The 116,473-nt window shown below is 41.5% G+C and overlaps 1 protein-coding gene across 3 annotated transcripts; it reads right to left on the bottom strand.

Moving 5' to 3' along the window:
- Positions 1–5,641: 5,641 nt before the first annotated feature.
- DVL1 (dishevelled segment polarity protein 1) lies at positions 5,642–110,956 on the bottom strand. 3 transcript variants are annotated; one of them, XM_049812719.1, is made up of 16 exons: positions 110,560–110,956; positions 72,139–72,208; positions 56,262–56,383; positions 51,124–51,236; positions 33,808–33,946; positions 26,942–27,035; positions 25,845–25,914; positions 24,914–25,053; positions 24,514–24,590; positions 23,963–24,030; positions 22,166–22,315; positions 17,190–17,321; positions 16,125–16,292; positions 15,386–15,592; positions 13,964–14,010; positions 10,203–10,309 (listed from the first exon to the last, which is right to left on the bottom strand). In XM_049812719.1, the coding sequence occupies exons 1-15, from the start codon at positions 110,727–110,729 to the stop codon at positions 14,000–14,002; spliced, it is 1,731 nt and encodes a 576-aa protein (XP_049668676.1). In that variant the 5' UTR covers positions 110,730–110,956; the 3' UTR covers positions 10,203–10,309; positions 13,964–13,999. The 3 variants fall into 3 exon arrangements, with proteins under 3 accessions (XP_049668658.1, XP_049668667.1, XP_049668676.1); XM_049812701.1 differs by lacking the exon at positions 13,964–14,010 and having other exon boundaries at positions 5,642–10,309; XM_049812710.1 differs by lacking the exon at positions 13,964–14,010 and having other exon boundaries at positions 5,642–10,309; positions 22,238–22,315.
- Between the last annotated feature and the right edge of the window lie 5,517 nt (positions 110,957–116,473).

Below are 116,473 nucleotides of genomic sequence, written 5' to 3'. Positions count from 1 at the left end.
CACACAAGAAAAACATAGACTAGCTCTCTCGCAAAAGGTGCCTGCTAACTATAACCAGTTAATATCTACTTTATATTACGGATATGAAGGTTTACACATAAGTTACTGAACAAATGATGATCCTCTAAAGTGCTGAGCGTGGAGGTTCAGTGAAACGTATGGGTCTAACTCTCTGTAAATCCTGCAAGCTCCTTGCCACTAGGGAGTGTTCTATATCAAGAATTTCACAAGCCTGTTTTTGCGTATGCAAAAATCATCTCCAATTGTCAGTCCACCTGCTGATATCGGATAGGTTCCCCTCACTATTAGCCACAGACATACCCCCTAGACAGGACTTTCTGCATACGTGACTAACTAGAATCAAACCCAAACAAAGACAAAAGAAAACACCCCTTATTTCCATTACTGTTCTCTGTAACTACCTTTACATTTCCTAGCAATGGAATTGGCCCTTCCACCCAACACTGGACGTCTCTCTTTTCTTGAAAGTGTCACCAATCGGTTAGGGCCTAAAGGCTGCTTAAAGTCGGGAAAGAGATTCACAATTATAATCCATAGCAGGTACTTTCTGCACTACAGCTGTTACTGGCGGTGTCTGGCTAGGCTGTGTGTGACAAAAAAGCAGATCCATAGTCCCTCTAGACCGTCATGCACATATTGCTGGAGTACTTTCCTCAAACCTACAAAACCCTCCCAAGTTCCTGCCTCAAGGTCAGGCTCGGCTCCTACCTCCACTCTCACGTACCACCTCTCACATGGAAAATGAACTTAACTGGCCACCAGCTGAACCATGTTAACACCAAGGGGACCAGCAATTCCTGCCAGCTGGACTACTGGTGGCCCACATACGACTAACAGCTGACAGTGGTAGCGCCATTTAAGACAGCAGCTCACCCCCACACACTGTGTATTAGGAGCTACTTAGAAAAGTGCTACTTCTAGAATCGCTAGGGCAAAAGGCTTGAACTCAACTCCTATTGCTGCCAATAGCGAAACCTCATTTAACTTAAAGGTAGGCAACTATCTGACCACCCTTAAAGCAACCAGATATGCAATGGAGCAAGGAGCTGTGCAAGCGAAGACAAACTTCCACTGAATTGTGTAAGCTGTTACAGAAGCATTCCTAGGTCTGTCTTTACTTGCTAGTCAGCGACTTGGGCATTTGCACTTGAGTCGGTCTGTTCTTCCAATTGACCTGGACTTCATTTTTTTGTCATTCCTACTGATCGGATCAATGGCAGAAGGAATGGGTTGCACAGCTTTTAAACTTTGTTCCAAAGGGTTACCTCTCTACTGAACACGTGCTGTCTAGTTTTAAGCCCAAACAACAGCCAGGTAACATTTAACAACAGGACTTCTGGTGAGCTACAGCAGAACACCAGTGAGAGTCTGAAGCTACATCTGCTCCCTATCAGGTTCTCACCTCAGGGTAGGAGAGGAAGCATCATGGATCTAAGTGGGAGCTTCCTTCTCTTTCAGGCTGCAGAGGACAAGTAGGAAAAATCCATTCTCCTCCAGGGCTGTGTTGTTCCCGTAATCCCCCCCATCTTGGACAGCTGCTGCACGGACTGGGGCAGGGGGGCTCTCCCGACAGCCTCTCTCGGAGACCAGGCTTAGTCTTGGCATATGAATTCGTTTGCTGCCTATGATGGAAAGTGCAAGACGTCTCTGGAGTTCTCTGCGAGGCACCGGGCTCTTTTTTTTTTGCCCTCAATAAAAGTATTTTGATTTTCAGAAGGAAGATCCATTTCCCTGTCTGCAAAGTGCTTTGCTGTTCAGAACTGTGCCTAAAACGTCCTGCTATGAAATAAGCCAAGTAGTGCTTTCAAATTCCATAGACACATGAAATGCGAGCTCTCTGAAAGTACAGAACGTTAAAGCCTCACAGTAAAAACTCCAGCAGAAGATAGCGGAAGGAGTAAGTTACTCTGCTGGAAGGACAGAATGCTACCAGATCTGAAGTAAGCTGCTGATAAGAGTGCAGATAATGCAGAAGCAGGACACGACAAGGTGTTGCAGAAGCCCGAGTGTGCCAGAAAATGAAACCTATGAGAGCAGAGGCTCAAAGCAGCAGGACTTGCACATCACTTCCCTTTCACTTGCTCCTCAGAAATACAAGAGTGCAAAAGCCACAGACAACTTAAGCACCTGGACACAGGACCAGTAATAGATGAAGGGCAAATGCATCTGTTAGCATCACACAACCTGGAGATTTTCAGGCCTACTGCTTCATGCATGCACAGGGTATAACAGCTTTCTAACCATGGGAAAACTACACAAAGCCTTACCCTCCTCCTGCTGGGAGAGTATGTTTGTACTGAAACATTTTTTTATAAGACTAGTTCAACTACTAGTGTTATTCCTGTCTGTTCTTGCAGGCGTGGAAACTCCTCTGTTCTCCAGATCCACCCTGCCAACTTCAAGGCATTGTAAAACCAACACTGCAGTACACAGAGCATGACAAAGCTGACTCTGCAGCTCTAGAGGTCACCACAAATCTTGACATCTTAAAAAAAAAAAGCAGCTTAGAACTGCAGACCCCAAGCAATCTGAGGGGCAAGGCTTTTTCCCTCCTCTGTCCCAGTGTGCCTGCTGTATTTTATTTCTCCTCTTGCCATTTGATACTCTTGGGTCTGCATAATCAAAGGACTATAATCCAGGACAAAAGAAGGTAAGTTGCAGTGTGTCTCCTGCCAGTTACTTTTACACAGAGGGTGGTGAGGTAATACGGCTGTGCTTCTCCATGAGCACATTTATGGCTCACAAAGCACTTGTCACCCTCACAACACAGCTGTACAGAAGCTGCTGTTGCTTTGCTTTATTTGTCTGGATTTTCTAGGTCTTTTGAAGTGTCTACTGTGATTTACTAGCGCTAACCTGATGCAGCTGCATACAGAGGTGATACAAGCTGATGAACTGGGTCTGCTTTGCTCATCTTCATGACTGCAGGATCGTTACCCCTGCGCCTAACAGTCCCAGCTGCACAATTTCCTTTTTGTCTTAACTATTTTTACAGCTGATGAGGATGCCTGACACTTTCGGTCCTTATTATAATACTGTGTTCTACATTATATTTTTTGTAATAAATGTGAATCCACATTTATTACACCTATGTACTTTTTGTTACACACCGCTGTACTTCCAAAAGGCTGGAGAGAAACCAGCCAGCCCAGAGCAGACACCTGTGGCAGAGACCAAGCACGGAAAGACAGACAGTATCTTGAACTACACAGCATCACAGCAATAATCAACAGTGTCTCAATGTCCACTTATATACCGTGAAGGTTGCCATGTGTACTAGTGTAATATGAGGTGGCTAATTAGGTATACTGCACTACCAACTATCAGCCAGTAGTTGCTATTAAATATTAGCCACTTAGTGCCTCTTTATGCCAAGAAAAGCGGCAGCTACCACTCTGCTGTTACTTTTCCTAACAGTGCAGATGAAATACAGTACAGAGATTTGTCTTTTCTCATGCTGTATCATGGAGGAATGATGACAGTATCTCTCCTTCAGTTCAAAAGCAAAGGCTACAACTTGATCCAACACTTCTTAACCAATGCCATCACACTTATCCTTCATAAACCTGGTAAAAGTACAATCAGACTCTAACGCAATTGTTAAAAAATTGATTTCACGTTACTGAAATTAAACAACTAGCAAAGAACAAGTACTTTCTCAAAGCAAAACCAGAAATATTTTAGTAAAGGCTGTTCACAGTAATTTTTTTTATCCTTTAAACAATCTTTATTCTACAATCATTTTGCAAAAAATTATGTCGGTGTAAAGTAGCAAACCATGAAGGGTGAAAATGGAAAAACGTCCACATTATTTCACATTACTACCAAACAGTAGTAAGTAAATATCAAGTCAAATCACTAAGATCTTTTCTTTTCCCCCTCCACTTTGACAAGCAACTACACTGCTCTTTTATTCCCCACATTAGACTTTAATTTTTTCCACCTATCCACTATGTGGTATTGGCAGTTAACTCATCAATTCAGCTCAAATAAAGAATTTGCAAATTAATCTAAACCAGGAAATATTTTAATTCTTAAAACAAAAGAGCTTTTTGGTGTGCTGCAAAGCTAGCTGTCCTAGATTTCTGAGGTCACCTGCATATAAAATTCTCCCGGCATACTTAAGGAGAAACGTGAAACATTTGACAAAAGTACCCCTCACTGTGATGAAAGATAGCAAAAATCTGACCTGAAGACTCGAAGTCCTTGTTTCTCCAGACTGCAGCAAGTCTTCATGAGCATACTGTCACACCTGAGAATTTCAGCAGTACTCCTCACTTCAGTGCTGTGATTTCACAGTAGAGAAGCATTAAGTAACTTTTGATCCTCATTCCAGAAACAGAGAAGGAAAAACATTGATTTACCTCTACTGCTTCTCTTTCTAGCTGCAGAGGTACAGCCACGATAGACTGATTTTTCTTTTCCTTTAGGGGCAAAGGAAGGGGTGGGGGAAGAGGGAGGAAGGGAAAAGTAGCTAATTAAATTGTTCAGCCAGTTCCAGTCACCTGCAGACAATTTATACTAGGTCAGCTGGAGTTCGTCAGGCTCTGCAGTAAAAGGCTGCAAGAGTATGTCCAAAATTCTGATCATTTAATATTCCCCTAACTGGGAACATGCTGGCTAGACCATTTTGCATCCCATGTAAACAAATATGGTTTGAAAGGGAGAATATGGGAAACTCTGCAAGACTTTCTCATAGGCTCTTATATACATCTGCTGCAAAATTGTGCCGCTTATAACCGGTGCCTCCATAATAACTACTACTTAGTCTCTCCCTTTGCTGCTTGATCTCTAGCAGCTAAGAAGAGGGAATCTGCCTCATCAAGCTCTGGCTGTTCTCTGTACGTGAACCACTCAGACCTTACAGGGAGGTTTTGGTGTCCCCTCATGTTGCATGACAAATACACTGGGGTTTAAGGCTTACCAGTTAGTCTGCAAAGTGGTGTTCTAACGATCCTAGCTTGTCTCTGCTGGAGTTTGTGTGCAGAGTCCCAAAAAAGGGAATATTCACATGAAACAGCTGAAAATATTGATGGGTTCTACTAGCAGATTCATCTCCTGGGTCTGCAGGCAGGAAAACTTGTTCCACCTCATGTCTTTGTAACAGCAAGTATCCTCCAGCTGTCTTTTACTTCCACAAACTTTCTTCAGCCTTTCCTGTACACCTACTCCTGCCAAGCTGCAAGAGGGAGAAGCTCAATAATTAAGAGACAGGGCAATTTAAGGGGAAAGCACAATTTCTGCACCAATGTATTAGTCATTAGCTCAAAGCTGCAGCACTTCTGATGAATGGCAGGGTCTTGTGTTTCCAGTCAGATGTCATTACCCTGCATGGAAGAGTCAGGCCTCTGCACTTCAATCATCTGTGACCCAGTTTAGTGGTGAACATTTACAGGGTTCCTGTCATACTTTGAATTGTAAGCGCTTCTGAAGCACCATTAAATCACAGAACTCCCATCTGCCTATCATTAGCTCCTGAACAACCTTCTCCTGTCCAGAGGACAAAACTTCAGTGTGGCAGGGGGAAAAAAAAAAAAAAAAGTAAGATTCAACCAATACTTCATCATTCTTGAAGAAAAGATAATGCAGTAGTGCAAAGAACTGAAGACATAGACTGCGGTTATCACATAAAATTAAAAGCTTTTTAGTGTTTAAAATAGCATTTACACATAAGCAGCTATATATTAACTATACAGACACTTGGGTTTTAATACAATATCTACAAAAAAGAATTCAATTATGCAATAGACATTTAACAGGAACAGTGCAGTCCATGCTAGTAAGAGGTCACTCTTTGAGTAGAACCAATTCTAGAATAGGTGATAGTCTGGGTTTTCATTATTTAAAATCATGTAACTTTGTTCCTCTACTGTACATAAAATTCTTTACATGTATTTCTAATCACTGATTAGAATTAATAATTTTAAGTCAATCTTATTACAATCCAGTTAAATGCAAAACAAAAACAATTACATCAACTCATGAGCTGTCAAGTCTCAAGATGGGACTGCCCATTTGAATAGAACAAAAATAATATCAAAAGTCAATGTCTGTGCATCATTGCTTGCCATCCAATATACCTTTGGATAAAGTGTCCAGGGGACTGTTACCTTTGAAAAGTAGATTTATTAACAGGAGGTAAAAGACAACAGCAGTGCTTTTAAGACTATTTGCCAAAAAACTTACTCCTCAGAGTTAACGTACTGGGTGGGTATACTACCCCTACAGATAGCACCTCCTTTGGATAGGAGACGTCATCCCAAACTGTTTTCTTATTGTTTTCTATCATCTTCCAAACATACCTGTTAGTCCTTGTTAAAAGCTGTTGGCATGCACATTAAGCTCAGCTGCAGAGCACAGGCAGATGTTGAGGGTCTCACTTCCAGGATAAAAATGTCAACTACTTAAGGCTCCTGTCATGAGGTTGTTTCAATGCCCTATATAGCAAACCCATAACTTCTCATCGTAGTTAGAGGCATAGGTCATGCATTGTAGAGCCCAGCCAGTGCCGGTTACTTGACATTAACATCAGAGAAAAATTTCAGGCCCTTGTGAGAGAAATAGACAGTTCTGCAGGACTCCAGCCTTCAAACTTTCTTCCACCTAGCACAGTACTTCCTATTGTAAGTAGCTTCGTTGGCATCAGTGGCACTTCTTTCTGCAGGTAGTACTGCCCCCATTAGGAGAAACTTGCACAGTTAGGCCCCAAGGCCCCCTTGTTGCAAAGACACATGCACATGCATTGAAAGCCAAGGATGGGATTTGGGAAATCTCCTGTCTTCATTCACTTCTGAAAATTAAGAGCTAGCAATGTTTCCGGCCTAACTTTCCATTCACTCAAACCAGCTTCTCCACTGTACACTACAAGGCGGGGAAATCAAGCTTTTGTTTTACACACAGTGGCCATTATGTATTGCACCGTTCACAGAAGGGTCATTTACATTCTCCTACTGCTGTTCGTAAATAGCAGGTTCTACATGCTATACAGTATTAACCAACTAGCACATCTGTCAGTACATCCAGAGCACTCGTTATTTGCCTGAAATGGATGCCTGTTTGTGGGTGAAGCTAGTTCAGGCTGGATTTAGCCGCCTGATTTCCTCAGCAGACGAACGCTTTCCCACACCTATGTTACGGACTATCAGCCTCATTCCAGAGTTACCCACAAACACGCAAGTATATAACACAGTCGTTTCAACATAGCAGCAAAGACCAGCAAGACACAGAACAGTTTCTGCCAATAGCATAACAACAAGACAAAAAAACCCAGCAGGTGTGTAAACTGCAACTCTTGAAAAGACGTAAGGAAATTAAACACATTTCTTCCATGGGTGAAAGCTCAGCCCCCAGCTGTAATCCCTTTTGGAAATATCTTACTAAAATGACAGTCTTTTCCTCCAGCCCTGTAAGTTCTGCCTTAAGACAAAGCGGGCCAGAAAAACTGTAATATATAAGAGACCAGAAAAGTTAAAATTACCTTAAAAGTAGAACTGCTAGTGATTGTCAGTAAAGTCACAGACTCCTTAACAGTGTCTCCTGGAGACAGAGCAGAATTACAGAATTATTTTACCCTGATTTATTTCCTTGCTTTAAATGTCAATCTTTCAAAATAGTTTACTGAGTTTAGTTAGCATCTTTGCTGTGTTACTGGGAGGAGGAAAGGAAAAGAAAGGATACTCTTGCACAGTCAAGCTTTAGGTAGTGCCGTTCTTTTGAAGCCATCACCAACTTTGCAATCTATGCTAGCCCATCAGACGGATTATGATGAAAGCACCGCTTTCAGAAATGTTATGTAGCTTTTGGGGAGATTTTTGTAAACTAAACTGTCCAAAACCTCTCAGCTAGTTTAGAAGCCCAGTAATTGGAGTACCTAGTCTGAGTGACACACACTTTCCTAAATGCCTAGCTCCCTTTTGAAAGTGAGACTTAAGTCTCCAATTAACACAGACATTTGAAAATGTTACTCTGACTTTTGTAAAAGGGATGTGTTTACACACACAGACCTGTAATAAGGAAAGAAGTAGTGAAAAAATCTATCAGAATGAACAACATACAAAATGGACAGTTTGAAGAGTCATTTTTTCGGGGTGACAAAGGAATATGAAACTACATGTATATAGTGAGAAAGACATGTTCTCTTTTGACATTCATATCAGATATTCACACTGCCCATAAAGCATGGAACATAACAAGAAGAAGCTTCTTACCAGTGAAGAAAATGCTTATATACAGAAAAGACTGATTTTAAAGCACCTGTCCTAAAACCTGCCAGAAGCAGGTATCTCACAAAAGAGGACTTAACTGAGGCATGGCCCCATGGTCAAATGCCACTAAGTGACTGCAGCTTAACACGTATTTCCCATTAAATGAGCCACCATAACAGAACGTGGGTGTGCTCTTACCATGCCCTCATTTGGATACTTTAAAAAAAGCTTCTTAAATGTCAGTGAAGGTTCCTGAACATACTTTATCAAGTGTCCATCGCCTTAGAGCAAAAAAATACACAGTAATGAAATCTTGGGGATATACAACAGCAGTTGCTTAAGTCAAAGCTCCTCAGCAGGAGCTCTAGCATGGGTCTCATTCTGTGTCAGGTATAAAGATTCATTCATTGTACCATTTACGAACTGTTCTCAAAACACTCTCTCACCTCCCTGCTACCAGCTAGCCCCCATCTGTGTTCAGAACATGTTCCTTTGGGTAACACTGCAATTGGGATTAGACATCTCCAGATTTCTATATCAAAAAAAGAGAAAGATACTGCTCAGAAATTAAGAACAGAAAAAGAAGTGATCAAAATGAATAGCCATGTCCCAGTGGGAGCCAGAGTTTACCTACGTCTCTGCTAGAATGGGATAAATATCCCCTTCAAGAGGGAAAAGCTGCAGCTACACTAACAGAATCGCATAGCAGCAATTGCCCTATTTCTGTGGAAACAACTTTGAAAACCTGTAAGCAAGTGCGCATTATAACCAGAAGAAACAGACACATCTGTCAGCAGGGATGTGACTGAAATGCCCAGGAACGGACTGCAGCTACAAAGTCACTATCATGATACTAAATGAAATAACTTTACAAGTTCTGCACAATGAACACATACAGTAGCAAGACTCCACCACTCCCTTGATAGAATAATATCTAAAAAAAAGAAAAAAGAAAGAAAGATTGATTTATTTATACTCCCTAGTCAGCAGAAGAAGGTAGCCACAACTTTGCCTTCTGCTAGGAATTGGTTTGAGCCTGCTCCTTTCCAAGCATGTGTTGTCTGTACACTTGCGGGTGCCATGTCTGCTTAGAGTGCTGACTGATGCATCCAAGAAACATCATTACAAGGCAGTATCACAGATACTAGCCAACGGTCATTTTTTCCTTGTAAGAGAAAAAGCAGGGAAAAATAAAAGTGCTACTATGCATTATTGGAAATTTAGAAGTGAAATATTCACTGTTATGTAAAATAATAGTCCTTGAATCAGCCAAAAAAAGATACACTAATTGCATTTTAAGTAGGTGCCACAGTTACCAAAGCTTATTAAGATGTGAATATACACCAGCCATTCACAATCAAAAACAAGAGGGGAGGGGGAAAAAAAAAAAAAAAGGATAAAGAAAAGATGCCATCAATTTGCTGATATTTAACAATCCCAGGAGATTTTTTGTTGTTGTTGTTCGTTTTTGTGGGGGTGTTTTTTGTATTTTTTGTTTCGTTTTGTTGATTTTTCTGCAACGCAATTGCAAACCAGGAAGGTGTGACATGCAAGACAGCCGAGTTTCTTCCGTGAAGTGTTCGACAATGACCAAAACTGCTCGCCCACCCCCAAAACAATCCCCTCCCCGGCCCTTCCCCAAGCAGAGTCTGAAGGCACTTCCTCTCACATGATGTCGACAAAGAATTCACAAGGGTTGCCCATAGCCTTCTGGAAGGACTGCCGGCTCCCCGTCAGCTCCGGAGGAACAGAGCTCAGTTCCCTCACAGGGGGTCCTCCGGGGGGTCCGCTCGTCCCGTAGACTTTGGAGCCCAGCTTGGGGAGATTGTAGAGGGGTGGGACTCCTGGAGGCCCGTAAGAATGCTGGCTGTGGTGGCTTCTCTCGCTGTGGGTGGCAGAGACGTGGCTTCGGTGGCTGAGCTGGCTGACGGGCCTCTCCCGACGCACGACGCTGGCGCCGCCGCCGCTGCGGGCGGTGTGGTCAGACTCGCTGCCGCTGCCAGCCGACTTGCGGTCCTTCTCTCTGCCAAGAGCTCTCCTGCTGTTCTCGCTGTTGCTTCGGTTCGAGCCGCTGCTTTTGCTTCCTAAAGGCCGCCGGTGAAAAAGGACAGACAGAAAAACAAAAGCAGGATTAGGTCACGTCCCGCTGCCGTCTCCCACATCAGCTCCTACCAAAACCCACAGATCCGGGTACGACCACTGTAATGGCGACAACGATGACAAAACCAGGCTGTTGGTGGTTTATGGGATTTAGCGATGACAGCCGGTAGAACAAAGCCGACAAGGTTGTGCCATGCACAGGTACACGTAGACACCTTAGAGCTTGCACAGTGAAAGCAGCAGCTAGCCTACAACTACGGGCTGAAAGCCATCTGCTCTGCTGCCGCCCGACTGACTGGAGGGAGGGGAGGAACAAAAACGGAAGGAAGAAGCAGGCATTTGGGGTTTGACTCAAGCAAACAAGCTTCAATCGAATTGTAACTGTCTCTGTCTTTGCTATCTTCTATCAGCAAAAAGGTTTCAGAAAGAAACTCATTTGCCTTCTCTGTCATCCTTGGTCACGCTGGGCGTACTCGCGCCCAGGGCCAAATCACCTGAAGTTAACAGATGTCCTTTTGCTGGCTTCAGCGCGTAGATTCTTTTAAAATTCATCACTACAGTGTTCTGGGGTTGGAGAATTCTTCCAAAACCAGTTATTTGTTGAACTGCTCTACGACGACTCAATAGCATGCAGGATGTTCCTAGCGGAGGCCGCTAAATCAACTTGGAAGAACAAAGGACTGCTGCTGGTGCATAAGCTGAGTCATTGCTACAAACAAGCTTCACTAAACTTCAGAACTGATTTTACATTCAAGTTGAAGGTCATGCTCTGTTACCTATCTGTTACCTCTGAGAGATAGGCTAGGATGATGTCAATAGACATTTCCAAGTTAATTATTCTTTAAAAAACCCCAACAAACCAACCCACAGAATATCTCATTAAGTTCATGCCATCTTAGCGCAAGATTGTCTTCCCAAAAAGCATCCCCAGCCAGCAGAATAGGGGACCGGCTTTTGAGTCTGAATGAGCCACCAGGGTCACTGAAATGGGAAAACCAGAAAGATTCTGAGCTGCTCCTTTCCTGAACTACAGATGATCATCAACTTCTGTCTGCTCCAGCTGATGTTTAGAGCAGGCAATTAGAAGAGACAGGAAAACTAGACTGACCTGGTGTGTACAGTGGAAAGCCTAGATTCCCCTGCAGAGTGCAAGAAAAGCTGGGGATAGATGGAAAACACAGAATATAAAATCACTGGACTTGAAGTTAGTATTCTGAGCCTGGGACTCTGAAGTGGTGTTTGCCGATTGTAACCCCTATCAGCTCTTCTCTGCTCTGGGAAAAACACTGTCCTGCTTTGTGCCTCAGTTTTCTTCCATCTGTAAATGGAAATATTAACATGGGTTCAGCTGCCTCCATGAAATACTACAAAGATTCATTAAGGTGAGGTTTTTGAAGAGGTAAGGTACTCCCTGAGCTGTCATCTCAAATGTTTCATAGCAATCTTGTAAAAACAAATAAGACAGGAGAAACTACTTGTTAGCAGGTTGACTGTTACAGCCTTTGCTCCAAAGAACATAAAGAATTATCTCCAAGAAGCATCTTTGTAAGCTCTCCAGCGTGGCACATTGTTCACAGTGGAAGAAAATTGACATTTTATTTTAACCCTTCCACAGCTAATATGCCTCTGCCTTCATCTCACGATACATTCTGTTGCTACCCATCCAAACCCTGCAAACCTTACCAAAGCCATTATTCTTTGATGCAAGCTCCCCATTCACAAGAATTCATTGCCAGTTCCATAGCTTGTGGCTGAGTCAAGATCATGCAGGGGAGAAAGCTGCACTGCAAGCATTTATTACTGATCTTGAGAGGTCTTCCACAGTCAGTAGGACTGAGACTGCCTTGTGGCAATCCATCACGTTGCTACTCCAGACTTCAGTATATCCGGAGTAGCAAGTCTAGGTGATCTGCCAAGACTCCAAGAGGTCAAGCGGTTAATGCAGACTTATCTCAGAAGAACCTGGCTTTCTGCAGCTGCACTCCAAGCTGATTACATGGCAGAAAGAAAATAGAGAAACCATCTACCATTACACCAGTCTTATCTAAGAATAATCAGCAGCATAGTCGTTCTCCTCTGGTCATGCTGAGATTCACTCTCTGCCTGACATGCCTTTAAATCCTGTCACAGAACACACAATCAGAAAATCCTTCTAAGCCTTGAGTTTAAAAGCAACCTAATAAAAGCATTACCTTCTTGGCACCTGGGGACTGGCCTGTCTTGGAGACGTGCAGCCCAACCTACGGCTGAGGTGTGAAATGCTGCTAACTTGACACAACCACAGCAGTGTTTGTTTCCTTCTAAGGCCAATTTTAAAACTAAGTGTCATAACATGGATTTAAAGAATCTGCATTTCAAATGCTTAGAAAAGCTGCACTCTGTGTTGCCACAATGTATCATCAGCCTTCACTCTCTTATTACTGCTGGACACCAAACCTCCACCCCCTAAAGCCACAGAGACTCCAGCTGCCTCAATACTTCATTTCATGGGAACAGGAGTTTCCACATGAATCCTCCTGGACAGGGGCAGGAGAGCCTCCAGAGACAGTGTAGAGAGGCTCTGAAGACCCTTCTATTCGTCCTGTCTCAACAACTGACATCCTCTGAGCTTGAACAAATCCATCCTTCCTACTTCTTTCATCTCTTCAGACTGTAACCTAACGATCTCTCACTGTCCATCTGTATAGCGAGCATCTACCAGAACAGGGATGTGACTTTAACCTAAACACTATGGTAACAGAGATGACGTTTTGCAGAGGAGCTGGTTCTCACACCAGTGCCATTCCCTACAGCAAACCTGTCCAAGCCTTTAAAAATAACCTAAGCCCTGGGTACCACAAGCAGGGACAGATGATGTGGCTCAGATGAAGCAAGCAGCAACCTAAATTGGAACAGAGCCTTGAACAGAACTGCAACATCACATAAAACTTTGCTAGATCTCCCTTCCCATTTGTTGCCTGCCAGAATACAGTTTCAGTCTGTCTTTTGACCCAAATCTTAGGCTTTTGTCTGTAATCATCAGCAAATACACTGCATTCATCTCAAAAATGTGACATTCACTGGGCTCTGGAGCAGTGCTCTTGTTCACCAGATGAATTCAGTTACGATCTAACTTTGCACATAAAAGAGAGACTTCAGAAGAAACCCAATTCTAACACTCTATATTAGAGCGACCAATACAGCCCTGTGTCCCAGTACTCTTACCTGCCTGAGACATCTGGACAGTGCTCAAGTGTCTTTCAGTAAATGAGCAGTGGAAGAGCACTGGTAAATAAATCTAATCCATATGGCTGACATCAGACTAATAAATTAGGAGCTGGGATTATTTATTTATTTATTTTATGAAGAACAGTGAAGACACTGGTGATAGGATTTTCCCATCTGAGCTGACAGTGAGATATCTGATGCCATTCCCTCTGTAGCTGCTGCAGCACTGTCACACAGGGGCCAGACAGGTTGATATGCTAATGCCACGCTATTGGACTACTGTGCATTGAGACAGGTTGTGCGTCCAGGACAATTAAAAAGAAAAAAAAAAAAAGAAAAAAAAGAAAAAGTACAGCTAAACATTTGGGTCACAAGAGTCTAAATGATCATGCTGTGAATTCATTATTATTATGGAGGCATTTGAAGCTTACCAATCCCCTAGAGTCAGCCATTCCTCTATGAATCCTTCAGTCTAATGCTTGCTCAGAACAAAACAAGGGAATAACAGTTACAAAACAAGAAACAACACAGAAGTGTAGTTTCCAAAAGAAGAACAAGGAAAGTGTTGAAACCCTTCAAAATTAAACACCTTGGTGCCTTTCACAAGGCTCTTTTTAGCCGGTAACACAGGTCGCATGGATAAAATACCATACCTTTCCTATTCCAGCAGCAGAGATCTAATATTCTACAGCCCACAGAACCAGCTGCCAAAAAAAATAATCGCATTCTTTCCAGCACAATCAGCTTTCAGTTCTAAAATCTTTGGATACCACCATGAGCTTCCTCACAGACACTTCTTATTTTGAGATAAGGTGGGAAGCAATAGTGCTAAAATCTGGTGAGCAAGTTCCTGTTATGAAATTCTTTTGTGCAATTTTGCAAAATCTAACTGGCTACAGTAAACAAGAAGTTACATCCAAGTTACTGGATGTTCCCCACAAAAACACAGAGAATCCTCACCCTTTCTTTACTGGCAGCATTTCCAAAAGCAAAACTCACTCTGGAAGTGACTAAAAAAAAATAAAAAAAATCTGTACAGCCAAAAGATACATAATTTGTATTTAGTAAGGTTTAAAAATTAACCACAAAATTATCCTCGTGCAGGAAAGGAGGAGGTCAGGTTTTTAATCCATGCAGTATTAACTTTTTTTTCCCTGTCATATATTACAAAAGAGACTCTCCTCCCTGTGAGCAGTGTTTCAGCCCTGTAAACCATCTGGCTGGCCACCTCACACCCGTTTCACACAAGCTAAGAGCGATTTTCCTTTTGTACTGAGCACTGAAGGGAAAGCCAAGAGCACCTTGGTTCTAATCCCTGTTCCATTAGCAACGAAATGGCCTAATTTCTAGCAATATCAAGCGGCTGCAGCCCCACTGTTGGCAATGGCTCTGACCTCTAAGAAGGGGGGCAATAGTTTATCTGTTTTAACAGGGTGGACAACTGAGTCATTAATGTTGGCCTGATCAGCATTATCTAAGCAGTAGTTTACCGTGTGGTGCTGTTGGGTAAGAAAAGTACAGGTGCCCATGCCACCATGGACATGACAAACAGCTTGGCTCTAGTTCCCCACTGGCATTTTGCAGGGGGTACAGAACTAGAGCATAATGATAAACAGCATGTATTCTATTCTATTCTACTGACTCAGTGAAAACATCGCTGGCAGTTTCAATACAGAGCTGAAAGGCTAACCCACTCCATCACATACACAGTTTTGATTAAGTGCAGTCGCACCAAATCCATGCAGGTAGCATACAAAACCACAAGACAGGAGCACAGACAGTACAAAGGAACTCAAGCAAATGGTTAGGGATAATGACAGCCATAGAAATAAGTACCAGATTAACCATCTTACCTTCACTTTGCTGGCTCCCTGCACTGCCACTACCATAGCTAAAGCCTGGGTCTTGGTATGCTGGTGGAAAACATGGAGGGGGCAGAGGATACTGATACGGGTATCCTTGGCCTAATGGCCAGGGAGCAGCAGGATGTGGAAGTGGAGCAAGGGTATCCTGATCCGAGGCTCCGCTAGAACCATTGTTAAGGTTCAGTGCAGCCATATCTGAAAAAGAGAGAAAAGGTGAAGACTCTGTTCTTACCTAGCAGCTGACTCCTGCATATTAATAATGGCTGACACAGCACCTAGTGTGGTGAGGGACTAGAGGGACTCCTCCCCCCCCCACCCCGAGTTCATTTTAAATAGCACACATGGTAGGGCAGACATCAGTATTTACCCACTGAGCACCAAGGTACCTTTGCAGAATTTCTGTAAGTCAAGGAGGAATCATTCCCATTTTACAGATTGGAAACTGAGTGTGACTGACAAGCAGGAAGTCCGTGGCATCACCAGAAATAAACCCTGCTTTCTTCAGCCTCAGTGCAATGCCTTATTTGATGAGTTCAGCCTGCTCCTCCAAGTGGTCTAATTGCTTGCTCTAACGGGAAGCATCAACCACTTGTCATGCAACTTCAGAATAACGGCCTGTTCCGAAATACCCACTTGTGAAATCCTACAGGACTCTCCTCTGTGCATCCTGTGAGCACAGAAGAGACAACACACATGCAGCCTTGCCCTTCACAGATGGGGAACTTACTGCCACAGAGGTCTCCAAAGACATAATAGCACTGTTCTGAGAAGGTGATTTTGTTCACAGTGTGCCTGAGGTAGCCATGTTTTAACATGCTGCTGGCATATTTTCTAGCCTCCCGTCGGTCTTTGAAGCCTTCCACGTGTGTGTAAAGCCAGTCAACCACATCTGCTCCTAAAATGAGAACAGGAAGAGGAGACACAGGATCATCCTCGCCAAACTGACCTTTTTTGGTTTTTAATCTTCACATTATCACATAGCCCACTAGTACTACTGTGCTAGGTACTGAATGCAAATATGAATATGTAACGATCTTGCTGCAAAGAGCTCAAAATGTTATTTTCACAACTCAGCCTAACTGCTAAATGAGTTACCACCAAACATCAATAAAGCAAGCAAAGAATTATCTTGCACCCAGTTCAACACTACATTAACAGTGACCCCAAATACACACAGAGAAAATTTTATAGTTATACTGTTCAACCCCTTCTGAGTTGCAGGAATGAAAATGACACAGGATTTACAGAACAGAAGTGACTGGGAGAGTCATCTTTGTCAAGGGGCAACCCTTGTCAAAAGACCTGGGTTCCAATCCCTTTCTCAGCAAAAAGTAACTACAACCTAGACTGACTAAATGTTAGCACAGTTGAGGTCACAGGACAGTCAGAATCAAAGGTAGACTAGTTGTGGTAATTTTAAATGTAATTAAGATGCTTTATTAAGGTAGTGTGGCTGTGTGGAACTGGAATTACAAGGATTGTTGCTCTGCTGAAATTGGGCAGATTGCTAGAGCCACAAGTAATTACATGGAAAACCTGAGATATGTAAGAGTTAAGAACCAGCTGTGTGGGGGCATAAGAAACATGCAGTATTTTGGGCTGTCCAGGCTCAAACAAGAGCTATTAGACATTTCCTGTCACACTTAGAGTTGTTCACAAATACCAAGTCAAGGGACTATAAGAGATAATGGGGGGGGGGGGGGGGGGGGGGCTCATATAAAGATAGTTTCTTCTGCCTATTTCCCAAAAGCCACTGGGTTTTTTTCCCTCAGCATTCCTTTGATCTGCTTACCTATCACTGCATTGGAGATGGTAATTTTTAACCACATCCTGTCCCGAATTTCAAGGCCTGAGTCTGGTAGCTGCATAACCTTGACAATAGTAGCCATGTCACTCTTCACAGTTAAGGGAGATTCTTCTAATTCTAAAAGGAAGAAAGGTTACATGCTTCTTTGAAATGAACCGAGTCTGAAAAGGAACTTCGCAGCTCCCAATTTGGATGAAACGTTCCAAGACACAGCTTTACCAGCAGATGCAAAAAAAGACACAAAGGCTCCCAAATGCACCCTCATCAATGGCATAAATTATAGCATTCGTACCAATTTTTCAGAGATTGTGCTCAGAGCAACCAGTTTAGTCACTGAGATTCCAAGTCCCTACCAGCACTGCACTCTTTCAATCCACACTGCATTGAGATTTGCAGAAAAGGAAACCCAAGGAGTTCTGCGACCATTGCTTTCCATTTTAATGTCATGAACAGCATCTACCCACCCAACAGTTCAGTGCACTGTATGCAAAACTCTGTAGTAAAAGGTTTTTTGGCTCGTTCTTTAACTTTTGGTTTAATTGTCAGGAATAATATCCATCTTGCAAGGACAGAGATGATGACCATGTCTCAATCAATGTCCATTTGTTTTCTTAAGATTTGGACATCAGCATAATTGGGGAGAATTGAAATTAGAAAAGAAAGCTTCCATGATGAGGATAAAAGCTGGTGGTTTCCTTAAACAAACAAAAAAACCTAAAACTTTCCAGGATCCCAGTGATGGCAGCCTTAAAAGTTATGTCATTTAACCCAGCATTACTTTGCCCTGCACCTTTCTTGCAGAATGCTTTAAAAAACGCTACTCCCAAATGCCTCAGCAGCCATCACTGCTCCGTTCATATTTCACACACTCTTATGGGCAGACCTGGCTCACCAGAGGCTTCATACTTTCCCCATGAATTTTTATAATAAAACCAGAACAACAGGGCTGAGATTCACCCTGGTGAACTGAGGTGCCTACTGTAGGAGTCGAGTTCCTTTAGAAACTCCTTCTCTACCGTACATAGAGGCAAAGTGGCATCTAATATTGAAAGCCCAGTGGGGTGAATCTGGGTCCAAGAGTCTACCAGCATTCTTGTGTTTTGTGCAGAACTCAATCATCCTGTTTATATGTAAGACAACTATATCCTTTGGATACAGCACCCAGTCCTCCCTCCTGCTCCCATTTTCTCAGCCCTAGAAAATTCATGTTGAGCATGTGTCCTGCATTTGTAGTTCAGACCCTGCTCCACCAGGAATTCAGAAACCCTCCTCCCCTCCCCTCTCCCAGCTCCCCATATCACCCACCTTTCAAAAGCACAAGGGAACCAATTTTGGTTTTTTCCAGCAACCCAAAATTTTGATAAAAGGTACAACAAGCATGAAACAATGAAAACTGAAAATGCTTCTTTCAGTACATGCACTGCTAATATGCATGAAAATATCCCAGACCATCTATGCATGCGGCTTCAATACTTACAAAGTTTGAATACACTGAAATTTTGCTTTTGCTTTAAGTTAGTTTGGTTAGTGGCAAAAAGCAGCATGTTTGTTTGGGGGGAAAAAAAACAACAAACCAATATTCAAGTAAAGTTTGTGGGGAGCAATAAATTGTATTTTCTTGGAGACCTGCGATCTGCGTATAAAGAACAACACTGGCCAAATGATGATAATGATGATCAATATTTTCCAAGTCTGCTAGTTGCTGTACAAATAAGAAAAATTCTAAGATGCATCTAAAATGCACCCGCTTTGGTCTGAACTCAGTCAACTGCAGGCCTGACTACCTGACCATGTTTACAGGTATGTGCAAATCTGAGGAAGAGCACAGACAGTAAGTCCTTTCTGGGGAACCAGATCTACCACAAAGCTCTTTCTCAGGGCTTTGGTTATCAGTTTTGAGTGGCATTTTTTTCCCATTAGCAGATCCTGGTAATAAAAGAGGTGTATGCTCCAGGAAAGCAAAGTCCTACCGCATGTAATATCACCACTTCCTTGTATCCTTTTTTGAGTAACGAAGTACACATTTGCCCAAACAAAAAGGCCCGCAGTACCTCAGGCTGAATACTATTAAGCAGAAATAGTTTGAAGTCTCAATTCAAAATCCTCTGAAGTCCATGCAAGAGAAAAAGAGAACTTTCCAACAATGTCAGTAGACTGCATTTTGAAATGGCAAGGCCTTCGAGAAACATTGAAACACTTGACATTAATCTCATGGAATAGGTCAGCACTACTTTGCAGAAAAGGGGTCCTGTAGTGGCAGAAGAGGGGCTGGAAAAATCTACCTTTAGCAGAGTAAACGAGGAGCAGAGTTTGCACTGACCGAGGCAGCAAGTCCAACACTCAGAAACCACTGTGAGAGAATATTCTCCTGCATCAGCCAGAACACTGCTGGAGAACAAGATACTTTTTAAAGCAATAATTACTATGAAGCACCTCAGTGTGCCTTGGTTTGCATAGTCCTGTTTTTGAAGAAATGCACCTGAGAAAATAAAGAGCTAACACAGAATAATTCCTACTGTGTGGTAGTGATTTGTATGGCCCCAAAACCTCAGCTACTTTAATCACTAGCACCGATACGATGGTGGCTGTGCAAATGCTTCAGATATCAGAACTTCACTTTTGATCCAGAGGCTAGAGAGCAAAGGAATGCTAGTCAGAAGGAAAGCAGTTATTCAGTCCATTTACGTTATCCTGGCCTCGCTATACAGAGTAAAACAGCAGACAGTCACAATACTTAAAACAAGGAACCATGAAACAGACTTGTCTAAGATGACTCCGTTAATTCACTGCTTCCACTTTCACAGGAGATACTGTAGAAAAGGTACTATATTCGCTTCAAATACTAGTGACTCTAGCCTCAGAGGAACTGAAACAGAGAATCTTGCACTGGAACATGAAAAGTTAGAAAGCCCCATTTTGCATGAAGCTCTTCCTTCTTTGAGATGTCAATGCGCAGCCTCTCCTCGCCTCTTTCCTCCTCCGTTCCTCCCCGACTTTGTCTTTCCTGCCAAAGAGGTTCACACAACAGGTACTCTTTGTACCTAGGGCCCTGAGGTGCTGCCTGCCCTGTTCGGGGAGGGGGGATAACAGGACTCAACTGAAGGAAGGAGTGTTAAGCAGAAGGTCACAAAAAAGGTCAGGGGTACTCCGTGTTTTCTTGCATTTGGGAAACACTGTAAGTCACTGGCATAGAAATGAGAAGCTGTCTCCAGAAACGTGGTTCTGCTCCCAAATAACCTTTATTTTAAAAGTATGATTGAGAGGGCATCTGTGTTCCACACTTCCCAATCACATTACTATATATCAAGGCACATGATACATGAATAGTTCAAGAGGAATGCAGAGTAACAGACTCTTGTTGTTTGACAGCAATCAGCAGATACATTTGATTCCAGCAATCTTAGTACCTGTAAGGCTGAAAACACATCTCAAGATAAAGCAGTCATCAGGTAAGCGGTTCACTTGCTTTCTACTGCGGATGTATTTCCCCATCAGTGGTGCTGCCTACTATCTAAAAAGGCACTGAGCTATTACACCTACAAAAAGGATAACTGCCCTTTCAATTCAATGTGAGGTGTAATTCCAGGAACTATGTGCTTATAAAATCTGAGAGAGGGTAGAAGAAAAAGAGGCAGACACCTACGTGGTCTGATAGGACTTAACTGGTCCCTGCAAATGCAACTTTCATGCTTCAGCCATGCATTTCTCCAGGGAAGATTCTGTCACTAGTCACCAACACCGCACTGGTCTTTAAAATCCTCAAAGTGTTGTTTTTCTTGTTTGTTTTGTTGTTTTTTCTAAATGATATCCTCCCTTTCTCTCTGGAAAAATCTTACAAAATGAAAAAAAAAGTTATTCAGTCCTAAATTTAGACTCCAGATCTAGCAGACACTTAAGCATCCCTTGTTAACATGTGATATTTATCTGGCTTTCAATAAATGCATACTGAGGTAGCATTGTTCCACAAATGAGATAATCTCCTCAGAACTTTAAAGCTACTTCAAGATTTCTATGTGTGTATAAACAAATATAATAAATCTCCTTGCTACAGATGAACAAATCTGATAGGAAGGTTGCATCTCTAGAGAAATTCTTCCATATTAATATTACAGGAAACAAAAACATACTAATGAGGTGTAAAGTACCTCAAAACTTTCATGTCAAGTAAACAGAAGTGTTCTTTTAAATATGAACATGTTCCTGAACTAGGACTTCAGTGGACAGTGTTCTCAGAAACACATGCTCCTCATTTATTTGGCTTGCCTTACTGCCATGTATTTCAAACTAGCTTTTATCCCACGCTAACATCAGAAAGCAAAGGAAGAGTAAAAGAAAGGAAGAGTTTATATTCTTTAAACAAAACTTCCCAAGATAAGGAATCATGACAACTTGTTGATTACATGGATACGACTAGTTTAGAGACTGCCACAGATAGACAAATCAGGAAAGAAGGCTGAACTCTAACCATAATTTCACGTGGGACATTACACCTTTTTTTTTTTCCTTGTTCAATAAATTCTAGAAGTATAAAAAAGTATAAAAGAAGGATATGCGAGTATCAGTGGAAGATTTCCTAAATGATACACTAACATTATTATCCAGTGACATCTACCTGAAGTGAATTATTTAAATTTATTAAAAAACAGTCAAGTGCAAGGAGGAAGCTCTCGCATTCGTCTGAGGGGATAAAGTTGGAGGCCTGCCTTGTAACTTTAAAAGGGATTAGAAGCCACCTCTTCCTGAATGTGAAACCTGGCAAAACACCACTGCATTAACTTCTGACCTTTGGAAAAAGGTTTTATGCTCCCCATAAGAATTACAAATTTAAGAAAGCATTCAAGAGTTCTGTGGCGGCTGTCGTTTTCATCGTGCTTGTGGCTGGGGTCGGTTTTGCGCACAGCTCTGCACTGCTGGCCCCGAGCAGAAGACGCCTGCCCTGTGCTGGCCGCAGTGTGACTTACTTTCCGAATCGGGAATTGAGCTTGTTAGTGAGGAGCTGGTAGATGTGGTGATGCTCATGGAGGGGCTCATACCGTAACGGGGGTACGCTCCCGTCATGGCTGTGGTATGAGAGATCCACGCTGCAGGGTCAATTGGCCTCACTGGTTCAGCTGCAAAACAACCAGAAAGGGAGAAAAAGACAAATGGAATCACATTTGCAGTAAACACTAAGACCTAGAGTAAGAAGGCATTTTTTAGGGGTGCGCAAGTTCTTGCCATTCTGACAGTACAACTGAGATAGCCACAGCACAAGGGAACAAAAAGCACCTTGCCAGCAGTAGCTGGTTTCCTCTAGCAGTTGCCACACCAGTCTAATAGGATAAAATCATGACACTCCTGTTCCTGTAACTGCAGTAGGAGTGAAATATTTCCCCTTGTGGGAAAGAAGCTACCAGTCCAGTAATAATATTTCACTATTATTCTATACAGTGAGATAGAGATTCTCATTTTGCTATGATGTGAAGTACTACCAAATGCTTTGTCCCAGCCAACAGGAAGATCGCTCCCTACTTCTAAGGGTCTTGGATCCAAAATAACCACTCAGACAGGAGGTGAATCTTCTGCTGAAGGTGAATCAGAACAGTAACTCTAAAGCTCTGTATCTGGAGAGATGAGGCATCATGGAATTCCCCCCTCAGTGTTTTCAGCAGCCATAATGAAACTTTTTAGGACTGGAATAGTCTTGCAAAATAAATATACAAGACATATGAAGACCATTTGAAGAGATTGGTCTCAGAGAAGAGTGAAAATTACATACACTCGGACCTTAAGAAGAGGCACATCGCACGTAATTTTTAAAGCTGAGAATAAAACTCTATTTTCCCCATAACCTGGATTACTTCTTTCTTCTGAATTATAGTGGCTGTTGTTCCATTGCCTTAAAACCAGAAATTATGTAAAAGAGCTCTGCCTATGTTAGATATTTCCATAAAATATCCCACACATTATTGCAACCAGTTTAGGCTACAACAGATACACTGCTGTTTGCCCTGGATAATAATGCATGCACCTTCGCTGAACAAAGGACTAACTGATACACAAGCTCTCCCTGTAGCAAATCTGATGTGATTTGTGGGATTTTTCTTTTGATTATGCTGGTGTTCCTAAGGATTTCACTGAGTGAGCTCCCATAGTCTGCACGAGTCTATTGCATTAATTTCAATGGACAATGCTATCCTCATCATCTTAGAAGGACTGGTAACAAGCTGGTCTCAGTATCATAAGCATAGCGCTCACCAGTAGGAGGCAGCTGTGTTTGTCACATGAGCACTGATCTTTTATCACTACTGACAGGTTTATTAAACCAGAAGTTTTAAAACGAGGTCATTTTCAAGAGGTTTTATGAATATGAAACAATGTTGTTTGCCTCAAATTTTAAAAATATTCAGTTTCAATTCTTCCTAAGAAGTGTACATGTGACAAAATGAGTCTTTTTAACACTTAAGTATACTTATCCTCCAAACTTTCTACCAATTGAAAGGTTAAGATCACGAGAATATACCCACCAAAAGGTTAAGAGCTTGATCCAAAGCCATGTAAATCAAAAGAAAAACTCCCATGAATTCACTGGGCACTGGAGTCTCAGAAGGAGTATCTTAAACCCTTGCCTCCCAAAACAAAACATAAACAATACAACCAAACTTAAAAGTATCAAACTTGTAGGGAACATACATCTGTTAGATGCCAAAAGAGCTGAAAATATTCTAGACCTTGAGGGCTCCACAGGAACCTACCAAAGACAACAAATATGTACTCACCCCTGGGGATGGTGAAATAACTCCTGGGAGTAGGGTCCCAGCATTTGGCTACTGTTAGGCTGATAGGTCTAGGAAGAAAGAAAACAAGTAAGGGTGACCCTTAACCCTCCCTGTATATGTAACTGCTACAATGAACTCTCTGAAACAAACTTATTCCTGTCCAACAGTTGTCAAGTACACCCAAGAATGCTTTTGAGACGCTTGCCAAAGTATTTTCAGTACGAACCAGTATCAGGATGTTTCTGGTTTTGCATAGATCATGAGCACTATTGGTGAAATCTGTCAAACGATCGGCTCTTGAGATATTAAAACACTCATCGTATTAAAAAATAGTGCTACTGAAACCAGGCAACTCCTAGTTTGTGTTGGCTTTGGCTGGTACATTGGAACCAGTCTCACCTATTCATCATTTACACCGAGCAGTTCAGAATTGAGATCAGCAGTCACACTGGTTGTTTATTGAGATCAAAATGTTGATTTCTCTGAGGTTTGCCCAATACCAATAACTACATATGGAGGATAAGTAGCAAGAGATTTTGTAATATGCTCACCCTGGTTTGGAGACTATTTCCCGTAAAACCCGTACTGCGTCATCATTGCTCATGTTCTCAAAATTGACATCATTCACCTGAAACATTGCAAAAAGCAGAGGTCAGGCTTTGCAACAGCAAAGTTAAAGACATTTTAATTATTTGTTTCCAAATTTATTTGCCTTATAACTGTTTCCATTCCTTTGAGCGGCTGCAGAAATATTGTTTCTCAGAGCACATCAACTATCCAGCAGAGTTCTCAAAGAATTAGAGATTTAAGTGAAAATAGTCTTTGTGACACATTTCTCTGAGTGTAAATGAATTCTGTTAACTGATTACTAAGTCCATGGATCTGGTGGGATGACTGAGCTGAGCCACCAATGTACAAGCCAGCAGCGTGTATTTTCGGACACGGACCAACCTGCAGAAGCATGTCTCCTGGTTCAATTCGGCCATCTGCTGCCACAGCCCCTCCTTTCATAATAGAGCCAATGTATATGCCACCATCACCCCGGTCATTGCTCTGTCCTACAATGCTGATTCCCAGGAAGTTATACTTTTCTATACAGATAGAAAGTGGAGGGTGGGGGGGAAAAAAGCAAACAAAATGATTGGAATAATAGTGAAGAGCTATTACCAGGCTACTTCAGTCTCGAATACTCAGTTCTCTGAACACATCAGCTGGGCCATGTTTGACTTGCAATTATCTCAGGTTACCCTATTGGCATATGTCTGCCTGGCACGTTCAGGGAAAGGCAGCAGGGAAATGCTGCTGAAGACATTATTTTTTCATACAGGACACAGAAAAGTTACATTCAAAAAATCAGCAAGAGAAACAACATCGAAGAGACATGTCTACACCTAGAAATTAGGCACCCGATCAGCATTAGGCAATGTTTTTTCCACACGTCAGAGTGGCAGGAAGAATCTGGTGCTACTGAAAGGTGCTGAATTGGCAGTCCTGCACATTTCTATCTGGCTAAACAATGAAACGCATGAACAGCAAAAATGCAAACTTTCAGTGCCCTTCTGCTCTTGCTCCTAACAATGTCTGACCCCTTACCATTTCTAGAAATAAGAGCAGAACTCCATATCCTGGATTTCCAGCTCCTGCCCTGGGCTTCTCAGGAAGAATACTGATCTGCTTGTGCAAATGGCTCAGAACTATCCGGTACTGGACTAGGAATCCAGGCACAGTCAACAGAGTAGCAACTCTCTGCCATTCCCTTTAGTTCAACTGGCATCCTTTGAAATCAAGGAACTTTCTAACGGCTCTGAAGGCTACTACACCATAACAAAATACATCTGTATCACTTGAAAGTCATCATAAAAAACATTGCTTATCCTCTTACCCATGTTGAGTGTGACAGTGATGATATTTAGGGACATGGTAGAATCAGTGATGCTGCTGAACGAAGACGACTGCAAAATACAACAGAAAATTCTCAAGGTTTTAAATGGCTCAGAATGAGACAATAAAAATAACTATTGAGCATTAATTCATTGGGAACTGATTAAGAGGTTTCCATTTGGAAGGCATCCAGAAACCATTGTGGCCTCCTCAAAATTATTCTTGATTTAGAATCTATAAGGAAAAAAAATCTGAACACAATCTGCACTTTCCCCAAAGATTTGTTTACAAAACACACAGACCCAGTTCCTATATTAAGGTTTCTCAACTGAACTTCACATTGAATCATTTCTGCTTCCTGCCTGTATGACTGACGGGCAGACATTTAAATACTAAAGTGCCCGGTGTAGTGTGTAGTGTGAATTATTACATCCACAGCTCCTCCCTAAAGAGAGGGGCGAACAACACAGGATCCTTTGGGAAGTGAGAAGACAGGCACTCCCTCCCTCCAAAATGAAATACAAACGTGCTTATCGAATATCTTCTAAAACTTTACTCCAGTTCTTGTGATAAAATGTATGCATACTCATTCTTTAATCTGTGAAGACTGATATTTATAAGAGAACACAACGTTTACTTCAAGAAATATGTCATTTGGACCATCCTCACTCTGCCACCATAGGACTAGCAAAGAAAGGGCAAGAGAAAAGATTTGCAATTTCCTATTAAACGTAGATTTATCCTTTCAGCAGAATGCAAGTCTCAGCAATTTATACATCAGATGTCTAACACCACAGACACCCCTTGCCCACATCAGCCAGTAGCATAATGGAGGTTCTCCTGCAGAGGCCGGTCTTGAAAGAGACAACAAGAAATGTGATCACTTCACAGTAAAAGGAGAAAGGGAGAGGAGAAAAAGAGTCTTGACTCTAGAGCTGCAGAACTTCAGAGATTTAGTCCATGGTAGATTGGAGCCAAAGGGAGCCTTTCCAATGAATTCAACAGGGCACAGACCTGTTCTGGACCCCTTCCTAGTTCACCTGCTACACTCAAAAAATCACAGTTCACCTCCTTGGAAAATTATGATGCCAACCTTACCCTGTCAATCTGTCGCATCCTTTGTTTCCTCCTCCTGCGTTTATGCTTCCGTATGAGCCGGGATGAAGTACTTTGCTCAGTGGAGCTACTCAACCTGAGGGAAATTGAGAGCAAATGTCAACTCTGTAAAGCTGAGCCATTTGCATTTCTCTGCACCCTGCCAAAAAAAGGCTGGTTCCTACAAATGCAGGAGAGAGTAAATCATACAGACACCATCAGCTAGCTTACAACATATTGCTCAGCTTGCTGCTGAATTGCTGCTCAATCCCAGTGTGTGCTGTACCTTAGCCTCTGCCTAGGAGCACAGAGAAGATACCAGCTAAACTACCGCATGGATTAGAGAGTATAATTTACTGGCTTGCTTTCTTTTGGGAGCAAGACTGAGTGCAACCCACATCTCAAAAAGCATATATCACCCTGATTTAACCACCCAAAGGTCAGAAGTAGCCATCTTCCACTACTTTAAAGGTGGTCCCGACTCCAGGCCCATCAAAGAAAAATGCACGCTCCAAGAACAATCGTACATTAAACAATGATATTAATCTCTGCTCTGAGAGAACAACAGACAACCCGGAGAATCTCTTAATATTCATTTTTGTGAGTCTTGTCATGGTCCTGTTATTTTCTTCTCCTGCTATCTACCCTGTTACCAGGATCTTAATGCTGGGGCTTGAATTCAATGAAATAAAGTAGCAATTGATAATAGCTACTACCAAATAGTGGCAGAGGAATAGTGAATGTGATTTACCTTTACATATTCTGTTCGTTTTATTTTGTTGTGGGGTTTTTTCAGGCTCTTCACACTTGTAGAACCTAAATGTGCCACAGTCTACATATAAATCCTTAAGGTCCCCCTAAGAGTTCGGAACGTTAATCATTCTCATTTTACAGATAGTGGACTGAGACACAGATTGGATTTGCCCAAATTAATTTCAGAAGCCTGGGACAAAGCCTAGATTTCACAGATACCAGCTTAACACCACAGAGACATCTCTCCTGTATTTATTATGTTAAGAATGGCAAAAAAAGACAAAGTAATGCTCCATCATTAACCAAGATTAAAAAAAATCCAACCCTATACAAAACAATTGAACTGGCACTGTCACAAAGAAAACAGTGCCAGTCTTTTTCCCCAGTCTCCATGTCCCTGTCTTCAAAGTTCTAGCCACATGCAGGAATGCTAGAATACCTCAAGCAAAACTTGATAGAGCAACTTCAAAAAGGAGTTGTCATGAGATTACAACCCACCACACTGGGAAACCCATCTTGCATAAAGTAGGTGTGTTTTAGTCAACCATACTGAGCTGAATATTACAGATGATGGAACTGCTTAGAGGGTGTGAATCTCTTGACATTCTCTTTGAGTTCACAAAACTATTTCAGGCATGTTAACCTCACACACTCCTTTTTTCCCCTCCCAGCAAGGCAAATTAATTTAAAGAGCCAAGAGGTGGTATTTTCAAAAGAGATCAAAATTTTGATAATTCTCAATTTGTGGAAACAGCTCACATGACCTGGTTTTCTGAGGCTTTACCTTTACAACATGAAAAATAAAGAGGCGTCTCAGATGCAGGGCTCCCAAAATTGGACGTGTTCAACATTCCACTCTTCTTGAAAGTACTAGCAAAGATTGACACAAAAACCTCCTCTTACATTTTACTACCAATATTCTCCCTCTTCCTATTTCCTCTCTGGTTTCATTCTTCTCTCCTCTCTCAGAACATCTCATTGATAGGATTCAGCTAAAACTTTCCACCACACAACAGTTTAGGGAGAATTTGAAGAAAGGCAAGGCATCACAGTGAACCTGCCTGCTCTTTGAGAAGGGCAGCAAAAAGAAAAGAGGCAAAAGACTGGGGGAACTTTTCTGCATATACACAAGTCAAACAACAAGATACCTTCAAAGGCTGTGAGAGACATGCGAGTGCCCTTCTTCCACTGATTAGAATACGAATTCAACACTCCAAGCTGCAAACAAACCCTCTGCTCACAGGCTCTATTCCCTGCTGCAAACAGAACACAATGGTGTTCTGTCAAGCCCTGCTCTTTCGCACGACGAGGCAAGACTTTCCACTAGTTTTGGAGACACCTGAGCTAGCCCATACCAGAAAGGACAAAACCTTAAAATTTTATCTGTCCTTTTGGCTACTATAATCACACTTCCAAGTCATTCACAGCATCGAGGCAATTGATTTTCATTGTTTACACACATATTTCACCTACTGCTGTATCATATTTTTTCGCTTTATCCCAGTGTGCATCACTTCGGGAGTATGCAGTACTTTCTGTCACCAACCTTTTTTAGAATGGCATCCTCTAATGGTTACTGTGGATAAAGAGAGTTCATTAAATTCATACACATCATTTCACTTATTCAGTTTCCCATTACTACGTTTCTGAAAGCAGTAATGCCTCTGGCTAACATCGCCTACTGTAAAAAGCAGTTTTAAGTTAGCAATGTTCATATAGCAGAGAAAGAAAATGGAGAGAAAAACTATACTGAAAGCCACACCTGCCTGCAGCAGGAGACCACGATGGGAATTCACCCAGTAGCAAAGCTCTTCCTCCACTTTCCAGACAATGGGCGTTTTATCTGCATAGCAAGTTATGGAAATGAGGGGCAGGAACAGTAGTTTCAGCAGACAGTTCACTGAATTTCTTTGTCTCAAGCAGTCTTGGCAGTAATCTGGTGCTATTTCATCACACTTTACATCCTAAGAAGTAAGTAAAAATACCTTCCAATGTATGTTAGTATACTTCCTCTGTCAATATTTTTTCCTGATCACAGACAGCACATAAGGTCTGCTGACTGCCAAGATTGCCTGGCTATGCCAATTTCTTCCTCCAGCTATAGTGCAGATCAATATGGTGTTGCTCAGAAAAACAAAGGATGATTGTTTCCAGCTTTTAGTCTGATTTTCTAAAATTGGACTGGACAAAAATACCTTTTGCCAGCAACGAATATAGCTAGAAAACAGAAATTGCTCTCTGACTCTGAGTCCTTAGAAGGGATATTTTAATCAACCATCAAGTACAGGACATAAAAATACTTTCATTACTACCTTTAGAGAGATATATCAGGGATGAGTTCAAAAAGATGGACTGGAAAAAAAGAAGAAAAGTCTAAGTAGACCACAGAAAGGCAGACAGAGAACAGCTGAGGTGATGAAGGTATGAACAATAAGCTTATGTTCATATCAGCATCTTCTTTCTTCTTCACTTTTGCCCTCCCTATTTACTTTGGCAACTTGGGGGTGAGACTACTTTGGAAAATTTATTCAATTTCAATATATGACCAGAAGTTTACATTCCTCTGTAAGCAGCAAACATTCTGAATTTTTCTTTTAAATTAAACCAGCAAAAACAAAGTATTGGCAAATATCTGAACTTCTGTTACCAGATGATATTATGCGAGAAGTGAAGTTCTTTCTGCAGTATCCTTTTCCCTCTACTCAGCATTAGACTGGAAGAATGGAAATCAGTTCCTTAGAAAAGCCACAGGTCAGGTTTAGTTCAAGAGGACGGACAGTATTTCAGAGAAGTAACTACTTGAGCTAAAACAGCCTCTCACATTAGTTGCACAAAACTGATGATCAGAAGGTGCCGCAGAAACATTTTTGTGTGCTTACACATTGGCTTCTATACAGATAAACATTAGAAAATGTTACTTATTACACTGGAAAAACCATACACGGAGAGCTCGCTTAACTCAATTTTTTTCATCCCTTCTTGGGGGAAGCTGGACAATGACTTAAGTTGCCTTAATAAGCCTATGTGTAAGTAGAAGGCAAGACCGCTTGTTTCAGCAAGAATCCCCCACTGTGTGAAAGCATATTTGTAAACATCAGGTTTCACATATTTGTAAACATCAGAAAGGAGTCAAGCCTATATCTATTTTCATGTAGCTGTGGTACACTTCATCATGTCTTCTTGTAATTTCTTTCAAATCCACAGCCTTAATGCATCCTTGCTGAATCATTCATAAACACTGCATATCTCATATTCTAGGAGTATCTGGATGCTAAATAGCAGCTCAAACCTGTTCTAATGAGGAGTAATATTTTGATCTCTGAAGTATCCCCAGAAATGAGTAAAAGTCATTATTACAATTTAATGAGCAAAACAAGATGGTATATCTGAGCTTTTGGGAACAATAAAGTGCAAAGATGAAAAAACAAATCTAGAATCATAACTACCAATTTCCTGCACTAGCTACTGGCCAAAACCCTGACTGCACTTCTAACAGAAAGGCTAATAAATCCCACAGAAGAGATTTTTTAAAAGAATAATAATAATAATTTGTCCAATCTACATTCCCCAAAGGAAGGAAAAAAAGGTACCGATTTGTTAAAGAAAACTTATCCATACAGTTTAAAAAGAACTAATGTTAATTTCTTAAATTGGAAATAAACGTAATCAATTTTTTTTTGCAGGAATTCTTTTAGTTACATTGAACTCAGAATACTAATTGCAAGTTGCTGACAATAATCCTACAGCTACAGACGTCATATCTGCTAGACCTTTATTTGCTTAACAGAAGACAGAAATAAGGCTCTTACTGTAAAGTTCACCATGAGCTCCCTACATCAATCTGTACTCAAAATACAACCTACCTGCAAATAACATTAATGTTCAATTATATCATACTTTGAAAACAAAGGAAATAAATTATTGCACTCACACTACTTGAAAGATTCTGTACTGTCCTGTAATATCTGTGAACAAATTAATTCACTGAAACAAAAAATTATTCTTTCTCTCTAACTAAATGCAATAGAACTTCCCTGGACTGGAAATCAGCCAACTCTGCTGCCCTGCTCCTAGTTAAAAATAAAATCAACCAATGTCAAAAGCACAGTTAGAAAAGCATCCTCAACCTTACAACCTCTTCACTTCCAAGACAGTAACGTCCTTCACATCTGATTTCTCTCAGTGACCTCCTCTGTACAATCTCCTTTACAATGCAGGTTCTGACGCCAGAGTTCACCAGTTGTTATTAAACAAACTTACCCCCTTCAACCTCTTTTTCCCCAGGCCGCTGTCTCCAGCAGATCTGGAGCATGCTGGATTTTCTATTTGGCTGTATTTGCCTCTAAAGAAAACTTCTCCCTGCCAGCACAATCTCTCATCTGCTTGAGAACATCATCACCGTAACACAACAGCATACCTTGGAGCATTCCATTTAGTTGTTCTTCCTGACTAGCTGGCCTGGCAGCTATTCTCCGTGCCAAACGCTTCTGCCCTAGCCTAGAAAGGAAAAGGCCTGTGCAGCAGCTTCGAAGAGTCTCTTTCTTCTCAGGTCAGACGCGGGAAGCTTTACTTTATTAATATAGAAAGATCTAGCTGGGTCTAGTATAATGTGCTTCAGTGGCCACCCTGACTGTGCTAATCCTGCCCTACTGCATATCTTGCTGCCATGGAAATGATTAATTTATTTACAAGAAACAAAATCAGCTGCAGGGTTGTTGTTTTTGTGGGCTTGATTTTTTAGGGAGGGAAGGAGGGTTGGAAGCCCTAAAGGCTTTAGGAAGGCTTAGAGTACATTCAGGTTAACTACTGATCTTGCCAACCCTTTAAGCACATGAATATCCAGGTGAAGTACAAAGCATCCAGAAGACTAATTTTCTGTATCTTCAGGTGTTGGCAACTTCACTGCAACTGCAAAATAAGTTCTTGAAACTAATTCAGGACCAAATCTTCAATGTTCATTTAGTTACCCTTTCAACCCTTTGGAAACTCCCAGCCTTTAAACAGAATTTGAAGGAACTGCTGCTCTTCAACAGGTTTAAGCTATGATTAACTGCAAGACCAAATAGATCCACTGAGTTCAATAAGCTAATAATCTGTTTGTACACATAGCACATGTTTAAGTATCTCCAGGACTAGTTGTTCTTTGCTGTTTCCATTCTACCTAAAATTTAAGAATATCACACTGCACCTTATTTATTTTAGCCACAGGTCTCTATGAACCACCAGAGATCTGTAATCTTGTTGTTCTCTGACATTTAATAGAAATCTGTAATGGATTTTCATGGCTTATTTGGATGAGCAACAGCTCTAGAGACAGTGTTCAAAGAATGCTGTCACTGCAGCCAGGAAAGGGAAGAGTATTGGTTTTGATTGATTTTACATCTTTAAAAACAGGTATTTTGAATCCAAGAAATGTATTGGCTTATAGAACTTTTACAGAACAACAAAAATATCTTTAGAGATTAACAAGGATGTCTTGAAATGGAGAGGTTTTTTGCAAAGGAATAATTCACATTCCCTCTGTCTGCACAAAAGAAAAAAATAATTAAGAAGTCATAAATATATGGCATTACAGCCTGCCCTTGCAATAGCATTAACTTTGATGAATCCCTGTACCGCTCATAGGCCTCAGACTGTGCAATTACACAGGCATTCCTTTTACAATTCAGCTTTAGTGAAGTGCATACTTATTAGGAATCTGTGCTGAAGGTATTTTGTTACAATATTCACAACATTACTTTATAAATAGGTAGACAGTTGCGCATTGCTTTGATCTTAAAATGTGATTCTTCTTGCTATTAAAAGGAAAGAACAGGAACAAAATTTTTCTCTTAATTGGAAGAGTGGCTATAGGCAGCTTGGACAGCGAGCCTAATAACTTAGGCTTGTTTCTCAGAGCAGTGATTATAGAGACCATGATGTTACTGATGAATTATCAGTGCTAAAATCATATGTAGCAGGGGAAACAAAAAGAAAGGAAAATGAAAAAAAAAATACTAATAAATCTTCTCATCTCACCAGTCAACATGTTTCAGGAAGGCCAGAAATACAGTCAAGTGGCTGGGAAACAGATACAAACAGCATTTAACAGCTCAGTCACTATGCCAATGCCCTACCTGCTTGTGTTGTCATCATCATCAGAGTCAATGAAGCTGCTGGATTCCAGCTCACTACTCATCATGGTAGAAGAGCTGTCATAACCAGGAGGATGCTCACGGTGTCTGTCCAGTTTTGGATGGCCATTGATCCGAGGGACTGTAAACAAAATAAATGGAGTATTACTAGTCAAAGAAGAAGAGCAAGGAAGTGGCACTGCGAATAGCATGACATTCACACTGACAGCTGCAGACAACTCTGCAGTGGGATCCTTATGCTGAAACCAAGCTCTTTGCAGAACCTGATTTCATTCAACAGCTGGAAAGCCTACTGCTCCTGGCCAGCCTGCCTACATACCTTTTTCCTAACTTTTTCATTTTCTGTGGCTCAGTTCATGGACAAGCCATAAATGGATCAATGCAGAAGTAGCAGGCATGAACAAGTACTATAATGGTATCAGAACATCAATTAGAATAGCCGTGAGAAGTTGATGTCAATAGGAAGGTACACATGAAGATCTTGGAAAAGCAGCAGATAACACAATTTGAGTTTAGTATGGATAGGCAGATTAACAGTAAATGTTAAACAGCATTCCTTAATGAATTCTATTAATATCTCACCCATAAAACCACCTTTTCTTCAACCTGTGCTACGCATTCCTGTCCCCATACCTACGCCACCCTGTCTGGGCAGTACAGCTCTATGAAAGTCACATTGTCTTGACCATTCCACATGCATAAGATGCTTCAGAACAATTTCTTACTAATCCCCAGCTGTGTCAATGTTGTCAGACACAAACATTCATGTAGATAATCCCCTCAGTAAGAATGCCATTTACTTGAAAGCAGCAGTTTCTAGAGATATTTTATGGATTTTCCTCTGCAAAACAAACGCCTCTCCCTGCTTCCTTTCAGGGACTTCTCATTAGAAGACCCATAATCTGTTAAGTGCTCTATTTTTCCAAGAATGTTCCTTTCCCTGAAACAAGAAGGGCTCAGCTTGATAAGGCACCTGGTCAAGAAATAAACATAACAGGCTTTAAAGACAGACTGGTATTTTATAACACACTCTCCAAACTCACAACTCCCTCCCAGGTCCAAGGGATCTGCTCTTCAATTACAGAATAGAAAACCTTCGTAAAGGAGGAATATCTGCAGTAGGAATTATACATGACGGCGTGCAACTGTACACGTTGAAAGTTAGTTGACAGTTCTTGCTAACTATTAAAGTAACATGGTTTGAAAAACCAAGAGCCACCCTAAATACCCGGCTGTGAAATCTACTGTGGCTAGCCTTCACTCCTCTGTTTCAAATTGCTCAGCAGTGAAATAAAAAAACTGATTAGTTTTCTTCCTGCCTGAGGAACGTGGGCCTAATTATTTATGTCCGTAAAGGGTTTTAAGAGATTCAGTAAAAGGTAATAGAGTTATATAAGATCTCATCTCATTTTTTTATACACATGTATCTAAACCATTCATTTCTGCAAAGAAAAATAATTGAAGCATAAGGCTGTAACAAATTCTCTTGCTATGTCACTTCCATATCGCTTTTAATCACCCAGCTTCTAGGCACATCTGTAGGTATACAAAATGACTGTGAAAACACTTAAGCTGGCTACCCAAGGAAAGCAAATCTTCTTTCAAGTCACAGAGCAAAACCAAAGCTCCTTCCTCCTGCAACAGCACTGAGCTTTGGTCTGAAGAGCAGCTGAACAGTACCAACCCTTCATCACCCTTCTCAGAACTGATACTTGTTTTTCATCCTGCCATGTGCTGAAGGGCAGTTGAGATGACACCACCATTTATTCAAGCCTCTTCTGAAACTAGCACATACTAGTAATAATGAGTCAGGGACTGACTGCTGTCCTCCAGGAGCTGCCTTAAAGTCAAAGGCTGTGTGGTATTAAAAAAATTAAGCTTACCAGGTTTCAATTTCAGGCTCTGTCTCCAGAGCTCCTTACTCCTAGCATTTCCACTTCTCACTCCCTCACGTGTAAAATGGAGACAGAACAGCATTTGCCAGAGCTTTTTAGACTGCACATTCTACAGTATAGAAATCCTCTCCTCCCATAATTTGGTCGTCACAACTACCATAATGTGCTCCCAGTATTGGGTGGTAACACTAGATCTCACTGAAAAACTATTAAACAGTTTGTCAACAGCAAGTCGAGACTGCGGAACGACAACTCTTCATAGACACAGTGGGAAGAAAACATTTAAAGGCCTGAACCCTCAGTTCTGTCTGAATAAATGAGCATTCATCAGTTTCCTCAAAATCTACAGTCTAATATAAACTGGAAACTGTCTATTAACGTGTTTCTTTCAGTACTACAGATGACTAGGTGAAAATAAGTACCTTCAGGAATCCCACATCCACACTCGAATAGTCTCCTAGCTCTGCCTTTAAACCAAACTCTAAGGAGCAGCCAATTATGCTTGCATATGCCAGATGTATACAGCTAAAAAGAAACACAGAGGCTGGCCAAATTTTACTCCTCCTAAGCTGGCACTAACAGCTTAGAGGGAGTATCTCAACCAGACACAAACTGATACAGCTGTTTACGGCATCATTACTGAGGAGGTGAAGACTATATTGCATTGTTTCTTCTCATCCGGAACAGGCAACTTTGACCTTCAAGAGTCAAGGTCAAGTAATCCATTCTAGAGAGTCCCTGAATGTTCAATCCAGGCTTTAAAAAAACCCCCAATTTTTCTTTCAAAGTTGCTTTCATCTGTAACAAAAATAGGAAAGAAAAAAAAAAAAAAGAAGGGAAAAGACATCCACATTCTAAAGCTGAGAAAACAGCACTTTTCAGGAAATTAATAAGCTTTAGACAGTCAGAATTCTGTCTTTTAAGACTAAGGAGAGCGTCACAGACTTGAACAATTAAAATTCCTCCTTTTCTTGTGCTACATATTCATTGTTTAAGTCTTTATGTAGTAGAGCCTAGAGTTCAAAATATTTCACTAGATCTGGAAACCTGGATGCTAATTACAGCATTGAACAAATTCAAGTCAATCTCTTCAGCCTCAGCTTAAGTATAAAATCAAGTCCAGCCACCTTGTCCATTCATTTTTTGCTTCTACACAGTGAAACATCAGAAACTGTGGAGCAAATTAAAGCCTCTTAATCCAACAGATTGCATAGCCCAAATATGCATTCACTGGAAACAGTACTGGAACAGCCAACAACTGACACTGGCACCACTATCTAGCGGCCAGATAACTTTCAAGGAAGCAAAGCATTCCATACCCTGATCACATGAACCCCTTCTCTCTCTTCTAAACATACTTCAGCTTTAAACCTGATTTCAGGAGCAACTGTTAGCTTGCAAGAATACCATCACCAAAAATCACTGTGTTGGACTATCAGAACACATGCAACACCATCACCCTTACAAGCTCTGCACAGTTTTCCTGAAGAGGGAATAACAGTCAAGAAAAAGTGGTGACATACGTACAATGGCTTATGGCAAAGCACTCACGATTCTGAGCTATGATGGACAGAGACTCTCGCCAAATGCAAATCCAACACAGTCCCACGGAACTTTGAGTTGGTTGCTGATGACACGATAGTCTTGCTTCCACTGATGTTTCCTTTCTGACTTCAACAGGAAGTGACAGCAAATCTCAGAAATTTACTAGCTAGCACACAATTTACAACAAATCTATTATCTTTGCCCCTTCTGAGTTTTACATTTCTATTTTTCATAACGGAGCAGTATAAAAGCTAGAATGGATGGAAGTCAAAACATCAGCCCTGGAGAAAACCGACTTCCATTTCTCCACCTGAAAAATCCCTTCTTATTTACTACTGTGTTTCTTTTCCTGCCTTCCTCTGCTATTCATGATTTGCAACTTATAGAAGTAATCTCATCAATGTTGGGCGATAATGTTGATTTAATTTAGAGAAGCTGACGTTAAACAGAGCCCTGATATTAAAAACAAGCCCCTTTCAGAAGAAGCTTTCCAGCTCTGATTGGGCGGGTAGTAGATTACAGAAAATAATGACCTGGATTTTATCCACATTTAACTGGTATAAATAGGAAGCAAATTTCAGCAGCGTGCTTCTCTAATCAGAGATACTTTATTTACATTTGGCTTTGATTATTATTAAGTATACAGCCCAGAAAGAAAGTTGCCAGCATGATTTTGTAATCTTTCTCTGCAAAACTAGTCTGTTTATGCAGCTGGGGAGGGAGGGAGGGTGCGTCTGGTCATCAATAAATAGGTGGGTTGTCTCAAGTGCCCACTAGAATCACCAGTCCTGTCTCTCCCATCGCAGGTCATGATTATTTGACAATGCAGATTCTTCATTTCATTCCAAGTGGGTGGTCTAAAAGCTTTCACTCCTGTGGACCTCTTCTGCTCTAAAACGCCATCCTGCATTCAATTCTCTGCTGAGAATTCTGGATGTCATCAGTTAGGGAGCATTAAAGGTAGAAATCTACAGATTGCAATTTCCAAGCTCTCAACCGGACCGTGCACAGCTGGCAGTGAGGATTGCTATGAAACCAGGACATGTTTCCAACAGTCACGTCTCATCCTTTGTGGGTTATTTATTGAGAAAATTTTTGTCCTTAAAAACTCTATAAGCAGATAGCTATTTTATTGAATTTGCAATTCACAGTCATTTGCCTAATACTTTTAATAGATAAAACTCTGTGTGTAATTCAGCTGATTTGTTTTTCACGTCTCTAACCACCGGACAACATGATCAGCAGTTGCGTGTTTCTTCTCTACTAGTAAGGAATTTCTCAACTCCAGATCTGAATTTGCTTCCTGCTAGCATCCTAAAAGACTGCTCATGCCATCTCTTAAGGAAGCTTCCTTCAAAATTTATATTTATGCCACTAAAGTAAGTCAGCTGTCACCCAGTTCTAATTGCTTAGCATTGGGCTCAAATACAAGCTTTCTGACTCTATTGTATTGTTCTTATCATAATTTCTTACAAGAAATGCTCTTCCTCTCCTGCATGGCCTAAGATACACAAAGGATTACAGTACAGCAGGCACATACAACAAAGTGTGATTATTTTGCAGTCTATGTAATTATTGACAGAAGCTGAAACCTTTGGGCTTCCCAGAACATTCTGCAGTTTAAAGTGTTTCCTGTTGTTTCAGAGACGATAAACTTGAAGCTAGGACTTGTGTTCCTATCAGATGGAATGGGACTGCTAATCTCATGTCTAATACTGAGTCTCAAACGGCTTCCTCATTCATTATCAGGTGAATAATTTATCCCACACATAAACTTGATCAGTTCACAACCATTATGAAGAATTAATGGCCCATGTCTCTCTAATGCTCTTTAGTTCTCAGGGGCAATTTTCACACAGAGGACAATTTTAAGACCAGATAGAATTTTTAACCAGCTGAAGGCTGCCTCAAATGTGCTGTGCAAAAACACACCATTGGAGTGTTTTCTTTAGCACTCCACCTTTCAGTGAAACAGCAGTACTTCTGTAGTACCTCTGTTACACTGCTTGATCACCTGCATTTGGCAGTGAAAACACTGAACTTTCACTCATTTGCTTTTCAACTAAAGTAACAGAGAAAGTTTAAGACAAGGGATGCCAAGTGCTTACTAGGGATTTTTCAGCATAGAGAGAACAATCAGGAATACAGAGGAAACCAAAGCGTGGAAATGGCATCCATAGGTATTTTCCCCCTCAAGCCTATACATTTTCTGTGTCAACTAAAGGACAAAGAAACTGCAGTTTGATACAGTGCCATGGCCTGTATATGGGGTATGTCTGAACGACTGGCTGGCAGTCCCTGAAGGGATGCACTGTTAACTCTGACAACTCACATGGCTGGAACACTGCTGTAAAGTTCACTTGAGAATCTACAGTACCAACGTCGTCCTGAGGGCCTCAGGCAATGGATATGCAAGGTCCCATTTCTGTGCAAAGGTAACAGAGCTTGTGCCCAAGAAATCAAGGACAGAGTCAGTGCTGCAGCCTACAAATCCCAAGGAACGCTCAAGAGCAACGGGTCCAACACGGCAGGATACACATTCAGGAGATTGGGGAGCATCCATCTGAGGATTTCATCAATGCTGCAATACATTAGTATGCACATAAACCCCCCCAGCCCAATAATAACCACCCAAACTTTCACGCACCCTTTAGATCTGGTGTGCATTATCTCATTTTTATACAGGGTACCTCAGTTTCCCTGCACAAAATAATGGCACTGACTGCTTAGAAACTTCAGTTGAAATGAATGTTAATACCTACAGCGATACATGTGGGGCTGTGCTTCTGGGTAACATCTGACTGGTTCCAATGGCCTCATCAGGTGGTGACACCACTTGTGACAATATCTCCTACTGGGAGCGGGTCTCAGAGGGGAACGCTGCCGTGAGTGGAGCTCCTGTTGCCTCTCCTGTTGTGGCTGGCTCCTACCAAAACACTTCAAAAACGTGGGAGTGACCATTTCCCTGCCCACACTGTGCCCACTTAAGGAAATCCCCAGCGTGCACTGTGACTATCACTCTGTCCAAGTCCAACAAACATATCCAGATGTACATGGAGTTTCCCCACAAGTAGTTATTTTTCACGCACAGTGTGAGAGAAAAAAAAAGAGCCAGTTCAGGGCTCCTGCTGGGACACCGGAAAATTCCATTCCTGAAGACTCAAAGATTATGAAATATATATATATTTTTGCATGCTCTTCCTCCATGACATAATCCCAAGGAAGCCTGTGCCCAAGAGGCAGCGCATCTGGTAGGCAGTGTATCTTGAAGGACTGGGGAAATAGAACAAAAATCATTTGCATTGACTTTGCCATTTGCCACTCTGCCATTCCCACAACACACTTTGTAATCACATCTGCTGGATACGAGTCACACTTTTTCATGGATCAGTTCTGAAAATCCAGACCTTTTTGTAGCCACGTGTTTAATGGGATCCTGTAATATGACGTAGCTCTCTTTATGCCAATAAACCACACATAAATAGACCTTTGGAATTTGCATAATTACTTTTGAGAATATAGTCAGGCTACTAGAGATTATACTGATTTGGGGCTTCTTTTAAATTATCTCTTATTTTAATGTATTACAGAAATGTGTCTCAGATCTCAATCCATGGTTTTCCAGTCCCTCATAAAATTTCTCTTTTTTGGAGATAGAGGTGAAGGAATTTTTCACCCAAGAATAAAATCCCCAAACACATATGTGTGTTTCTCATCATTAAATTCCATGTATATCTGCTAGCGTCTTTACAAAGAGCAAAATGTTTCTCAGCCTTAACCTGATGCAAATGCCAGTGACGGAGCAACTCCACTTGTTCTAGAGAAAGTCTAAGGCAGATGGATTGTTCTGTCAGGATACGAACCACTTAAAGCAGCAACACTGTAAAAGTTTACAAGGCCTAAACATGGGCATCATCATTAGAAATTGTAACGCAGACAAGTTTCACAACATCAGCTGAAGTTTGGCAGGTGGCAAACCACAACCACACTATAGAAACAAATGTTGGATCTCACGTGTGTGCATGCTCATGTCTAGTGCAGGTTCACCGAGACTCGCATTTTAAGGTCTTCACTTAGAATCAGAGACAGACCACGCCTTGGTATCAAGCAGAGGTTTCTGTCCATCCTGGTGAAATCTATGGTTGACTAACAACTGATAGAAGTTTGTTTCACATACCTCAAATACTCTCTCAAACTACATGCCCTGGCATTTCTAGTGTGCACTACAATACCGCAGCACAGAAGCAGTGTTTGCTGAATTATTAACTTCTTACAGAAGGACAAAAACTTCAGAAACTATGAACATTTGCAGCTTCTGTGCAATTTAACAGGGACTGCAACAGCTCAGCTGCTCTCAAGGTTCAGCCATTCAAACATTCCAGAAACGGTTTCGTGTTCTTTGACTGAGTCTTCAGGGCAAACACAAAACAAATACAATATGGCATTAATTTGTTAAAGATAGGACATTTAAAAAGATGATCCTTCCAAGCAATACTACAATTGTGTCAGAAACTCCCCATTTTCCTGAGAGTTTTTCATTAGCTTTTCTTGCCAGTTGTTCCTCACAAGCCTAAGGAATCGGGACAAATGCAAGACGGTGATACTTTGTGTAAATTAGTGTTTGCTTTTAGTGCCATTAACAGCAGCAAGGTTTAATATCACAGCGGTCTCAGCATTCTTGTGCGGAGTTACCACAAGATGCTGCATTATGGCAGATGCTAGTACCTCAGACGCTAAATTTAAAATAGATTTACCATGTTTGTTCAAGATTTTAACCTGAGCTCGTCAAAAAGTAAATGTTCTCTAACATCATCCAGGTCAGTTTTGTCATCTGACTCGGAGACTGTTCCAGTATTACGGATTACTTGGGTATGAATGAATCCGTGTTTTTTAACGAGTCTCTATGAAGTTCTAACGCTTCATAGGGAATAGCGATTTGAAAGCGCACCTTTGCTCCTGGAAAACTTGACCGTCTCTAACGTCGAAGTAATCTTCTTTCCCCCAGGTCTCTCCCCAAGACTCAGGTCACTTTCAGCCACACAGAAAACCCCTTGATCCTTTCCCCCATCAGAACACCTTCTCCCGCCTCCATCCCGGAGCGAAGCCGGCAGCACGGTCCCTCTCCGGCCCCCACCACTCCCCCGCGCAGCGCAGGGAGCCGCGGACGGTACTCACGGCCCGGTCCGGTCACGGAAGGTGGTTGTCCTGCCGGTGGGCTCAGGCTCGGCAATCCCGCGCAAAAGGAGGCCGCCACGGCCGGAGGAGGCCGTGGGGATGGCGTCCGTGGGCTCCCGCGTTACCTCAGCTTGCGTGCGGGCACCGAGCTTAAGAGTTTTTCCATTGAGACTGGAAACCGCTCACCGAAAGCGAAACCCTCCCCCGCGAATGAATGCCTTCGGGGGGTGGGCAAGCTATGTCTATGCCTTGAATGACTTGGGACAACTTATTCTAGGGGAAGCAAGGCTGTCCTTAAAAATAAACAAAATAAAAAGGACAGTCCTACTGACGTGGGATCTGGAGTTGCCGAGTATCACGTTTCCAGCGTACAAAGAAAACACAAAGCATGTGGTTTAGGGTTGTCTTGTAGGTTCAGGAGACCCACCAGAAAGAATAAGCAAACAAAAACTTTGTCCCGTCCCATCCCTGTCATCTAATGGGGAAGGAAAGCAAATTTCTCACATGTAAAGCACTGCCAGGGAAATCAGATGCAGCAGCAGGCATCATACACCGCTTAGGAGACAAGACACAGATTTATATGGTATTTTACATGCTCCTCGGATTCTTCACAAGCATTAGGTACAAAGAAAGTGAAAGGCATAGACAAGTTGAGATGGATGAATGATGGCAGTAATGTATATATTTTGTCTGTCTGCCATGACTCAGTCTGACATGGGATTTTGTTGCCTGCAGCAGGACTGCACCTGGAACGCTGCAGTCAGATCTGACTATCAGTAGCAGAAATTCGTTGGCGCCTTTAAGCCCATTCTGAACAGCCAAAGCAACAGCCAAAACGCTGCTAATACAGATTTACAGAAGGAAATGGAAAAGGACCGTAAACCTGCGCCTTTTGAAACTTGGTGTCAGTTTCTAAGTTCTTTTCTGCATGCCACATCCAAGCAAACAAACTCGGTCCCACTACAGAGATGCAAAGGGAAGACCCCAATGAAGGAAAACCCTATATCTAAATCCAGTTTCCCTCCCTTTTCCTCCTTAACTCTCACCTTTTCTGTAGTGACTTAGTTATATCAAATATAAACATATTATAATAATAATAGTAATTAAATATATTTATTATACAAAGATATATTTTTAAAGACTTCTGATTAGCAGTGCGCTGGCCTACCTGCGTAAATTAAACCTTCAATTTATGGCTTTTCTTATATCATTCAATATAAACTAAAAATGGAAGTGAATTGTTCTCCAAGCACTGTAAAAGATTCACTTCATAGTTTCCCTAAAAGCTGGGGCACAGCTGGATTCAGCTGGAACTGGAATGGGTAAACAGATGTGCGGTAAAGAGAAGGGCTTTTAGTCTCATTTTGCAGATCTGAAGCGGCACTGATAGTTGAGATCAACATCCGTATTTCTAGATATTCCAACTCAAATACACCTGGTTTATATACTAGATCAGAAGAGCTCACTATACTCATAATGCCTTCTGTTTACATTTTTTCCCTTTCCTTTTTCTAGCTATATCTTCTCTGTTAAATTTTAAACAGAAAAAATGCACTCAACTTCACATTTCCTGTTTGAACTAGATCTTCTTTTATAGAAAAGCTCCTATACACCCCTCCAATAGATAAAAGTGGTTTTACCAGTACGCAAATACACTTCAATTTTAACCATGTTTTATACCTCCTGAACAGCACCAGGTAGCCTTGAAATCACAGGAAAGGTTTCCTGTGTAATTAAGGTGTGCATTTAAATCCATAAAGTTTTTGTAATCTCTCCACCCAATTAAAATTCCCTTTTCTAAGTTTTTCTAACTAGGCCAGCACTGTTTGGGGGGTAAGGGTCGGAATCCATTACTATAATTGAGTGAGTACTTTCACAAACCATGATTATGAGAGTTTTATTCATACAACACTCCCAGGTATCCAAGTCCTTAACCTAAACAAGAATCATTCCCTGCTCTGGTTCAATGCCTCTCCCACTAATAATGAGGGACTTTCTGCCCTGTTGACCCCCTGCTCCTGTTTCTTCATTAGAGGATGACAGAGTTCACTGAGACTGTCTGACAAAAGCCTTTCAATGTGTCACAGAGATGAGAATAAAGCATAGCCTAGGAGGTTAAAATATGTCCTCCTTGACTTTTATCAACAGCGGAGTAGGCCCTGCCTGAGGGACAAAAGCACATCAAAGTACTAAATCAAATAAGCCTTGAAAGCGGAAAAGAGTAGAGCAGCATCTGCTCAAGGAAGCTGTAAAGAGGGTTCCGTGACACTGCAAGAGAACAAAGGTGAGAGTGTCTCAGGAAGAAGTCATCCCCAAGCTCCCAATTCAGAGAAAAAACCAACAGAGCTTCCAATCCCCACCAACGCAGAAAGTCTTTACCAATTATTAACAGGAAGCATGTTACCACTTTTTCAATGAAGACTTGCGACCCCATCTGTGCAGCTCACTTGCGTGCAGGAGTCATAGCCTCTGCTACCTAAGTAGGGAAGAATGGCGAGTATTACATCGTCCGCTCCTGCTCTACGCTTGTACCCATCTGCGTGTTATATACCCCAACTTGTCTTGTGCTTGAAGTTTTTTGGAACCCTTGAACAGTCTCTCCAATGGCTCTACTGTGCTACCAGAAAAAGGCTTCTAGACATTTCCATAGGACAGATTACAACCACTAACAAAGTTCCTGCTCTCGCAGGCACACAGTCCTACACTGCCAGTGTCCCATGCATGGCCACCCGGTCACTTCGAAACTTCAGGGGCTCACCAACCACCTCGTAGTTGTTCATACGTGACAGAGTCTTTAAAGGGCAACAATTGCCGAGAACTGTATTTTCAGCTACCGTTGTTAAAGTTCCCACTGCAATTGTTTTGTAGTCCCAGCCCTTTTTGTTCAGATTCCTTGGCACATACTATGGTAAAGAATGCATATACTGCAGCAATGACTGGAAATCTGCAACAGCTCCTCTTCCCAAACTTTTGGGGATCTACAAGCATGCCCACATTAAGAGCTTCTCCAAGCATAGGTCATTATCTGGCATTTTTCAGCTGGCTGGACAATAGTTAAGTTCACTCCACAGCAAACTCAGTGTTGAAGCACTAGTGTCGACACTTGACATCTGCGGACTTGTCAGAAACCGAGCAGTAGCTATAAAACATTCTCCAATGCCAAAGAAAACTTGTCCCTTAATTACCTCCCTAATTAGAGCGTCCACAGTCCCCTTTCCCACTCCTCCTCAGGAACTTGACATGGGAGCTTTGTTCTAGACAGCAAGGGGTCCCAAGAACATGTGCCAGGCAGACCTCCCACATTTCTAATTAAGATCCTCACTCTACTTTCACTTAATAAGACTTTGTCAACTTTCCAAAGCAACAAGGACTTTTGTTGATTTAAGAAAGAAAGTGGAGCTCTGACATACTGACAGCTCAGCTCTTTCAGATTAATTTTATATGAAGCTAATGCCAGGAATAGATTTGCTACTAATTAGTGTGAAAGGTGATCAGGAAAAGACATATTGCCCAATTCATACAAAAGTCTCTTTGAATACAAAGCCTCTCAAAAAAAATTCTTTTTTTAATTTCTCTGCATATGTAGCTTCCACAATATAACCATCATTATACCTTAAAATACATACACACACACAGACGGTAACTTTGTCCATGCTTACCTCACAGGGCTCATCTTTCTCAGCTAGTTCACTTTATTAACCTCACTGAGAATACAACAGCGGTATCAGAGCAAAACCTCTTTCTACTTGCACTCTTGGTGTGAAACCTCATGCTTAAAGCGTGAGAATAATACAGCAAATTTAAACTTAGGCAACTCCCTGGAGAAAAATTACATCTCTACTTGTTGTTCCTTCATTGTTTCCCCAGCTTTACTGAGCATCTGTGGATGAGAATTACCATGTGCTTTGCATATATGACATCACACACCATTCTAGCTCCCATTAGCAGAGAATGGTCTACTAAAAATGACTGAAAAGGAACTGGAGAAAAACTGGAGACCCTATAAACTGGTGCTCTTGCTACAGGTAACAGGTCCATGCACAAATAACCAAAGCTCAGGCAGAGGAATGACATAAGTGAAAAACTTTCCTTAGCTTTGACAGAGCTGTAAATGAGGTCCCGGAGAAAAGTCCAGAAAGCAGCTTCTCCTAGCACCTATTAGGCATTCAGTTCAACACAGAATCTTAGCACATACTTTAACTACATAATTGAGGTTGACCAAAATCACTTGGATTTAAGCTTACTTCCTGAAAGTTAAGCAGGTGCTTAAGTGATGAAAGGGCCAACAACAAAACCAAGAGCATTCCACGGCTGATGAGGCTGGGTGGGAGCAGGCTCTGCTGATGTGTGTTTGGACATCTACAGTAGGTAAGGAAGGAAATGACAGATACATTGATAACTGCCCCTCTGGCTAACCTTCCTCCCATTCAAAAGGAAAACTCATGCTAGGCAGAATTTGTCCAGCTGAGCCACTTCTGCTCCCCGATGTCATCAGCTGTACAGTGCCACCAGAGAAAGTCTTCTAGACATTGGCATAGGACAGATTAAAAACAGTAACAAAGTTCCTCCTCTCTCTTAAGTATAGTATGATCCAGGGTGATAGTTCTTTAGAAACTACATCCCTTCTCATTCTTCTCCCAGTCTCTGGCAGACATTTCACCAATAAAATTATAAATGCACTTTGTTTTTCAGATCAGTTTCTCTTATGATTTTCTTAGTGCTTGTATCTGAAATGTCACATACCTTCAAATGCACATTGATGAATTAAGGAGTTTCACTATGTTCCTCAGCCCATCACATTCTCTTTGTGGGTATATTTTTGAAATCAGTGAAGATATAAGCACAGGAGCATCCACAGCTATTCATTGCCTCTGCACTTAATATAGCAGCATAGTTTAAAGGAAATGGGTGGAAGAGCTTGCAAATGACCTAGCCTGTGTTGTTATGAGAGTGAATCCCATCTAGTAAATCACAGACTCTCTGGAGCAAAATCCTTTTGCATTTTCAATGGAGAGAGGTGTCCCACATCTTCTGGCTGCAGTACGCCATCAATATTTATAATGGCCTCTGTATGTATGTCTATAATTGCCCATTAGCAATTCAGCAGAAATAGTTTTTCTATGATGAGTAATCCTGCAACAACGAAGTAAAGCATACAGGCTAGAATTGTGAACAATCTGCTCATGATAACACACTTTTAATTATCAGCCATCAGAGAATCTGGTTAGTTTACCATCACCTAGACTCTTCAAATCAAAACTGAATGCCTCTGTAAGAAACCTGTTGCAGTTCAAGCACAGGCTGTCAGTCTGAACTATCCGACACAGTTTTCCAGTCTCCTGTACGAGCAGGAAACAATTTGTGCAAATTAAAATGGACATTAGGACAGAAATGTCAAAGAAACTTTTAACTCTTTAAGCAGTTCTAATCCCCCCAATATCAACAGTAGCTAGAGAGAAAAACTCCCTTTTTCCCATTCCTGTTTTCCCTGCCAGCTTTTGTCTCAGACATTTCCACCATTAGCTTTTCAGGACAAAGCATCTGTCTGTTCTGAGCTCTCTATATAACACTTTGCCCTGCGAGCATTCTGAATAGCTGTCACTGCAAAACAAAGAGGAAACAAGTTGGCAATAAACATTTTTTAATTCATACACTGTCCTCATGCACAGACACACAAAAATGCTTAACCCTTCAGCTTCCTGCCAACTCATTCTTACCCCTTTCTCACACCGGTACTCCAAATAATTGGTCTGTGCAAGACCTTATTTTTAATTTGAGCATTAAACTAGTCTTTTTATGAATTAAAGCCTGTGGTTTAAGAAAGACAGGGAAGATTATGCTTTAAGGACTCCACCACTATGTAGAATGACTGGGCAGCACAGATAGGTTCGTGGGTCTAACCCTTAACAAGAAGGAATAAAAGGTTGCCTACAACTAATGGTACCAATATTGCTCATTACTGAGTATTATTTTAATCTTTCTAAAAGATGAAACGTAAATCCACTTGGGAGATTAAGATGAAATTCTCATCTACTCATGATGGAGCTGTACAGTGGGGGCTGGAGGGCATTTAAGTGAAAACTAGTGGCTAACTTGAAAGGAAGCCTCTGTCATGCTCTGAAAACAGTAGCGGTCCCTAAATGCCAGGCTGACAGGAGAGAGACATTTCTGCACAGCTCGCAGTTAGAATTCTGCTTTTCTACTTACATTTACTTTGGGATATTTTCATTTTACCTACATTCTCAACAGATTTTTGTTTTGCTTCTCTTCTCTTCCCTGCCCTTCCCTGGGTTTTCCCAAGTCAGAACGAGAACCTCATTCTGTTGAATCTCAATTCCACAGTGATCAGGGATCAATGGAATAAGCTTGCTTGACCTGTACAGGTTTTAGCTCAATGTGTCTACATCTATGCAGTTCCCAAATGGCTCATTAGCACGTTTTCTCACTTCACCTTTTTTGAAATGAAGGCTATAATACACTGTTCATTTTTTCTTGTGGAATGAGTACTGCTTTCCCTTCACAGAGTATCCAGGGTTATCCTCATTGTCAGGGTGGGTATTCTTTGTCATTCACTTTATACCAATAATGAGCTCAGTTACAAACACTACATGGTACATGTTATTATTGTACAGTTTGGTGAGCTGGCAATACTGTACATGTATGTCTTGGCTACTCTGCATAATAATACCTATGGAACAAACCGATGAGTAATGCAGTGCTCCAATGAAGATCCCTCATCCTGCCTCGCTGTGAACTACTAGAGCTGTAATTTTGGTATTATTTAAACAAGTCTCTACAGCACAAGATCAAACACTCTAACTGAATTTCCTTCTTTCTGCAGGGAAAGGAGGATTTACCACTATTTCATAATGACAAGTAAGCACACAGCTGCTGTCCCTGAAATTGCTGTGAACCAGGTGTCACAACCCTGCTGCCCTTCCTCCCCACCCTTCGCCCCTTTTTCCTATGACTGTTCCCCCATTTTACATCCAGCTGTGCTCCAAAGAGGACACGAAGACTCAAGAAAAGAATGACTCTGCTAATGTGGGACCATTGTTATGAATAGGCCTTAAAACCCTTCTCCAGGATAAGTGTATTTCACCTCTTTTAATCTTTTTAAGTGGCAGTTCAGGTGCTGAACTGTGCATTTTGGAGACATGCCTTCAACTGAAATTAACACGCTGGTGGTTTCGTTTTTTTAAATAAAATATTATTATGACCACAGAAACACTATGGACATTAAATAATACATTTCATGAGACCAAGATCACACAGCAGTTGTCCTTGCTTTATGCACGTTAACAAAACTCACATCTTGCTTGTGCGTATAGCCTGCTTCAGGTAGGAGGCCTAAATTGTTTTGAGAACAGGTTATGTTTGCATTACTGAGTGACATGTTCTTGCCTCAGCACAGCTTAGACTGACAGGAGAAGGAGGAAATTTTATCCCATTTCTATCTAAAGGGAAAAGTATGAACTAGTTTCAGACCACCAGAAAGCAGAAACTCCTCTGCTCAAACAATCCCATATGAGCAATCTAGACTATGGTCGTAGACTAGCCATTCAACAACCAGCTCTTTTGCCATGAATGTCCATGGCAAAACATGCATTGGTACTAGTTTAAACCAATGTTAAAAACAAACCACCGTTAACATTCTTCCTGTAATAAGTTTTTAACACAACACTATTAGAAGATTCTGCCTCTTTCTGTGATTTCCCAAAGGAATCTGCAGGCAGGATCATGCAAAGACAGCTCTCTGCTCCACCCACTGAGTAACTTTCTTTCACTCTGAGTCACTTGCAAGTTGGAAGGGTTAAATGAACAGGAAGACACCTGCTTCTAACCCACAGTATATAGATGACTTCTGGTTTTCTAACTGGAGGCAAATACTTTAGTGGGTGGAGCTGTGAATAAAGCCTGTGATGGCATCTCTTGGGCCCAAGTATTCCATATTCTGGACTGGTTTAAACTCAATGGGTGGCACCTATTAATTCTTAATTAAGCCTGGAAATTCTTGTCTGGCAACAAATGAAAAAAGCAAGCTTACTTTGATGTATAGACTAGAGGCAAGAGATGAAGTTCTGTAGTTTATATGTGTACTTTGGGTGTATTTATGTATAAAAGAAGATCTTCAGAGCCAATGTGCTGTAGTTATACCAGCATAAAACACTACCGCTGATCCAAGCCTAGAGAAATCAACAGAAATTATTTCAGAGGATTTTGGCTCAGATCTTGCAAAGTTAAAATACTAAGACTCTTAAACTGTCTACACTGCAAACTCCCAATGCATCGTACAGATAACGTGCTCTACCTTTAAATGAGCAAACTTGAATAATGGAGGCAGCCTAGCCATGACAGTATGGAGCTCAGCATTGGGTGGTGTTATTCCTCTCCGAGCTAATCATCTTCTAATATTACAGAAAGTTCTGTATATTGTCAAAAACAATCTCTCTGCCGCTTTACTGTAGGTTGTCCAGACCTCTTAGAAAATGCTGAGCTTCAAAGAGTTTCAAAGCAATTATCAAATTATTCCATTAAAATAATAATAGTCCCTGAAATCACGCAAGAATGCAGACACATTTCTCTTCTGCGGTATTCACATAAGTGTAGTTGTTGCTCTGAAAGATTATCAGAAGAATTGTTCTTTCTAAAGGAAAAAGGGGAAAAATGAAATAGGACTCACCATCCTCATGCCCTTCTCTATTTCTCCGTCGATGTCTGTCTCGCCGGTGGCTAATAACTGACTCTGTTCCTGTTTCATTGTCCAGGCCGTCCCGGCTGCTGGCAGCATTTGGGCTGTTAGAGAACAAATAGGAAGAAAGAGTGGAGTCATCTCTTTTTTTCTTTTTGATAAAAGCAGTTGTAGTCATGAGCATGTTGGTTTAGAAGCCAGAAAACTACTATGCAGATTAGCTGCAGTCTTGCTGCAGCACTGCAAGCTCCCTCAGACTGCTCTGCTCACCCCAAAACTACCTAAGGGTGAAAAGACAGTTCAATATCAATGACCTGATTTGCACACAGCACTATTTGCACAAGTAGTATCATCATGCCATTGAAAAAGCTGCCACAAGACTGTTGTATGAAACTTCCATAGGAAAAAAAGCCCACCGGTGGGCTAAGAAAAGGGATCATTTTAGCATGCAGCAAGACGACAACTAACTACAAGACAGCTTTAGCTGCTAACACACTTGCAAAGGAAATGAGATTTCAGCACAGTTCCATCACGATAGCTTTAATACCACAAATATGCAGCATACCTGCCTAACAGAAGAACAAACAGATAACACCGGTTTTTGGAAGAACAAAACTTGTTGACCCCAACACTCATCTCGGCTTCCAAAACACCCCAAGTTCCTGTGCATCTCTCAAACCCTCCCATGCTCATTCTGAAGATCACAGATTTGAGAAATATATACAAGTATGTATGAGCTCCTCTCGTAATGGCAACAGATGACATGCTCTATCAAGAGCTTATTCTCAAGCCTGTGAATTCAGTTGCCTTTTCTACAATATCCCAATACATAAATATATTTTTTAAACCAAACCCAGTGTTTCAGCTCACTTCCTTAAGTGCTTGTTCACCCTGAACAGGTTTGTTTTCCTGACAGTAACCCAAGGTAGATAAGCGGCATGCTGACAGCCAAAGGGCAGAAGCTATAGCTCACTGTGGCCACTTTTAATATAGAGCGCTGACCTTGAAGGTTGAAGTCTTCCAAGTCACAGCAAAGCTCAAAATAATTAAGTACATGTCTGTGAAATGTACAAATAGACCCCAGGTCCTTTCCCCATGTTCTCAACTGTTTGAAAGCTACACTGATATGCCAGCACAAGATTAATCTAGTAAGCCCCAGTGAAGGACCGTTATGAGCAAGTGAGCTTTGGGCAAAAAGCAGAAAGATCTTGATGATGATCTCCGCAGCCAGATTTCTTCCACTCTGCTTTTGTGAGGGCTCTGCTGAGAGTCACTTTCTCACTACTACAATTAACCAGAACAAAAGGTTTCAAAGAGGCAGTAGAGAATTTGTCCCCATGGTTTAGGACTGCTTTCTGGGATGAATCTAAACAAACAGCAGTAACAGCTCTATACTCTTGAACTTTCAAGCATTGAGAAAGGGCCATTTGTCAGTTCATATAAACCAGGCTGGCTTTCACTTCTAATTCCAATAGACAAGTCAAGTCAGCTAATGAAGAGCAGTGACTGTAATACAGAACACTGAATATGTAAGACTGCTTATTTGCAACCATCTGTTTCAAGATCTCTGCTGAGGAAAAGAAAACAGTCATATTAAAGCAGAGCTGGCTGGAGCAAAGTGGAAGATGGAGATGCTCTTTTTTCCCCTGCTGAACAGAACTAGCGTAGCTATTTAGTTTTCCCCTCAGGCTCAATCTGTTTTATGTATCTCTGCTATTCTTGCGTTTAATAAGCTACCTTGAAGCGCTCACGTGGAAGGAAATAAGAAAAGCCTCTTGGAGCGCTGGCAAAGGCCATAGCTCATTCTAACAGACTAAATTGTGGAAACTGATCTAAAGCTCCTGAAAATACAATAGCACATGATCTGACGTGGACTAATGCTCTCCTGTGAAAGACTTCCCTTAGAAAGTTACTGGTCATACTCTTCCTCTGTGTCCCATAAATACCACCCATTTAAAAAGCCGTCCCAATTCACATCTGCCCTTTGCACCTGTTATTTATGCCTGCCGTCCTACTTATGCACACAGAGTGCATAATGGCCATCATTATACTTACATCAACGCATCGTTGTCATTAATTTATTTCTCCTAGAATTCCATGAGGCTGGAGTACACTGCCATGCACATTTCACACAGGGAATTAAAACTACCAACAATCTAACTAACTGGTCCCATGGACTTCTGTGGAAGCTGGACCCAGAACTGGCCTATGTGTAAGCACATCTCTATAGTGTTACATTTAAGAGGACTGCTGAAAGGCCTTCTGCACGCCCACACACTTTCTTTGCGTTAATGAAATGTACTGACATGCCCACCACACAAATTAGGAAATCGAGGTTGTTATTCAAGAAAACATTTGACTACGCATTTTAAGCCCTAATGAAGCTACCAAGATCCAAGCATGTATCTAAGTGTTGTCACAAGTACGTTTGTATTTCTTGTTTCAGTCCAGTACAACTGAAAAGGGAAAGAGGGTGACAGTTTCCTAAAGTCACCCTGTGAGGCTCTCGGACATCTCAGCACCACCATCTAGTGACTACTGCTGATACTTTCCACTACTAAATCTCTTCCTAGGCTAAACCCGCCTACAAAAGGTGGTTTACACCCTAACAAAGGGTGCAAAAGGAAGCTCACAGCTGGCTTGTTTCCTCCCTCATTGCTGAGCCAATTAAATTCACTTCAATTTTCAGTGCACATACCCAAGAGCTGTGTAAGAAAGGTAGCTCAGAGGTCACTATTCTCAACTCAGTCATGCACCTCCACCACTAAACCAGGAGCAGCCTCACCCATTCAGATGAACATGGATTTGGCAACCACTAAACAGAAGCAGTGGAGCATGAAATACAGGATGAACGTCAGAACCCTCATCAGGAAGGGAAAAAGTCAATTTTCCTTGGATCTAATCAATGACAAAGCAAAATATCAATGCTGTCAGGCAGCTAGTTGAGATTACCACTTCACCTCTGGTAAGGATCTCATTCCCTTGCATGATATTGCCTGCTGACCTGTCTGCTTCATCTATCTCTTGTGTTCTTTGCTGTCCAGCAACTTTTCTGTTTGTACAATTATACACCACCTAGCTCAGTTTGGGCTTCTTGCATAAATACGGCCCCAATCAACACTGAAGAAGGAAGACAGGAGATGACAGATCTCTGATAGTTTGAATAGCATTTAAAAAAATCTCAGGAATTTATGAACCAAGAAGGTAAGTCACACTTACAGAAGGGGAGGTAAACATGAGTATACAGTAATACTGAAGTTACAGTTGTGAAAGTTACAGGATTGTGCTACTGATCTCTTAAATGGAAATACTATTCAAGGAGACAGTATGCAGAAATGGCACTGAACACACTATTGCGCAGAATCACCATGCCAAAATCCCAAGAAACATCATTTTCAAAAATTGCTGGAGAATTATAAGTGATCAGAAGAGAACTACAGTCATGGTTCAAGTTCTGGAAGCCATGCTGTACAATGAAAAACTTGAGCAGCTCAACTTACTTAGTTTATCCAAGAGAAACAAATAATTTCAAAATACAGTGAACTCTTTATCACTTGGAATCTTTGAACCTAGAGTGGGTGTGTTAAAATGAAATTCTAATAGTGAAACAGAATGAAGGGCTTCATTGAGAATAACTGAGTGAAATACTCTGCCCTGTGTTATGGAAATAAACCTAGGTCATCATTAGGCTCTTTTCTGGATTGAAAAAATAAAACACAATAGCAAAAAACACTGCAAAAATTAAGACATTCAATTGTGAAGAGAAAAAATAAAAAAGGCATTAAGAGAGAACAAGTTTTAGTCCAGAAGACCTCCCCACAAGCCAGATTCTCCACTGCAGTTTAAAGCATGAAAGCAAAAAAGGGGTAGGGGAGAGAGAAAGAAGGAAGGTGATTTATCTAGGAATGAGAACACAAGCCAGAAAGCACGACCTCCCGTGTTGCTACCCCTGACTCAGCATGACCTGTGTAAGTTACTTCACCCCTTTGAGGATTCCCACATTTGCTCTGTAACATGAAGATACCACCACTTGCAGCCCTGTGCTGACTGACAGCATGAAGATACAGACAAGATTTTTAGAATACTATGGAAGACAGCAGGTGCATCAGCAGAGCACAGCTTAAATTTCATCGGTCTGAGTACCTACAGTTATTAGCAGCGAGTGGTTCCACAAACACAGACTTGTGCCTAACTCACAGTGTATTTTTTTAAATAAAGTTTGATCTTGCAGCTATTACATGTAGGAACAGGTCAGAAAGACAAAGAACTAGTTATATTTGCAGGCCATGTGACTGCACTCATACAGGCCTCTCCCAGTCAACATAAAGCAATTCACGAACGCACGAGGGCAGTAAAGCCCTTGCAAGACACACAGCGTCACGCAGGGTTAGCATTTCCCAAGATTTCTTGTCCCCTCTAGAAGGCATTTATCTGTAAGACTCATACACAACATGAAGAGCTCTTCCAGGCAATAGGTATCCCAGAAATCAATGGAAACGCGTGACACCCGGCAAACAAGACCACATTTCCTTCTCCGAACATATACTAAGATCACAGCTAGAACCAGGTCCTGCTTTAAATCCTCCTTGTGTAAATTCAGAGGGCCTCCCTGAAAATGAAGGTATTCTAAGGATATGCATTGGCTATGCACACGTAACAGGAAATAACAAGGATACCATTAAATCAGATGACTCCCAGTCTGGCTATACGCAGTTCATGCTACTAGCCTCTGTATGGACATGGAGGAGGCATTGTTCCTTGTGTAAATTTTTACTCTTGGTATCAGTGTTCTGCTGGCTCTGCATACTACATAATTATACATAACAGAGTAATAAAAAGTTGTCATCCATACACTACGAAAAGCATTTTGGGCTCCCTCACTACTTAACTCTTCCACAGTGTTTTTCAAAATGAGACATACAGGATATATATTTAATTCTAACAATGATAGGGGGTTTTTATTCCCATCCCCCTTTTAATTCCTCTGTTCTAATAAGCGTATTATTTTTCTAACAATAACAATAAATAGCTGCTTTGCAGCAGCAGGGAGAAATGTGGGGAAGAAACAAGACAGGAATTGCATTTTTTGTTTTTTTTTTAAAAAAAAATAATAGACAGCTTGCTCTTACTGGAATGATGGAGGCCGGGAGTCTCCAATGCCGCCTGTTCTCTCAATGGGTGGTGGGAGATCTGTGTGGCTCTCGGTGCACTGGGAGCCTGTGTCAGAGTGGGAGCTTTCAGCCAGGACCAGCTGTGAACAGAAAGAAGAGAATTACATACCCTTGTACAGGTTTCTCCACTCTGACATAAGGTGTTCAGCCACTGCTTTGCTAAATATTCTGTGAGATCTAAGGGAAACTAGAGGAAAGGAAGTGCTTAGTGTCTAGTTGCATGGATTCCTGCCAAACTTTCATAAAATCAGGTTACATTCATTCTCAACATGAAAGCATCATCAGCTAGGATATGCACAAAATTCCTGCAAGCACCACAAAATTTTTCTCATCTCAGAACAAACAAGTACACCAGGCAGGGAGTGCACTTTTTTCCTCTGACTTGTCATTACAGCATTCTCTGAGTTGCCTAAGCATGCAAGTTGTCAGCATTCCTTGCAAAATGCACGCACATTGTAAGACTGCACTCTCAGTCTGGTTTTGCCATGACAAAAATAAAAAGCAAAAGCTGAAACTTGACAGTATGACAGCCCAAACACAGTATAACTTCTTATACAAAGACCTTCAAAACTCCTGAAAATTCACAATCTGGTCTGGACCAATCACCAAATCTCAGAGTTGCCACCTTCTCTATCAAAAGTCTGAACTAAACCAATATCCGCCAAATCTCAACAGCCATATACTTTCGGAGGAGGACCAGACTCCTGATGTTCATCATACTTGTATCTCTTGTGCCCATTTTGTCTCTTAATGGTCCCTTAAGGCAGAGCAGCAGATAGAAGAAGTCATTTCCCAATCATGCCATGAAAACCAGGATATGCAGTGTGCACTCTTCTATAAATTCATAATGACCTGAAAACTTTTATAATACTACACTGTTGCAGCTATCACCTTCCAAGCTCCTCTGACACTGACATTTACATTCATGGAAGCTGAAGGTGCCTGGCAACCTGTCAACCAGGGTAGAAGGAAAGGCTGCAGAGCACCCAACACACAGCACTCCCATGGAAATAGGTAACTGAAGATATGCTGCAACAATCTATCTTCTCATTACAAACACCAAGCTTCTATATACCGCCTAGTGTGTTTGGGAATTATTATATATTCCAGTCCCATTACAAGGCAGGGTGTATATTCTTCATATAGCAACTAATGCCAGCACGTATTATTTCTATTTCCTATCAACATCCTCAATCATTAGTAGGGATGCGCCCTGGATAATGGATCACAGGCATGGTCATGGCACACAGAAGGCTTACTATACTCAACCTTACTTCCAATAAATTCAGAACAGAAAGACCATCTCCATTCAGTATGCCTAGTATGACATCTTTAATCAGCAGATAAACAGACAAGAGAAAGAAGAATGAGTCTCTCTTCCTATCCCCACCCTCCTGGTTTGTAGCTCATTGTAATATACTAATTGACAGAGGCTCTTCCATTTAACTAAGATCTGATTCTATCCACTTATCTACCAGGCTAGTATCTAATTTTCTGTATTAGAGAAGAAAAAAAACAAAAACCAAAACCAAAAACAACAGACAGTGATGCTTTGTGTTAAAGGATCCTTTTGTACAAACCTAGGTGAAACTGTTCTTCCACATTAATTTTTTTTTTTCAATCTTACTAGTGCTGGAAAAAGCTCCTGGCCGAAGCGTACAGCCAGGAACCAGACAGAGAGGGTCCCTTCTCCACCAATGATTCAGTAAATCTTTTATAAGAAAATCAGCATTTGTGCCTCAGTTTCCTAACCCAGAAAGGCAGGAGACTACTGATTTTGCACAACTGAGATTAAAATAATTAACATGCCTAAATGCAACTTAAATCCTGAAGTAGAACCACCATATACTGGGTAAAGCACCACTACAGAAAAACAAACAACGTGCACTGATCCAAGATTCCCTTTAATTTATCTCTGCAAACAGAATGTGGTCGTTCCCACTTAGCAGTTCCAGTTTTAATTCAACTTAACCTGCTAGATTAAGTGGTTACTTTTTATTAAAAAGCATAACGGTGGATAAAGAGATTCCAGTCCTCTAGTATTCAAACCAGGAAAGCAGATGACCAACATGAGAGGTTTTGCCCAGAATGAAAATAGAATTCCACCAACTGAAAGACTTGGTTAGTATTTTAAATGACCGTACAAAAATTAGTCTCCCATTAAGCTGGGCATCCTGTACAGACAAACCCCACCAAGGACTGCCTGCACTTCAGACAGACCAGATCAAGAAAGAGACAGGGAGGCAGCACTGCCAAGACCACTGTCCTGAGAACAAATCGAGGCAAAATGAAGCAACTTGCTCAGCCTCCCACAGGAGGTCTATAGCTGTCCTGAAAGCAAATTCAGACTTTGCACATTCTAATCTAGTTCCATACTTTCCTTACTGTATTTTGAATGTTTTTGCAGGAATGGGGAGAAAAAAACCCCTGCCCAATCAGAAAGGAAGCTAAAAACAATTCATATATTTCAACAGTCCACCGATCACACAACACTTTCTGGCCTCTACCAACAGCAGTTAGACTTGAACCAGTAACCTAGAGGTGAAAAGGTTTATATCCTATTACCAATCCCCTGAGCCATCTAATCACTTTGCCGAGTCTCTTTAAACAATATGATTATTGGTCTTTAATTAAATAAATGCTCAAATACTAATATAGATTATTAGCTCTCACTTAGAGGCAACAAGGTCTCAGCTTCCCTCTATTTTTAACTGTGGAAGAACTAGCCCTATGTAAGAGATTCCAACTATAATTGGTTAATTTATCAAGGACTAATTCTAATATAATCATCAGACAGCTGCTAGCTGTTAAAGAAGGGGATGGAGAAGGAGAGGGAACAGGATAAGAGGGGACTGGCATTCAGGATGCAGTATGTTACTCCTAAGAGCATGTACCGTAAATATGAGAAGGCAAACACACACAGACTGTCAAAAAGGAACTGCCTGAAGACAAAACAGTTCTCCAGCACCACATGGAGTCAGTTGCATTATTCAAACTCTTATCACCAAAGCAAGAGCAACAGAGGAAACACTGAAGGGAAAAATAACACGAGCTTTCCTAATAACTTGATAATTAAGGTTTCTTTCTTTCAGGTGGGGAAGCTAATGGGAGATGTTTAGAAAGCATGTTGGCATTACGGAGATGCAAGAATCTCTCTGAGCCTGGCTCATCCCCAGAGGAATCTCTCTGCAAGTGCTTTCACTAACAAAATCAAACCAAGGGATAAAAAGAACAAAAAAAGAAAGAAAAAAAAAGAAACTGGGTGTAGGCAAGATCTATACATCCCCTCACCCTTCTCACTCTAAATTGTATCAAGCTATGCAGACAAGCGCCTGGCTCAAGTTATTTGAAAGCAGCAAAACATATTCCTTCTTTAAGCCTTTCTGCTTATGGCAGCACCCATCTCAAAGATGAGCTTGACGCAAAAAGAGAGATGAGCCAACAAGACAAATCCTTTCCATATTTCAGGATATTTGTTCTTTAGTACTTCCCTGCTCCTGGAGGAAGAAGTCTTGGCACTGCAGAACCCATTACGAAGGCAAGCCCACCGTACTGATCAAGGCTGCAGATCATCTTGGGAGTGCTGCTGAGCAGAAGCAAAATCCACTGCAGCAAAGCAACTCCTTTGTGAATACTGCCCCTGGGCTGTGATTTCCTGAAGGATAAAGCACTGGGTACCCACTTCTTATTGACCTTCAGTGGGATTAGAGTCACAAACAGCCTCCGACTATGCCATTACCATTATAAAGAGAAGGCGGCTGCAGAAATTACCCATACTAATGTTTCAGCTGCATTCAGGAAATATACCACTTGAAACTCGAATCAGTTCACTACCAGATATAGTGAACTTGAGATACATTCAAACTCAAGAAACTGCATTAGCAATATTTCCTGTTTCCAAGTAGCTTGTTAATCCTAGATAAAGTTCTTTCAGTTTTCAAGTAGTAAATCATAAGCACAACAGCTATGATAATGCAGTGGCCAGTGCAGAACTTTTCATGTTTACCTTCCCAAGTTAAGATCCATGCTGTACTACTAGTTGCAGCCTGGCTCAGGCATTTCCACACAAAGTACACTTACTGTAATTTAGCCACATCCTTTGGAGTGAAATTTTGCCCCTCAGGAATAATAATAATAAATAAATAACAAAATAAACCCACGAGTGTAACAGTTTAAATAGGTTGCCTAGCATGATCTTACTCTTATGATAACCAGGACCTGGGAGCTCCTGCTAGAGGACCTGACTTCAGAGATTTAAGCAAGAGAATTTGAAGCAATTGTATTGTTAAAACAAGACACAGACTGTCCAGATCTATGTGTGGTTACAAGTGAAGCACTCGCCCTTCATCAAAGCTTTCATTCTTGACTTACAGTCTCTGTGTTCAAGAGCAGTAGAATATAAATGGATGGCTGCAGACCAAATTAACAAAAACACCACAAAAGAGCATTAGAAAAACATCTGTTGTGCTAGAAAAGAAAATCTACAGTAGAAGATGGCACATGCAGCAAGATTATTAAGACTACACTGTCTAGCTGATTTTTCCCAAATGTCAAAAGGATCAGAATGGTAGTATAACACCTAACACCATGGAATTACTGGATCCAGCTGGAACTTCATAGTGAGTTAGCAGCCCCACCTCTTTCCAGGTACCTTGCAAAATGCCTTCAATTTGATGAGGGTTTGATGGTGACTGCAGAAGAGGAAGAATTCTGTGGGGGATGTACACTTGTTGACAGAATTCACACATCACTGCCCTGACTACATGTGTAGGAATTGCTGTTCCCTGCTTTGCCATGCTAGCTAGGAGTTCTTCCTTTCTTCCAACAAGTGACACTCAGTAAATCATTAAGTATCCTATCAGCTATAAGATTAATTGTGCCCTTTTCTTTCACAAGCTACGGTAGGAATAAAACCCTCCAATATTACATCACTTTGAATGGAGAAGATAATGCACTATTGGACTGCTGCATTATAGACTTCTCACTGTGTTTCTGCGAGAAAAAAGTGGTGTTAACCCCAGATTCCTGGACAGAAGCCAGCCCTGATAATTATATTTCACCCATCAAGCTTCCCCTGCAGTTTTGACTGGCAGTGGCATTTTAATCCATTTCTTTACTTGCACTGTGTTGGTACTGTGTGCTGTTCAAGAGCATGCCTGTGGGCTGTACAACAGCTGTTGGGTTCCACCCCAAAGGACTGCATTTCAACGCAAAATGTGGATGTCTTCCGTGTGGTGGACATGGAGGAAGTTAATAAATTAGTGTGGAACTAATTGCAACTGTTGATTCAGTTCATTTCATCACACTGAATGCTGTTTGTTTTTTCAGCTGAGGTCCTACCATCACACTCACTACTAAATCTTTCCCAGGAAGTGGAGAAAGCATATCAAGCATATCAACCCTGGCATGTTAGAAAGGAATCCTATGTGCTTTTGATATCCCTAGTGATTCCCACACATGCACCTCCAATTCATGACAGTACAAACAACAGTGTGCTGTGCAAGTTAGCTACTCTACGCTGCAGTAACAAAACATGCAGCCTATTCCTGCTGACAAAAAGTGTGGGTTTTCTTCTGCGCTAGAGAAAGTTACCCAGCATTGCTAAGCATCTGCTAAGAAAGTTATCTTGGAAGTCATCTGCAGAAATAAGTGTTCAGTTCACAGTGAACTCTGCTCACTTCAGCAACCTGACTTCCAATCTGAAGCTCTAGTACAGGCACAAAAGCAAACTTCGCACCAGTCCGTTCTGCATGTTGTAAGCAAATTCAAGTGATGGAAGAACAATTGGTAGGAAGGTGGCCAGGCACTCAAATGCAAGCAAAACTTAAGCTCCCCAGTCAAAGCCAAACAGTGACACCATGCCAATGAATGCTTACAGTGTCAGGAGAGCCTGTTTTCTTCCCTTTAATGCTACTGACCTCCAGTGAGTCCTTGGATCAACTGCTTCACCTCTCTGTAGCTCAGTTTTGCTTTTTCTCCTCTACAACCACATTTGCTTATGCTTTTCCCTTAATTATGGCAAGGACTGTCTTTTATAGCACTCAGCACTCAGCAGACATCTTAACAAACTCACACAGGCATTAAGCCAGCTCAAGGAATCAGCCTGTGCAACATTCATGGCTGAAGACACCAGACAACAAGAATGAGTCTGGGAAGGGGGAGAGAACAAACATTGGTACACTGTGCTCTCATATTCTCATCTGGCTAAATATTTATTAGTCTATCAGCATGAAAACAACAATATTTAAATTCTCGCTGTTACTGAGAGCAGCAGCAGCTCTCGGTATTCCTCTCAGCTCTGGGAGAGGTGAGGGACAGATAACAGTAACTAAAGAAATACCCCAAAAGAGCCATTTGTATTTTTGACAGCAAGTTCAGAACAGCCACATTCATCTACAAGTTGAAAGTAATTATTTCCTATAAAGTCACAGACATCTCAAAACCCAAGTCAAAGCTTCAGAGACATGGCCCATTATCCACACGAAAGCTGCTCCCGAAGGACCAATTGCACAAAAGAACTTACTGATGAGGCCCTTTATTCCACCAGGAATTCTGTCAAAGGCAACAAGACTCCACATTGCTAGAAGGCCTGCAAAAGCCTATCAGGAATGTGATGTTTATTTTAGTAAGAAGAAATTGTCTATGCCGGGTAGATTAGACTTCCCCCTTTTTTCCTGCTGAAAACTGCAGTACGTGTTTGAGGTTTGCTTCAACCATGGACCATAGATACGCAGAGAATACAGGATCAAGCTTATAAAGCCTGGAAATCAGAAGCTGTAACAGGCTAAAAAGAACAACTTCAAGAAATCTGTGGCTGTCAGGTAAAGGCTGACCTTCTTCAGTGTTCAGAGACAGAAAGATGCAGACTGAGTTTCAAAATTAAATTGTTAATTCTATATGTGATTTTATCATCTGCCACCTTCTATTATTTAAAGAAAATATTGTATCTTCATGAAATATAATATCTCAGATTACTCCCAGATTCTGTTAAGCATCTCAGGTGTTTGCTTATGGCACAGTATAGCAGGCTAGCTGTGAAAACAAAAATCAGTTTCACTGACACTTTGCAGCAAGTCTCTTTAAACACAGGATTACCTGCCTCTTGGAGAACACATGGAGTAAGAACAGGAGGCAAAAAAAAAAAAAAAAAAAAAGGATCTGCAGTCCTATAATCCTATTTCCATGTCTCACCCTTCCAGATTTTTTCAGCAGGTTAGTGACTTTTTCTGAGAGCCTACACATTCCTCACCCCAGCTGAAAACAGGAACCTGTGTACATCAGAGCAATGCACAGACCTGGGTTGAGTGTCCCCATGCTCCTGCAAATGACAGCAAGTACTTCTGCCACATGACTAAGGAAATAAGATCTCCTTACAAGCCCTTCCTCCACCCGGTGCTGATCACAGTTAGAAACAGGACAGCATCTTTCAATTCAAACTTGGGTTAAATCCAATTTGAGAATTCTTGTGCATATCAAACCAGAACCACCCAACATTACTTCAGCAAAGAGAAGACCATAAGATCTTAGAGCTTTGAAGCATCCTCATTCAGCACATTCTTTCAGTTTTTCTTCAAGTCCTCCATCCTTCATGTTAAGCTGTTTGCTTCTTCCCCATCTCTCTCATAGAGATCTAGCACTCCAGCCCCAGCTGCACCTTAGAGGAATTTTGTTCTCCTATACTAGGACTCAGATCCTTCCCTAATAACTCATTCGGGTACCTTAAAGCTTAGGAATGTTTTCAGTGATCCCGCCTCCCTTCTTTATAAGCTCTAAACATTATGGATGAAGATACAATATTGTGTTAATATACTCTTCACTTTGGGTTAGATTTCATGCACAGCTCTCTATTTTCTACTGTGTGATAATTCAGACTATCAGGAGATGAATGAGGGTATACACAGTCTGTGAAGAGAAGAATCGGGTCCTGAAATCGGTTCATTTTATACATAAGAAATCAACGAGAATCTGTGCTTCTGTGAATTTTCATTCACTGCCTCACTTCTGTGCCGAAAGGCAACAACGCATGTTGCTAAAGATCATTTAACAATCCTGAAGCTGCTGTGTTGCCTTGTACGGTAGAAGGCTAAATAGTTCTACCCAACAATATTAATTGCAATTGCAAATACAGGGTCTAAAAAGCTTACGTACAAACAGGACAAGTATTATCTGTTGGCACCCAGATAATAGAAAAGAGAAAAAAAAAGACTCACACAAGACTATGACATCACTGCCAGCCAATAGGAAATAGTGCACATTCCCAGCAGCCAGTCAGGGAATTGTTCCCAGATGTTGCAAAGCCTTCCTAAAAAACACAGATAACAGCCAACCGACTTTGTGCAAACTGCTGGCAGAGGCCACTCAGCTGGCTCCGATCTGGCAGCAACCACAAGCCAATTCTTTCCACATTCCCAGCTTCCACTGGGAGGCTGTCCCTGGGCTGTGCAAAGAGAACAGAAAAACATTTTAAGCTTTTGCAAAAAGCCTGAAGGTAACTTTTTCTCTTCCATACAAGCTATTTTTTCAAATTGTCCAGTAAGTACCTGAAGCTGAAAAAACAAAATTGCAGTAATAATTTCACTCAGGTAAGCGGTCCCAGAGAACTCAAAACAAATTACCCCAAGAAAAACTGTATCCTATGTTTTGTGTGTTTGTGTGTGTGTGTGCTAGCAGAACAGGCACATGTATCAGCTATTTCTTGCAGAAGATGTATTTGTGTAAATGCATTTACAGTAATTAGTACTAGATTAAGAACTCTGCCATACAATTAATGCTAGTCTCTATATTGTTGAAAAACCTAAAGGTCAACCACTGAAAAGGAATCTAGTAGGTAGTAGCCCTCTGTCCCAGATTATTTAGTCTTTAAAAAAAAAAAAAAAAAAAAAAAAAAAAAAACCACCCCAAAAATCAAAAGGACAAGATATAAGATGCGGAGGACAAAAACAAGCCAGACGCAGAAGGGATGGCGAGGAGGTTTAATAGCTAATTAGGAGCAGTGATTCTAATTCAATACTAATCTAGCTGTATACTGAGTTCCCAGGGCAGCGAAACTAAGCAACAACTAAAGACTTGCAGATCCTCCCTTGAACATTTTCCCCTATGGAAATCAGTCCTGCATGTGACACCAAGATCAAAGTTCCTACCTGTGACAAATAGAAGGATTCAAATGTTATTAAAAAAGATGAAAATCTCAAATTTCTAAATGTCAGTCATCTTGTAAACTTCAAAGTAGCCACTGTATCAGTCAAGAGGGGAGTTGCAGGGGAAGAGACAGCTAAGCTATATCGTGTGCACTTAATGTTCCAATTTTAAATATGTCATCTTGATATGAAATACACAAATATACATTGCAGTAATTTATAGTGAGGATGACAATTATCACAGATGGTTTTGTGAAAGAATCCCAAGCTGCCTGCTACCAGCTGATGCACGTTTTATAACATGGGAGACAAAGAAAGCTCGGGCCTATCATGTTAAAAAAAGCAGAGAAGGAAATAGCCCTGCCCAAACCACATTTTTTCCAAAAGGTAAAGACCAACTTTGCTAGCCCTGAAAGATATGTATGCAATTATCTGTTAAGTTCCAGTGAATAGGATATTAAAGGGTTCAAAACTGTGAACAATTAACTTACAGTAAGATTTACATAAAACTCCTCCAGTAATTAGCAGCAAATAGAGGCAGATAAGCACTGCAATTTTATGGGTGTTAGTGTGGAAAAAGTAATTTGCAATTTGTAATGCAGGTCAGACACAGATGTTTTAGCTGATTGTTCAGCAGAGTGAACAAAAGCCCTTGTCAACATCATCTGCAAAAGGTGCACTATGTGATCTCTGAGGAGAGCTATAAACTGAATCCAGACTAGTGGGATATGCATATAAATTTGGAAACAAGCTGATGGGTGGGAAGGAAGAAGTCTAAGTCTTTTGAAGCAATGTATCTATCCATACTACCTGCAACAATCTGTGCTCATTGTCTCTGCCTCAGCTGAAATAGATGGGTTTATAATGCATTATGTCATTTGCTGCTGAGCAGCAGAGTCTGTGAAGAGCCTACATTGATATAGCACTCACAAAAGGCTCTACAGTACTACTTCTCTGAAACAATTAAAGCCATGCATCTACGTTTTGCTTTTAGATCTTTGCAATAGCACCATTCTCACTATTAGAGACTTGGCTACTTAGTCAGACTGAATTGAGTCTTCTGTGTTAAGTTCCTGGGTTGGCATTACGAAGAAAAACTATTTCACTTTCTATCATTGAACTGATGTTATTTCACCTAAGGAAGAAAGGCCAATTGAAACTCATTCTGCTCCTAAAGAAAAGACGTAAGAAATGAAGGAGGGATTGTGTTCTGACTTGGGAAAACCAAATTTGTCTTTATATTGTCTGTTAAAGGTAGATGACAGACTGCCTTAGTCTCATCATTAAAAAGGATGATGCAAGCATCAGAAAAGCTACATAAAAAGCAGTGAATCCATTCACAGAATAGTTTACATTAGACAATCTCCAGAGGTCCGTTGCAGTCCAACTGCCGTGCTCAAAGTAGGGTCAGCTAGAGCAAGTTGCTAAGGACCCTGTTCAGTCAGGTTTTAGATATCCCCAAGCAAGAAGACTGCACATCTCTGGGCAAGAGCTGTGGTTTACCACCCTCAGACTAAAAAAAGATTTTTTTATGTTTCAGTGGAATTTCCTTTATTTCAATTTGTGCCTATTGTCTCCTGACCTATCACTAGTGCTGTTGAGAAGAGTCTGACTCAGTCTTCTTTACCCCCCCCGACCCCCCACCCCCGTTCCCCCCATCAGGTATTGATACACATCGATAAGATCTCCCCAAGCCTTCTCTCCTTGAGGTTAAACAGTCCCAGCTCCCTCAGCTGCTCCTTGTATACCAGATGCTCTTGTCCCTTAACTGTCTTCAAGGCGCTTTACTAGACTTTCTCCAGGGCATCCAGGTCTCCCTTGTTTTGGGTAGCCCCGAACTGGACGCTGCACTTCAGATGTGTCCCCACTAGTGCTGACTAGAGGGGAAGGATTACCTCTGTCAAACTGCTGGTAATGCCCTTCCTGATGCAGCCCAGGACGTTGCCAACCTTCTTTGTTGCAAAGGCCCATCGCTGGCTCGCAGTCAACTTGCTGTCCACCAAGACCACCATTAAAGTTTCAAGAAAATAAGACGTTATGTTTTCTAAAAAGCTACCCTCAACTTACACTTGCCCATACACTCATTTTAAAAAACTGGCAAGAAGGAAGATTTTAAGATTAAGTAATCAGACTATGAGATATCTGCTGCCAGTTGTAGAAGACTTTCTGTATGACCTTGAAGGGAAAGAAAAAACCCACATGAAAAACTTCTGTCTCAGTTCCCATCCTTAACGTAGAAAAAGCAAATAGCTGTGACATACAAATACAAGATTGAGGTCTCTGGATCAGCAACTGCGTCTCCCGCCACGCACATGTACAGCGCACAGCATAAGGAGAAAGAAAGGAGCAGAGACATTGATCTTGGTTGCAGCCTCCAACCAAAACTGTAATGTAAAAAATAGGAATGGGTGGGAAGATTTGAAACAAGGTACAAATCCTTGGAGCAAGGATTCTGCATTCTTCTACATTTGGAAAGCAGCCAGAAACCTATACTGGAACAGGAATTACAATAAATGGAATTCACTCTTAAAACGCATTTCAGAAATTGTAACGTTTCTCTGAAATTAAAATAGTAACAGTCACAGAATTAAAACATAACATTTGTATGCTTGTGTGTGTATATATTCTTGTTCTGATCTTACTGTTCTTTATATTCTCCTGTTTTTCAGCTGGAAAACAGAAAAGGCATATATTTTCATATTTTATTATTTAAGAAGCTGGGAAAAGAGTTCAGCTCTCAACTTAAGATCAAATGCCCTTGGGTTTTTGGTTGGGAGAGGGAAAGAGGAAGAGGTTAAAGAATTGGGATGTAAAGGGGAATGAAATAATCCACATCCTTATTCATGTGGAATACTTTGGGGTTAGGGGTTTGTTTTTGCTTAAACTCCAAGAACACTGGCCCTTGTTGGAACAACCTGAGTCATATTTTGCTGCACAGAAGAGCCTGGATAGTGTATACAAGTTCAGAATGAATCATCGGTGTATAGAATCACCAATGCAAAACATACATTCTTTAACTAGATCGCCTAGATAAAAACAAACACTACCATGCTCCTGAATGCATTGGGAAGAAGAGACCCAGTTCAGGGATGCAGAAAGGAAGCCAACTATCAGCCTGTTGTTTGAATTAACATTTATCAGTACAGCAGCATGGGAGAGAGGGGAAGAAACAGGGAGGGAATGACCCTGAGGAGCAAATACGGTGCAAGTGTAACATACTGAGAAGGAGGAAAGGGGTTCTCAGGATTAATTTGCTCTCCTGATAACAGCTACTATTCATTTCTACCCCTTTGCTTTTAAAACAGATGCTGCTCTCACACTATGGCAACATAAATGACATTTCATAGTCTTTTTTTATCAGAAGCTTTCAGGATGCTCTCTTCAGCTTGTCAATTACACATGAAATCCCTTTTTGTACAATCATTCCCATACTGTCAGAACACCATGCTATAGCCCACAGTAATCCTTGGACTGAAGACAAAAACAGCACCATCAACATTCATAGCTCAAGCATATCCTGAAAGTAGCGTATTCAGCAGCATTGAGCTCTTCAAAGAAAAAAGGACCTCATACCACACTAGTGGCCTTTAGCACATATGTTCAGCCATGACTTGAAGAAGTTAACACCATTGTATGTTCAGTTCCCACACAAGAATGGACATAAGCCAACAACCTCATTAAGAAAAAAACTTGTGCTGTCTCCCACAGCACTCTAGGTGGACCATCAGGTCTCAAAAACCACAGCTGTTCCTTTATTTGTTTAAACATTAATTTTATTCTCTAATGCCAGCGATTTTTTTCTAGAGAACGAATACTTCTTTTGACAACCAATTTACTCCTCCATGGAGCACAACACATGAGGATCTTCCCTTCTTTGGGAAGGCAGGTAGACAGGTTCCTGTTGCGTTCATTTCTTTCCCTTGAGCACTGCCCAGCAGCGCAGGTTTGTATCAGCATAACTTTGCATTAAAACACTCATCCGTTTTCAGACCAAGGCATTTAGTTGCCCAACACCCACTGCTGGGTGGAAATATATGGCTAAGTTCTACGAACAGCTTTGAAAGTCACACTAGTTATTAGTCAGCTATTGCTGCTGAGTCAAGAGGTTGGAGCACAAAGGCCAAACACAAAGTATGGAGGTCCTACAAAAAAAAAAAAAAGTAGCTGTTCCTTCTGAATGCATCTTCCAGTGACAAAACAGCTAACTTTTAAGAGAGTACAGACTGAAGGGAGAACATTCTCCCAGTTTTTAAGAACTCAATTTAATACAAAAATCTAATAAGTGCTTAATATTCTGTACACATTTGGGTGTGTAGGAAGACTAAGGTTAAGTTCAGGCATTAGAAAGCTATGTGCTTTGCTTGCCTAATACTAAGAACCTGTTGGGACTACACAGTCTGAGTGCCTTAAAATTGAAAGCAATCAATAGAGCAGAAAGAAGTGATAATATTGTAGCATACAGCTGAGCTCAATTCATCTGCCAGTCCTTGCCCTCACATGAGCAACGTTTTCAGCTGCTTAGAACCCAGCAGGGGCTGTATTTGATGAACCACAAGGCATCATTACTTAAGAACAATCTCCCAATCAAGCTGATGTTTAAAAGATACATTGCACTTTCCTTACACAATAGTAGAATGCACACATGCACTCTACTGCAGGCAACAGCATGCAATCGATACTGTATTTGATTTTATAGTGAAAGCACATGTAATCCTGTCCACAAGAAGCCAGGCTTAGAAACTTTAAGCTACCCAGCACAATTATATGCAAGGCCCAGACAGATTTCCTTATCCTATATAACTTCAGTGACTGGGATACTGAAATATTTTAGCCTTACTGGTTTTAAACATGTGAGCAAAATCTTCAACTCCTAAAATCAGCATAGGACTGGAGAAATAGATGGAGACATGGCAGTTCATTCCAGCTGAGAATCCCAAGTAGCCCTACTTGTCCTAACTGTGCAGTTGGAAAAAACTCTTGTAAACCTACTTAACTACTACTACTTTCTTGCTTACCTTCATCCTACCAGAAATAGGAAGACTGCAAACATATATCCAAACACATATACAACACTGAAAGGCTGTCCAACGTTTCTAGTTACTTCAGCAGAGTTCTCCTACCATGGCACTATGATTTCTAACCCTACTTGCATCACTTGAAGCCAAGCCCTCAACAAAAAAAAACATTTCATACTCAAGTCAAACTTGAGTTTTGGGGAAGACAGACAATTCTTCTTGTCCTCTTATAGTGTTCCCGATACCCAAGATTGTAAGGTCAGCTTGAAAGAGGATATTAAAATCACAGACTATGTCCCAAATGCTTTTTTGGTGTTAAAATCTAAAACACTACTGCCCTCTTTTCTGCCTAAAGGTGCACAACCACTTTAATCAACCTTGACAGTGGTAAGCCTCCTATCCCCAGGTGGAGAAATATGTTCATGAAATTGCCAAACGCCAAATTTATCTGTGCGTTTGTATCTGTGCCCCAAACATAATCTGAAGGTGGGAATTACTATATTTCATACAGTAACCCTGGGGAGCAACAGACTTTTATTGCATCTCCATTAAGCAGATCATAACGTAGCTAAAGAAATAGGCTTGTGGAGAAGCGACCAACTATTACAGTAACAGCACAGATTGTATGCTGCTGTTCAGCACTCAGCTCACCATGGAGTGCAAGTCACCTGTTCATTAAATGAGAAGCAACCCGAAGGGCTGTGTAACACTTAGGAGATAGTAATTAATAACTATAGTTAGGTGACAAACAAATATCATGGCATACTGGAGAAATTAACACATAAAACACAAACAAGAGAAAGAATAAGGGAGATGTGATCTACTGAGCAGCACAGTAACTGGGATGAACAGCTGGATTGGTGACTTCCTCTACAACTGGACTACTTACAGCACAAATTCCTCTGCCTTGCTTATTTTTCCAAGGCTCTAAATTTTTGTGTCTTTTTACTGAATGCATGCACACTGTTTAGGTCGGAGATTTAAACCCCATTTAAGCCTTCCAGGCACTACCACAATGCTGATACACTGAAATTAAAATAACATAACCAAAATCCTCTAGAATATCACGTTTAGCTGGTTTTGAAGAAGTTATTTTGGCTATTTAGTGACAGTATTAAAACTCAATGATTGGGCAGAACTCTGACTATTAACTGTGTAACACAGACAAAAGTGTGCTTCCACTCTCCTACCAACAGCAAGCCTGCTGTTGCTTTTAACCTTATGTTGTGGGACAATTTTTTATGTTTTTTAAACAAGGATTAGAGTTTGGCTCTTAATGGTTTCAACAAAAGGTAAGCAAGTAAATGTTTTTAGAAGTCTAGCCTTATATTGTGAGGTCTTACAGCATTATTTCAGAGCCCTCCATCAGATTCAGTAATACTTAGGAGGTGAGGAAGAGAGACAACACTGGGAAAGAAAAGACAACACAACATGTTACTAACATTAAAGGTTTCCTGTTTAAAACACTTTTTCAGCCCTGCACACCTTTGTGGGCTTCAGTCTAATTTTTAAAATAAATTACTTAATAACAGGATGTTACAGATATAATGAAAAACAGCCTTTGCTTCCATATAATTTGAGACTCAAGACACTTCTAAAAATCAGGATCCATGTACCAACTACCCTGCTACTGTGCCCACTGTATCAAACAACATATGCATACAGACACATGAGCCAACATACCCAGGACACCACTCTTCCATTGAAGCAAGGTAGCTTTGCGTTGTCGTCTGAGATCTCCTCCTTTACCACCCTGGAAAAAAAAACAATAGGAAGAAAATCAAGAGTTTGAAATTACATCAGATCAGAAGGGACAGTAGTTTTCTTAAATGGTCCAGGAAAAATACAAATTTTTACTAAAAAGTTGGTATCAACAAGTATTCTATGTTTAAAGAATATGTGACTATCCGAACAAAGGAAGCAAGTAAAAATAAAGGGTAAAATAGTACCTTTCCAGACAACCATCCAAAAATCAGTAGGCACAAATAATTATAAGCACTTTGGAGTCTTCCATCTCACTACAATTTTTAAAGATCTAATGGTGATTAAACTCTCACTGTGCTGTGCAGTCTCTGTGTCAGAGATCACAGATCACAACTTAAGGTCACTCTATCAGCAAAGGGCTATTACCTCAATTTCCTAGACTGGATTTGGAGCCAAAACACAGCACCTCCCCTCCAAGGCACTGAAGGGGTTGTGGTCAAGCTTCATATTGAACCTTCCATCTCCTGTTCATCAGACAAGCATCTCAACCTTCTTCTTCATTAACTCAAGCTATCTTCCCACTCTTGCTAGCCACACACCGCTCTTGCTCCCTATACCTCCCTCCTTTCACTCCAAGATGGTTTAAAAATGGTTAGCAAGGCTGAGGCCTGGCCCCGTCAGGGGAAGAGCTGACATGGTCAAATACAGAGGCGCAGCTGTGGCTTTGAGTTCCCTCCCCTAGTCCATTCCTTTTTAAACAGATGCAATGCCAATACCGCATTCAGCTAGGAGCCATTCTGATGGCTTCTTGATAAAAAGCTTAATGCAGAACTCAAACCCTTATAATTAAGAAGAATAAAATCAGCAATTTGTTTTACTAGCATAAAGGTTTTCATAATATTTTAAATTCTGAAGACACTTACTGTGACTCAGTATCTCAGAATCAGCATTTATTTCAACAGTTTAAGACTGGTCATAGCCAAATATAAACAGCACAACTACTGAGAAAACAGAAATGCTCCCATTTCATTAGAATTAATTCCAAGCTTCCAATTCAGCAGCAACTGAAGTTACTTCAGACGTTTCTGTTCTTCTAACTATCATGGTAACCAATATGGCCCCCATTTAACAACTTCATATTCTTTAAATTAGCCAGTCATAGCCACATATATATATATTTATAGCTACAAAAAGTTATTCTGAATTCTTCAAACAATTCAGTGCTCATTCATCCTCTTAGAAAGTAAAGTAATCATGTTTTAATTCAGCAAGACCTTTACCAGGTCTGCTGGAGGCAAAGTGAGCCTCCAGTTCTGTAATTCCTGCACTAAGTAGCCCGCACAGCTGAACACACTCTAGAAGGCCTCTCTAAACCCCATCCAGGATCGGGAAACAATGGTGCTGTTGACTACAACAGAGTCGATTCCTTTGGATTCATCCAGATGAAAAGAGCAGGTTCAAAACCAACGAGTGGTTCAGTACTACCAGGAGTAATTAGTTTCTGCCTTGAAGCACTCTTTGCAACAAGCCCCCAGTGAGCCAGCTTCTAAGTCTACAAACCAATTACAAATGTCATCTCTCAGCAGGGCACTTTAAACCGTATTTTTGGGGACTGCTGCTCTAAGCTGGAGAGTTCCAATTTAAAGCAGCAAAGATCAAGAAAACCCTGCATTTGCATCAGCTTCCTTAACAAACCTCCCTCATTTATACAAGGCCATGATCTCTCAGAAAGTGATTTTTGTCTTTAGAGAAGAAGCAGACATTGCTGGTGGCTTCCGAAGAGACTGTCAAATGAGAAATTTTAAAAGAATCACCATTTCAGAAGCCAGCCTGAGTGGTGTTTCAGTTTCAACATGTGCTTTATTACTTAACTTAAAATCAGAACCATTGGACTCTACCAATTCTGCAATCCTGACTATAGGATTTGGTAAAACAGCTGGACTGCTTCATTGTTACAGTTCAGCAGTTTCAGTGTAAGATGACACAGTTGTGAATCAGTGCTATGATGGATTCTCTCTTGTTGACGATGATCCACAAGACAGGACAGAAATGGTCCATGTTATCTATTACAACACTTTTGTCTGGTTATCTCTAGTAAGGAGATACAGATGAAATGCAGGGCAGTTAGCTTCCCATTTGGTTTCTCTGATTAATGGTAAGAATAACATCACTCCTCAAAACAGGAGCCCTCAGAGTCACCATTATACGGGACTCCCTTCCCATCCCCTCACTCCCCCAATAGGACATGAATCACTTCTGCCTAGAAAGCAGACCTTAAGGACAAGCTCCCTTTCAAGCCTTTTTTTTTTTTTTTTTTTTTTTTTAATCTGCAAATTGGAGCAAACTCTAAATCCAGCATCTGGCAGAAGCAAGGCAGCCCCAGGCAGGGCAGCATAGAGAATCCCACACTATACCACACACCCTGTACAGCAATTATTGAAACCTGAAGCCCTGCATAAACATCTCTTCAAATGCTACTGCTGCCTTCCTTGTAGCAAGATTCTTGGGGATTCTTCTAATCCTACAAGCAAAGGCTCAAATAGGGCTGAAATGCAAGCATTCAAATGCAGGGCTTGTCAAATTCCCGTTTCAGGAAGCCTCGTGCACAGAAATACTCCCGCACAACACAGCAAGCTTGCAGGACATTTCAATCCATTTTAGTCTCTTATTTCAAGAGAGAAGTAGTCCAGGACAGAGTTTACCTTAATTCACTTAATCCATAGTATTCTCTACATCAGAGTTGCAGGAATAGCATCAATGTTTACAAGCCCATGGCCTCCTTTCAATGCAGAGCTCTCCTCTTCCACTTCTGCCTAGATCCAAATAAACTAAGGCTGTATGACAGCAGAGACCAACAGAACACTTCTGCTAAGTCCTGGGAGTCACTCGTCCAAGAAGGGTTTTGTTTCATGATTCTGAAGAGCTAGGGATATTCACAAAGGTGGCTGCCCAGGTCAGGGAGAACTGGCTGGGTTTTTTGCTGGGTTTGGGGTTTTTTTTAATATACAGCTTGAAGGAACTGAGCTGACTAATAGAAAATCATTCAACTGCAAAAACACCAGGTTTGCTCTTAAATACAAGGCTTTAGTACTACATACTGATGTGAATACTCAAGACATTATTTTTGTTACCTAAGGGCTCCAACCAAAATTGGGAACCTTTTGAACAAGGCACTATACAAACACACAGGAAAGCTCTTCAGAGTGGGGACTGTCTAAATATGGGCAGAGAGGAGATATGGTGGTATGTTTGTACCAAATCAAACAGTAGATTCGTAGCAGAAATAGATTTCTGGCCTCAAGTCCCTACATAGGAGAACAGGGACGATTTGGTTTTGACAATCCCTAAGCTTTTAAAAAGCCAACCTGAAGTCTAGTCAAACTCAATAAAAATTTGTGGTTCCACAACCACATTTTCCTTTATTTATGTTTTTGTCTTCCTTGTTGCTGTGTAAAAAAACCACAACAGCCACAAAGCAACTGACTATGCATGAAACAGTGTCATATTATGAGGGGGGGAAAAATGATTAGGAAGGAGAAGAGAGGAGAGGAGAACAAATGGACAAATGAGTCTCTTTCCATCCTACTTTTAGAAAATTAGGAATAAGTGACACCGCCAACAAAACCTGCATTTGCAAATTTTAACCCATTTCCTAAAGAAGGAATGGACAATCTCTTCTTTCTCCACATTTATTTGCATTGTTAATGGCTAGCAGTACAATATTAGGCAGTCTTCACCCCTTTTCTATTATTGGAAAGAAAAACATTTGAAAATATTAATTTAACTCCTAATCCATCTGTCCTCCCTTCACTGTTTGGCAACAGGAAAGAGATTATATGATTTCGTTATTGGTTTTAGTCATTTATACCTAGACTCTAAAGAGACAATTAAGAATAAACTGCATTGAAATCAACAGATACTCAGTGCTTTAAAATCCTTTGACAATTCAATGAAGCTCTCAGACCTGTAATTCTGGAGCTGCAAACTCTGTGTGCAGACAGAGGATTTCAACATTTGCATGGATCTCGAGCCCCAATGGACCGACTCGAATTCAGACATTATCTTTTGTGTTTCATAGAGTGGAGAGAACACTCACTCAGCAAAGATCCAATTGCAGAATCAGCAAATAAAGATGCTGCAATAATTTTATCTTGACAACTGCATGTTTTAAATGACAGTATCTCACACACACACACCCCCAATGAAATGCCATTTACTGCATCCCAGAAATCATATGCAGAAGTTCTGCATCAAGCTCTAAGATTTAAGCAAAAGTCAAGCACTAAAAACATACTGATTGTGAGGTTCTCTCCAGAGAAAAGGCTTGGAGGTCTTTCTAAAATTGACACATACAGTGGCAGTCAGGATATCCCTGCAATACTGCACAGACTGGTTCAGTTGTCCTCGTGATGGAAAACAAGCACACTGAAGTCAACACTTAAAAACCAACGCACTCTATCGCAGCATTAGCCTTCTGCTGCAGCTAAAGGGAACAACTTCCAGATCTGTTGCAACTTGAACTACTAAATATAGCCTTGAGCTATGAGGCAAGAGGATGACAGACTGTAATTCCCAGCTTGCTTTGGGTAGCAATCAACAGTGCCAAGAACATCAAAGACAGCAGCAGCCACTAATTTCAAATATCACTGTTTTACAAATCATTATTTGTAGTAAAGAGGCTGCTCCTTTCAATTCTCAGGAAGGAGAAGCAATGGAGAGAAGGCAAGAAAGGCATATGAAAGTTTACAGCCATATGCTTCGGTCTGAGGACAACTTTGTGTTCAAGAAGACGTCTTTTGCTCTACAAGAACTTAGAAGGGAGAGGGAGACCCAAGCCGTTGGCTGCTTTTGGAACACACACGGTCCATTAGGAACTAATATACACGGCGGCTTAAGACCAGGGCAGATAAGGCCCTAAGTAATGGGTTCACAACCTAGACCCAACCCAAGCTAGCATGGCAAGGAAGAAGCGGTGATGCATTTGATATGCCAAAGACCTCCTACAGAGGTGAAGAAAAGTCTGTTGGTACTGGATATGGTCCACTGTGGAGATAAGACACCAGTGCTCTCAAGCACAATCATTAATGGCCTTACTGTTTGGTAACAAGAACAAAGACCATCTGATACCAAGAAACACATCCCCTGCTCTCATAAAAGTTAAAAGGTTCCCTTCAGAAGAGAGGATTTTTGTTTCCGAGGTCACATCCTGCCTCCTGGCAATACTGTGGCAAGGCTGGAATGCATGCAGTCTCTATTCCAGCACACACAATCTTCCACTTAACCCAGGTTAGAAGCCACTCTGGGTCACAGAGAAGACAGCAAATAAACACCTATCCACAAAGCCTTTTACAAAGCTACCACTCAAGGAGTGCCAAACAGTAACAGAACAAACCAGTCATTTCCAGATAACTTGGGTCCCAATACCTCCCAGCTGCAGGTCTACCCCATGCTGCCCTGCTGTGTTCCAGCTGTACACGATTCTCCTTTGCAAAGGGGAGGGAGGGGAGAATCTGCCAGCACACCAACAACTTAGAGATTTTTCTTCAATGTTCAGAGACTTGTAACATTTTCCTCTTCACTATACTCCAGAAAAATCCTGATGCACAATGTATTAGATCCTTTCATTCATGTTTCAAATGCATCTACCAGGTAAAAGAAAGGTAAAAGAACACAGAGGAACAACTCGCCCAAGGTCACACAGTACATCAGTGACAGATCATGAAAAAGACCCCATAATCTTGCATACCCCCAAGTACCTGCTCTACATCGTCAGCAAGCTCCCTACTATCAAATCCCACATCAATACGGTCTTTACTTAGAAAGAGCATGTGCAAAAAAGGGTGTAGATGTGGGGGGGAAGGGGAGGAGGGAATAGTTCTCAGAAGCTCACATCCTCTGCTTTATTTGACTTAGAGGAGATTTAAGAACTAATTACTAAATGAAACAATCACTGCTGGTAACAGCCCCTCCTTCTTCTCACTTCCTGGAATTGTGTCTGGATCCTCTGACTTTTCTACCACCCTACTCTACACAAATAGGTATTTGTGCATTTACCAAAGCCAGTCTTGTTCACCCTCTCACAACTCACCTGTTTCTATGATAGGTTTACACTCCTCGTTACCTCCCCAGTATCCTGATTTCTTGCTTTCCTCCAGAGAGGATTTTAGCCTGAAGACCAAGGATTGTTTAGGCTTACCCTCACTCTCATCCCTCTGCCAAGCTGTTTGCTGCCTCAGAATGTATGCTGACTCCATATTAAGAATACTAAGTGAACCCCAGAAACCTCTAATGACTCTCTGATTCATAAGCATTTAGGCAATTGGATATTAAACACTGGGTTTGATAGTGTTGCATACACTTGCATTTTGATTGCATCATGCACGCCTGGGAGAGACTTAATCTCCAGAATTAGCTAGATGATTTTTTCTTTCTACTCAGAAAAATGAGGTTATCAAGGAAATTCTCCTTTGACGGATTCACCAGTTGCAGGCCCAACCCTCCAAGGCCACATACACGGGAAATGCAGGGTTGAGACAGCAGCGTGGCCCCTACAGATACATTCAAGGTTAACATGTACCATGCCACAAAGTGCGCATCCTAATACACTTTAGCACCAGATTAATGCCATCTTGTCACTGCGATCGCAATCAAGTCTTTCCTTAACTCTTTCTTATTGTCCCTTACTGAGGGGAGAAGGGGGGAGAGAAGCTTCATTCATTACTTTTTATGACTTGGAGATGCTTAGAGAGAAGGCGAAGTAATTAAGCCATTTGTTCTATACCTATCTTTCATGATTTCATCACCACAAAGGCAGGTAAGAGATTATTCACGTAAGTTTTGATTCATAGAAGCATGTAGGTTGGAAGAGAAATCCAGGAGTCATCTAGTCCAACCTCCTGCGCGCAGCAGGTTTAGGTTGCTTAGGGCCATGTCAGCCAAGTTTTGAGTATCTCCAAGAATGGAGGTTCCACAACCTCTTCGGGCAACTCGATTCTACTTACGAAGCAGCAGTTTTCCAAAAACCTGTTTAAATTAGTAAAACCATAAGTAATCATAAATCCACGTCTGCAATGAGTTAATACTAAGAGAAGCTATTTGTAAGATTCTACTGTTTTGGCAGATTCTAAGCTCACTCAAAAGCAACTTTTGCTTTGGAAGTGCCCAACTTCTAATGTGGTTTGATAGATATTTGCACATTGGAGGAGCGGTCAGAACTACAGTAATAGTATTACACTCCACTGATGCTAGCTAGCTGCTTCATAGAAATTCTTTGACTTCACTAGCCGTAAAAAAATATTTTTAAAGCAGAAGCCCTTTCTGAAGAAGGTCCAGAATGGTCAGTCTGCCCCCTGCATCTTGCCTGGCAATATCAGGCCAAACTACCATGCAGAATATAAACATCGCTGAAGACCAGACTGTTTACTACAATACAAAAGCAAATGACAGGACAGCCATTTTTAGGGAAACCCAAGTAAAATACAGACAGACATGCAGTTCCTTTAAGGACAATTTAAATTGCAGAATGCACACAGCAAACCCAGCAGAAAAGAGCTGACATGCACAGAAAGAAAAAAACCTCTCACCCTTCCGATCACATGACAAATATGCAACTCCTCAACTGGAATCTAAGCCTGCAGCTCTAAAAATAGTCTTTCTGAAACTGATTAACATGTCAGTTTGAATCTTTAATGCAGAATTAAAACTTTAGGCTTTTTGTAGCTGAGGCCGCAACATAGAGAGTCTTTAGCCTCCCAACTAGGAGAAATTAATGAAAATAAAGCCACCCACTGAATTTACAGATGACACTTGGCTAGGATATGTTTATTTTGGAAATAAGAAAGAGGGGAGGAAAAGAGAAATCTTTTTGCCGAGCCGATAAACACCCTAATGCAGTGTGCAGCATAGAAGGGCTCTGCTCAACACAGAAAGATTCCCAGCCTTCTGTGATGCATGCATGAAAGCCTTAGATCTTGTCTGCACCCCACTGAGCTTGTGAGCAGGAAACAGCATTGCAGCGTTCTGAAGCAGACTTACAGTGCTTCTCTACGGAAGGCTCATGCCAATCACTCCTCCAAATAGCACAGAGCCAGAATGGAACCAGCCTTCTCCTTTTTAGGTTGTTATTCATAAACAACACTGACAATGCTTTGCCTTTCCATATATGCACTTTTGTAAGCCAACTCCCACATAAACCTGTCAAAAATGAATATGAACGTGCTACCCACGATTATGATGACACACCCAACTATAGAACAAAACCCTCTTCAAACAAAGATATTTAGCTTCAATGCATGTGAGAGCTCTAACAAAAAAGCTGAGCAGCAGCTCTGCATGATCTGCAGAGGCTCAGCTACCTAAGTTCAACATCCCTTCTGCATAAAGCCATTTACTAAAGTCAGCTCTCGTGACAGCACTCCCCAGCTTGAGGTTAACCTCCTGTCCTTCCACCGTGCACTTGAGCTCCTTCTTATAGGTTCTGCAGAAATCATAGCAAGAAAACGTGTGTAATGGGTGTTAGGAAAGTCACCTCTTCCTGCATAGCTGACAAATACATTAACAAACACTCTCTATTTCTTCACTTATGTAATTAGCTGCTACCCTCTGTCTCATGTTATCCTTAACATTTTTAAAAAGCTAAACATGCAGCCTTAATGATTCTGTCTGCAATTAATATGAATACATTAACCATGTTTATACATCAGTTATCCTCTGCCACATCTGATCTTCATCACCACACTAAACACTTTTGCCCACATAACTGCCTCTTCCCTGTTTTCTCCACTCCACCTTTACTCCTGCAGGCACATCCAGCAGTTGGTCATGCCAGCCTTCTAGAACAGTAGGGAAAATTTATCATCTTTCAGGAGAACTGCAGAATACCAGAAAAGTTTTGGCACTTAGGTCCTATACCAGATACTGACCTAAGCTTAAGCACATGAATGAAGTAAGAACTACTGTATTCCCTAATAGAGAATCGGCCTGAATCTGCCCTTCATTTCAAATATAAAGCTTCACTTTTTATAGCAATGTGTCGGGACTCAAGGACAACTAAATTTGTCTAGGCTCCACTCTTGCACCAACCCACTGTATGACCTTGAGGAGGTCATTTGGCCTGTCACACTCCCTCTTACTACAAGAAAATTATGGGACCCTCATGTTTAAAAGTTCCTTGATAGTTCCTTGACTATTTAAGATAGACATTCAAGCAGCAGAAAGCCTCATTACTTGGTTAGAAAAGTCCAGAGTTCTGCTTAAGCAAGATCCCTGCACATGAATCCAAAAAGAACAACAGGAGCGTGTGAGGGAAGGAGGAAAGCAGAGATTACTTGCATTACAGCTGCCTCAACTATGAACAGGGGTATTCTGATCTACAGCAATCTAGTTTAGCCATCTGCATCACACTCAAAGCACTTCTAAAGGCCTATCAGTCATTACCAAGTGCAACAGTCTGACACAGTGACTCATACTAAAAGGTTCCACGTGTTTTGAACCAACTGGTACTTGGGCTCCCAGCCCAGATCCGTCTCATCCTTCCATTTCAGTCAAGTGCAGCACAGCCCAACTTGTGCTAGGCTATAGACTCTCAGAACTTCGACCCATTATCTTGAAAGGGTCTCCAAATACAGTGCACTTGTAGCATCCTCAAGGAATAGCTTCCAATTAAGTATTTTAAAATATTTATGACTGATTGTTAAAGAGCAATGGCATACAGGGAATACTATTTGCTTCTCTACTCCGCAATTAACAATATTTCAGTGGTTGTACAGATGCCCAAGGTGTGAAAATCCCACTAAAACACAAGCATTTATGGCATTATAAGTTGATATCAATAGAAATTAGTTTATTTTGATTTAAGCACTGATAGCCCAAATTGTGCATAGTGTTATCCTCCACTCCATGATCAGCTAACCTAGCAGAAAAAAGGTTACTCTTAATTATGTGCACAGAGAAACCAAGCACATGGTTGACTTTTGGAGTCCTAAGACCTTACCATTTGTTTTCATCAATACCACTTACTCCCTCGGAAAGGGTTTGGAGTATAACCGGCCAAACTGTCCGTTACAAGCAAAGCATTTTAGCCACACTGACAGTCCTCTGTCTTTTATTTTATTTCCTTTTTCTTCTACCCTTCCCCACCATGTTATTTAGTAAATTATTTATGTGACTATATTATAGTCTCACAGGTGTTAAGGAATCTATTCTTGCAACTGTCCCAAGGGACAGACACATATCATCACCTCTGCTGTAAAGACAAGAAGTCACAATACAAAGGGACAGGTCAGCATAATTATGACCTGAACCCAGATTTCCAAGTCCCAGTCCAATGTCTTAGTTACAAAACAATAAATATTAACAAGCCCCTATAAAATTAAGTAGTTCTTGAAAACAACCTAGGAAAAACACTGTAAAAGAGAGGTTACTGCCAGCATCAAGTTGGTTGTGGAATGCCCATTTGAAACAGCTGGCTCTGATTTTGCTTTCCCCAGGGTGCAATTATCTTCAAAACTCCAGAGCAGGACACTCTCAAAATAGCACTTAGAGATGACATTCATACAAAGTCAAGGCAGAGATGCAGCCTGTTGAAAATCTAAGCCTCTGCAGGCTGAAGTCACGTCATGACCTTGCACGCTGAGAGCTACATACCAATTCATTGAGATGTTGCAGTTTCTAATACACAGTCTAAGTGCCATTCTCCAAGCCAGTTCTGAAGCTGAGAATTGAAAGGCAAGGTTCATGATGCTTTTAGCTGATCATCAACAGCTCTCAGGCCCGCTGATAAACAGCAAGAGAGGCTGCACAACATGTAAGTGTATTGGCCACTCCACCTAGTATATACTACCAATAAAATCTCTATTTTTTGCAATTTTGGTAATACAGCCTCCCTCAGCACAAACTGACGCTAAGAGTACTAAATCCTTTTAGCTGTGCTTCTGGTCCTTTCAAAGTTACTTGGGAAGCATTAAGAGCTCCATGAATGCCCAAGATTTCACATCATGCCTGAGGATATTTTGGGATAACATAACTTTAATCCATCAACATGCAAAAAGCATCACTTCGCAGCCACTATTCTTGGACCTCCAGGCAGAAACGTGGATGCCTCAGCTTAAGCCTGAATTTCATCTGCTCAATAATGAAATGGGCAGAGAAGCATTTCAAGATACTAAATCCAAGTTAGTTTTAACCCAGCTAGCTCAAGTAGTGACAACAGCAGTAATGTAGTTACACAAGCTTCATTACAGTCCATAGATTACACTAGGGACTCTGGTACTTCCTCTGGCTGCCAGACCACACTTAAGCCCACGCTGCCACAAATTATTTCAAGGGCTTCCCACACTAACAGGATTCAAATTAAGACAGATAGGCTCTTTGCTATCACACATCCAAAATGGCATGTGGACACAGCCCCCCTCATCCCATGGCTCATACCTATAGAAAACTCTTCTCTAACACTCAGGCAGAAAGGGCAGTCTGAATATGGTGAAGGATGAGCGACAGCAGGAGACATGAAGTACAGCCAGATGCAGCAGCATACCTCTGTCACTGCCGATGACTGATTTCAGTAGCTCAACTGAGGGCTGGTTACCGGGTCACTCCAAGGAATCGCTGCACCCAGTGCCAATAGCTGCAGAGGTTACACAAGTGTGCAACTCAAGCAGACGCTGAGTAAAAGACACCTGACAAGTTGAGTAGGAGAAAGGACCTGGGTAGAAAGGTAACAATTTCAGAATAAGGATGGAATTATAGGACAACGCACCTACACATCCAGTAGAAAGAGTCCAACTGAACCGTGTTAGGGCACTGCAGTCCACTCATGTGTGGACTTTCTAGCAAATGACGTGCTCAAATTCCCAGCACTAAGTTTTGAAGGTGAAACTCACTCCTGAGCCAAACACAAGCACAAACACTACGTTTCACCTGACTCGGTCTCACATGACTTATCAGCTTCAGCACAGGGATGGATCTGGCCTAGGCAGAGCTAACTGACAACGGAGGATAATTTGGAGCAAGTGCACAGTAAATACTTCAGAAGGATGTTATGAAAATATAATGAGCGATATCCAGACCATTGTGTCATAGGTCCTTTTCCAAAATCCCAGAAGACTACTGTGCAACAACCCATTATTCTTATTCAAAATACTGACCACCAATAAGAACCGAGCCCACAGACAGCAGATGGCTCTTATCTTTGTGTATTTGCACACATTTCACAATGGCCAAGTGCCCAGGCAGTTATTTTTGCCTCAAGTTAAGACCTTGATTCACAGCAAGATTAACAGTAAATATGCAACTTGTAAGCTCTTCAGGGACTGAGTATTTTCAGTGGAAAGGCTGACATTTACATACATCACATTGCAGTCACAGAAAGAAGGGACCACAAGAACAGCCGTTGTTTCTCTGCAACTGAAAGAATATGCAGACATGACAACCCCAATACCATCACATATGTGCATCTATAAAAGCAAATAAATGAGGCAACTAATGCTAGACAGCATACTGAGTTTTAGTGCTGAAGCGACCCAAAGTCACATGTTCTTACACTGCCTTCACAATTCAACAGAAAAAACAGCTTCTCAGCAATAGACTATTGCCAGCACACTTTATTTGCATTACTAGATGTCAGGCAATCCATTTTCAAAGGCAATACCACCAATCATGTATTGTAAGCTTATGAATCTATTTTCTGTCCTAAAGGGAAAAAAATATACACGTACAGAAACATGTTACTTCCATCTCAGTACAACCCAGGTGCTGTCACTGATAATGCTGGCATGATCACACACAAACCAGAGCATTACGCTTAACTATCTTTCCACTACAATTATTCTGGCATCAGTGGCACCAGCACAATCACACAGCACATGGTAAAAAAATGTGCACAGTATTTGCCCTTAAAAATGTGACATCAGTTTTTCTTTACCCAAACATCATTTTAAAGATAACTATATTTTCATCTAAAACCATAGTCTCCGAATATTAATGCATGTTATAACAAAAATCCCAGACAGTCAGGTCCTCATTTTAGAAAACGACTAACTATATATATTAATTTTGCAAAAATTTAGATGTCCACTTTCAGCATATACCACATTAAGGAGACATGTTCCCATTCTGCTGGTAGAACAAGGAAGGAGAAGAGATCTTCCTTTAAGATTGTGAAGGACAGGTGCAATGTCAAACTAATGAAGTGATCATCCTGGCTGAGTTGTCCCTTCAAGAATCAATTCCAGAGCAATAAACTCCAGAAACAAGTCAAAGGACTATGCCTGTGACCCTAATCCCCTATATTCCATCAAGTCCACTATTCTCAATATGGAAAGAAGCACCTTTCTGGAGAGGCCCACTAACTACATGCAGTGAAATCACTCTCTGAAAGGCAGCAGGAGGAGAACGAGCTGCCTGAAAATGTGCCGTCCCTCTCTGCTTTTCAGACAGAATGACTTTCAGTCCTTCACAATGAAAGCAAGAAAGAAACAAGTTCAACATATGGCCTTAGAAAGCAGAGCATTTTTCCTAATCAACTAGAAGAAAAGTGAGCTTATTTCTACCATGCTAAGTAACGGCTGGATATGGTAGCAACTCCAGACCTCTTATTACAACTATTCGATTCGTTTTCAATAAAGGTGTCACACAACCATGACAGATACGGTGTCAGCAGCCAAACACCACAAAACAAGAAATGCTAAGCGTACGTGAGAACAGCTGGGTCGAGGGAGGTGATTCTCCCCCTCTACTCCGCTCTTGTGAGACCCCACCTGCAGTACTGTGTTCAGCTCCGGGGCCCCCAACATAGGAGGGACATGGACCTCTCGGAGTGAGTCCAGAGGAGGGCCACGAAGATGATCAGAGGGCTGGAGCACCTCTCCCTACGAAGACAGGCCGAGTTGAGGTTATTCAGCCTGGAGAAGAGAAGGCTCGGGGGAGACCTTATAGCAGCCTTCCAGTATCTAAAGGGGGACTACAAGAAAGCTGGAGAGGGACTTTTTACAAGGGCATGTAGTGATAGGACAAGAGATAATGGTTTTAAACTGAAAGAGGGTAGATTTAGGTTAGATGTAGGGAAGAAGTTCTTCACTGTGAGGGTGGTGAAGCACTGGAACAGGTTGCCCAGAGAAGCTGTGGATGCCCCATCCCTGGCAGTGTTCAGGGCCAGGTTGGATGGGCCTTTGAGCAACCTGGTCTAGTGGAACGTGTCCCTGCCCATGGCAGGGGGGTGGGAACTAGATGATCTTTAAGGTCACTTCCAACCCAAACCATTCTATGATTCTATGATAAGGTAAGAATCAATTCTTACTCCTCTGTGAGATGTTCCTTTTGTGCTATCTTAAAAGTACATCACTATAATAATAAAGCTAGGTCAAAAAATAGCCACAAGTGTTAATCAATACCTCACAGAAATATTATTTACAGACAGGTTAAAGTAATCACTAAAAAAAGAGATGAATGCCGATCTAGTTACACGAGAAACAACCATATTATCCAGCAGTGGCTACAGTCCTCCAAGACTCCAGATACTTGGGAGAGAAAAGAAGCTATTCATAAATTTATTTAGTATGGTCCCTATGCAGAAACCTCAAACACTTATTATAGATAATATCTCACTCGCCCTAGGTTATTTGTCTAGACATATTTTAATTAAATGGCATTATTCTGGTCACTGATGTGGTGAAAATGATTTAGTTTATTTTAATAAGTTCTTTTGCTCTATACTATTCCAGCTTCCAGAAGTATAACTCACAGCCCATGACAAGTTAGACATATGTTGTAATGAATGCGATAGTGCCTGTTGCCTCTAGACCTATATAAAACACAGGCACAAAGGTGGGGACTACATCCCTGTCTACCTTCAAAGCACATGCAAAATGTCAGCTTTCCCACAGAATTACACAGAAAACCCTAAAAGACTACGTATCCTTTTTTTTTTTTTTTGTGGGAAGCCACCGGAAGCCTTCACTAGTCAGTTCTTTGTACAAGCTTAAAAAGTCTACTGCATCATACATAGAGATCAATTTAATGCACAATTCCCAGAATCTTCATTGAGTCTCAAAGGCAACCCAGGAGGCGTAGAACAGGAATCCACTGCATGGCTGTTTCAGCTGTTCAACACATTGCCTGGACAGTCTCTGTGGACAAAGTATTTTGGAATCCAGATCACAAGATAAAGTTGTTCTTGTCTACACCCCTTCGAACTTTAGCCTCCCATGAGGAACAACACGCTACTGGTGTAGGGGAAGCACAGATACAGCCCTCGTAATATTTCCCTGGGATAGCAACACTGCAAGACAAACTTCTAACATAATGAAAAGCTGGGTTCAGACCTCTTGCATTCAGACCTGGTAATAAATTCCACCCACACTTCAACATCAAAGTATAACTGGACCTACAAGTTTGTTTAGGCATTGAAAGAGAGATCTCCAGCTTGTCACAAAATCCCAAGTCAGATATAAATTAAGAAACGGGTAGTCTTTGGAAACATGCCGGTATGTATCCACAGTAAGTCAAAAACTTGTTTTAACCATCAGAAAGGTGTTCCAGCAGAGAAGTGAAACAAGTTCTCCATAGCAAGTGCAACCCCCCAGCCCCATGTTCATGTTGAGACATGAGTTTGCTATCCAAAGCTACACTATAAAGCATTTTACAAAAATACTCACTATTTCATTTAGAAAAATAGCAAAGAGTAATAACACAAATTGCATGGACTGAAGTATTCAATATCCTTGTAAAACCAAATTAAGAGAGGTGTTGCTTTAAGAAAAGTGAAGTCTTCCAGTAAAAGACAGCTGTCTGTATAAACATCAATAAGCCAACCTCCCTCATTTCAAGAGTGGGCCCTTTAGTTTAGAACTGGAAGACCCTGGTAAGGGAGAGAGAGATATGGTTGTTTCATTTACTACTAAACTCCTGAAGAGCTAACTACAAGCAAGAAGCAAGCTGCAGTGCTCAGGGACTTACTTTGGTACCTGACACAGGTTTTTGAGTTCTTTATAAAGAAATAGTTGTTCAAGCTATTGTCGTTTGGTGCATCCTTACCAGAAGATATAGCAGCACTGAAGGACACAGATTTAAAAAAAAAAAAAAAAAAAAAAAAAAAAAAAGAAAGCTGCAATGAAAAGAGCCCACAACGCTGTATTTCACCATTTCCCCAGGTGCATCACAGGCTTTCCCATCAGATCACCAAGTCCTTGTTTCTCAGGAATACAGCAAGATTCATTTACCAACAGCTCTTAAGGCCATCCATTTAAGGAAAATAGAAGTTAGATAGGTCTGCAACACTGAACCATTCAGCTAAGGTACCCTTCAAAAGACAGGGAGCAGGCTTGCCAAGAACTGACATGCATGCACTAAGAAATGGTGCTCCTCCAAATATTGCACTTATGTAACTATTACCTAGCAGCTGGTAAAGCACAAAGGCAGACTGTTCCGGGAGGGGCCCCTATTAACATAGGAGGTACATGCTTTTTACCTGCCTGGCTCTGCCTGTTCAGTTCCCCACCTCCCACTCTTAAAGAGTCATTTCAGCAACCTAAGATGCTGCTCAGAGATACAGTTCAGATAAAAGGTGTTCAGATTTTATGCATCACAGGCAGAGAACTGAACCCTTTTCCATATGCAAAGGGAGAGCAAGCAAAATGCAAACCCTTCATTCCACACCTGCACAAGCCCAAGTTACATTTGGCTTCTAAATGAGTATTTGTAGGTTTAAGTACAGAATCCAACAGAACCTCTGCCTTAAATTACCAGTGTATTAGTGTGGAAGAGAGTGGGGAAACAGAGGGCCCAATGATTTTTTTTTAATTTTTTTTTTTTAATTAAGCAGCATTTAAAGCCCTCTGAAACACAAAGCAGACCCTCATTATCCTGGCACCATACAGAATGAGATAAGCCTTCTGCAGGGAAAACTATCATCTAAAACACAAGATTAAAGACTTATTGCATCTCTTCCAGCAGATGGTAAGATGAGGCAGAAAACTGTGTGGCAGGGTTGACAACCAAACTCAGATCTTCCAAGAGCTAGGTAATCACCTTAGCCACAGACAGCCTTCTGAAGAGTCTCTGCCACTATTAGCAACCTGGCATTTCACCAGGAACTGAACAAAAAAAAAAAAAAAAAAAAAAATGTAAGCCATGTCCATTCACATGAAACACACATTTTCAATTTGTAACAAGTAGTCCCCCTTGCCTTTACTGTCTTAATTTTACAAGCTTCACAGAGAAGACTGCTACAGTATTTGCAAAGCGCACTTTGACAGTGTGTTGGTTCCTTCTGGATTCAGAGCTTCGTTTGTCCAGACTGGAAGATATGCATACATACACCCCTCTGGTTCTGTTAGTGACTTTTGGTGCTTCCTGTGGAATTGCAGCTCTTGAGGGATCTAACAAAGCTCTGAGTTACTATCTACTTTGGCTGTGAAATGCATCACGGGGAAATCTGAATCTCCGACAGGTTTTAGATCGACAAATACCACTCCGGGTAGCCCTATCTTTTAAAGGAAACATCCTGAACCTTTCAGAAGGTTTGTACATATTGACACCGGACAGTACACCCCAGAGATGGAGCCACAAACAACATCAGTGGCAGCCTTTCTACTTTACTAATGTAAGGTACGAGCCAGTATAACCTAACTCCCTAGTGCATCAACACTGGAAAGCCACATCTTCTTGGTGCAAAGCACAGCTTCTTCACCATGTCCAAATGGTGTCTAGAATCCATTTTGACTAGCTGCATGCACTGTGAAATGACATGCAGCATCGCTAGGGAATGTTCCAGGAACACATTCATCACCCCAAGAAGGCCGAGTTTGAAATTGGGAAGAAATTATAAGTTGTCCCTATTACTAGAGTTGTTAGAGTTGCATCATCCATCTTTCATCAAATATTCTCCTGTCATGGGAACTTCATAAGCCTTTGGACTTCTGACTACAAAAAGGCATGCACTGGTCCCACTTGCACAGCTGAGATTTCTACCCTCTCTCCCTAGAGAACAGGCAGAGCACCAGGAACAACCTTTACTGAAAAGGCAGACACAGCCAGACGGTGTATTTGTATTAGGCTGCATAATACTCAGCTGGGGACATATAGCAGGACTGCAAAATATTTCTTCCAAATCCTATTAGAGAAGCAAAAGCTGTTTTGCCATATCAAATTCAAACTAATGAGAAGAGCTCAAATTCACATCATAATGTTCACAAGCACCAAAATGATACATGCCAACTGAGCTACAATCCAGAAGTCAAAGCAGTTTTTCACAGGTCAGACTTTCAATTGACTCAACATCAACAGACAGTAACACTGGAATAGGTAAACCATAAAGTTTGATTTTGTTGCTGCTTTTATTACAAACACAGTAAAGAGTGGCTGAACAGCTCTAACTCAACCAATGAACACCATAAATCCTGAATAGCTTTTTGAGCTTTCCAAATCCTGTTTGTGCAGAAGGATACCGATAGCATCTCTCAAGAGTGAAACTCCACTTTTGTCATTTCCTAATTCTGATTTCATTGAGACATATATCCTGCTCTTTGGCACAGCCAGATAAGAAGAGACCCAATCCCAGTGGTTTTGTAATCTGTCCATTCTTCTATTACAGCTGTGTTCCTATCTTTACTCATTTTCTGTCAGAGACTCGGGAAGACCAGCAGCTCTGTAACTGCAGCAGTTGCCAATGGTTATCCGACCAACCAGAGGCTGATTTCTTAATTAGTGATCCCTGGAGTCTAAAGAGAGAAAAAGAAGCTATTAAAAGGAGACAGCACGGACGGGGGGGCAGGGAGGGCAGCAGGGATGGGAATGAAATGTTGAAACATAGACTAGTTGTTTAAATTTGCCCAAAGACATGGCGAGTACCTTATCCACAGTTAAAGGTCTAGCTGTTGCTTTTAAAACCAGTATCCAACAAGCCACCAAAAATCCTTTTAAAAGTCAGTCTGTCTGGTGGGGAAATCAGAAATACACATTAAGCAACTACCTCTTTTACAGAATCTCAAAGAGGGCTTACAGTTTAAGACACCTTGGCAGTATCTCAGTTATAACTTTCTAACACAGATATTACCTTCTGACCATGTCCTGAGTCACTATTTTCAAAAGGAAATCTGTCCATAAGAAAACACAGCAACAAAAGGAGGTACTGTCAGATTCTCAAAAATGATAGTTACTTTACTTTGCCCCTGCAGACACTGTTCTCCAGTAGAACTCTGCCTCCACCCCAAGAGACATAGCTTCTTTTGATAACACAGGTTTAATAAAAGTTCAGCTTTTGTATACTGCCTCCACAGAACACTTTTGGAATGCTATCTGACATCTGCACTTACACTTTAACACTCAGGAGAGTGAATCATTTTAGGAAAGGAGTAATACATTTTCAAGAGCTGTTTTTGGTTTGCATTTACATTTCTATACTTACTATCCTTAGAGAAAAGAATGTTTTAAGAGTTCATGAGCTGACAGATGTGCATGTCTCTATTGCTTTTATTTATTTTACCTGGCTGCTCTAAGTAAAAAGAAAATATTTTAAAGAACAAGAATATATGATTGTGAGAAATCAGCAGTCTTGGCAAGGAAAAGTCAAGGTAGTTCTATGAATACTTAAAATAAGTTTTTAAGAGCTAATGCAATTTTTAAGAGCCAGGTTTCCATGAGCAGCTAGAGAGAGTTGGTAACATTTCGTATTGTGCCTCTAATAGAGTAAAGGTCTCGATTACTTGCCAGCAGCACAGTTGATTTCACAAGCATTTACAACTTATACCCAAATGCCTAAGATTTAAAGAACAAAATAAAATTGTTAAGAAGGAAATATTTGAGGCAAACTCTTAGAATAAGTACTGAAAATGAGAAACACATTTATTCAACACATGCAGCACTGGACACATGTCTGTCTGACACATCCTTTTTTAGATGCATGGGGGACTGCTAAGTTGAGGACAATGTGACATCCAGTGTACTATGAGGACAAAACAGCAAAGAGGTATTGACTGGAGTGAATGAGAGGAGACTTTTCAGGAAGGAGAAAACCACCAACTTAAAGTTTAAACAGACTCCTAATCCTGGAGAACGAAATTTTCCACTCGTCCAACAAGCAAGTACAGACAATAGGCTTCAATCCTTCAACCCCCGGAGGAACCTCTCATTGCAAATAGACATGTTTTCAGAGACAGATTCAACCTTTGCCTGTCCATTGAGCCTATCAAGAACATGGCAAAGGATGGTGGTGGTCTGTCTACTACTAAACTCCCAGGCATTGGAAGTTGAACCAACTGCTCAAATAATCCAATATCTACAGCATTAGTGTCCAACCGAGAAGTCTCCCCCAAAAGCCACCATCACTTAACCTTACCAGATCCCTGAGGTCATGGAAGTTCACAAAAATGTCCCATTTCTGTAAAGAGGTATAAAGCCATTTCCTGATTTGCATGGCATTACTCCAAAGAAATCAAACATATAGAGCTCTAATTATGATATTCAATCTGCTGCTGAGAGTTCACAGTGCCCCAATTATTAACTGACATATTGCAAAGCTTCTTGTCAGCTTGGAATCCGGAGACAAATCACCACTGCTACTGCTCCTAGAAGCCCTCAGGATAAAAGGAGAAAGGAACAATAAGACCCAAGAGTATCTGGGACTATAAAAAAGAAGAAAGGTCTTATTTTGCTTAATTTGAAGCAACGCATTTTATTGGAATGACAGTGATAGACTCAAGGTTGTCAAAACCAATTGCATCCAGAAGCAATCACTGGAAGAAACCTTTAGTCAGTTTGGCAGGCTTGGCTAGATAATTATATCATGAATTTGTTCTTGTATCCATTATATCCCCGGCCACAGTCCCAGACCTTGGGCACGGAGAGTGATTTTAATTTCTACTCACTCATTTTCTATTACTTTCATTTCATATAAAGAAAAAAGCAAGATTCTTCCTTCAAAAGGATAGATCTGTTACACCTTAATGGATTTCTCTCCTCTCTGACATTTTGTTATTTTGTGTGTTTGAGAAGGGGACATATTTCAGTTTAGAACATTAATAATTAGCCAGATTGCAAAACTTGTAATATTCCAGAGAGGTGACTGAGATATTATCCAGAACCTGTACAATACACTAATCCTACCCTTGCTCCTAAATACATTACGCTGTACTTCAGTCTTGATTCTCTAGACTGTCCTCACCCAGCTGAAAAGCTTTACTAGTGCTCAATAGTTATCAATGGAAACAGTAGCACAATGGAACTTGTTTACCCTCTAGATGAAAAAACTAGTCTTTACTCCAGCTACTTTATTTACATGCTCACACCTATCACATCTGTGTCGCCATGATAAATTCTGAAAAAGCTTTTGGTAAATATGAGCCAATTTGCCAAGCATAGGAAGAGGTTCTACCTAACACTTCCCTTTCTCTGTGGCTGTCAGGAGTAGGGACGCAAGTGAAGTATAACAGAACAGCTGAACCTGCACAGCTCACAATTTGACAGCTCTGAGTGTGTCTGATTCACAAGGCCTAATGGAGAGATACACCAACCTTACTCTCTTCCTCTTTCTTTGTGCGTGTAAGATATACACACTGCTAAGGCCTCTACAGAAAGAACGAGCCACAGAACTTCGTGGACCCAGAGAGCAGCTACTGTTTTTCTAGCAGAAGGGTTTACGTTGCATAATCCAAATACAAAAACCATAACTGGAAGGACTGCTACATTTGTAAGTGCTAGTGCTCATGGAGCATGCGCTGGCCACCCCAGAAGTGATTCTTCTAAAGAAAGCTCATGTTATACCACTAGGATAACAGGAATATTCACCCCTTTTTTCCCCTCCTAATGAGAAATCATTTGTGTGCATACAAAATATGCATACGTGGGGATCAAACCTCTCTCTTTTCAACAAGTTTTACTTTAAGCCCATTATTTAAGGTATTCCTCTCATTCAAAAAATAAAAAACTCCAGTGATGCCTGTCCTTACGTTTGTTTCTTTTCGCTTAGCTGCAATATAAGTTCTTCAGAGTAAGGACTGTTTTCTTACTAGGAACTTACACTATGCCCCACAAAACATGACACCCATCTTCACAAAGGATCCCTCAACAATGAGTAACCATGCTGTATTTGTCTCTGCTGCCTTTTTACAAATGTAAAGAGCAAGTGCAATTCATGCAGCAACTCGCAGGACAAGGCCAAGACAGATGAGCCAAAGATGAGCCAAAGATGTCCCCACAAAAAGAACCTGTCAAGGACATGCCTCAGTCACTACCCTTCAACACCCATGAGCCCCTCCTGTCAGGAATGAAAATCCCAGTTCTTTTTGCACTCCCTGGTTTTAGTCACACAAACTAAAGTCAGCTTGGCACTACAAATGCAAAGCTGCCCTGCAGCAAAGGATAATTCACAGTAGCATTATCTTCAATTCACTGGCTTACTGTTAATTTGGTCTGAACAGGAGGGTGGGGGGAGCGTTAGCAAACACAAAAATAAGCAGATGACAAATTTGCCTATTAATCACATTGAATAAGATATGTATTAAAAAACCTAAGGAGGGAGGGGGGATGAAAAGCAGGATATGAAAGAAGCAGGAGCTGGAACAGCACGGATAATGTCAACCATGAAATGCAACCCCTGCTGGGACAATCTGAAAGACAGAAGAGGCAGGCTTTTTCACGTTAACTATTTGATCGCTCTACTTCAGATGCATCTATCTAATATCACATGAAGAACAGGATTTCCATTTACCCTATAGGTAATTCTTACAAGCTAGAGATCTGAAACAGCACTGAGAACAACAAATAAATTCACTCTGCATTGAAAACTTTGGCTAACTTCACTCAAAAGTTGACCCGGACACGCTGTTGCAAGAGTCACCATGAAACAAGTAAAACACCAAAGAGCTCTTAACAATTCTCCAGCTGCACATTCACACAGGCTCCAGGGCCATTACTTAGTTTACCTTTATTCTAAATACTCAAAGCTCTTTGGAAGGCACATTCTGTACCATCTCAGGATTAGTTTCTAGTACCATTGAAGCCAGTGAGGATTTTTGCATAGACTGAAATAAGGAACTTGTTAAGCATGTCTACAAGCATTGCACTTGCTCAACAATCTCTAAGTATTCCCACGTTTCCCCATGACACCAGAAATCCAACCTCTCCCTTGAATTCAACAGTTTAACTAGCACCTCTAGTTAGAAACATGGTTGATCCAGAGATTCCTAAATATTCATGTTTTCTGTACCACTCATATCTTGCCATCTCTTGCTACCACTGTGCAGCTTTCTTCCTCAGTAAGAGCAAAATGTAATTCATGTCAGATGCTTCTTTGCATATTCTTTTTCAAATAAAGAAAAAGTTTGTCATGCATCCTTACTCCCTCCTCATCTCTGTACCAGGCAAGTCTCTGGGCTCAATTAGTTTTGTTCCATTTACTGTACCTTTTTTCAATTTGGGTCTGTAACTAGAATAGGTCATGAATTACAACTGGAAATAAACATATTTAAAAGCAGCCCCAAAAAGTCTTGCAAACCCACTCTTTTAGTAGTTCCATTCTGTCTGCATTGGCAAATTATTTTAATTTATTTATATAATTTTAAGAATTCAACCACAATAGTAAATTCAATGGAAAATATTACACGAGTACAAATGGAACAATCACTGAAGCTGGTCATTGCAAAGAACTTCTACTACAATGACTGCCAAAAAAGCAATGGGCAGGGAGGGGAGAAAGAGCCTCTCTGCGACTCAGCAAAACAAAAGGAAAGAGAAATCTGATAGGATACCATGCATTTGCACTGGTATACTTCTGCAAGTGCAAACTCTCAGCGTTTATGCTAGTCTGCAGCAAGCTAGAGCTTTACTCTGATTTAGAAGTTTTTACAAATCAGAACTGAACCCCCAAAATAAAAGCTGCTATTTCCAAGTTTCCCAGGCATGTAATTTTAACATGTTTACAGTCTTCTCGAAAGGCACAACTCACGTACATAAATGAAGCTAGGCATAAGTTTAACTGGTTGTAATATCAGGGATTAGATCACTTACTCAAGGTCAAATACAGAGTAGCTGGAAGAGGGAAAATTGAACTCACCTCAAATCCCAAACCAGCGCCTCAACCCGCATACTCATTCTTCTCTTTCCATTCCAAAGGGAAGGCAGAGAAAAGTCATTTAAATATCACAGGTTTCAGATAGGATTTCACTAACAAAACTCTTATTTTGAGACAATTTTCCAATCTATCTGTTCCTCTTAAACTTTATATGATGAATGCTTGGTTTTAACAGCCTAACAGTTGTTAAAACACAAGCTCTTGTCCCAGTTCCCCATAGTAAGACAGCTATTAATAAACAGTGTTTGCACACTTACTTACTAAGGATTTTCCAAATGCATCTACTTCAACATCTCAGAACTCAGAAATGCAAAGGCATGTTAAAAATAAATAAATCAAAATCTGGAGGCTCTCTTTTAGGGCTGCTCCTCACAAATTGTTGAATGACCTCTATAGACACTTCTTCCAAAATCAGAGATATCTTAACAATAGAATTATGCAAACCTAGCAGCTTTCCAGAGCACTGGATGGACTCCATACCTTAGTCATTACAACTGAGAGTGCAAGTTGCTGTGAAAATGCCATCCTTACAAGACCTGAGGGGCCTCAGTACCTACCTTCCATATCACAGCCCTGTAAAGTCAGCCATCGGTCACATTCCAACTGCTAACGTGCTGATTGACCTTCAGCATCACAGTCACCCTCTGCCTGTAGCAGACACATGCACACCCCCCATACAAATCAGAAATTCTCATACTGATTAAGGCATGCATGGTCTTCACCCATTATATTATTGCCAAACAAAGCCAAGAATGTAGATCCTCACTCCACCTGCTTGATAAAAAAAAGAGCCAGAGTACTTTTCAAAAAGGAGACGTTATCTCCTTCAGAAACGATGAAACAGGTAAAATTAAACCCAACAGCCAAATGATCCCTAGCAAGTCAATGGCGTAAGGTGAAGGGGTTCTCTTACTATCCTCAAGTGTTTCACTTCCATAACTGAATGGAAAAGACAATGTTTTGTATGCTTTGAATATCCTCCCAAATTATTTTCATACTTTACCTTACCAAGGCCACTGAAATAACCAGAAATTATCGTTATTCCCTCAGTTACTTACATGTTGCATGGAAATAAGCCACAACAGAATCACAGGGCAACTATTTAGGTCGTTCCTTCCTCAAGCACTGTAAATTCCTCTGTATTTGCTCAGCAGCTTGTCTCAGCTGATTAAACTCTACAGCAAAAATTGGAGGACAAGTCTCCAGTAGTCTTCTCAGAGAACTGGGACCCCAAAACAGCATCAGCAAGATTGCCACTGACATCCTCCCCCTTCCCCGACATGCTCATTAAACCATGAGCTGGTGCTTAATTACTTTAGAAAATTGCATTCTAGTGGGAGGCCAATCCAAGTGTCCTTTGCTAAAAGGCAAGCAGTAATCAGATGGAAAAAGCGGAGCCTATACAGCAAAGCTTTTCCTGCATATATGATGTACACTTAAAATCTTCTCTTAGCTCTGATGCTGAAACAGAGCTGAAGGCTAACAGAAGATCCAGAGAACTGTATGCTCATAGCATATCCCCACTGCTCACTACCTCAACAGTGATATTCATTGTGGAAAAACTCACCCATCCACATTAGTGGAGCTGACAGGAGAAAGCTGGCTGAAGCACAGACCTATTTTTTCCTTAAGACAGTGCAATAGGAAGACTGTACTTCTGAAGCAGCGTTTTCAGGACCCAGCTCACTGATCTTTATTGATTCTAAAACTTAGCTCTAAAGAGCCAGCTGCGTTGAACTAGCCATGACCAACCATTCTTCCTTTAAACACATACATTCTCTCAGCATTCCATCCTCTCTCACTAGGCATTTTCTTCTTGCAAAAGAAAAGCTTCCAAATCTAGGGTCATTTATATACTATACATATTCATACCCAAACTCTAGGGTCTTAGAGCTTGGAGCATCTCAAACTGTTTTCAGGAGTACTTGCAACCCCACAAAAGGGAACCTATGGAAGCAATTCCATCCAAACAGCTTTTGGTATCCAACAAAATCTGGACAAATATATTGGTCAGAAGAGTCTGTCCCAAAGTCCATCAGAATTAACTATTTCCAAGTACCATTAAGGGGTTTGAACCAAGCCCCTGTTGGGAACTATGAGCAAGACAAACAGTAAAGAATACCTGTGTAAGCACATTACTACATATGAATGGATTTACTTCTGAGATTTAAGTTAAATAATAAGCATTCAAGCAGTTGACTAAATTAGGGTTTAAAAGCTCTGTGCGTCACCAGTTTCCATGTGCTGTATGAACTGATGCTTGGATACCACAGCCTTAGGAACTGCCCCTACTCCCATCCCCTACTTGGCCACAGAGACAATTACTCAGACTTCCAGACAAAAACATCCTGCAAAAACTAAGGATGGTTACAGATATCCTTTTCTTCCCTGTAAGAACAAAGATGACTAAAAAATGGCTTATGCATTTTCGTAAGACACTGTATTTCTGCTAGAAAAGACAGCTACCCATCTACAAACGGATGCAATTTTCAGTCCAAGTATTATCTTTCACCTCAAGGTTATTATCATGTTTGGGAACACAAGCAAAATTTAATATCTAAAAGGATCTTCTCAGGAGATAGCTGGATTTGCAGGTTTTCTGGAGAGCAGACATGACCTCTTCATTTTTTCCTCCAGAAGAGGATCATCTATCTGCCAATTTTTGCAGGGTGTGTAAGGAGAGGAATTTTCTTTTTTGTATACTCTCAAAGTAAAAGAGGGTCAGAAAACAGTGGGAGCTGCCATGAACTCAGAGGGGGGGGGGGGGGGGGGGGGGGAGGAAATAATCAGATGTTACTATCAACAGTTGCTGCTTCCTTGATAATATCTCTTATGAATTTGCCTTTTTTAACACATTGATTTTTAGGCCAACTAAGATCAGTATCTTCCAAAATACTTTAACTGGCTATTGATAGACTACATCTAACATAGTTCTGTACCATGTAGAAGATTTCAGCATGTTTGAAGCTAACCTAAGGTAAGCCTCTGCATCATAACATTGTGATATGCAGAAGTAAAGGCTTACACCTATAATCATGCTAACACAGGGCTCATTCTTTCTCAGTTCTGCTTTTTCACAGGGTCCATTTTATCAGGGAAAGGACCATATGACAACAATTCCAGAGAGTGCTTACCTGCTACCACTTCATGTCAGTCTCAACAAGACTACTTTGTAAAATACAGGTATATGCTTAGAGAACTGAAGACTAAGACAGACTGAGTGTTGTTCTATTAAGAAAGGACACCTGTACAACTTTCATATATTTTATTGCCAGCAACATGCTCTTAAATGGACATTTTGATTCAATTATTATTAGGCTTCCAAGTGCAATACTAGCTTTGTGAGCTAAACTAACAATGCAGACCAATTTAAAAGCAACATTGCCTGCATTCACTGCTAAACCTCCGAACAGAAGAAAAATAAGGCAAAAAAAACCCCCTGTCTTGGAACTCTTGGACAAGCGAGGCAAGACTGTATTTCTGAACACTAATGGTGAAATTTTCAGGAATGGATTTCCTCTAACTTCATTGGAAGTGGAATTAGACCTACCCTAAATGACTATGAAAAAACAACACATTTTGCTGGAACAAGAAAAACAGATGAGTTTAATCATCTGTCCAGATTCAGCACCCCAATCAAGTGAATAAAAGCAAGCACAGATTAAACAAACAGTAGAACTGATACTGGAGATTGTCAGGAATGCTTTACTCACCCTTTTAATTTTCCCAATCCACCTACTCAGTGTATCTTGTCTGAAAACAGTCAGTTCTTTGGAACTGGGGTTGCATATACTACATCTTGCAAAATTCTTAATAGCTGCACTTCAACTGAGTTTACATGTGTTTTTCTCATTAGCTACATGTAGAGGGATTTCAAAATGCTGGCTGCTGAAGGCCACAGTACTCTGACATTTACTCAAGACTACCAGAGAAGAGGATGCATTTGCAGATCACACAAGCATCCCTTGCAGGACTATCTTAATTACCACCATGTAATAACACAATTAGATCACATAAAGTAGACATTTAGCAAAAGATGAGACACCTGTTTTCTTTATAAATCACACAGCCAAAGAAAAGATGCCATCCTGGATATTGTAACTGACTAGCTATTAAACTGCATCAGAAAAGATTTCTGCTCATTACCATGGAGCAGTTTACAGATGTTTGCTTTAGCAAACTACAGGGAAATCCTTATGCAAAAAGAATGCAAACAACGGGGTAAATTGAGAGTAACCATGAGCTACGAGCAAGCTTTTAAAAAAAATAACCATAGGACCAAGTAACATTAATCTGTCTCAATTCAGTGCCATGTCCATTTTTATCGGAGGCCATTCACCTCATCTCCATTATTCAGTACAGTCAAGTTATCCAAAACATTCAAACAAAGGATTGGCAACAGCACAGCTTGCTCCTTATACAACAGGCCGAGTCCTGTCAGTACAAGGGCAAAGCTAGATCTCAAGGAACAAAGGATAAATTAAGTCTATCTGTAGCAGCCAGTCACTGAAAGGACACTGCCACTTTTTTGAGCCTTCTTCTCAAGTTCTCTTCGGGTGTTTCAGCATGTAGTGTTCCACACTGCTTCAGTTAGTGTAGATGTCACAGCAAAAGATACACTCAGAACTTAATCACTGACCTCAGGATTATCTGGTGGACACAGAAAGGCCAAAGGCTGACTTTTCCTCCAGTACTCACAAAATAGATGGTCAAGTCACACAGAAATACCAAGCCTGCCTTTTCCTGCATAGACTGAAAACAGGAATAAAACTCTAGTTCTAGATACTGCCTTTATTCAGTAAGTTTAATACTTGTTCACTTTGCTTCCACTCTCTTAATTTCTTTCCAAATAAAATCCAGAAATCTCAGCACTTTAAGGAACAAAAAAGCTAGACAGAATAAACTGCAATAATATATCTGTAAAGGGTTGTATTGAGTCAGCATCAATAATTGGAACAATCAGCTGATTCTATTGAATTTTCCCTCCCATAATGTGAGGCACATTAAGAAAGGTACATACCTGCTAAGAAAGGGGATCAGGTACTTGATCTCAACTGACTTTATATAGGACTGGACTCCAACTGCATCTCCACAGCTCCTTTTTAGCTTACCAGAAACAAAGGGGGGGAAAAATCTGCCTCTGTGTTGTAGAAGTTTTAAGTAAATTTAAAATAAAAAAGGCTTGCCACTTTGCAAACACCAGCTGATATCCCTAAGTTATTTAACACAAAAGGAGGTGGAACAGAAACTTCAACCTTCCCTATTTCAAAGAGGCTCTAAACACAGCTCACTGCTGTAATTACAAGTAATCGTCCTACATATTTACCCTGGAGATGTTAAAATTGGACCAAGTAGCAATAAAGACAGTGGACTAGCTATTCAATCCACAGAAACATTAATAAACTGGGCCCTTGCAAAGAAATTCTAATACCAAATCAGATCCCTACCAATCACAAGGCATTCAAGATTGCAATGGGGAGACTACAATATACTGCAAGTTACTTGAGGCCTCGCATATTCTCAAGGCAAATATCAGCTGCATAAAGACATTGATGGATACCCTTCCTCCATGTCTATTTACAAGGAAAGAATGACAGTAGCACAGAAAAGAGAGTAAGAATTAGCCTGGACTTAAGGGCGGGAAATAAAAAATCACCATTTAAAAGAATTTCACATAGAGAGGAAGGCAGAAAATCTACTGTTGATTATATCAAGCACAACAACAACATATCTAATCAGCTAAATATACAGGAACCCCAACTCTTGTGGAAAGAAAGAGAGAAAGGAAGTAACTTTAATTATCAAGACATCCAAATTGAAACATGTCATGATTCCTAAAGCAGATAAAGACCAGAAGAACAAGGAGAGAATTCTAGTAGTGACGCCATTTACAAGAAAAATCACTATCTGTGTGTCATAAACACCACCTTGTCAACCTTTCCACCTAACAGTGTGGCACAACAGTTGAAATAAATGGTTGGTGCTCCTGAACGATTCTCTGAGAGTACTAATCAGAATGATAATTGACCAGATTGCACATAGTCACGGTAACACCTATCAGGCTGCATTTGAAGTGGAATCTGAAATGCAAGCATGAACAAGGCTACTTTAAAAAATGCCAGACTCGTGCTTGAAGGTAAGCAGAACCAAGTGAAGGGACCTTGCCGTACTAATCTCAAATATACCGTGGAAATTTTTAAAGGCTTTAATACTGTATGTATATTAATTCCTTAATTCAACATTTTAATCTATTCCATATCTATTTATGGTTGGTTTCAAAGCGCTCAATGTGGATCTCCTCCTGGTGCATCTGGATCTCTTCCTGGTTGCCTGTTCACCCTCCTGTGTCAGGCTAGAATGGTGATAATCTTTCAAAAATTATTAACTAAATCCATTTAATTCAACATACTTCACAGGCAAATTTTAATTAGAGATACAGCAAGCCCATAGATAAGTTGCTGAACTTGAATCCTATGGAGATGGTTAATGTTTCCAAGAGCTGTACAGTCTGAGTGTATATTCTTAGGCCAAAACAAGTCTACCTGAGCACTGGAAAAAAAGAAAAACAAAACTGTGCATACACTATGTGGAGGTGTTCATTAAATGAACAGTAGTAAACTTGTTTTTCTAACTTGTCCCACTGCAGATCACTAGCCACAGGAAGCAGACCAAACCTGATGTATCCCTTTAGCATGTTTTCATAGCATTAGCTTTTAATAAATATAACATACTCCACCCTCAGAGCAGAGCAGTCCTCAGGTTCCAGCAGAAAAAGTGGTTGTTTTAAATATTTAGATTACATTACAGTTGGGATGTTAAAATAAGCAGTGACTTGTACTGTAGACAGCTATCAGAATCAGCTTGGCAAAATATGTGTAAGCTAACCTAGTGTGGTTAAAAAGTATGAGCTTTGAGGTCTAATAGGCTGGTGTTCTTAGACATATTTTTATTATTTGTACTACAATAGTGCTTTCTGATGTCAGCAAACAGAAAAGCACCACAGTGCTAGATCCTGTACAAAGATCAGTAGTAAGATGCACAGTCTCCAGAAAGTTTCTAACTTTCAGCAGAGAAAATGAGAAAAAGCTAGGAGAAATAAAGGCTATTCTCATTAGGCAAATAGCTAACACAGGCCTCAATTCAGCACTACACTTCAGTGTTTTCAAGTACTTTGCTGAGTCCAAGCCTAAATCTGTGGCTGAATACGGGTTTTTTTCAATTTCTGAAGTCTCAGTTCAGTGCTTTAACTATGCAACTATCCATTTTCTTCCACTAGGTAACATTACTTCCACCTTCTGCAGGTATTAATGAACTCTCCCAATCTTAAGAATTCTCCCTTCCCCCTGAAGGCCTCTGTGTGGTTGCTGTTGATCCAGATACTCATGCCTAGGACCTTCTCTCAGTAATCCCTATTTTCAGAATATTATTCCAGATTTATTTGATTGAATCAAGGTGAAACTTGGCCTTCACTTTTGAGCTCCTCCACCAACAGCAGACCAAGACTTCTGCAATGTTTACAGCATTTAAGTGTGCAGCAGATCATGCTGAATGGAATGAAAGCTAGAAAGAACCATGACCAACCCAGTGAACTGTAAAGTCAGAGTCACCATACTCAGTTTTATTAGTTTTCTCAAAGAACTAATAAAAATCCAAGCATCTTCTCAACTTAATCTGCTTAACCATCTGTGGGTTTTTTGAGGAAAGCCTTCATTAAAAAGCATTTTCTTCCCACTACACTCACTGCGAGTTACACATTCAAACCAGTATCGTTCACGTGACAGAACACTTCAGCTAGAAACTGGCTCAAAATTCAGTGCATTTCAGAGAAAGACTCTTGGTGACTTCACCAAGCTTTGGATCAGTCCCAAACAGAGCTCCAGAGCTGCCACATACCCTGCTATAGCCTCCCAAAGCAAAGCCGACACCAGCAGAAGAGAAGGGTCATGAATCTTAGCCATGGGCTCTAACATGCCTTGCATTCATTTTCTTGGTCAGCCATGCTTGTTTACATCACAGGGAACAGCTGTCCCAGAGTGACCTGAAGACAGCTTTGACTATTACACAATCATCCCTCTCTAGCCTACAGACACACAAACCTGGCCAAAAAGGGTACAGGATTAAATAAATAAATAAATAAATAATCTTTAAAAGAAACCCATTTGTTGCTCCATCTGCTCAACCACACTTGCTATCCAAAAGACATTTTCAGTAAACATGCCATAGGCATTTGCAAAGATCTATATAGTAAATTATGTGACTGCATTACCAGTTGAAGCCCTAACCCTTTTTTAATCTTGTGTCTAAGTAAACTGCTGTCTTTTTCTCAGTCTAACTGTATCTCAGATCTTTGAATATCTACTAACTGATGAAGCAGCCCGAGATAACAGAGAAAATACAGAGGGTTAACACTGAAAGGACACAAACCTTCAGGAAGCCTGCTTTTGTTAGTTGTACCCTCATGGAACTACTTCTTACTCATTCGCCCCTCCTAAAAACATCCTGTTCCCTCAATAACGTTGAGGGTAAAAGAGACTAAAGAGGGAGGAGACAAAGATGCATGTGGGAAAACAAGCACACAGAGGGAGATTCTACATGGTTTCTTTGTAAAGATAATCTTGCATGTATTTCAAGGCCCAAAGTTATACGGCACACCTCTTCTTATCTGCTCACCTACCTGCCCATCACTCAGATCAGTAACCTGGACATCTTGAATTCTCTAACTGCTCTCTAGACCCTCATGTCCAACCTACATTTAGGTCTCGCAGTCTGTAGTATTTCTGAAACTTTCCACTTATACAGCTAAAATTCTTGCCAGAGCTTTGATCATAGTAGTTGCCTCAACATCCCCCTGCCTAGTTCTGACCCATACAGACTCACTCTGTGGGTATCAATCCTTGTCCCAGAGCTGCAAAGATCGTTTTCCTAAACTGTTATTTTTAGCACATGCCCCCTCTGCACATTAGTCTACCAGCTCCGTATTTTCTAATGCAAATATGAATCATTTGTCTTCATTTTATTCTGTTTCAAAAAAGACAAACTCATACCTGTAACTGACCTATATCAGCCTCTGTCACCTGCTTGCTCAGTTTTCAAACAAGTATGGAGGTAGGCATCCTTTCATGTTGCTCTTTAGTCTTGAGAGGATCTCCTTAAAAATACCAGCAAAAATACCTCATTAAAATCTTTGTTGCAATAACTACCAAAAAAAAAACCACCCCCAAAAACCCCAACCCAAAACTATGGTCTTACTACTACATAGCACAGCAGAGCCCACCTAAAAGGCAGAATCCTACCTGCAAGGCACTTTTGTCTAGTATGCTACCTTATCCCTGAATAAGCATGGAAACAGTCTTCCAAGCACAGAACTCAGTCCAAAAACTTTCTCGAGTTCAGCTAGCTCAGAGTCTAGAACTCCATGGCACCTGGTTGACAGAGAACAGGCAGAAATAAGGCTTCCACGTTTTTGTCTAATGTTGCTTTGCTTGCTGGATTTTTACAACAGCTTTCACAGTTACATTCAATGAGCGTGGAATTCTGCAAATATAACACAGAAATCAACTTTCTGTTTTCCAAATTATATATGTCCAGTGTCCAAACGGCACTTTAAGCATGAATCGTCTAAACCTCATTGATAAATAGGCAACACCTACTTTCATTTATCCCCATAAAAAATATTTTGAGTGGTTTTTTTAATATCTTGTCTCTAAAAGCTTTCACAATTATGAAATTATTCTGCATCTCCACAGCTAGACATCTGTCAATTAGGACTCCTGTTTCTCAGTTAGGACTCCTCTAAAGGCAAGGGTGAAAACAGAGATGGTACACTGCCTCCATGAGAAAAGACACAAAACAGTGCTTCTCATGTTCCTCTTCTATCAAAAATTGCCCCATTCAGCTCATAATCCTAATCCCAAACCGGATTCCTACTGCTTTAAATCACAATTGCTTGCTAGTTTTCAACAAACCAAGTACCAAGAAAATCAATTTCTGCACAAGAAACAGCTGCACCTAAAAGTGCAATTTAAAAGGAAGTTCTTTTGCTGATACCAAAGGAATGCCTAAAAAGCCACTCCTCAAAGTACTCCCTAAAGAAGTATAATCAAAAGAGTATTAGTTCACACAATGGAAAGAATGAGGACTTGAACCTCACCCAGAAGGATGGCAGAACAGACATACTCTGGTATTCAACAGATAAAGATTGCAGAGTCTATTTGCTTGCTCTTCCTATCCTGCAGTACTGGGAGACACCATCACCAGTTCCTACCCCAGTGACATGTTGACTGAACAGAGCAAAGGAAGCCCGAACAATGCAGGAGAGAGTATATTTATCAGTATGAGCTTTTGTACAGACCATGTATTTAAGCTGGTACAGTTCTTCCTCTGAATCTCTCCTGCTGTAATCATGTCACAGCATAGCATCCTATGCTGACCAGAGCTGAAACGGTAGCGTGGAGTCTCAAAGTAGGTTACTGTACAGCAAAATTAAAACACGTAGCTTATGAGAATGCCTCAATCATAAACATTTATAATTTTGTATTTTTGGAAGTTAGTGATAATGTTTCACAAGTAAAGCTCTGGAAATACCAAATATTTAAGAACAGACAGGTAGGAATTCCTCTTATGAGATGTCACACAGATTCATTATGAATCATTTGGATCTGACACAGTTTATGCAGCTGTCAGAGTTTCAGTCACGAGAGCCCAGGTATCACAAACTCTAGCTTTATTTTCAGATGTATTCATTTTCTATCATTTTTCAATTATCAAAGAATCAAGAAAATTGCATTATACATTATTGCACGGATGTCTGTGGCTGTAACCTTAGAATCAACAATTTCAGTGATCAGAAGTGATCTCTGAGCTCTTCCCCTGAGAGGAAAGAATCAGTCGCTGTAAGCGACTAAGCAAGCTGATGACACAGCTCCTTGTCTATAAAACATGTATCACAAATTTCACCTTCTCTAAATTTCATTGCTGGTGGATACTATCACATTAACGAGTCTGATCCTGTAACGTCCCTGCTTAATTTCCCACCGACTAGAACAAAAATAGAAGCTACAAAGCTTTTCCAAGGGTTGAGTCTTAAAGTCAGAACATAGTTAGACATCCTGTATCTTAAAAACAACATCATTATCTACAGAAGGAGTTACTCGGAAAGACCGGGCTTTCAGAATAAAGACAAGTCCATCCCATCAAGAGTTAGTGCAGAAGTCACCCTTGAGAATTAAATGGGTGGGAAAAATGTTTTTATGTCAAAGTAAGGCTGGCAGGAAAAATCAAGATGAAGGTTCCACATTCTATCTATTTTCCACACTGAAAGGCAGAGTAGTAAATCAAACTGTAGCCGAAGTTCAGAAGGAACTATGCTATGCCTACACCTTTCTTCCGCACCTTCCCAGAAGGAAAGCTGAAAGCAGGCTGGTAACTCAGCACAGGTACACAAAACGCATTAAGTGCTTAATTTCATAACACAGCTTGATATGACTCCACGTCCCCAACCCAACTCCATTCCAATCCTTAGCAACACTATCTTTCAGAGTTGGAACCAATTCAACACATCCACTGTTTCTGAACACAATTATTTATTACATTATTTCAGGATCCAGGAAAGGCTGTGCCTTAATTACAACAACATGTGCAGTATTGCGAAGTCGGTTCCCGATCACTGGCTTCTCAAGGAGGCTCCACTTCTCCAGGAAAACATTTGCTTTCCTAACACAAGAAGTACTTTTCACTCCACATTGGGATTTACAAACCACCCTGCCAAGTGGCAGCCACCATGCCAAATCATAGCTCCGCACAGCTATTGAGCAGCAATGTGAAGAACAGAAGGCTAGAACTGTAGAACACTACATTTAAAACCAAAATGTTACTGTAGTTTAAGCCGAAGTACCAGTTACAGAACACACTGTAAAGAATTTCTTTGGAGGACATTTTCAGGCACATAAGGTAGAAATTAGATACACAGTTTTGTTACAGTTAGTGGCAACCGCATCTATAATTACCTGTTTGCGACAACAATTTTAAAAAGTCAGTTTGAAGACAAGATGATGAAAAAAAGCACATATTTACTAGTAACACTTGCTAAGACAGCAAAGATTCGTGTAAGTTTTCTTCTAATTCCCTATTTTTCATAAGTATTTAGGATTCAGAGAGGAACAAAAATCTGGTTGACAAACAAAACAAAAGCAAACAAAAATCTGACTGACAGCTTATTGGTTTGCAAGAGTCACTACCTATAGAGTTACTTCTAGCTGTCTCAAGACAACGGATTGCCACCCCCACGCATTCAATAGTTATATTTGAGGCTACTGTTTGACTGAGAGAGACAGAATCTACCCTCATCACTCACTTGCAGCCCATCATCTCCATTTCCAAGACAATGCAAGAATAACAGATGTTTTTCACACCAGTTTCAAGACTAGCAAAGAGAACCACTGTAGGGTTTACGTTACTAACTCTGTTACCTGGTCAAAGATCAAGAAGAGCCCAAATGCATTAAGAGATCTTCCTAGTATGTTCAACGTGCCTCAGCACAGTTTATGTTTTCTAAGACTAAACTTCCGTAGCAGTGGGAATGAATGCATATGCTGTCTCAACAAACCCAACATCCTTTATTGAGGTTGCACCACAAAAACTTAGAGCTTGAATATATACGACAACTGCAGGGTACCTGTCCCTGTCACTTGAGGGTGAAGGAGAAAAATGTATGAATAGACAATTTCAAAGACCTTCTTTTGAAAACAAACAGTTTGTACAGTTGTTTCCCAGAAAAATGTTTTCAGAATCCAGAAAGACAAGAAGTCAATACACGAACGCTCCTACAGTAACATGCCAATAGTAACAACTCACCACATAAGAAACACATGTCAACAAACAATATCCACATTCCACCATGGATAAAAACACAATTAACATTAAAGGCTTCAGGTCTCGCGGATAAGAGAGAGGCTACACAATACGTAAAAGGATGCTTGGGATGATATATCTCACCAAACATAAAATTCGCACCTCAACCACGGTGTTATTTTAGAGTCAGGTCCATATTAGTTTTCCACAAACCTGCTCTCTTTTTTTACTGGCAAGGCATTTAAATACGTAAAATTGCCCTGCCAGTGACAGATGTGAGTACAAAGAGAAGTCGTTCGCTACAAAAGGACTAATACATTTTGAAAGTTACCGTCTGGCAAACAGTCAAACGGAATTTTATTGGTTTATTTTATTACGGCTGTAAATAAGCCCGGTGGCACGCAACCCACATTTGTGCGCGGAGACTGGAACGACGTCGAATATCCCCCCCAGCTCCAGTCAGAAATCTGGCCTACGCGATCACAAAGGTCGTTTGAAAGCCTGGCCCTTGCCTCCTGGTCCGCAGAACGCGTTACCACCGGCGAGGCGGGAGCACACCCTTCCAAGAAGCGGCCTTTTTCGCCCACCGACCCCGTTCGACACCCACCCAGAAGAGCAACCCCATTTTACAGAGCGGCGTTTCTAGTCCTACGCTTGCACCGGGCTTCACCTTTCAACATTATGTCAGCCTGACCCTGCTTGGCTCTTCAGAAACCCCCTCTCCTGCCACAAGCCCCGACACGGTGACAGCTGCCAGTCACCCCCCCCCCGCCCCGACCGGCGTCAAGGCTCCGGCCCGGCCGGGAGCGAACAGGCGGGGAGCGGCTGAGGGAGCCCGGCCCGCCCCGGTCATCGCCCAGCGCTCCGGAGGAGGAAGGAGGGGCGGGGAGGGGTGTGTGTGGGGGGGTGAAATTACTGAAACACAAGCCGAGAGGCCTCTTCGCCTCAGGGGAAGGGGGTTCGATCCGGCCGGGGCTATCAGGGGTCCCGCCGACCGACCGCGGGGTGAGGGCGACGACGACGACAAGCAGCAACACCGACCCCCGCACCCGCCGCTCGCTCGCCGGGCCGGGCCGCCATGTTAGCGGCGGTGGAGGCGGCACTGGCGGCTTCTTCCTTCCCTCGGGTACCGGCGGCTCGCCGCCGGGGCCTAGAGCCGAGCGGGCGCCGCAGTGCGCGGCGGGCAGGGCCCGCACCCGGTGGCGGGCCCGGGCCGCGTAGCCAAAAGCCCCGGCCCGGCCCGTAGAGAGGCGGGGGGGCCGCAACCGGGCTCCCACCGCCGCCGCCGCCAGCGAAGCAGGTGTCTGCCGCTCGGGGCCGAGGGAAGCTTAAAGACCTCCCCTCGGCTGTCAGCGGGAAGGGGCGCGGGGAGGAGAAGGAGGGGCAGGGACCGCCGCCCGCTGCCTCCCCCCCCCCCCCCCCCCCCCCCGCCCCCGGCCCCCCGGTCCCCGCTCCGGCAGGCGGCCCCCCGCCGGCCCGGAGCCGCTCACCCGAAATCCTGGTCCATGGACTTGAAGAAGAACTTGTAGCTGTGCACGGGCCGGTTGCTGAGGACATTTTTGAAATCGGCCAGAGTGACTTTTTCCGGCGGGACGGGCAGCTTCACCAAATAAGGGGTCTCCTCTTCGTCTATGTGGTAGATGATTTTAGTCTCCGCCATGGGAGAGGAGGGAGAGCGGAGGGGGAGCCGGCCCGGGCCTCCGCCACCGCTCGGCTCCCTCTCACGGCCTCCGGCCCAGAGCCGCCCCCGACAGGAAGGGAGCTCCCAGCGCCCGGCCGCCGCCGCCGCCGCGCAGGGGCTCCTCGGCCGGGATTTCGCTCCCTGCACTGCTCTCTAGCTGCCCGACCCGGGAACGGCAGCCCGCCGCCGCCCGCCCCGCCTGCATCCTCCGGCCGCCTCTCCCCCCCCACCCCCCTCCGCCGCCGCCGCCGCCGCTGCCGCTAAACTCGGCAATGGACCGCCGCGGTCCCGTCCCCTGAACCGGCGGGCGGGGGCTGGAGGCGGGGAAGGGCAGCGGGGACGCGGGGCGGCCGGGCCAACCGCCCTTCTTCTTCCTCCTCCTCCTCCTCCTGCCGCCGCCGCTCTGCCCGCGGGGCCCGCCGAGCTCCCGCAGCGCTCCCTCTGCCGGCCCGGCGGCAGCACAGGCCGGTCACGGCGGCGGGGAGCGGGACGGAGCCGGTCCTTCCCCACCCGGGCGAAGGTGCTACTTCTGTGGGTATTTTTTTTGGGGGGGGGAGCGGGGGGCTGGCAGGGATTTTATCCAAGCAAGGTGTTTCTCTTTGCGTAAGCATCGCAGTCTTTGGCCGAAGAGTAAACGCTCCCAAAGGGTGATAGGAACAACGCTGTTTAGTCCCCTCGCAGATCTCGCCTTATTTTCCTCCTTCTAGGAATTAGTAAACACTTCCCAGGTGCAGACCCCTAGGTAGCCTTATTCACGTGAGAGCAGGAAAAGGGAGGTACGTTACTATAGGTGTACTCGGTTAGTAAAGCCTTCTACTCTAACTCAGCAGTCTTTACAAGATGCATTCTCCCCAATTTATTTGTATGAGAGATGGGCAGGACAGAGAACTGCATTACTCACAGCTCTGTAATGGCAGACAGGCTACTGTATTTCAGGTATCTCAAAAATTCGGACTGTCCTCCCCCAGTGGACCCCCTGCCCTTTGTGTTTCATGAGAATTAAGATGGGTTCTCTTTAAGCAACGAGCTCACGGATTCTCTGCAGATCATGACATTTTCCATAGCGCAGGTGGCTTCTCCACAGCTTATGCTAATAGGAGAGCAGAGACACATTTGTGGCTCAGAAGAAATTGCTTTTAATAGCTGCTTCAGTGGAAGCCTGTTGGGCACGGAGCCCATTGAGGTGCTTGGCACAGAGCAAGCTTTAGGCCTATCATCTCTTGAATTTCACAGAACAGCAAGAGTCACTGTTCAATGCTGCCAGGTGAGATAGGCAAGTTTTGGAGCACACAGCCCCGAGAAAAATCTTTGGAGCGCCGTGTTTTGCCGGTGATGTATTTGGGAAGAGTTCATCTTTCTTTCTAGAAATCCCCCAAAACGACAGCCAGAAAATGAAGATTTCAGAACAGTGTGCTCAGGTCTCAAGGAATCTTTTGTTCATTAAAAAATACTTCTTCAGGAAAATCCCAAGCTAATGACGTTCTCTCTTTTTCCCTTTCAAAGAAAGAGGACATTCAATTCTCAGAATATTCAGCTGCTTTCTGTGAAGGGGTAAATCACAGCCCAGTGACTGAATTACTTGTGGCACTGGAATGATTTTTCTAGCAGCATGAAACAGAGGAGCCAACTGCATTAGTGGCTGCCAAAAGGCCTGGTAACATTATTGCTGTTTATTATTTTCAATTTTCTGAAATTCTAACCATCACCAGTCCCCAGATCCTACCAGCACAGTACCACGAGAACACTGCGATACCTTTTCCAGAGCCAAATTCTCCTATGCAGAGCCAGATCTGGGTACCTCTCTACCAATGGCACAGTTAATCCGCAACTCAACAAGATTCAACAATATTGAGAAACCAAAACATCAACAACTATCTGCTGTCATTTCTGATATAGTGAAGCCATTACAAAGTCACATTCACTGGGGTTCTCCAACTCCAGTGATTTGCTGATCTCCTGACACTCCTACCGCTCATCACTGCTAAACTTGAATGCTTGTATGATCATCAAACAAGAAAGATAATCAGCAAAGTAAAGGTATGGCCTTAGTCTTCATCATGTAACTAGTGATTTAGTACTGTTTTAAGTCAGGAAGGATCAACTTGGTGCACTTCAAAGAGTACTTTCCAAGAGCGGTAGCCACTGATGGTTAGTCGTTTCTCACTCTTTCAATTTTGGAATTCTGACAGAGTAAGACATAAAGTACCGAAGATATCTGTAAAACTATGCATTCAACTTCCTGTCCTGCATGTGTGCACAGACACGTGCTATGCTTCTGCAAGCACCTGAGAGTACTCTTGGTACAGAAAGTATACTGTGAATCCATCAATTCTACCACACACAAGAATCTTGGAGCAAGAATGGAGAAGGCTTCCTCTGGCAGGACTATAGTACGAGCTGTATTTTCTGTGATACTGAGCTTTATGTAGTTTTTGCAGTATGAAACTCAGGCAAAATATTAACATCCAACCCTTTGGTCTCTTCAGTTCATATTTAATGACCTCCTAAATCCCCCAGAGACCTAGGTGGTATCCACACAAAGACTAAATCTGCAAAGAGCTCTGTTCTTGCTCTATTAGCTCTGCTTTTACTTTTGACAAATGAAAATATAATGAGTTGTGTAATTGTCAGATGACTACCTTGGAACAGACATGATAAGACTGTATCTATGACTCACAAAAAGCTTTCTGTGTCCCCATAAAGCACAGAAGAGAGAAGATAACCCACTTTCATGTTACAGTCAAACCACAAGCTAATCCAATTAAAGAGTGGAGGACATAGGAATGCAGAATACACCACCTTAGCAAACCTCTGGTCCATTAGGGCTAATATCTTGCTTCTTGCAGAGTTCAGGCCTTAACACTTCAGTGGAAAATAAATATAAGGCATAAAATCTCTTGCTATTAGTGTTGTGCTCTCCATGGTAGAGCAAATAGTCTTGCTGACCCCTGCAGGGAGCAGATAGCGCCCTGAGGCATAAAAGCCGCTCACCCTTTTCTTCATTTATATAGCAGTGCACTTCATTACCACACAGAGAATAAGCAAGCCCTTTTAAAAAGCCATCCTTTGAATTATAGTGATGGTTGCTGCTTGTCTCAGTGAATTCAAAAAGCTCATCACACTCTGGGTGCTTAGCAAATAAGTATTTGTTTAAAGAGATATGACAAAAAGAAAACCAAAGCTGTGACTTGGGACCCACTCTGAGATTTCATGGGTATTTTTTATCCACCTGCAAGAATTTATTTGTAAAAGAACAAAATCACCTTTCACTTGGAGAATTATTTCTTCTCAAAAGCCAGTCGCTGGCAGTTTTGCTACTCATGTCAGTGAAATCGGGTTTGACTATGAGTACTTTCATTTGGATAGTCTACCCTGGGAAATGAAGGCTTCTGTTTTCATTTGTTTCAGCAACACAGCAGAACTATGTGGTTAGCATCACTGCAAGCTTCCCATCATTTACTGCCAGCTATTCATGCCACTTGTAGGAATGATGGTACCTACAAGGGAGCCAGTAGCACGGATGTATTACTAAACTGATGACACCCATTAGCCAAGGAAGATTCCTTCCAGAAAGGAATCACAGTAGTGACCTAGAGACACAAAACCTGGGTTGCCAAAGTATTGAGTCCCACTGGGAGGACTAATCCTTATATTCCTGCGCTTAAGTATTTTCTCCAAAATCACCACTGTTTAAAAATAAAAGGAGAAATTTATTTTGGACTTCTATCGTTGAAGGGATGTATCAGAAACGTGTCTGAATGAACCACACAGGAACTGTTAGCCAACCTATTCCTCCTCTTCAGCTATCCTAAGTTTCCTCCCACGGAGCACTATGTGAAGACTTTCAGCACATTCTAAAAGGCAAGTTATGCAGCTACTCTTCATCTCTGGGGCAAAGATTCCACCTCATTCTAGCAATTCACATAGGCGACATTAGCATCAATGCAGAATAAGAACTAAACGTGGAAATGATCCTAAAAGAGAAAGAGAAGCACAATGATGTAACTGCAACCACCCAGTTTGGATGTGCTTAAAATTAAGATGATGTAGGCTGGCTCCCAAGCTGGTATACATCACCAGGATGCAATTCAAGTCAGTTTACAATGCTCATGGATCTCGTCTAAAAGATCTGCAAGGTTTTTTTTTTTTCCTTTTATCCTTCCTCTCTGTGCAGTGGACCTTGGCCACACTCAGGCCATGGCAGAAGTCAGTCCCAAGAGTTTACAAGAAAATAAAGACATCAAACGCTAGAGGGAAGCAAAAGACTTGCAGTCCAGCAATCTGCTCTCCAGCCTCCCAGGCAAAGCTCCCCAGGGCTTTCATTGCCTCTGGATTAAAATACAAATAAACCTGGGAGGGAAATGATGGGGAGTATTTTCAGTGACACTTCCAAAACCCCTCTTCATTGAGGAATGTGGGTTATGGAGGGATATTGCCTTACAGGTCTGTAGGAATGAGGCACTGTGTACTTCTCATGGGAGGGAAAAAGATAAGAAGAGAGGACATCACTCATGTTGGTGCTCCACAGGGACTGCTAAAAAGAAATGAGAAGAATGTAATGGAAGACATGAACTAACATTGTTAGCAGATGCACACAACTTTCAGGGTTCATAGCAATGAAGAGCATCTCCTCCAATTTCAGTCTCTTTTTCATCTAACTTGAGTCTATTGATGACTCTTCAGCTACTGCTACCAAAAGTGATGCATCTCAGTTCTATTACAGTGCGATTCTGTAGTGCTGGAAGTGCTGTCACACTGAATAAACTATGTTCCCGTCCTTTCAAGATCTCCCAGCAACAGCAAACCTCAAGTGAAAATCAGATACTCGTACAGAAAGGTATCAAACTCCCTACACCTGCTGCAGAAATGCTGCTAACTTCTGTCTTGGAACCCAACTGTACTTTAAAGCAACAATCAAAACAGTGGAGATGAGTCTGGAAAGATGTGAAATGTTATTGCAAAAGGCAACAGGTTGAGCACTTCAAATCACTGAGCAAAATTAAGCTGGTTTTGATTAAGTACCTTTTTTCTCCATCGTGTGTTTGCTGTATATGGGTCTTCAGAGGGAAATTTTCATAAGACGCTGTGGTGTCTGGGCAAAAAGCTCTGACCGTGAAAGGAAGAAGTGATGCCTTCCAGGCAAGACCTCCCTTGCTGCTGAACCACATACACAAAACGGTGTGGGTTAGAACATCAGTACTCCAGCTATGAAAACTCAGCACTCCCACACTTTTTCTGGAGTCTTCCTAGTGCCAATCATGGAGAACCAGTCACTGTTGCACACGTACACTTTCGGCAGTCTCAAGCATTTTCAAACACTTTCATGCGATGTACACCTCATGAATGAGTTTAATGGGTCGATCCCAGCTCCTACTCATCATGACTCAATCGATTTTCTTTCCTCTGCCATTTTCTGGTTCTCCTACCTCCTCTTAGCAGCTGCAGCACTTTTCTAAAAGGGGAGGGCCACACTTGAAAAATTTCCCTGCAGTATGTCTTCAGACATACACGTTTAAAAACTCAACCTCTAGGAAACAATGGAGTTTTTTGCTTAGGAATGTCTATTTGGATCTTTATCCTACTTCTCCAGTCCCCACTGTTTCTTCTTCCCCTCAGAAATTTGTTCTGTTAATGACTAGCAAGTCCCTCTCCACTGGTAAGAGTCTCCCCAGACTGGGAGGCAGAAAGGAAATGGGGACAATCTGGACTTCATTTCAGACAAG

The sequence above is a fragment of the Accipiter gentilis genome, chromosome 1 (genome assembly GCF_929443795.1).
Source record: "Accipiter gentilis chromosome 1, bAccGen1.1, whole genome shotgun sequence".
Taxonomy (NCBI): domain Eukaryota; kingdom Metazoa; phylum Chordata; class Aves; order Accipitriformes; family Accipitridae; genus Astur; species Astur gentilis.
Note: the sequence above shows the minus strand (reverse complement) of the source record. Positions and strands in the feature narration are given on the sequence as shown.

Excerpts from the sequence above, each read along its gene's own strand:
- DVL1 (XM_049812701.1), bottom strand. The coding sequence starts at position 110,729 with ATGGCGGAGACTAAAATCATCTACCACATAGACGAAGAGGAGACCCCT. Across the intron at positions 27,036-33,807 it reads GATGATGACAACACAAGCAG|GTTGAGTAGCTCCACTGAGC; the intron begins GTAGGGCATTGG and ends AATTTCCCTCAG. Across the intron at positions 16,293-17,189 it reads CATCTCCAATGCAGTGATAG|GAGCAGATGTGGTTGACTGG; the intron begins GTAAGCAGATCA and ends TTCTCATTTTAG.